The 116,755-nt window shown below is 49.8% G+C and overlaps 1 protein-coding gene across 5 annotated transcripts; it reads right to left on the bottom strand.

The window, feature by feature from the left end:
• Nucleotides 1-12,464: 12,464 nt before the first annotated feature.
• MMP17 (matrix metallopeptidase 17) lies at nt 12,465-96,236 on the bottom strand. Of its 5 annotated transcripts, none has more exons than XM_030025857.1 (10): nt 96,213-96,236; nt 36,893-37,025; nt 34,816-34,942; nt 27,366-27,649; nt 24,222-24,398; nt 23,988-24,087; nt 21,692-21,774; nt 17,331-17,483; nt 14,726-14,983; nt 12,465-13,459 (listed from the first exon to the last, which is right to left on the bottom strand). In XM_030025857.1, the coding sequence occupies exons 1-10, from the start codon at nt 96,219-96,221 to the stop codon at nt 13,131-13,133; spliced, it is 1,653 nt and encodes a 550-aa protein (XP_029881717.1). In that variant the 5' UTR covers nt 96,222-96,236; the 3' UTR covers nt 12,465-13,130. The 5 variants fall into 5 exon arrangements, with proteins under 5 accessions (XP_029881717.1, XP_029881715.1, XP_029881713.1 ...); XM_030025855.1 differs by lacking the exon at nt 96,213-96,236 and adding an exon at nt 81,157-81,180; XM_030025853.1 differs by lacking the exon at nt 96,213-96,236 and adding an exon at nt 80,299-80,487.
• Between the last annotated feature and the right edge of the window lie 20,519 nt (nt 96,237-116,755).

The following is a 116,755-nucleotide window of genomic DNA, read 5'->3' as shown; positions in this document are numbered from 1 at the left end:
AGAAATTCTTTGTGGTTGGATTCAGTTAGAAAGACCATGCACAAATAGGCCCTGGGGCAAATTATACCATTTTAACAACGTAAGTATACTCTTTTCTGAATCACAGAGGATCTGTTGTTACACCATTAATCAAGTATCCTCCTTATAATCGTTCAGCCAGTTCCCTCATGATACGGAGGAGACACACGCCATCTGCATCACACAGGAAATATCCTGCCTGTCCCTGGCTATCAGCACAGCATCAGCCATGTAAAGGCATCACTATGCATCGCAGCAGCGAGTTATTTAGCATCCCTGCTGACGGGTCCTGAGCAGCACGCCATATTCCTGATGTAGGCTAGCCATTCATTGCTTTTCTTCAGCAAAGCTCTTGCCAACTCTTTAGCTTTTAAGAACAGACTCGCCAACGTTAGGCTATTTCAATACAAATGCCTCCTCACTGGAGTGCCGGAGATTGCAAGCGGGAATGAAGAACCACTGGGCTGCTAGACTAAGAGGCTGCCAGAATACCTGCCTCATTACTTCTAGCAGGGGACAAGAGGTGAAAAATTTCAGGAGGACGTAAGTAATGGAGATGTTCCAGGTTCACAGCATGCGATGATTAAAGCCAGGATTAAACCTATTCTGTAACTGCACAAAATGACTGGCTTATATACAATGCTGATATACGTAACATCTGCTTTTTTTTTTTTCCCTTTCTCCTGCTATCCAATAAACCAAGGCCTCTTTGCTCTTTACCCATTAACTTCATTAACGTGTAATATCTCTTATCATGCATTGTAAGAGGTTTGCTATGTACATGTGTTTTCCAGGAAGTTTCCAACGGTACGTACTCCTTGTGCTGATTGCAAGAACTGTTATCAATCAACTGTTTTTAAATAGACAATGATGCATACATAGCCTCAGCAAAGGGTTTCTTTTAAACCTGTATTTCATTTATCTTGAAAAAGGAAATATGTTTGGTGAAGTTATGTCCTTGTGTCCTTGACCTTTACCCACTGCCAGTGCTAAAGACCTAAAGGCAGTAAAAGATTTAGCCCTCTGCTGCCTACTCCTCAAAGGTGTCAGTCAGTGAATGTTAGGGTCAGGCTATGCTAATAAATTGAATTTAAGCATTTCCAATGTGGACAATATAGGGTCTACCCACCTTCTACTCTCTGCCTGGAATATCTACATTTTAATACATACTTTTACTGCAGCCCCGATAGGCATGACTGTCAAGCGTCAGGCTGAGCCTAGAAGCAAAACAGGACAGAGCACTTAGAGAAGCAGGCTACTGGGAGATTCCTCAGCTCTTACATGATCTCAGAAGTGACCTAAGTAAGAAGGAGGGAGCTTAAAGAGCCTGCCAAAATGGATCCTTTCTGGAAATACAGACAGCAGCTGGAGCAGACTCAACGAACAGGACAAAAAAGGAAGCCACAAAAAGCTTCATCTCTGACACTAGCTTTTTTCTGAAGCTCTTGAGGTTTTTTGATAGTTTTTCAGTTACCTGGAGTAGAGATGATTTATCTTCATGTTATAATATTAGGGGACTACTGCCTGCTGTGTAAAATGAAACACTGGAGATATCTTCCAAAGTACAGCACAAAGAAAAGGTAATTATAGACAGTATTTAAGCCTGAAGAGTCAGGCCTTTTAAGTTTCAGGGCTAATGAATTCCTGATAAGAAATTTCTGAGCTAGAAAACTCATGGTGGGACTAATGGAAAATACCAAATTAACTTGAGAAAACAATCAGAATTTGTCAAGCACAAGTAGTTATACAGTCCAGACTGGTGCTAGAAAAGGCTGGCAGCACTGTAACTTTCTGGGCATGATGGAAGATCCAAAGTAATACAGAGAAAGAGACCAAAGCAGGTGGAGAGAAGAAAAAAAAGAAAAACGGTAGAATTCACAAAGAAGAGCACACAGAGATCTCCAGGCCTGGGCTACTGAGAAATGCCATCTGGTTAGAGATCAAGCCTTGCCACAAATTACATAATTTTTTGCAAGAATTGGCAAAAACTGCTTGCAAATCCTACCAAAAAAACCCCCGGAGACGTTCTCAGTTCATTTTACAGCTGAAGTGCCATCAGCACATCATGCCCATCCCTCTGAACTGAGCCAGGCAGAGAAGTGCCCCAGGGCAGAAACATCCACTACCACGTCCTCTGTCACGGAGCCCTGCTCTGGAACCAACACCCTGAGTTGCACAGAGCCAAGCGGACCCACAAGGCAGAGCAGCGTGGTCTTCCTTGGGATTTTTTTTGAACTGCAGATGCTCAACTCCTGAGTACCTTGTGCAACATCTATTTTAGTATGACAGAGGGAAAAAAAAAAAAAAAAAAAATCTCAGTTGTTGCCCTGACTGCTGCCTACCTTGTCCTTTTGTGTTAAGACAGAATTTAACCTACAAAACATTTTTGTGTTGCTGTAGCTGGATGGTTGCACTCATTGTGATGCTTTGCTACCGATCTGGCATGTTAGCAAGTGAAATTCCATAAGACTGGATTATGCCTTTCCTTTCTTTATCCCCCCAAGTTTTGAACAGGCCCAGTGACATCAAAACAGCTGGTTTTCTGAGCTAGCTCATACCTGGGGCTGTTTCACCATTCTGTTCCTGGGTTTACCAAGTGCTGAAGCACAGCAGCTTCCCAGATACAGAGAAGTGGAGATCTGAAGTTCATGAATTAATTTATTAGCAAACATCTTTGGCTCCTTGATCAGCTCAGCCAAATGGAAATAAGAGCTCCAGTTCCAGGGGACCTCAGGCCTCCATGTGACCTTGAGTTTGGGATTTTCTAAAGAAAGGCAGCTCTGAAATATTTGCATGCAGACTGACAGCTTGCATCCCAGGCATTAGGACAGAAATCAGTAACAGAGCTCTAGAGTTCACGGTGAAAATGCTGTCTGTGTGAAACTGCACACAAAGACCAGACACTTCTTATTTCATACAGGGAAAGTCTGGTGATTTTTTCAATTTTTTTTTTTTTTTTAAAGGCCATATTTCAATCACCCTCAGTCATTTTGCCCCAAGTTAAAACTCAACTGTTAATTATAGGTGTTTCATCTTGGTGAGGTTGCGAAGCTGGAGCCAGTACGGTGGAAACCCTACACTCAGCACCAAAAGACTCTGCTGAAGCCTGTCATTTATCGCCTGAATGGAAAGAGTAACAACCCAACGCAAATATTTGAACTTCTCTTTGTTCCTGGCAGAGCTCTTGCAGCATACACACGAGCAGATTGCATTTGTTTTTGCTAGGATGGAAGAAGCAATAGAGACAGAGCTGGGTATGAGCCGAATCCAGCATACAGGAGAGGCAGATGCTGTTCCGAGGGCTGTGCCCATGTGCGCAGGGCTGGAGCACCAGCATGTGCAGTTTTATCAAGGCAGAGTGAGTTGGTCCCTGGACCCTTATCAGGGTATAGATCAAGGATGGTTGTTGATCATGAAGAGCAGCACAGCGCAGAAACTCCAGCGGGTAAATCCTCCACCTATGAGGGTATGAGCAGAACTGAACCAACCACCAAAAGACTTTAGATCTGAGCAAATATCCAGGTGGTCCAAACCTGGACCTTCCTCAAAACTGCTCCAGCCTGGTCACGTCACACTTGACCAGAGCAAAGCATTAACCAGACAAACAGCACCCTCCAAAATAATGGCGTTTTCCTGTCCTTATTTCAGAGCAAGAGCAGGACCACTGGAAAACTCGGTGACCCTAGCTGCATGACCACACAGTTGTTGTTCCCCCCCACCACCCCATTTTTACATCTGCTGCAGGTCCAAATACACAGCACTGCTGTTGTAGGGCTAGTTTGTCTTTACGGTTGCCGTGTGTTTGGTGCCGTGGCAACTCATACAAGATGTTCCCCCATCCTCAAAAAGCACAGGAGCAGGAGATCAGAGGCCTCTACCACCTGCAAACCAAGAGACCACGAGCAGGCTTGGTTTCGCCGATAGCACTGGCACAATTTAAACAGCCTGCGGAAAAACAAGCAGCCCATCAGTTGATAGGCCTGATTCCCTGGCTCACGGCCCAAGGAGAAAAACTCAAGCACTGAGCAAAGGATTCAGAAGACAGCCCTTGAGTCAAACACCTGCCACAGAGACCAGTGACCTGCACTTCCACAGGGGACAAGGCCTGAGCGGAGCAACACCAGTGAAGGTACCCTCTCCCCAGCTGGCTGCTGTTCCACTCTCCCTCCTGGTGCTGGATTTCGCCAGCAATCACAAAGGGCTGCTTGTCTCCAGTTTAGAGTACGAGTCCCCAGTGATATAACTTGTAATCAATATAAAAGGCAAGATTAGAATTAACTTCTAATATTTTTCCTACTGCTCACCCTACCTTAATTCAGCATGGTTTGCTAAACACTGCATTTAGGCTTTTGTTCTGATATTTAAAAAAAAAAAAAAAGAAATCTGCTCTGCACTCATGGCTTCAAGAGGAAAGAAGTGAAGGAGAAAGTCCAATAGCAACATTGTCTTTGCTGCTCTGCCCATAAAGACGGGCTCAACCAGACACAGCAGCTGCACAAACTGGTCTTCTACCGCAGCTCAGCTTCTTCTGCAGTGCTGGGAACAGCAACCCAAAATATCAGCCTTCAAAAGTTTGGTGCTATGATGGATGTTCACTGATACGCATTTGAATTATTCTTAACACTTCTCAGAGCTCTTCACATCCATCTATGCCAATATGCTTCAGAAGCTGGGTTCAAGTGAGGCAAGAGCCCTGACGGCAGGCAGAGAACAATACCGCATTTTCTCTCTGCTATCCGCAGCATGATTACACCCCCAGGAGCTCCACTGGGCACACCTGCACAGTCCAGCCTAGTCCAAACAAAGCTGGAGATAACGTGTACGTAAATACATATGCATTACAAGGCCAGGCAGGCAGTCACACAACTACTCCTTTTGGTGGAGTCTGTTGGCCAGTATTTGTTTGCTTATCCTTAGTGACACAGACAAGCAAGTAGGAAGCAGAGTTGAATTAAAACTCAACACTTTAAGTGTGTTTGCAAGGCACAGGACAGCCTTAGAGCACTTCTTATGCTGTGGGAGAACAGCAGAGAGGGATACTTCTTAGGAGTTGGTAAAGCAGCCCCTTCAGATATTTGTCAAGCCCGTTTCTCTTGGCAGCCTCCTGTTGGGACCTAAGGAGACAGGAATTAAATTAGTAAGGGATCAACATCTCCTGGCAAGCACTTGCCGAGTCAGCCTGTATCAGTCTTCAGATACTCATGGAAGGAGAGGCATTATCCCTGAATGGCTTTGCCCGGGACCTGCAGAGGTGCCAGCTCACACAGCTAGTCACCTCATCCTGCCCACGCCAAACGGACTGGTAGGACGGGGCAAAGCACAAAGCCCTGCACTTACTGTAATGTGGGAGGCAAGGAAGCCTGTGCTGGCTTCCAGCAGGGTAGACAACAGTAAATAAACAGATCGCCTTTGACAGCGTAGAGAAGAATGTTTCACTTCGCTAATGAGAAACGGCTTATGCCAGTGGAAGAGAAGCACTGGGGCCATCCTCCTTGCAGCAGCTAACAGAATGACACAAGTTTCGATGCAGATCACAATGGGCAGTTGATGGATGAGCCATACTTCAGAGCTGCTGTGACAGAGCGTGCAGAGCAAAGTTCTTCCATTACGTCACTGCTACCTTGCTTGACCCAAGGGTTAAGAATAACAATCAGGCTCCACTGCCTCAGGCTGCCAGAATGAAACTATTTAGAGACAGGCTTCCTAGGGCAGCTGTGAGCTTGCTCCCCTGGCAGGCTCACAGGGAGAAGGGCTTTGAGAGGTAGGGCCCATCAGTACCCCCAAAGGAGATGGAGGCCAGTAGGGACATGACTTCATTCCTATAAATGCAAGAAGTGCCAAGTGTTTGGCATGTACTTTGCAGAATAGGATTAGCGTGGGCCCTGCAAAGCTCTGCTCGCCTGAGCATGGCTTTTGCTTAGGGGGTTTCTGATCTCACTTGTTTATCCTGGTTGTACATGATTGTGAAAGCCTTCTAGAGCCAACAGAGATGAAGGACGTGCATTCCTGATGAGCTGCTCCCTCTCGAGACGGCCCCCTCTCTTTCAGTAGAGGACTCCACAGCCGACACAAGACATCGTGGTTTTTATGAGACTAGAATAGGACCCATGTCTTGTTTCTGGACAAAACCTACTGCAAGCTGCGCTCACATGACAAGGACACCTCAGAGTCCCCCCTCTCATATCCCCATGACAGAAGGGAGTATATGAGGGAGATTGGGTATGGGAGCACTGTGCAACCTCTTGCTGAGTACTAGAAATGCCCTCTCCTCCCTGGGAAGTCAAGTATTTGAACCCCTCTGAGACACAGGGCTGGGAAAAGCAGGAATTCACTTGCTTGCAGAGGTGCCTCAGGAGAAAGAGCCAGCTGGGCATCTGGAGTTACAGCTAAATTGCTCCACTCTTCTTCATGGTCTCCTTACACACATACTCATTGCAGCCTGGGATGTCTCCTGCTGCCCAGCAGGCACATCTGGACAGATGTTTTCAAGCCGCACCACAGACATCTGTCAAATCCCATCATGCAAGCCTCCCTTCTGTAGATGTTCCCAGGTCACTCCAGTCCTGCTTTCTCCCAACTTCGTATTCCCAGGTCAGACTATTGGAGATTCACCAAATACGTTGTGGTATTTCTGATCCTCATGACCCTGGGCTGAGGTCATGATATCCTCTAATGGGTGGTGGTCATCCATTATACGCAGATGTAAGAAGCTCTCTAACCACTGGTGCCTGCAGAGCTCCAGGATCTTCTTTCCCAAGAGACCATTGACTCCAGCCTGACCCGTGCATTTTTGCAACGGGGAGGCAGAACTTCATGGCAGCAGATGAGGAAAAAAGGAGGATGAACAAAGCAGTGGAAAAAGGGAGGGTGAAAGCAGATAATTGCTGTAAAACACTGCATGCTCAGGAAATTAGAGCAGTTAAGAGCCTGGGTTGAGCATTAGCGATGACATTTCAGGTAAGTTCAAGCACAGCTATGCAAATGAGCGGGGCAAAGAGTTACCACCGCTTGTGTGGAAACCCTTCCCTGTGAGCTCTGCTCAGAGGCAGGGCTTCAAGGCAGAGGCACAGTTTCATGACAACAAGCCCTTATTGGCCCCAGTTATTCCATTACCTGGCAACTTTGGAAACAAGCAAACCCATCCCACGGCACTGCCTCTTTACTGACACGCAAGAGCTGACGTGTGCACTGCGTAGCTGCCATCCAAGTAAACATGGAGTAGCAGGGTGAGTGCCCAGGAGCAGAGGAGTTGCAGGATGTGAGATAGCCATGGTGCTTCAAGACAGCTGAGGATGGACAATTGCCGCATGAAGACCACCCAACACCATCATTTTCTATTCCCTGGACAAACCCAGCTTCAGATCCAGAATAAACATCAATTTCTCAGGCTGGGAAGAGGAAGAAGACATTGTCGCTGAGTTGCCCTGTAACCACCAAGCTCCCTGCCCTCCTCCCCAGGGAGAGCATGCCAGAGGCCATCCTGACTTGGCTATTTCTGCAGTACAGACAGGGTGGGAAGCAAAATAGGGTATTTCCACTCTTTGAAATTTAGTGGAGGGGCCCTGCATACAAACAGGCTTCCACAATCATCACCTGTGCTCCCCCCAAAACCCTCCTCTTGTTCCGACAGAGAAGACAAGACCAAATGTCTGATCTGGAGCGAGAGACCCTTTTGCTCCCAAGGTTTTCAGCTGCACAACACATTGGCTCGGTTTGGCTTGTCAGATGTGGGGTGGGAAGGCCTCTCCCCAGGATGCGCGTTTCCTCACATGAAGCCCAACGACGAGTTGCCACAACCCAAGCAGCGAGTTGCCACAACCCAAGCAGTACAACCCATAAATCTTGACGCGGTTCCCTGGGAAGCTTGTCAAGTCTTGTCCTCACCGCAACAAAGTGGCCCTGTTGTCAATGCAGCTCTTCCCCTGCCAAGCCGTGCTTGCTGAAAGCTGCTCAGAGCAGACTGATCACTGTCCCAGTGAAAGCCAGGCCTGGGTCTCATTTTATTTGACTGCTTTGGGTGTGCAGTCAAGCTCAAAGCCCTTTTAAAAAAAAAAAAAAAAAAAAAGAAAAAAAGGGTGAAACCCAGATCCTTCCATGCCACCGACAAAAAAGCCCACCAGAGCTGGCAACCTAGTGCTGAGTTAGAGTTTCACTGCTGACAGGATCATAAATCCCAGAGGTTTGGGATTTGTTTTTTTAAACCAGGGATGAGAAATTTGGGTGGAGGACAGGGAACCGCTTTGGCAGCTCTTGTGGTAGTTTTGTTAGTGCCACAAGGTCGGTAATCATTTGTACTGCAGAAGATCCAGAGGCAGCCCCTCTGCTTCCCATTTACAGCCCTAGCACATGCCTACAGAAATCCTCCACATACCATCCAGCTTTAATACCCTCTCCTATTCTTAGCCCAAGCTGGTCTTCTTATAGACTATTACTCAGCTATGTGCTCCCTGTTTTTGGCTGTCCTATATCCCTCCCCTGGCCTGTTCCAGCCCCACAAGGCCAGCCAACTCCCCCTGCCTAGAAGTTTCAGAGAAAAGTAAGTGATCCACAGCACCAAGCTTACCAGGAACTGCTAGGACATAGAGAGCCAGGACAAGCCCCCTTCCCCTGGACAAAACATCCCTTGGGCTTGCTTCTGCTGCTTACAGCAGCATCAGGCTCAGCCCCGGCTCATACACCATGCTCACCTGGCAGAGAGGATGAAAAAAGCAAGGCGGCAGGGCTGGAAGCAGCTCTGGTATTTGTGCTCTCCCAAACCACCATCTGAGAAGCAAAAGGCAGCTCCATCTCTAAGAACTGCAGCAAGGCAGGAAGGGTTTAGGGGCATCTACCCACCTGCTGATACAGGGCATCATCCAGAACAGCTCCACCTGAGCTATGGGGCTGATCCCCACCACCTCCTCTCCTGGCCCACAGCTGTGCAAGGGCATTTTCTGATTAAATTGGGGGTTGAGGAGAAAAATGTCATTCTTAATAAAGCAGAAAGTCCCATTTTAGAAAAGCCATCTGGGGTAAGGGCTGAGAGTCTTCCCCTCAGCTATAAGGGGGCTGTGGAAGGCAGGAACATTTTATAGCACACACACCCGTCTTATGATTTGAATCGGCAAGTAACGATGAGTCTCTTCTCAATAACTTTATTGTGTTTCTCAAGCCGTTAAGTCCCAGGTCTTGTCTGAGATGACTTGTTATTAAATTTTTAAAAATCCAGGCATTGCCGTGGCTTTGTGATTTCAAAACTGCTCCTGCCCACTTTACTCTTTTTTTTTTTTCCTTCTGCTTTTCTTTATGGTACCAAAACAGGAAAGGCCTCAAGGGCTGGCTGAGCCTGGGGATGGGTGGGAGCAAGAGCCAGGAAAAACCTTGACTGGACCCTGGAGCCAGCCCCAGCAAGCATAGCTGCCATAAACTCAGGTTTTCAGCTTTAAATACTCATGGGTTCAAATGGCCAGTCGTGTGTGTGTTCCCCAGCCCCCCCGCTTTAAATTCCCATCCCTCCTATTACACGGAAGTATTTCAACTCTGAAATGACCTCACAAAATCCTCTGAGAATTTAAATAGTCGGAAAATATCTAGACTGGGCAAGTTGCAATAGGAATATGATGCTCAGGTTATTTTTTCGCAGGGTGGAGGTGGCTTTTCCAGCTAAGACTAAGGATGTTGTTGTGGAGGAGAGCCGGCTCAGGGACTCTGGGTAGGACCGGAGGAATCCAGGCACAGGGATGGTGCCAGGGAGCCCGGCGGCAGAGCATGGGCAACCTTTCGGAGTCCAGAGACCGCATTTACGTTACATTCTTATTTTGAAGCCGCTAGGAAGCATGACTTGTGTCCCTGCAGGCAGAGCTCTCCGGGGCCGGGAGCGGGAGCCAGCGGCCGTCTCTGCTGTCCTCCCGCGGCCGTGCCGGGGACGCCGGGGATGCCGCTGGCCCAGAGCCGGCCCGCTGCCTCCGACCTCCTCTGTGCCCCGGGGAGAGGGCTCTGCAGCCCCCGGCAGCGGTACAGCCCCCAGCCCAGGGCCTTAGCTGGCTCTGCACCCGCTCGGCCCCTCTCGGAGACAGTGCCCGTCTCCCCCAGACCCAGAAAAACAGGGGGGATGAGCCTGGCTTTAGAGGAAAACCCAAGAGAACAAGTTCCCCAAGTACCAGGCTCGTGCCGTGATTTGCACCTCTTGCCTCTACCCTACGAGCGATCAGCAAACGTGGTTGGAACTGGCCAGGGATTTCCGAATACACAGTGCCCAGAGGGGTGGCTGCAGAGGCATCGCGTGGGAGCCTCGGGGCCCTCGTGGCCTTCACAGCCCCCCCGGGTGCCGCAGAGCCCCCCCCCACCCTGCTGGGCACAGGGCTCGCTCTGCTTTGGGTCTGTAAAGCACGAAACCCCTTCACTGATGGATGTGCGCCGCTTCACCCACGCGGGACTGCTGTGTCCCCGTGGAGGAACAACGCAGCACCCCGAGCACCAGGGTGGTCGCTGTAGCACTGCCTTTGTGCCACGGCCATCTGCTCCCAATGCCCCAGCCCAGCCAACCCCGCGCCGAACCAGTGAGCTCGATGGGAAACGCTCCAGCTCCCATTTTCATCCCGGGGGGAGCTTGAGCCTCCTGCGGCCGCACCGGGAGCTGATGGCAACGGCAGGGCAGCTTTGCCAGCGGCTGGGGGAATGACCAAGCAAGCCACGCGCTGGGAGGAGACAGCAGCATTTCTCCATCCTTCCCAAGGGTTGTCCAGCGGCAGCAAAGCCCCAATTCCTGCTCCATTTCTGATCATCAAAATGCATAATTTGAAGTAGAGAAGGGCGTATTGAAAGCCTTTCCACAGGCTTTATTTATAAATCAGAGTCCCCCACATTAAATAAACATAATTTAACTTGATGTCCTGTTAGTGTGGGTCCCAGCATCACTGTCCCCCACATTAAATAAACATAATTTAACTTGATGTCCTGTTAGTGTGGGTCCCAGCATCACTGTGACCACATCAGCACGGCTGCAGGGCCACCGGTCCTTGTCACAACAGGATCCTTGGTTGGGCTGGAGAAGCTATGCAAGCAGTGCTAGCCATGTCCCTGCCTCCTCTGATCCTTCAGGTGCAGCTCCTGGATAGTTCTTTTGTGGAAGAAGAAAAAAAAAAAAAAAAAAAAAAGAGAGAGAGGGTGTCTTCCCCAGGATGCTGTGCTCCTACCTGGCTTCATCTGCAAGGGGAATCTATAACATGCTGACATACATGGAGTGTAAGCCCAGCAAGGACTAAAAGCCATGCTTTCTTGACACAAGAGGGGAGAGGAAGAAAAGTGATGTGAACCAAAGGAAAATCCCAGCTCCCACGATGGCAACCCACAACGCCCTGCCTCTGCAGCCTCCGCTCGACCCAGCAGGCAGAGGTGGGATGGGGAGCTGCTTTGAGCAGAGCAAGACCGATGCAGAGGGAAGACCAGAGGCAGCTTTACTCAGCAGAGGGAGCTGCTATGCATGAGGAATTTTGGTTTGTATTTTTTTTTTAAAGGATATTTAATGCTTTAATGGGAGGTTTCCATTGACTCATGCCCCATAAAATCACACTGTAGCACATCGTCCTGAAAATAGCTGCACCCTGTGAATGATTGGGACTATTTAAAAATGCAAACAGCAGAGAGGAAAACTCAAGGTGACCCCTTTTTACTATCAGGAGGCAACCGTGCACTTCTGCCTTTCCCACTGTGCCACGGAGGGCTTTGTGTTATGCCCGGCCCCGTGGCAAAAGCCCTGGCTGGCACCGGGGCCAGTGGAGCAGCCTTGGGTCCCACAGTGACGCTGCCTGCGGCCAGGTCTCTCCCGGGAGGTGGCCCTGGCAGAGGCAGCAAGAGGCATTTCTGTAGGAGCTTTACAGAAGCAGGGCAGAGAAGAACAGCGTGTCGCAGTGGCTGCTGCCCATTTCTCTCCTTTAACACCCCTTGACAGCACCACACTGGAGGACCCTGGCCTTCCTGACATCTCTATCACAGTTCCTAGCAAAGCTTCTCACTCACCATTTTCCAGGGCTCTCAGATGCCCAAATTATACCGCAGAAAAGGGATTAGCAGCAAGAAAAAAACCCCAGGAACATCCTAATGCAGCGCTTGACCTTGCTTCTGTCGCTCCAAACTCCTGGCAGAGGCATCAAGAAGAGTTTGAGGCTGTGCAGCATCCCTCCTCCCTCCAGCCCATCCTCCGCAGCGCAGCCAGGTATGACAGAGTCACAAAAGAATGCAATACATCTTGATCCCTCCCAAAACGTAAAACAACCTGAAACAGGAACTCCAAGAGCAGGAGTTCACGTGCGCGGATTAGGCTGGGGTGGTGGGTGTAATTGCATCTCATTTAGCTGCGCTCGGCAAGGTTGCTCCTTGCACAGAGGTGAGGCTGCTCCCGAGCCTCAGTACTCAGCACCTTACTGCAGGTGGCAGGCTTGGTCTGGCAGAGGACTGGGAGATCTCTCTGTAGGCAGCCAAGGTTTATTAGAGAAATTGTTAAATTCAAATGACTCGGATACAAAGATAAGCTGCACTGCCTTCTGAAAGGCAAAGGTGTTTCTGACCCGTAGAAACTGATACAGGTTACCAAGACATCAGTGACCACAGCAGGTTTGACAGTAAAATGATCACCTTGCAGTTAATCTTAGTGGAGTCAAAGTTTCTTTCTACCTAGTACATCCAATAGGATGCGTACATTGTGTCAGCATATAACTACCGCCTCTCGCCTATAGCCTTGTTGCCTTTCCTTCGGGATGTTGCCATCTGTCTCAGCAGCATCTCTTCTGTTCCCATTCAATCACAGTAGCTCTTTCCTCCCTTCTTTGCTGTGTTTAAACATCCAAAGCAACACATCTCTATGGAACATTTATAAATTCAATGTTAGGCTGCTCTCATCTTTAACGAGATGGGGGAATAAGAAGGTGCAGAACTCAAAATCTGTTATTAGACCTTTAAACTAAAATTAAAAAGAAAAAACCAGAAACCACTGTTCATTTCTCATGGAGAATTCAAACCCTTCACCGGCATGTTCCTAGGAATGTTTTTCTGCTTGCAACAGTTAGCATCACGGGATGGTATCCACCTCCCCTGCCTGGAGCACCATGGCGTTGTCTCCTCTGTGGGATGAGGTGTCATAGGGCTGCACACAGCAGTGTTGCTGTCCACAGGCTCATCAGCACGAGGCTGGATGACAGTCTGAGCACAGGGCAAGCCCGGAGGGACGGGGAGGCCGAGGTGCAGGAGCAGACCTCGTAGCCATTTTCTGAGCGGCTCTCGTCATGCTGCCCTGGTTTGGAGCGTGCCCCAGTCCTGCTGCTCTCAGCTGCTTCTGGAGAGTCAGACTGCATGTCGCTGCACACCAGCCAGTCTCTAGCGATGGACTGGGGATAACCAGGCTGGGCTTCCAGGTCACTGTCCAGCACTTTCCAGTACTCCTTGCCCCTGAAGAAGTAACTCGCACCTGTGAAGAGACCAAAACCCAAAGGCAACATGAGCGGCGATGGGTGCTTTCCCAGCGGAAAGGGCACAGGGAGCAGCAGAGGAGCAATCCCACCCCAGCTGAGCCCCGGGGAGCGGAGGCACACGCGATACCGCTGCTTGTTGCCCATACCCTCTCTCACTGCAGGAGCACGGCGGCTGCTGGTGGGATGCTCAAAAAAGATGATGCTACGCCCGGCCGGGATCTCTCACACCAGCCAGGAGCCACCAGACAGATGGGAGGTGGGTGGTGAGATGTCACCTCTTCTATGGTAGGTCCTAGAGCAGATGCATCCCCCCAGTACCGAGGGTGTGCAGGATAAAAACCCTAGTAAATCCACGGCTGGATACACTGTACACGTCTCAGTGGCCGTCAGTGGACAGTCTTTTAACAGGGCATGGTAAGGCTGAAGAAGACCTCACCTACCTGTTAATGACCTGGGGTGCACGCTGCTATCCCCGGGCTCAGATAAATAACCTGAGCCTTGCAGGGCCCTGGGGACTTTCTGCTCTCGGGTGCATGTCTTCCACTCTGAACTGGGAGGTTGTGAATTCCCTAAGCAGGTCTCATGCTCATGGAGGACTCCTACCCACGCGAATGGCCGGTCGCTCTCAACAGCTTTGGAAATTCAGCTTGAAAGGCCTCTGGAAATGTCCCTCCCCTCTGCCTAGTTTAATGGTTGCTATTACACTGTTAGGTCGTCAGTAAATAAAACCTGGAAGTGCCACTTTGTTGTGAGTGAATGCCTGGTTTTATACATCTCCTGTGACAAAATTTTTGTGGTCTTTTCAGGGGGAAGAAACCACCGAGAAATCTCATCCCCGGAAAATAAGTCGTAACTCTGGGGAAAACATCTCCTTTAAAAATATTTTCTGTCCACATCCTCATATATGTGAGCTAAAAATCCAATGACAACAAATTCAGTGAGGAGCAAATCAGCACATATTAGGATAAAAATCACTGCAAAACAACATCAACTGTGTTCTTTTAATAAAATCAAATTATTAGGCCCCCAGGATATTTTTGTTGCCTGCTTGAAAGTACAAAGTCTTTTAGCGAGCAGTGCGGGGAGCTCTGGCTGGAAGCCTATCTCCCTCTTCAGCTTTCAGACACCGGGAACTGTCGTCCCATCAGGGACTTAGCAGTTTATGTTGGCAGGCACGGTAGAAGGGGCTAGAGCTCAAGTGCAAATGAAGCACTGATTTTATTTTTTTTTTTGTGTTTTTTTGAACCGGCATATGGACTCACCATCTGACCACCTCATGGCATCGTCTAAAGGGCTTGGTATTCCCTTCCACAGGATGGTCTCTGAAGGGTACCCGGGATCCATCCTCCGCTCATGGTCGTCGTAGCACCAGTAGAGATTGTCCTTAAAGAAATAAGTCTTGTCATTGTGGGCCCAGGAGAAAGCGGCGTCGATTCCTCCCGGTGGCAGACCGAAGTCCGAGATCGGCCGTGGATATCCTTCCTCCACGTTATTGTCTTTGAAGACCCAGTATCTGTCTCCTGTGGAAAGGAAAGAAGCACGGAGCAAAATCACATTTGTTTCACAGCCAAAACCGGCATTCTCCGGCATCAGAAAAGCTGATGTTTCATTATCTGTTGCCGTGACAATTCTCGGGACCGAGCTCTTGGCGTTTAAGGATGGGGACGAGAAGGCAGCAGCCCAGTGGGGAACCTCGATCTTTGAATAGTTGCTTTTTTGTGTGTCAGGCTCTCCATGGAGCATAGCCCCCCTTCGCTCCTCAACGGCTGCAGGCGTGACAGTCCCGGGACGTGAACACGCCGACAGCATTAGTACAGTTGTCACTTTTATGTGTTTGGTAGTGGCATTTGGTTTTCTGCCCCATTGATTTCTGCCTGATATCCAACTGCAAGAAACAGGAAGTTACATGCAGCTTTTGTGGGCAAACTGGGCACTTTCTGCCTGCTATTTGACTCCTGAGAAGCAAAATGTAGTCCCACTTTGGAAGAGAAATCGCCACATTTTTTAGAGCCAGCTGGGCTGAAGGACCTGTGGATTTTAAGGGATGTAAGGAGGATGTGCAGGGGCTGGACAAATCCCATCGGAGCAGCCCACTGCTCTTCAAGCGTCCTACACAGCCACCTCACCCTGGCCAGGAAAGAACTGTCAACATGGGGTTTTTTCCAATAAAAATGAAGCACAACACGACTGGCCCCTGGTCTGTGGCAGAACAAGAAAATGAACCCAGATCTCGCAATTCCTACATAATCCTCTAACCACTGAGACAGTCTTTCTGTTTGTACAATGACTCTTTGGGAACCTGCAGTGTCCTTTTAGGTATCAGATGACCTATTTTAAAGATCAGAGTTTTTCCTCCCTTGGTTTTCTAGAATATCTGAAGAGGCACTTAAATACGTGCCCGTGTATCAGCAGCAGGACCTTAGAGGCTGGGGTAATTTGTGTGCTTTGGTTTTTGTCCAGGGATCAATGAAACAGCGCTGGAGAGAGGGAACGAGACAGTATTTTATAGCTAGAAAGAAAATCTCGAGTTTAATCTTCAGAGCTAGGCAGGACTAACACACACATCGTGCGTGACCATGGAGCGCTGTGCCTTGCAGGGGCAAGGCCCCAGCTGTGGCACATCTGTAATTCTGGCCTCACAAGCAGCCAGGAGGAGCCCCTGGACCTGAGGTGCCGGGGGCCTGTCCGTCCCCAGCAGGGAGAGAAGGAAAGAAGGGAAGGAAGCAAGCGAGTGCCGCTGCGGTCCGCAGCCCTGCCTGGGAGGGTCTGGTGCCAGGCGTAAGGGCTGCCACGCTCCAGCTGGCCCCGTTCCCTCCGGATTAGCGGAAAGGCAGTGCTGGGCGGGCTGCCCGAGGCAGCTGGAAACATGCGGCGGAGCTTTTTGCCTCCCATTCCTTGGGGAGATGCAGGGCTCGGGGCAGCTCTGCGGTGCTCAGCACGCGGGCAGCCTGGAAGGGCTTCGGCTGCGCTTGGAAACGCTTCTGCGAGCGCAGGGGCTTGCGCGGGATGTAAGCCATTCCTCTAGCCTTGCCGGAGGAATCGAAACCAAATTATTGCTTTCAGAAGTGCTTGGTTCAGCACTTCTGAAACCGATAATTGCACCACGCTTGGAGTAGAACAGTCGGGAGACAAAAAGCAATTTCCAGCCGGGGAGTACAGAGGGCTGGGATGTATTTAGCTCTTCAAGTGCACAACCTTTCCAAAACAAAAGCCGGTGCCTGCCAGGGGCTTGGGTAACATTCAGCACATGGGTAGCATCTAACCAGCACAGGCAGGTGGTTTGGGGGGGACTTGGACACTTGTAGAGGAGCCAAGAGCTAATCTCTTTCCTCCAGCTCTTCTGAAAGAAACTTGCGAGTAATTTTAAATAAAAAGAGAGGATTATACCACTTATTTTAAGAAAAAAAAGAAAAAAGTAACAGAAACATAATTAGCAAAACCAAGATCTTCAGGTTTGATTTTTGTCCCCTCTGCTGCTGCTTCTCTTCTCAGCAACAAATACTAAAAAGTGAAAAGCCCAAAGAAGGAACAGAAAACCCGTAGTGTGTGCCTGGGTGGTTCCTGTTTTTATTTCATTCTTGAAAAGCTAAGATATCAGTTAGATTTGGCTGAAGTTTTTCTTCAGTGACGTTTCCCTCATTTTCTGGGGAACATGACTGCTACTTTTTGCCTGCCCTCCCCACAAGCTGGTTTCTCCTGGCCTTGCTCACGGATAACAGGTCTTGGACCTGCCCTGGGCGGCACTCAATGGCTGATGTTGGTGTCTTCTGCCTGCAGAAGAGGTCAAAACGCTGCCAAGATACCTTGGCACCGGGCTCTACACCGGGGAGACACGCGTGCTACCTCCAGCGCCGCGTTTGCTCTCACCTTTGAAGAAGACGATCTTGTGGTCGCTGGTTCTCTCATAGACCGCGTCCAGGCTGTCCAGGTTGAGCGGCAAGCCTCGCCAGAAACGGTGGATCTGAGCCGGCTGGAGGGAGACCAAGTGCTTATTGCGAGTCAGTCTCCAGAAGTACTTGCCTGGAGGAACAGACTAGACATTACTGAACCACACTGCAACCCACCTTCGCTGGGGAAATGAGCACCAGGCACGTGGCAGCAGCAGAAAGCAAAGTGCGTGAGATGGGAGCTATGAATTAGAGGCATCCTGCTTTCCAGCAGCAGCTGCTAGCGCTTTCTATGTCTGGCAGACCATTAGAAGAAATCCTCTTTTGGGGATCAAAATAATCCTCTGGACATTGCGCTGGAGTTGTTATACTCCTGGCCGCAGTGTGAAGCTGCACCGCTGAGCCGGATCGGGTGAGAGGAGCCTTTTATCTCCCACCCTGCTCTGCATGGGACCTCCTGGGAGCCGGCGGGACCAGGCAGCAGCTGAAGCTACACCAGGCACCAGCAGCCTTTAGCGACAGCCTCCGAAAAAACATCCCTATTTCTCCTCTCCCGGAGCACCCGCAGCTTCCTGCACACAGGGCACCCAGCTGCTTTCATATTTAGAAATGTGTATAATGTTACGATGAAAGATGGAAATATCAGAGGGTTTTTTTTAAATGAAGAAAGGGAGTAAGAAAATAGAGGAGGAGGAAATTATATTAATAAAACTGGAAGGGGTTGAGGTGGGGAAGGAGGCACAATTAGGCACATCTAGAGGTGTAGGATGAGCAGGGAACTTCAGTCCTGCGGTGCTCCCAGGGGCTGAATGTACCGGTGGTGTAAGCAAACACACCTGTAGTACCTGCAGCAACACTGCCCCAGCCAGAAAAGAGTTTGGCTTGGGGTATTTCTGGAATATTTTGGGTAGCGGAAAAGGAAACAGGTTTGCCCTCTGTGGGAAGGATGCCAAACTTTCTCCTGACAAAGGAGCCTTACGTGGGATTTTCCACAGAGTCTTAATGATTTTGGGGGCAACTCAAAACCTGACTCTGCACTGTCTCTGGGATTCCCAGCCTGAGTTTTTGCAGCACGCTTTCTGCTGCATCTTCCCCGGAGAGCTCGACACAGTGAGATCTGAGCTGGAGCAAGATGTCTAAAAGCCAACTCTCAACTTCATCTCATATTTGTTATTGCCTGTTAGAAATTATTGCATGTTATTTACATCTGTTCTTGCACGGATTCCCAAGGGGGGATAAGCAACAGAAACCAAAGATGCGTCTTCAGATTTGTATTCACGACACTCAGCCCTTTCTCCAGAGCCAGCAGATTGTGACACCGTCTTTTAAAATTTTATGGAAATTGGATCTTAGCCTAATAATGCAGGAGGCGAAACTCTAACACTTAAACATCTGCAGAGAGGGGGTTTTATTCTAATTATAAGGATTTATATCATATTCTTGTTCTTCTGCTCCAGTTTGCATATTTGCTCTATCTGACTGAAACCCACAAATGAATAATACATTCAAATGTGGCAGGAATTGCCATAATTACAGATTCTTTTTAAGAACGTTAAAAAAATAGGATTCAAATTTGGTGGCTATTGTACATCGATGGAAACACATGTAATTAAATAAAGATGATCTCTGCATCTCTAATTAGCGAGGCACTAGACAAAGCCAGATTTTCACTTTTTTTAACAAGAAATACAGCTCAACAGAATTCCTTCTTTAGTAGATAAGTATCTGAACTGCAGAGTGCCCTGGGCTCATTTGAGACAAGGAGGGAAGCCCCAGTGCTTTTGACGTTTCAACCTTTTGCCAGTGATGGGCTCAGCGGGTGTGCAACTGCAGCAAGCAAGCTTTAAATCTACCCTCAAAGTCAGGCATAGCCTGGGCTGTTGGTTAGTTTGGTTGGTTTTTTGATAAACTATCAGGAAAAAGCAAAAAAATATAGCAATTAAATAGCAAGGAATTTTTAACACAACAGCCCCAGTCTGCCCGCGCTCATGTTTTGTCATGGCCAAGCCTGCTCGCCAAAGTGTTACGTTTACTTGGTCGATCATCAGCCAAAGCCAGATCCGCAGGCTGCCATTATCATGCAGAAATAGAAATAAAATAAAATAAAATAAAAAAATCTCCACCCCCTGTTTGTTTAAAAAGCTGGATTTAAAACCACCCACCAAGGTGGCAAACAGAGCAGGATGAAAGCCAAGTGTAAAGTCCTGCTGTCCCAAGCATCTCATTTTATATGGATGATGGGTTGAGGCAATTGCTTTCTTTAATACCAGGCGATTTTGATCCCAGCTGTGTACTATGCTCTCCGTACTTTGGCTGCCTCTGGCAAGGTTGCTGCACGCACCGTGCAGACACACACACAGGCCAAAGTTGTTTTAAAACTTCAGGATTCTGTAGCAAGGCACCTAAATCAAAGCAAGCGGTGTTTTGGAAGTGCGGAGAACCCACTGTTGTCTTCAATATGACGAACCTGGGAGCCCTGGGGAGTTCCAGTCCTAGTGTCTTCACGGTGGGAGAGGCTGCTCTCCAGCTAGGGAACCAGCCGGACCAGCTCAGAACAAAACATCCATCGATGGAGGGAGCTCATCACTGGAGGTCATTAAAATCCCACCCCAGAGGTGACATCCCCGCTCCTTGGTGCCCAGGATGGTTTGGTGGCAGCAATGGGGGCTCTGAGGGAGGTGCTGGGCTCCGGAGGCAGCCATGCAGCTGGCACCCACTGACACTGTGCTCTTTACATTTGCATTTTGGCCCACAATAAATATATCCAAAAATAGACACCGAGATAGATTTCTCTTTAGTTTCCTTCCCCCCGACCCCGCCTCTGAAAGACAGATAGCCATTTATCCTGGATACCAGTTCTTGTCTCTTCTTTTCCCTTCTTCACTGTGGCTTTTTGGAGCCGTCATCCGAACAAATACCACAGGGGAACAGCCTCTGTATTGTGCTCCCCCAAGGGCACAGACAACATCGAATTCTCTGGAGCTCTTTTGCCATTCTTGCCTGTGACCCGAGACTCGCACTGTGACACCCAGATGGGTTATACATGCCCGGACGCCGCTCCCGATCCCTGGGGGAGATGCTTCTGCTTCCCTGCTGAATGGCTTTGGGGTGGCCAAATGGTGGCCAGGGATGGAAAGAAATGCCCAGTGGGCACTTTTCCATCTTGGAAAGATGGGAAAGAAAGCCAATGGAGTCCAGCCTACACGGGCTCTGTACAGCTGAGAAGGCACCGATGGGATCCTTGTCGACAGCCGGGCAGCCCGGGGACACACCGCCAGTGAGTGTTTGCTGACACGGAACCAGGTGGCTCTGCAATCGCACGCACGTTGTCTTTGAGCAATGCACAGCAAGCAGCGTTAGGGAAGGTGAAACGTGGGAGGAAAGGGAAGCTGGAGGCATCCAGGAAAAAAAAAAGCAGTGGAGAGCTGTTGTTGCTCTGCTTTTTATCCTGGATGCCTCCAACTTGGGCAGTGCAGCGTGATGGGGCAGAGCGCTGCACAGAGTGCTGCGCTGGATTGTCACCAGCCCGCCGCTTCAGAGGGAAGTGTTAAACCCCGGGACGTGCCACGTGGACACGCGTCTGCCCTGGTGTTAGGACACGCGTCCCTTGTGGGTGCCGCACCGGCTGTGCACTGTGGTGGGCAGGAGGGTTTGCCGCCACCGGCACAGCTTGCAGGTACTCCTCTGGTCTCTCCTTCCTAACCATCCGCCAGACCCCCAACCTGGCTCGCGCCGCCCAACCGCTCTTGGCTGCAAGTCCCACAGGTTAATTACGTGCTGGGTTTAAAAATATCCATTTTTATCATCTTAAAATAAATTTGTGTTTCAGTTTCGCTGGCTTTCGCCTTCTTTTTGGATAAAAGAAATGGTCGATTTACTGTGCAGTCTTTTGGATACCTCTAGCCCATCCCTTTCCCTCCTCCTGCTCCCTCACGGTCCCTGTTCAGCTGTGATCTCTGCCTGTTCCCCAGCAGTGCCGCCGCGTGTCCCCAGCCATCGGCAGAGTGGGCACCTCCTCCCCTGCGCTGTGACAGACCGTGCACGAGCCGGGCGGTTTCCTCCTGCACTGGAGGCAGGATTCCCATTGACATTAAAATTTCCTTATCGTCTGTCCTCAGCCTTAGCGGGTTGATTAAAGGTCTAAGCCCTTTGATTTGAGCCAAAAGGAGTCGGCGACATGCGAGACGTCTCCCTGGGTCCGCAGGCCCCGCAGCCCGCAAACCCCGAGCCAGCTTATCGTCATCGCCCGCCCCAGCCCGTCCGACTCTGCTGCTGCAGCGTCACACTGTCACGCCAACGTCACCGCAGGGCGACGCACGCAGAGACCACGTGGGCGCTTACCTTTGAAGAAGAAAGCCTCTCCCCTGATCTGGGCCACCGCGTCAAAGTGAGTGTTGCATCTGTTGGGCACGTCCCGCCTGAGCCTGCGGAGAGATGCCCAGGTGAGCGCAGCCCAGGCGGGCAGCGGGGAGCCACGTCCTCCCTGGTGTCCTCCATCCCACAGACCACATCTCCCCTGCCCCAGAGCCACCAGCAGAAGACCACAGGCTGCGTCCATCTGTCGTTCCTCATGCTCAGCCCCAGCCATCTGCACGGGGATTTCCGAGGCGAGATTGGGAAACCCTTAGCCTGAAGACAGCTTTGTGGCGGACACGCTCCCTGGGCCGCTGGAGGCCATCACTGGGAGTCAAGCGGGGACACGCTCTACATCTACCAGCTAGCGTAACTGGTGAGGGCGGAGCTGGCTTGCCGCTCCCCGGTGGCACAGCGTGGCTCAGCCGTCTGCCCCTGGGGCAGCGGGACACGTGGTGGGCGAGAGCCAAGCAGCATCTTGCTCCAGCAGCTGGGGACGTTGCTGCTCTGAGGCTGAGCTCCGAAATGCCAGTGAGAGGTGACAGAGCTGCAAAGCAGAAAGCAGATGAGACCAAACACAGGGAGACGACGCCACATGCGAGACAATGCCGTGTGACACGTGGTGAAAGCCACCCGGCAAGTTGCAGCTGAGATACTGAGCTGCTTTTAACCAGGTGGGTGGGAAAGGCACAGAGTATGAAGGACCGAAAGAGCTACAAAGCCCGTGTGAGAAATGATGACTGATGGAGGACAAGGAGAGGATGCTGGGAACATGCACAGAAAAGCTGCTGTGGGTGACAGGAAAGCATAAATCTAATTTGCTGATAGAATAGTTGTGCTGGGCTGCCAGTACCCATTTCACAGCTCTCTTTGGGCACAAAATGACAGATGTGGAGGTGAACCCCATCCACCCTCCCAGTCATACACGGGGCAGGAAGAAGGGGTTGGTATGAACAAGTGCCCTGCTCCTCCTGCTGCTGGTGTGAGACGATGGTCTCCTACAGCAGCAGAGAGAAATACTCTCATCTCTAGGTCAGAACACGGCCATACAGACCCTTGTGGACAAGCTCCTTTAGAAGCTACATGGGAAGAAAGATAACTAATGGCATTCAGCATATTCAAGGAAAAAGGATCTGTTAGGACCCTCATAGCCTTTCTGCAACCCCTGGCAGCTGGGACACCTCCACCAAGAGCAGGTGCTCAGCACCTCTCTACTGTGGGCATCACACCAGGCAGGGCAAAGCGGGGTCAAGAAGGTGCTGAGGTGGGAAACCTAACTGCAGCATGGGGATATTTTTTCAAGATTATATTCTTCTTGGTCCCATTCCTGTAGGAATAATCCGGTTGTTCACGCTTCAGTGCTGTTATCCCCTTTTTGCAGATGGGGCATTGAGGCACAGAGGGATGAAGTGACTTCCTCAAGGTCAAACCCCAGATGAGGTTAGACCAGGAGGTGAAGGTGACCTGCTCCATCTCTGCTGCTCTCACCTGGCGCACTGCTGGTATCTGGCAAAAATATGTGTGACCATGAACTGCCTTTTTGTTCAGTGTCCCTTCCTCTTTTAACTGTCCTGCTGCCCTGGTAGTAAAACAATTTGGTAACTCCAACATTTATTAATGAGCTAGATCCAGAACTTCCCTTAATGAGGGCACGCTGGTTGCTTGATGACACTCAGTGTAAGCAGTCCTTTGCCAATTCAAACCTGCGTTGGAGTCAGGCTATCGGTCCACTTGTTCCAATATTCACCCCCACAGGTACATTAGGGAGTTGCTCACCGTGGAAAGATTCAGGTAAGTTAGGCTTGCACAAATCAGGATACTGCAGAGGAAGTTTGATTAAAATTTCAGCAAGGATGAGTTCACCTAAGGGTGGTGGGGACAAATTTCCATTAACATGAGTAAAATTTTGAGTCTTAGGGAAACACAAAGCATTCCAAGATGATACAGGATTTCTGGATGTGCCTTGAATGATAAAAAGTAGCTAAGGGATAGATAGCACCTATCACTCGTTCCTGCTCTTAACCACTTCGGTTGTGGGCTGGCTGGCCAGTCTCCACACATACTGCTTGAAAAAAAGCAACAGTGTATGCAGGAGATGATCAGGAGACATGAGGAAGAAGGTGCACTTTCTGTGTGTCTGTGTTTTCCAGAAGACAAAAGGTCCAGAGGGAAATACTGAAGCCAGAGTGAGCGGGCAAGATACTGATGCTTGAGTGGAGCTTCACTACTAGATTTCTTTTGCAGAAACATCAGCGACAGTTGAAAAGAAACAAACTTGACTTACGGGACAGTGGAGCGGTTCTCTGGCAGCTCTGGCAGGATAGGATGGTCATCGGTTTTGCTTACTTCAGGCTTGGCTGTGGGGGACACAGATTCCCTGACTCCTGCGCATAAAGACAAAGAAGGAGTAGAGGGCTACACCATCTTCCCCACCAGCTCCACTCACCCCAGAAGACAGCTATTCCAGCATGCCTCATGGCAGAAATGGGCCGTAGCCAGGTGAGGGAAACAAACTTACCGTAGAGTTGCCAGATTCGGACTTTGTCCTCATAAGGTAGGTCATACTTCAGAGGATCCCCCACTGGACCTTGGTAGTAGGGTCTCATGATAGACTCTATGGCAGAGATGTGGGTCAAGCCAATGGCATGGCCAAACTCATGGACAGCTACAGCAAATAAGTCCATCCCATGAGCGTCTGGAAATAAAGACAAAATTGAAATAAAAGTCACTACATGCTGATTGTGTTTTGAGGGTTTGGGTGGGCTGTAAGGGCTGTAAGAAGAAATGTAGGTATATGTTGGATAAACTGGAAAGAAAAGCTTTGGAATAGGTGAAGTCTGAAAAAGACATTTTTCTCCAGTTGGAGAAAGGAGACCTAAGTGTATCCTATGAAAATGGAAAGCAAGCCAGACATCAGCCCACAGTGCGAGTCCTCAGCCCCACACAAGCATAGGGATCACCCCTCTTATTCCCCAATGACACCTGAGAAAGAGCTGGACAAACAGCTGAGACAGCGACCTTGGCACAACTATCCGTCACCCCCACTAACCAGCGCTGCAGGAGCTGGGCCAGAGCGGTCCTCTCCCGTACCTCATGCCTGCCCTGCAGCAGCTGCCGACACAGTCTTTGTGATGTCCAGAATACCAAATTTCTGCAGCCGCTAGCCAGAAGCTTGTCAAAGCCTGTGATAATGAGCAAAGCCTTGTGCCAAGGAACCGGCGAGTGCCCGGCAGTGCCCGCCTGCCCATGGTGCTCTGCTGGGCTTTCCCTGCCTGCACAATGCTGGCATTGCACGCCGCTGCCCTGGCCAAATCCACCCCAAATGCCTTCCTGCACGCATACAAATGCGGAGCTGTTCACCTGCTCATCGGCCACCAACCCTGGTCGTCTAACTGCTGCCCAGTGACCATATCCAGCTTGTTTCCAGAGGACTTGGCCATCTTCTCCCCTTCTACACCTTGTGCTGGTGGGGCTGCAGCTCCAGGGTCTGCTCCCTAAGGCAAACACTTTGATCCTCACACACCACACTGGGCATCAGGGAGCCTTTACTGAACATTGCTACCTCCTTTGATGACTTTTTTTCCTCAGTCTGGACTATCTCTACTCTATTGTCTTTCCCCAGATTTCAGTATTTGCAATCCAGCCCCTAGTGCCTCACACCGCACCCACACACAGACCCATCCAATACTCTCCAGAGCCTCAGACACTCGGGTCAGATCTCAATGGGGGTTAATGTCCACTTCCAAACCTACACCACCACTGCCAAAGAAAAGGAGGAACTGCTCCCAGGAGCCGCACGGGACTCATCCTGCTCGGTGCATTCTCACCACCCAGCACCCATGCAATTGCTCCCCCTCGCCGCACAGCAATGCCCTGCAGAGCAATACCAGAGGGCGGCGGTGATTTTAAGTATGGTTCTTACAAAGATCATGATTGCAAGTATTGTAATAAAAAGGCAGTGAGGTCGGAAAGGTCTCTGCAGAGCTCAGGGGAGCCCCACGTTCCCTGAGCCACGGTCGGGGCCTGAGGAGATGTTGCATAGAAGCAGCTGGGGCTGATCCTGCACAGTTCTTAGTGCTCCCCACCGGGCTTGGGTTGTTGCGGGGGGGTAGGGGGGTGGGGGCGGGCATATTTTTGCTGAATTCTGCTTTTTCCTTGATGACTATTATTTACAGTGTCTGTAAACAGCCAGGATTTTTATAACCTGTGCTGTTTTCCCCAGCACTAGAAGAGAACAAGACATATGCTTTCTGACATTTTAATGCCAAACTGACAACCTTGGGGATATTTTTATATCATCTACCAAGTTGTTATTTTTGAATCACTAGGGAGAACAAAATAAATAAAAGATGAGGCTTGGATAGCTCCAAGACCTTCAAAATAGAGGGCAGCTTTCTCGCTGTCGGGTTCATCCCCTCATCCCTCGGTGGTGCTTGGAGGGATCCTCCCTGCGAGCCCGGCGGCCCTGAGCTCGCTCCTCCACGCAAGCCTGTTTCACAACAAGCATTCCCAACCACCAGCTACAAAAGGGGCACCACTCCTTACTTCATCACATAACACATGTGCTACAGCAAGTTACCAGACCTCAGCGCTTGCCTCTGCCCTGTATGTCTGCAGAGCAGAGCTGCTGTTTTTCTTCCCCATAAGAGACATGGGTTGGGGTTGCACAGCGGCATGAACCAAAGACCAGGTTGAATCCTGAAGAATCAGCATGTCCAGACCTTTAGCCTTAACCTCAGACCTCCTCCAGTACATCTGGTGAACCTCCTGCCCACAAACACTCAGCAGGGATGGCTGGAGGTCAACCGGTAGGCAGGGAGGAGCGGGGTGGGGAGAAAGAAGGTATTAGCTGGTTTCAGGGAAGATGGTTAGGTCTAAATAAAATCATTAAGCTGAGGCAGCAGGAGCCCCCGGGAGTCTGGCAGAGAAGGTGACATGACAAGTAAATTAGCAGCTGGTGACTGCAGAGGAGACGCTCTGTCAAAACACACCTGACACGAAGGTTGGGGACCCGATCCCTACAGATGGCTGACTCAGCAGAGGAACACTTGCTTCTGAAAGTCCCTCTGCTTATTAAAACTCTGCTCTAGCCAGACAAGATGCAATAAAAGAAAAAAAGACTAAAACTGTAACTTGTAACCATCCTGATGTCAGGTAACAGACACAAGATGGCAGGAAAAACCTAGACTTCACAGGGGGCTTTTTCCCTGCAGACCACAGAGCCCTTTCCAGGCAGGTCGGCTTATAAATAATGCTTTCAAAATAGGAAACTGGGATGTGTGGCAGGGAAGCCACTCAAAAGACGCTAAAGTCGGAGAATGCAGTCCCCATCCAAGAGCTCCAACATCTGGCACACCCAACCTGTGACCTTCCAGGTCCCAGAAGAGATGGGGACTGGGGGTGGGCAACGGGGAGCTCTGCAGCTGCTGATACAATGGGAAGAAACATGGAGATGCCATTGAGGCTTCCAGGAACATAGAAGGTCCTCAACACTGGCTGTTGTCATTTCCCTAGCAAGGCTCAGGGGGGAACCAGGAGAAGGTGTTGGGATCCCCAAGCCCGGGTGAAGGTGTAGCAGAGGCTAAACCACTCTAACCACCAGAGCAGAAGAGGGTAACTGGGAGCCCTTGCTTTTGGCTGCAGCTCTCCCACCCTGACCTACCTGACGATCGGAAGGTCCAATACTCGTCATCATCAAAATGAGTGTCTCCTGCCGTGTGATGGTCTCCAGGGAAGAAAGCATGTGCCACTGTCCCACCAGGCCCATCAAAGGGATAGCCGTCATTGTGATCTGCCTTGGAGAAGTCTATCTGGATGTCGGCATTGTTACCTGCCACTTCATGGAAATTCAGCGGGGTGATGTCACTCCAGACCTTCAGGGCGTAGTACATCAGGGCTCGGACTGTGTCGTGGCCCAGGTGGGACTCTTTTGGGAAGGTGCGAACTCTGAAATAAAGAGGGCAAAAAAAGAGGATAGATGAGTAGCATGAAAGATCTTCTCTGAGGACCAGCAGGAAGGGCTCTGCAGGTGCCTGGTGCATCGCAGAGCCTCGGTGAGGCCTCCAGAGCTCTTCACACTCCTCCTGAGTGTGGGACCTCTGGAAATACCGAGCCAACCTTGCCCAACAGAGCATGAAACACAAGCAGGATTTGAATCCTGATGCCTCCCGATCCTGCTATACCAGGTGGCAGTCAGCCTCAGAGCCACAATTCATGCACAAACTGCTGTTAATAACCCAGGACTACTACCCTTGCCCAGCCTTGGAAATGCCAACGCCGTGAGTCCCTTGCCCATTTTTTTTTCAAGCTCCCTTTCAGACCTGTTGACAATTATTTTCTCACCACTTATTCGTTCCAAATGCAACCCAAATATGCAAAGATTATTGTCTCCTGAAGCCTTTGCACCACACACAGGCCCATCAGTTTCTCTGCAACAAACAGCAGGTCATTGCTCATTCTTATTACACACACACAGAAATCCAGTACGGATTTGCTGCCTCCATATATTTCCCAGCATATCTGTTGGAGGTATAAAATATACTCTGAAACCAGTACACTGCCAGCATTCCCTGAGACTGCAATTCATAACGAGGAGGAAGAGGAAAGGATGCATTTTATGTAAATCTCATTCAAAACACCTCCAGCCTATTGCCTGCAGGAGACAGGCTATCTGATGGAGCACTGTAGTTGAGAAGCTCTTGCCTTGCTTCTTGGTAGAAAAAGCAGTGATGAGCAGGGGCTTACGACACTACTGCCCACATCACAGGACTATTATAGTTTCTCTGTATCAGCACTGCATCCCCTGGTCCCCAGCTCTGCCTTGCCCTGGAAGAGAAGCCAGGTGGGACGAGCCGTGTGCCGGCGTTCGCCCTGCAGCTGCATGATTCAAACCTCCCTTTTGGTCTGAGCTGGAATGAAAAAAAGGTCCCTGCCTCCTGTATAATCAAACTTTGAAAAAAAATTCCTAACATTGTTGATTTAATAAAGGAGGTGAAAAGACAAAGATGCAACAAGGCACCTTGGCTTCTAAAAGAGTATGTTTAGATAATCTTTCATTGACAATTTTGAGAAAAATAAACACCCTCCAGGAAAACGTACTGTTGACTGAGTAATTATTGACAAAAACCAATTCTGCTGGAAAATTTCTGGCCAGTTCTACCCCAGTAATAATGGATACTTTATTTTTTGTGTACAAGTATACCAACCAAAATGTTCATGAATATTTCATGACTTTTAAAGGCTGAAGCAACAATTTTGATCTCCTCACTTGCCCTCCTGCATAATATAGCTGGGAGAGCATCGCTCAGTATTACAACCACTCCCCCAGCACCAATGTGAAGTAATGATTTGACTAAACTTCTAGAGGTAATCACAGGTATCAGAAAGGGGCCTGACATCACGTCACTCAAGCTCTTCTTATGAGTAGTGATTTGGGTACTAGGAGACACCATGGGTCAGAGGAGGGGAGTAAGAACGACTTGCTGACTGAGGTTGGATGCTCTTGCTTCCACAAATATTTGCATATATCCCATGCCCTCAGAGGCACACAGCCCAAGGTGGGTACCACCTCCTTACCTGGGCAAAACTAGTGAGGGTTAAATCCAGAACAGAACAAAAAGGGACTCATGAGAACAAGCAGAAATCTTACTAACAGTTTCTCTGGAGAGCTTGGGAATTCCATCCTAGAGATGGTGGGAATGAGATGGGTGAATCAGGCAAAACCCATCACAGCCAGATGAGCAAAAATCACTCACATCCATGCCTTTGCTATCCCTAAACTGTTCTGGGCAAAGACAGACCTTATCTACTAAACTAAATGAGTCAGCATACATGTAGCGTCAGATGATCATAGGACTTCAGACAAAACACATTTGTAAAGACAGAATAGAGGTACAAGCAGTATGAGCACAGGATTAGAGAAGGCAATTTTCAAGCAATTTTTAATTTATAGAAGAGACTGTGGCTGGATGTAAACCTCTACAGTACAAAAAAAAAAAAAAAAAAAGGCCAGCTGGTTTCCAGGTATTCTTTAACTAGGTGCCTTCATCTTCCACAACACTCCTCTGGACTTGGGCAAACCCTTTGCTGCTTTAATCTCTACTGAACAAGTCATTATACATGTAAAACACACCATGTTTAGTCCAGGAATTACAACCTATCTCCAAGATCATGGTGCCTAGGGCACAGACTCAGATTCAGGGACATTATCTGCTCTTCCCTCCTCAAGTCCTGCTCAACCACGTGAGCTGCTTTCCTTTTCTTTCCCTCCCTTTCCAGCTGTAGAATGAGGATAATGAATCTGATCTCCCTTGTAAAAGGACGGTGGATGAAAAGCCCTGTCTAAAGAGACAAACATTATGAATATTCATTCCAACCCCTGACTCCAGAAACATTAGATTAAGGCAGAAACTGTATCAATACTTATTTTGCTCCTTATAAGAGGTCCTGCATCTCTGAGCCGACCCACATTTTATTAACATGCTGCAGGTGTAAGTGAAAAATCCCCCATCCTTTATTCATTACCACCGTTATTTTTCAAGAAAATCCCATCAGGGTTTTTCAATTCAGCATCTGATTTGATTGCCAGAGCTCTGCTAATTGTTTTCAATGAGATTAGGAGAAGACTATTATGCTGATAGGATGTTCGTCAGCATTGTATTACCCAGTTCCACTGAAAAGGAGGCCCATTTCTAATGTCATGCAGATGCAGACAGGACTAAGCAAGCTTCCTCCTACCTTGATTATTATTATTTGTATTAAATGGTGCTTAGGTACCCAGTGGAGAGCAGTGCTCGTTCTTCTTGGATGTTAATCCCTCCTGAGACTCCCCTTACAGAGCTCCAATCGTAGGCAAAAGCCCGATGCGAGTAATTGGAGAGAAACCTCTCCCCTCCAGCCGGTCCCCGCCAAGCCACCGGCAAGGTGATGAATGAGGACAGGGCTGCTCAGTCCCCCTCCGGCCACCCCACCAACGAGCCAGGGCGTCACTCACATCCCTCTGCAAAGCCATGCACTGGGACACCCCGAGGAGCATCTGTCCCCGTGGCGGCTGTGGCTGCGCGAGGCAACATCAGCCGTGCCGCTTGAAACAGCGGCTGCCCAGCAGTAGCTGGTTGTAAGTGGCACAACTGGATGCCAAGGAGAACATCTCCGCTCTGCTTTTAGAGCTCGCCCAGGCAGCAGCACCGCCACGCAGACAAATGAAAGCTGAATTTCACCCAGCTGCTCCCAGTCCTTCACGTGTCCCCCGAGTCCCCTCCTTCACTTGTCCCATCCCAAAGAGATTTTGGGTCCAAGGTGGTTTATAAGTAGAGGCCAGAGAGAGCTAATCTGCCTCTGTTTGCTATTGAGGGACACCCGCACCAATGGTTCTTCTGATTTCTGGGTTCCTTTTTGGTTTTTGTCCTCCCAAAGACGGAAGTGGAAGAGTATTAGTGATGTATGAGAAATCAATTGCTGGTTAATGAAAGCACTCCTTCACCTTCTGCAGCCCTGAAACCACAGAGAAATAAAATAAATGCTGATAACTACCAAACACAGCAGGCTAAGGATTGCCTGATAAACCCAAATTGATTTTTCGGGGGTGGGGGGAAAAGGGGTGGATGCTTACTGCCATGGCAAAGATGCTTTCCCAGCTGCCCGCAGCCACCCGCGGCACAAGCCGTGGCATGAGCCATGGGACGACAGCCCCGATCCGGTGCTACCCCGACGCCACCTTGACACCCCAATGCCACAGGAGGAAAGCAGTGGAGCTGCTTGCGCCCTCCATTGCGCCTCTCCCAGCACTTTGCAAAAATTACTGAATATTTTGGGGTGATAATCCTTCTCCGGCACTTTAATATGCACATAGCACCAGGCGGCTCCCTGCAGCCCAGCAATGGGTGCCAGCAAGGGAATTATCCATCCCAGGGAGAAGAGGTGGGGGAAAGCAGATTTCACAGCCGGTTTCTTGGGTTGTGAGAGGAGCAGCTGCTCCAGCGGGGTGCTGCTGGAGTGGGGCAGCTGCCAGCACTCTGCTCCAGCCACTCCAGGCTTTTCCTACGAGGGTCCCAGTTGCCTGCAATGGGTGCGTTATGATAGCCCTAAAGCAGCTCCACACCGGGGGGGAGACACTCCTGCCCCCCTCGGGCATCTGTCACCCCCAGGGAATGGGGGGCACAGCTGTCTGCGACCAGCTGGGCTTGGGCTAGGAGGTCCCCACTGTGCGATGCCACCGATTAGAGGAGGAAAGCGGGAGGATGAGGTCCATCACGGGGATGGGAGCATGGTACTGGGGGGTCACCCAGATTGCACACCTTAACCCGGCGGTACCTGCGCAGCAGCTGCCCTTCCACGCCTTGGTAAATCCACGTCTCAGCTCAGGCAGCGCCATACCTCTGCTGCGGGTGGGCTCAGGATGCTCACGGCGGTGATGGGCAGCGACTGACAGACGTCACTGCTCCCCTGCCACCTGCGTTTGTTCCAGCTCCGGCACCTCATATCCCGAGCACCGCAGTTTCAAAGACTGCAGCTTTGATGAAGTGGCACCAGGGACCCGTCCTTAATTAAAGATGGATGAAAGTCAGCTCAGTTCAGCACCGGGCTGAGATTTCAGCAAGAAAAAGACTGGGAAATTTAGAAAGCTGGGCTTCGGGGGCTTTCCCCTGCCCCAGGGATTTCAAGGCATGCAGAGAGGGGGCACGGCCCTGACACTGCATTTTTTTTTTTTTTTTTCATGACCGCAAGGAGACGGCGAGTGCCTGGGAAGAGGCGGACATGCCGGCTGTGAACTCCCCTTCTGCGGGGCATAACCAGAAGCAAGAAAGCAAAATTAACAAAAGAAAAACCAGGCTGCAAACGCGAGGGGGAACAGGCTGCGGGCAGCTCCCGGCGCTGAAGCCAGCAGAGGGCATTGGCAGCACGCTGCTCCCCACACCAGCCGCATCCCAAACCCATCCCGCTGCCACCTCATCAGCTTACCAAGTGCCCTGGTACCTATGTACAACGCAGAAAAAAAAAATCCCATTAAAAGATTGCGGTGTTGTAATATCCTGGAAACATCCATTGGAGATCAGGCACAGAAGACTGTGTGTCGGACGCTGTACCGGGACGCTCTGACGCTGTACGACGGGCTGCGCGGGATGCAACCGGTACTGTTTTGCCACCTTAGCTCTCCAGTCCCACAGGCTGGCTGTATGCCAGGGTAAAAAGAAGAAACCTGAGCAACCTGCATGCCTATAAAGTCTTGTTTGCCAGACACTGCATTCTCCATCAGTGCAGATGCCTATCCTGAGATCATCCTTTCGTACAAGTTTCTTACCCGTTTATTCCAGCCTTGCAGTTGTTCAGGTGGTTCTTCAATTTTTAAATGCATGCCATAATAGAATTTGGTTTTGTTTTCTTTTTTGAAAATCTTCAATCAATGTGTAAAAGGTAAGCATGTAAAATGTTATGCCTCTACTGGCAGATTTCATGGCAGTTTCAAAAAGCTATTTTAATCTCAAGTGCTGGATGTAAATACTGTGTTGGAGTTTCTATAATGCTATAGCCTTCTGTTGGCTTATACAACCTCCAGCTATAAAATACAGACCTTTCTTGAACAAAAGCCAAGATCTTGGAAAGGATCAAAGAATAAAAAGCAGAAATGACTTTGTCAGGAGATGGAATTTGTATATTACACATATAAAATCGTCTCAGACCTAAACCCCGTTTTATGGCAATCTTTGCCGCAGCATCACAGCTTCCGAGGGGGTGGGAGGCGGGCAGTATCCCGGGGCTGCATCCACCAAAACAGCCTGACCCTGTTTCCCCTCCACACTTTGCTCCAGCCTGGGACTGCGGACGTTGCACCAGCATGTCTGGAGTCCTGGTGGTACCTGCGGCACTGGGCTCTTGACTGCACCGCCTGGCCACCGCACCTGCCCTGCTGTGGGACGTAGCTCGGGTTTGTCCAGCCCAGCTTTGCTGAGAGGAGCTGCCGGGTTCAGGGCTGCAAACAAGCTGTCCCCCCTGCGCTGGCTCTGGCAGCTCGTGGGACATCAGGGTAGGTTTTACTGATTTGCCCAAAGGGATTTTTTCCTCTCTGAAATGTGAAGTTTATTCCTCTTACCCATGAAGACGGGGCTAGTCAACGGGGGGACAGGCTGAGCTTTTATAACATGGGTCACTTCACTACGAGAAGCCATCCATGAGCCAAAATTGTTTCTTACTGAAGATAACAACGGCTTAATTATGTTTATCTTTTCTGAAAATAAGGTCTCAGGAGAATGTGCTGGACCAAATCCCTGGTAAGGCCAGAGTTTCAACACATGTCAACAGTGACAGCCAAGTCGAGATTTGTTACTGCGGTGGGAGGTAGACTCGCTCTAGGGATTATGTCAGGATCAAAGAGAAGCTTATTATTAATAAGATCTCTCCATAGCATCCACATGTGTTTTCAGGATAGTACGAGCACCTCATGGTGCTCACCTTTCTTGGAGGAGCAATCACTGCAGCGTGTGGTCTTTGAGGGACGAAAAAGGAGTCCCAAAAAGCACAAGTCTTGGTGAGACAGGGATCAGCTTGTTTGCCATCCCTGACCTGCAGCGTGACTGCAAGGGGCTCTGGAAGTTGGACCCGAACTTCTGTGTGTCACAGGTTCAGTGACCCACACATGTCGCTCCCTGATGTCAGGTGAAAAACACTCCCCTGTAGCAAGGGGAGTATGGGGCTGCGGAGAAAAAAAAGTGACTCTATTACCCAGAAAATGCTCCCAACCCTTGGGCTCGGGTGGGGCAAGAGAAGAAGCCTAATCCGTGCTGAGCCAAGTCTGTGGCAGCTGCTTGAGAGAGCGCAAAGTCCCAATGAACTCAAGAGAAATGATGCTCTAACCACTGCAACGCAGCAAGAAGCTCCCAGCTAATCCACTGGCGAAATCTGCACCATTCCCAGCCGGCGGCCGAGCGGGTCCAAGAAGTCAAGGCTAGGATGGGCAGGAGAAGAGTTTAAATAAGTAGTCTGTGGGGTCCTGGGAGCACAGAGGGACACGTTTCAACACGTCACCCTAACACTCACCACAAAGCTGTATTTAACCCAGGTCTGTGTGGGATCAGCCCTTTGCTGCAACATTTCAGTACGGGAGGATGAATTCCTACCTCCAAGACAAGTTCCTTTTGCTCCACTTGGTGACAGCCTGCGTGAATCGCTTCCTCCTGGTCTCTGTGGTGGCGAGGTCGGGCAGAGAGCAGCGAGGGGTCTTCATCAGCTCCAGCGTGGCTTCGTCTAGGGTTAGAAAAAAAATAAAGAAATCATGGGAATGGTGGGTTAAGAAATCCCAGGGGCGACAGGGAGAAGGGAAGGGAAGTGCTGAGGATGCAGCATCGGAGCGAAAGGCAGTGCCTGGGAGCCCTTGGGGCACGGTCCTGGCCCCAGCGTCACCCATGTGGTGCCACCCATGGGACACTGAGCCCTCTCCATGCCACGGTTGCACCCACCAACGGCAGCAATTCCTGCTGAAAGCCCATTTCTTCAAAGCACCCACCAGCTGGGGCTGCCAGGAGGTGAGGGGAGATGACCCCCCCCACGGCCAGGGGGTGAGGTGCTATCTCTGCTCTTAGCGTCAATGGACGGTTTTATTGATTTCAGGAGGAAATGCAGCAGGTTACCTCTTGCATGACACTTTACAGATCTCGAAAACTTGTATGGAAAACCACCTGTGGCCAGATTTGATTATACTTTAAACCATATTTTTTTAATTATTCTGTTTTGTTCTCTCTTGCTGAATTTCCCATTATTCCCCTGGCAAAGCAGAGACGTTCACATGTAAATAAACTGTATCTCTGTTCAGCTAGGAGCTCATTTGGAAAATGTTCATATTCCTTCTTACTTATTTTTAAAACTGAATGAAAGCTTAAAGCTCCTATTCTCATCTGCTGAAAGGCAAACAAGTTGCTCGTTCATCCATTTTCCGTGCTGGCTTTACCTCTTAAACACTGTTTTCAGATGCAAACCCACGTCCACGACCTGCCTGGGGCAGCCCCCCAGGCCTGTTTCAAACACCCCCTCCAAAAATGAAAATGCAAATGCATTTGAAAGGCCATCCTTGCTCCCGGGCCTCCTGCGGCCTGTGATAAGGTAGAAGAGAAATAATTGCATGCACTCAATTAAGAGCAGAGAGGGAAAAATCTCAGCGATGGGACGCGGCCAGCGGCTGCTCAGGCAGCAGCTGCTCCGGGGGACCGGCGGAGGGCTGCCGGGGGCAGCGGGATGGACGGAGTCTGGGCTGCTAATTAGCAACTTCTCATTAATTCTGTCCCAAGCAGCAGAACTGAGCTGGCCACGTGGCGGGCGGTCGCGGCCGTGCGTCAGGGAGGAGAGGAGAGCAGACAGGCACCCTTCCAAAGGCCAGGATAATGCTGGCTTTCTCTTTCCCTCAATGAGGACATTGAGAGGAACGACCCCGGCCATGCCAGGGAAACTTGTGTCACTTCAGCCTGGCCTTGGACTGCTCCCTCCCAGCCAGATGTGGCCGCCACGTCAGGCAGAAGCCACCCACCGCCCTCTCCCGCTGACCGCTGGAGCTACTGGGGAGGGTGACGGGCTCTCAGCTGGCCAGGGGCAACCGGGGGCGGGTGCCCGGAGCCACTGTGGCTCGGCGAGAGCCAAGGAGACCCCCGCCAGCTCCGCAGGCACCTTGGGTCGTGGGCAGGAGCCAGCAGCGCTGGGGGGATGCAACGCCATCTTCCTCCCTCCCCTGCGCTGTGCCCCAGCGGTGAAGAAACCAGAATATCTACATATACAAATTAGGAGGCTTAATCGGGATTTTTGTCCAACTCAATGTGGTGCTGCAGTTAAGGTTTTGAACAGGACAACCTATCAGCCTTAGTTTCTCTGTTTGGTTTTTTTTTTTCTTTTTTTTTCTTCTTTTTTTGTTTGAACACACCAAGAGCTATTTTAAGCTATTTTAAGCACGACAGGAACCCCAAGGGTGTGTGGGTCTGGTGAAATAATTGCTTGCCTCAGGTTCTTGAAAGCACAAGGCAACAAAACACCTGAGCCATGTAATTACTCTTACAGCTGTAAACTGGGCCATATGTTACCCCCATGTGAGCTTTTCCTGGAGATGATGCTACTCCACAACTCGGCGCCAAGTCCCCTCTCCTCCCCGGACCTGCAAGGAGCCATCCCTGCATCCCTCTGCACCGGAGAGAGAAGGGATCATGAGCCACTGACCTAGGACCCCCGTCGCCTCGAGTCCCCCAAACCGCTGCATGGCAGTGATGGCCTTGGTGAGCTCCTCCTGCGTCTGCAGTTGTCCTGTGACAGGATCCGGAGGAGGCAGATACCCAAATTTTGTCAGCCAGTCCTATGAAACAAGGAGAAGAGGGCAGAATGAGAAAAGGAAAGGAAGGAAATACGTACGCAGGGAAAAACGCTCCAAAGGTCCCATCCATTCTGCTTGGAAATCCTTTTCCCATTTACACATTTATACCCGACTTCTCCATCGAACTGCTAACAAATGGACATGTCAGGACGGATCTGTACACATCACTTCAGTAATGGGATCTGGCGACCTTCACACATTCCAAGGGTGACATCTAATTTTGCCACCCAGCTGCAGACCATCTTTGATAGCAGCAGCAGCAGCAGAGCCCCAAGCCGAGGGTCACACAGGCGCCTTTGATTCTCCCCTCGGACACTGGCAGCTCTTACTGGAAACTTGTTGCAGGGCTGAGCACAGCAAGGGGAGGAAAACCGCTCATTGTGAGGGCCAGGCAATGCCACCTCCCTCGGGACCTCACTTCCAGTGGGAGCCCACGGGGGTCTTGGGGACGGTCCCCGGGTCTGATGGAGGAACCTCGCTGACCTCTGGCCGAGGCTGCAGAGCAGCTGGGTTTTGCCCAACTTTGTCTTGGTCGGACCTCTCTGACCATACGTGCTGGGCTTTAAACTTTCTGCTGTCCCCCACAGGCACCACAGTAAGGTCACAGCTTCCCAGGAGGGGTGACAGGAGGGGACCTTTCCTCCTCCCTGCCAGCATGGGGAACACCTCTGTGGCCAAGTGCCCTTTGCAAGTCCTTCCATGTCCCCATGCCGGCACAAGAGCTGTGCCTGCTCTCCGGGTCCCTTCAGCTAATCTGCCACAACACCATCATCCTGCTGTGACATTAATCGACCTGCTGCGACCTCCTGTTGCTTTCCAGTCCATGAATGGCTGGGGTGGCCGAGCTTTGAGATTGCAGTGCACTAAGGGTGCAAACAGCTTGGCAGAGGCTCCCTTCGCCCAGTGGAGATGAGCTGGGACACAGGGATGAGGACATCCCTGAGGTCCAAGTCCCCTCAATGCACCCTGATAGTTTGAGGGCGTTAGGTTAACGGTTGGACTCAATGATCTTAAGGGTCTTTTCCAACCTAAAGAATTCTATGAGAGTGACTTGTTTTACCTTGACGTTCACAATACTAGGATTTTGATTGGAAACAAACCCAACCGTGAAGTCTCCAACCCCACTCTGACCCACACAGTCATCCGAGAGCCGCGGCGGATGACCTCAGCATTGACACAAAACTGAGCCCTCTGCAGAAAAACACCATGGAGTCGTAACATGCCAAGCCACTTCCTCAGAGTCCACCATGTGTGGTGGGACCTCAACTTGGTCCCCTTCCACCAGTTCCCAGGCAACATGATGCTGGAGCCGCAAAGTTTCAGCTTCCAGGAACCTAAACATCGCCCCAGTGAGACCCAGCGGCTTCCCAGCAGTGCCGTTGCCCTCCAGTGCAGCAGGGAGGGGTATGGGGACAGGGAGCAGAGGAAGACCCTTCAACAGCCTTCCCCTAAAATTTGGCCTATGCCAAAAAGTCATTCCTGGTGATTGAGGGCCCTCATCATTTAAAAAAAAAAAAACCTACATAAATGGATTTTTTAAAAAACACTGTAAGAAAATCCCATTGATGATGGCAGCAGGTTTCTAAACTTCAGACTATTTATTCAAAGGGATAAATCGGCAGTCATGCTCACCCCAGCAGCACCAGAAGTGTGAGGACTGGCTTACTGGTGAAGCTGAAACCTCAGTCACCTGCAGCCCCCAGCAGGGCCGTCTGGTTTATTTAAGAAGAGAAATAAATGCTTTTCTCTCTGTGCCCTCCTCTCCAGCATTTCCACGTGCCCTGGTTTAACCATCTCCCTGCCAGTTGCCTGAAAGCATTTAGAGCCAGGTGTGGGCGTCTCTACCACCAGAAAGCAGTGGGGACCTGTGAAACACCCGTGTGTCCCTCTTTGCCAAAGCCTAAGCAAGTACAGCCGCATGCCAGCGATCACCCTGCCATGGGTGCCTCATTAAACCGAAGACCATTGTTTGATAGGAATTTGTCTCTCAAAGGACGATACATTCTTATGAAGAACTTTCTATTCCTCTTTTCAGCCTAAAACTGATGAAAAGAATGCCATAAATCTCCTTCTTACAACTGCTTTTTAAATGTCTGGTGAATTATCTTTCTAAATCCTTTCTTACCTTCCTTCTCGCTCCCCTCCCCCACCTCGGCAAAAGGATCAGCAAAGACTAATAATACCACATGCAGGGAATGCCATAAACACCTACCCTTTATTTGCTTTATCTGTATCAAAGAAACATTGATCTATTGAGCCTCTTGAAGACTGATATTGATCTAGACTTCCACTGCGGTCAAGACGCCACAAATTCATTGTAGTCAGATTAGTGCCAAAAGCCAGTACCTGCTTATCGCTACAATCTGAATGTCTTATAGCTTGGTGTCACCTGCAGCGGCCACCCGACTGCCACAGCATCCCCAGTCCCTCTCTGGCAAACCCAGTTAAACAATTTCACACTTACAGAGCTTTATAACAGATCTCCCCACACTTGGTGTGGCTCTCTATTGGGGAACATGGTCTCCTGTGCTGGGTTTCTCACTGGTAATTTACTTCCCTCCTCACCCTCCTTCACGGTTGCCTTATTTTAGCAGGGTGGTGTGTTATTACAGCCAGAGAAAGCAGCTTATCTGGCCATTTCTTGTTGCTTGATGCAACTCCATTAGCCACCACCTTGCCAGGAGCGCGTCAGCATCGTCACAGCTTTCCCTCGCCATCAGGCTGAAGGCCAGGCCAAGAGCTCTCTCCTCTTGTCCCTGCTCCTATTTGTCCCTTTGCGTAGCAAAAACATTTGTGACAGAAATTAGAGATACAATTCGCCCTTGATTGTTTATGAGAAATTGGCTGCGACGTGGAGCTCGGCAGCCAGCCCATCAATTGCTGAGGATGGTGGGGTTTAATTTGGTTTCTTCCCCAGCCATGGAGACAAGTGTCATTTATTCTCTAATGACAGAGGAGCCGAAGCTATGCTGGAGATGTACATAACTCAGGTTTGCTCAGGTCCTCCTGGAGCTGGAGGTGGCAGCAAAAGGCTGGGGAAAGCAAAGGCACAGTGAGGTCCAACAAAGGTCCTGCTGCTCTGGCTGCAGCTGGGGCAAGATCTTCTCTCTTAATCCAAAGGGACGGAAAAAGCACAAACACAACTGGACACCCCAGAGCAAATGGGGGGCTCCCTAGAGAAAAGATCTAAGGAATGGACAAAAATCACAAACCCGTCACCTGATCCACCTTGCAAGCACTGATTTTCCTGAATGTGATTTTTCATGTAGACCATCATGTTTATCGTGCCTTACTCAGGTTCTCCATAATTTTATAGTCCTGTGATATTACTGTCATTCATCTCTTTTCCAGTGTACGGGTTCTGGCCTGTTTCCTCTCTCCTCGTAAGCAAAGCTGATCCATAATATTGAACTTTCACATTCCACCTTTGCTGTGGCAGAAAATTTCATTACAGAAAATGCAGCTGGATTTGAAGATGAGAAAGACCAGCAGGAATTGTCTGGCTAATTATCTGTGTGCCCTGTGAAAGCTTTTCAGATGTTTTCTTGTCCTTACTTAAAACAAAAGCTAAACTCATAAACTTCCATAGATGAAAATATGAAAACATTTTCCACCGAGATAACTTCAACGTGTTCCCTTCTTATTTCACTTTTTTTTAATAAAAAAAGGCTTTTTTTCCCAACTCATTAGCTTAAAATGTTTAAATGAAGTAGTGATTTGAGCTGAATGCTGAAATTCTTTGAACATTTTTCTTGCCTGAGTTAGCATGATAAAAACTTTTCCCTAAAAATGTGCTGTGCTAAATGAATTGACCTAATCCCATGAGAACATTCAGCTCCAGCAACTCCCTGTTTTAAAAGGAAAAAAAATTGCTTCACCCAAAAATTCAGATTGAGCCGAAGTCTGACCATCCTCCAGCCCCGAGACGATCTGGGAACAAGTGTGGCTGCACTACATAGCTCATGCCACGGCCCAGAGTACATACCTTGGTCTGGGGCTTACGAGATCCCAGCTCAGTTTTTGTGGGAATCACCTCATTTTGCTTCTGGCCCACAATTCCTCATCTATAAAATACTTGCAATAGACTTCCCTAGTCTCCCATCTATTGGTCCTGCACTGGGAATTCCATCCTCAACTGCAGGGCGCTGCCGGGTCGGACCCAGCCAACGCGTTTCACTGCCATCGCCAAAAGCGGACCCACACGATGGACTTCTCTGGTGCTGGGAGCTGGCAAAGATGGGGCTGGGGGAAGCTGGAGGGACCGAGCCCAGTCCATGATGAATCTTCTGGTCCAGCTCCACCACTGAGCAATACAGAATTAAAGGTTTCCCATTGTGCTCAGGGCCAGGGGAAAAAAAGAAAGAAAAAAGGAAGAGCTGCATGCCTGGCAAAAACGTCCAAAGACACCCACCCATCTGCACCTCCCCTCCACTGCACCAAATAAACACAGCTGCCAGCGACAGCCCTCACGCTGCTCAGCGCTGAGCAGAAGCACATACATACCCCTTAAAAACCACAGCCGGGATGTTTATTGACAAAACACCATCCCTCTGTGGGGCTGGAGATCCCACCTTGCCCCACATGGGATGGCGGGACTCATGCCGTGTCCCGGACAGTGGGGAAAAGCCATCGCAACGTGTTCACCTCTCGGGACCGAGGCACCAGGAACGGAGGCTCCACGGGTGCTGTCCATGTCCCATCCCCTGTGGTCTCACGGGACCAGCCATCTACGGACAACACAACTCAAGAAATGAAGAAAAATTGAAAGAGTTTTTCTCTCCCTTATATCCCCACAACCTTTAAAAGGTTTGATTTTACCCCTCCCATCCCACTGCAGGTGGTACCCAATAAAAGATGTCTTAAGGCAACTGCTTCAAAGCACAGTTTTCCTTTGAAAAGGGACTGTGTCAATGGTGACGCAGCAGCATCGTTCCTCCATGGAGCTGCTCTGTGTGTGTATTTGGAGACAGATTGCTCACCTGGTTGGCTAAAAATAAGCTCTATTATTTTTTCTCATTTGGGTTCCCATAGTGCTGTGGCATAGCATAATGGAGAAAAGCCTGCTTCTTGCCTCAAAAAATGGTAAGCAGAATCTAAAACTGCAGAATTTTTTTTTCATGTGATTTATTTTTTTTCTTTTGGAAAAGGCACAAAGTTAGAAAAAAAAGCTAATTAAGTCCTCTTCTCCCCTGCAAACAAGCCCTGCTTCAATTTTGGACTTTTTTTTTATTCCTTAACCCACTTGAATGGAATACCAGGGAGCAACACTGCTGTGGCAGCAGCCAGGAACTGGGGCTTTCCAGGGCCAAGCGATGACCCAGAGCCAAGTGCTGGCTCCAGCGGCAGTGAAGCCTCTGGTATCACTTATGCAGAGCCAGTTTTCAGATTAAAATGGCAAATTCATTTCTTTCATCTATCCACTTCCTTTGTATCTATACCCTTTTTTCCTAGAACCTACTTACCTGCTTAATTTTAAAATAGATGTAGATATTGTCCCTCTTTTATGGAAGATTTATGAGCTCTGTAGGTTTGCTTTTACAAATATTAATATTATATAAGCTGATGGGCTTATTCAACTGCCACAGGCAAAAAAAGTCTCCGTCAGCAAGTTTTCTTCCTGATGATTTCTTTTTAAGGGTCATAGGTTGGCGTTTACAAGAAGACAAACTAGTTCAGGATAACAAGGAGAGGATAAACAGGATAAACAGCAAAAAAGAAATCAGGACAAGCAGAAAAACTCTACCCAAGCCAGTTCCGTGCTTCTGCCTGCTCTTGTATTATTATAATGACCACATTTCTAAAGCTTAGCCCCAAAATTTTTTTTTTGCTTGTTGTTGCATAAACATACAGGGGAAACAACAGCCTTAATCCTGCAGAGTTTGTAACACTCCCTTTGCTCAGGGATGTAGATCGTTTTTCTCGGTTTACCCGCCACATTGCCAAGCAGAGAGAAGAGCAGAGCTTTACCCCCAGTCCCTGGGTCCTCTGCAGGTTCCTAGACCGGACCCTGAGCTTTGCACCAGCACCCCAGACTCCCCACCCCACCAACGCCAGAGGAGGAAACTGGGTTTAAATTCACGCCCCTGTTGACCGGGGTGCAAGCAGCACCCACAATTCTCTCCAAGAGCTGTCGGTTCTGACACCCGTGGGCACCTCTCCCTGGTCCATGCCACGGCCACCGGCGTTGCCCCAGGTGCCTCTTTGCAGCGAGGAGCCATGCTCACAGTGACTTGCAACACGCCTCTGGAGACTCTTTGGGTGCACGGAGAGGATGCTGGTATATCCCAATTTCCAAATTTTCAGGGCAGTCCAAGGCTTGAGCAGAAGCATGTTTTTTCACTCAAAAGATCCCTTTCATTAATATTCCTTGAAAAGCTTTACCAAAGTGCACCCTTCGCTCCTTAATCATTTAAAAAGGCTCTTGTCACGGCTGAGAGCCTAAACCCTTACCCTGACGTGAATCCGGCCCTTGGCTTTCCGGCGGGGGCAGCCCCGGTGAGGTCCCTCCCCACCGTGCCCAACGTCCCTGGCTGCAGCAGGAGCACAAACCTCCCCAGCGCTCATCTCCACCGCTCGTCTCCTGCTGCCCACGCCAGATAACCACAGAGAAACGGGCTTTGTTTTTGTAGGGTCGCCCAGGGGATAGAGGATTTTGAAATCTCCCTTTCCTGCCCGAAGTCCCTTTATACCCTGGGTGCGGTTGTGCTTCGCGCACACAAGGGAGGAAAAATCCAAACACGTTATTCAACAAAATTAATGACCCAGATTACTAAAATAAAGCTACAACTCAAACAGCCGGAACTAATTTCCAAATTACACTTCACTTTATCTCTGCAGCTACCATTAAATAGGGTGGAAGCTTTTAAAATAAAAAAAAGAAATTAAAAAAATCACCACCACCACAAGCTAGATTAAAGGGAAATTGCTTTTGGCTGTTTGAGTTTTTCTTCCAAGTTTTCGAAGGTTTACAGTATTAAAATTTTTACAGTCATTTTCCTGAGATCAAACGACCCCAGGAACAACGCCCATTAATTAGAGCAACACATATGGTGCTGCAATCCTCCAAGGAGTGTGCTCCTGCGATGTAACGGCCTCCGGGCCACACAAAGCCAATAATTTCCTTCCAAAGGTTGCCACGCACCTCTCTAATGAGCTATCGCGTGCACGTAATCAGCTGATTAATTCATTGGGAGAAAAAACTGCAGTTTGGATTACAACCAGGATTTTGGTTGACGCCACCACTGAACCGCGGGACCGGTTTCATTAGCTCACGCTGGAGGAGTCGCTTGAATCCAAACAGCTATTTAATTCGAGCGAACGCTGTGCACAGAATCCAGGGTAGAAGTTAATGCAGCTGCTAATGATTTCCTCTCCCTCCCCCTCGCTTTAAATGTTCGATTAGGTTAACAACAGCGGCGTTGCAAAAGGCCACAACCTACACATCCTGAAGCTAGCAGGTCCCTTGGCGAGGGACGGATCAAACCACTTGATGGCACTGGACCTGGGACATCCAGGTCATTAAAGATCCAGCAGAGAGAGCACCTCCGCTCCGGCGCGGCTCGCTTCCCAGCCAGCAACTGGATGCCAACTTGGCTGCCTGCGGGTCTTGTCGGACGTGATCAGGTCTCGCTTGTAGCCTCAGATGCTCATTTGCAGGGCTCTGCTTGCGTTGCCGCTTTCCTGGGCGTTGGGGGAAGACGTTCTCCGCCAGGCAAGGTGGGCACAGAAGGCGGCTGTCGTGATTTGGAAGCAAATTTCATCCACTCTGCGGTAGATGTTACACGAGGTCTAAGCATCTCTTTGGTTGGATGGATATTGAAGGCATTCCCAGAAACACAGAGTTAATCAAGAGATATTGTAGAAGCAGAAGGAAATTCTCTGCAGACCACAGAAACAGCCTTTTCAATGTCTTTGAACTGAAGATCAAAGAACCAATTCCCACCCATAGAAGGCAGGCAGAACAGTGCAGCACAGAACACTGTTTCCTGCAGCTGGTTTAGGTTTCTTTTCAGAGTAAGAAAAAGTGACAAAACATGTAAACAAGGTACAGCTTATTCTGTATTTTCAACATAAATGTGTATTTTTCTTGGTGGAGATTTAACACACCAGGACTTTAGGGAGGCCTTCAATCACTAGAGGTTTTCCAGCACATCCTGAAGATTTCCATTCAAAGGCAACGAACGATGTAAAAAATCTGTGTGTAATTGAAACTCCACATGACCTCAAAAAGGAGTTTCAACGGGAATAGTTTTTTGTTTTCAAATCAGCCCTAGTTTTGCATAATGCTGCCTGTTGCGCTGAAGCATCCTTTGTCATCAATGAGTTATTTAGGAAGGAAAAGAAGAAAGTTCTGGCATATAATAGTCTGTTGAACTGTGAGGGGAAGTCAGGTAAATGACCGAATTACCATTCTTTTATCTTGCTGCAAGAGTAGCTCTAAGCCTTGTAACTCATTGCTTAGCACAGTTGCTGAAAATCACCCTGCTCCTTTCGTGCGGGCGTAGTTGGAGGCCGTTTGCAGCAGGCCAGGAAGCTCTCACCTGGCAGCACCGTGTCCCGGTGACAGATGCCGCCTGCCAGATCCTGGGCTGAACAGCAAACTTGGGACTTTGGCTCTCCCTGAATACCCCCAGCCCTGCTCACTACATAGGACAGTGCCAGCGCTTGCATTAAAAACAAAAATGCGATGACTTCTAGTCCTCTGGTGGGCCCAGAGGCCAGTAATCCCACTGGGGGGGATCTAAACAACCCCAATACTCTATTCCATTGAGAAGCACAAGTAATTACCACTGCAACATATGGCACATAAATACCGGCAGCAGAGTTTGGATGCGCTTTAAAAATCCACTTTAGAGCATCTGTGCTGCCGGTACGCAGGCTGTGCCCAGCTTCGTCTGCATCATGGAGCATAGTGGCTGTTGGGTTAATTCACAGGCTCGCTCCGGCTCCGTTTACACGGGACAAACCAGAGTACGACCTCGACCCACAAGTCCAGGTAGGACGGGGAGTGGCTAAGCAGGGTAGAGGAAAAAGCCCAATTCCAGCGTGAGCGATGGAGCAACCGGAATCCATGAGACCTGCCACCCACCGCTCTTGAAGCAGCTGCGGATGATGATCTACACTGTTCACAGCTCTCACAAAACCCCAGGACAGGCGTTTCGCCTGGATGCTGGCTCCCCTCCGTGCTGCAGCCCGGCAGCCGGCGGGTCCCCAGAGCCGGGGAGCACGTCCCCGTGGCACCCCACTTCCCCACCAGCATCACCCGCTGGTGTGCTCTGAGCATGCCCGCAGGCACGGCTGGATCGAATCTAACCTCAGATCTGGTGTGCCAGGGTTAAATTAGATGTCACCAGATACAGTTCTTACAGCATTTGTAAGCCCAGGAGAACTCTCCTCCCCGTGTACTGGGCCGCCGTCCACACGTAGCCAGGGAAGAGGTTTCCCTGCTCAACACAGCGCAATAAATCATGGTGAGAGGTTGCCTCATCCCTGAAATCACATCCTCTCTGTACGAAGAAAAATCAAAGCCAAGACTCTGCAAATTCCGGGTTTTCTGGGCACAGGACACGGGAATGTCCGTGATTTCCTGGATGATTTTGCACAAGGCTCATCAGAGTCCAAAGCTGCCGGGGGGCTGCTGTAAGCAGAGCCAGCTGGACGGTGCTCCTCAGGAAACATCTGCTGGAGATGGACGGGGGGAACAGAGCATGCCTTGACGCTCCTCTGCCCACGCTCCTCCACCTTGTCTCATCCATAAGGCAGGAGGGTTGGCAGGGAGGGCAGCTGCTGTGTCCCTTGCCAAGGGGAATCCTGCGTCAGGAGGCTCCCCAAGCCCTCTCCACCACAGGAGCTGGGATGCCTGCCCTGCATACGAGGGGTAGGCTCTGCAAGATGAGCTCTCTGGGGGTTTGGTTCATCTCAGCACACAGATTTTCGGACATTTAATTAAAATCTCCAAGCCTCCCAAGTATCTGACATGGGGCTGTTGACATCACCCAAGCAGACTGTGCAGAGAACTTCTAAACACTCCTGTCTTCCAGCTGGATTGGGACCAAGATGAGCAAGAAAATGATGAATTCTTTTAAGAAAGAAGTACAAATTGCTCTTTACCAAAGTGAGAATACACAGCACAGCTCTCCTAGGGGGTGACTTTAGAGGTCCTGGTTTTGCTTAATGAGCCTGTCCATCTCATTGGACCTGAACGGCACGTTTGCTTATGGTACGTAGGGAAAGTCAATGACGCATTGAGAACACAATGGCGTTAATCTATATTCTCTCCCAGTCTCACCGAGATGAGCTCCTACTCTTTCGGTTTCAGTCATTAAACAAACCACGTCTGGTAGCTAACTGAGCAGACTGCTATACATCAAAACAAATCTCTCTCTAACTCCGTTTATTGGATCTTTTATTAGGACAGTGTCTTCTCCAGGATGGACTCCAGACCTGACTTTCTCTCTGCAGCATGACCACTAACACCAGAGTTTGCCTTGGCCCATCCACATCCTCGCTCACAGCCCTCAGCCTCCATCCCAGGCTTCAGAGCTGAAGCTTCAGAGCTGAAGCTCCAGCACAGCTTAAACGTTTCCCCATTTACAGCAGCCAACAACATTTTACCTTGATAAATCGGCTCGGCTGCCCGTCTCTCCTCCGCTCATTAGCTCAGAGATCAGTGGCTTGCTTCCTTTTGCTTCCTTCCTTCCCCTTGTAGCATCACGCTTCTCTCCAGCTAGGTAGGCTTGGTTTTCAAGATAACCTCAGGACACAGACTGCCTGTTTAAATATGCTGACAGTGTGGCTCAATATCCCTTTCAAGAGATTGCAGAAATCCTCTAGTCCTCTGCAAACTGGGAATTCAAACGCTGTTATTACCGCACTCTGTGCTAGGACTGGTCCAAGGGCTGCTAACAACAGCCACAGTCCCTGTATTTACCTCAGCAGCTTTTAGACTGGGTCTTAGCTGCATCTTCCCCTTTAGTTTTTAGCAATGAAAATATTGCGATGTTAAGAAATCTATAAATCAGAAGCTCTGCTGGGGTGTGAAATTGAGCATCCATTTGGGAGAGGATTAAGCCCCACTTATGTCTCCTGTCCCTGGATCTATGTGACTACAGGAACAACACATTTGCTACCTGGCTGGCTTTGCTGCTTCCCCCAATCTCTTTAAAACAGCGGTATTACAATGAGCTTTTCTTGTTGACAGGCTCTTTCTATTAGCTGTACAAGTGTCTTGAACAATTATTGATGCTGTGGGCAACTGACGAACAGAAAAAAAAAGGAGCCTTCTGTTCGCGAACAAGGCTATTAAATCAAAGGAAGCAATAATATCACAATTCTTAGGTGACCAGCCCTCAGGTACAAATACCAGGAACTCTGCAGAAGTACTTCAGGAGAGCCCCACAGCCTGCACTAGCTGGAAGAAATTACCCACTGAACAATGGCAGATTAAAAAAAAAAAGAGCCCTGCATCACCACAGTGTTGGACAATTTGCAAAACATGACAAAAATTCTTTAATTATTAAAACAAACTAACCAAAATGAATAATTTAACCTGCTCTGACTTAGTCCAGGGCATTTTCCTGTGGCTACCAGGACGACTCTGCTTTCAGTAAGAATTGCCGTTAATCATGACTTGGGACCAAAGCTGTTTTGCAGAAAACATCCAGAGCAAAGCAGAAACCAAACAAACCCTCAGATTATACTCCTCCCCAGAGGGATTCAAATTATACAGTACCTGACTTCTGCAAACGAGCTGAACTATGCAACGCACTCCCCCTGCCCCAAATGCTAATTTAAATAATAATAAAACTGCACGCCTATACACACCGTTATCTCTTCAGGCATTACAAGCTGTACCAAATTATGCAGCACCACTTGTGTATGTACCAGACCACCCCAGTTGGGCAAACAGCAATAATTAGCTCCCGCACGAGAGCGAAAGCCAAGGGCGCCGATGCCGACCCCTCCATCCCTCCAGCTGTGCACAGCTGGCACCCCCTCCTGCAAACCACCCCCACCGCTCCCCTGCTCTTCTCCGCGGGAACACCGAGTGCCCTGGCCACTGCTCGCACCTGCGGCTCTGCCACATCGGAGGACGGGCCGAGAGTAGAGTTTTTGCAATGTTTTGCCCAACAGAAATGTGGGTCTAGGCTACGGTTTGTGTATGTACTACCAGTTTTGTTTGCCCTTGCTCACCCCCTCCCAGCTGCTTCCAGGCTTTGCTCTGGGCCGGGCACGCACAGCTTCCTCCCAGCCAAGTACAAGCTGATGGGATATTGGAAAAGTAAGTTTGTTTTGTTTGTTTTTTTTTTTTTTCCCTCCTTGTTAGGAGGCAGGTTACTGTTTGTAACACAGCTCTTTGCTGCTGCTGGCAAGGAGAATTGCCCTCCCTGCCCCACCAGGACTGCAGCTCTACATGGGAGATACTCCGCGCTCCCTCCTGAGCCCGCGCGCTGCTGGGGCTGTGCAACATCAGGAGCTGGCGGTCGGTATAAAACTGCTCTTGCTTATGTGGCATGACACAGGGGAAAACTCACGCATCCAGGAGACACATCCCTTTTACTCCGTGGCTGCTATTGGAAGCATTTTCATAGCACAGGAACTTCGCACAGGTCCTATTTTACCAATGGGGAAACTGAGGCAGGGGCAGCAAAAGGAGGAGAGCGCCGGGTCACTGGCGGCAGCACATAACGGTGCTTTGCAGACAGTGGTGCGAGGGCCTTTTGGGTGCCGTTCCCACACTACCCACCGCTGGGACGTGGGCACCCTGCAGATGGAAGGATGAGAGGACTGTCGTCTGGTTCTGCCCAGGTAGTTCAGAGGAAAACAGAGGTCCAAACCCCACATCCCACTTGCGGTAATGAGAACTTCTGTCTCCCCAGCACTCATCACAGGGTGGCTTTGGAAATATCCCCAGAAGGTCCTGCCAGCTTTGGAGTATTTCACAACAAGGGGTTGGCCAGTTGGATCCAAACCAAACTGAGCCTGGAAGCGTCCCTGGCTGAAATATTACCAACAGTTTGCCCATTTGGAAAATCTTCCATTTTGCCCAAATCTTTCAGTTTTCCAGACCCCGCTGTGCTTAGGGCAACTCAGAACGGTTTACCGGAGGGAGAGGGAAGCCGTGCGCCAGCTGTGGGCTGCACAGCAACCCGGCAGGCTGCAGCGAGGGCACTTCATTCAGCACAGGCGTTTCGGGTGCTCAGGATCATCTCCAGGCTCCTGCAAGTGGGGCTGAAGCCGGGGGGCTTCAGGGAGGTGCCAGGGAAAGGGGGTCCTCATTCTGCACAGTGTTCCCCAAAACTGAGGCTTGGCAGGGGGTCCAGGCTTGGCTGAGCATCGCCTGTGAACAACCGTGTCCCTAATTAGGAGTCCTCGTTCCCGGCTCTGACCGGGAGCAGCAAGAAGCCTCGGAGGTGCCTGCCGTGACTGATGGCACCGGCTGCGTGGCAGTCAATCGGTCAGAGGCGATGCTTTATGCACAGGCTGCAGATAATAAATAATATTTGGGTGGATTTTAATGTTCCCTTGAAGAACATGGGTACCGAGTGTTGTTGTGACTCACGTCTATTTGAAAGGACAGTGGATTGGGTAGCCATGTGCCGAAGGACAGACTGTCCCGATGTAACCCCCCTCCCCAGCTTCAGATAACCCCTTCAGGAGGCTGGTTCCCCAGGGGCACCGGCATCCCTGGGGCACCTGCTGGGCACCCCAAGCCCGGGTTTCTGCCGGGTGGCTTGGTGCCACGTGCCCGTGACCACAGGGCCACCCCGCTGCTGTCTTCTCCTCATCAGCCTGCAGACTTCAGAACCCTGCATTAATTTTCAGGTGGGCTTGGACGGGTGGTGGGCAGCGGCACCCCGAAGCCGTTAGGCAGGGACAAGTCTCTTCCCAACGCCATGGCCATCTGTGCGACCGCAGCCACACACGGCACCTCGGATCCAACCCTGATCTTAATTACAACAGCGTCTCTTTGCTCACTGCGGTCCCGATCGCACCAACGTGGGATGTGCAAATTAAAGCCAGTGCCTGCGATTTTACACATCAAAAGCCACTCCCCTTCCCAGCACGGCTGGCAACAGGCACATTTATGCACAAAGATCATCTCTCCCCCACTGGGCGGCAAATGATGAAATAAAAAGATTATAAAACTTACATATTTGAAAAAGCTCTAATGGGAAAATATCCCCAATCTTCTGCGGCCTCTCTATGGTGTTGATACAGCCTGACACAGCTGGAGGCATCCTTCACCTTTCTACGCATAAACAGCCAGACTTTATATACCTATTAGATCTATTTGCAGATATTGAGATTAAGGGGTTTCAGGTTTCCAGCCGCGTACCCCATGCCAAGACCCAGGTAAAAGGATCTCATCTAACCACCCCAGCTATCGCTGGTCTCCTTAACCCTCAGGCACACTTCCCTGTGCTCGAGGCTTGGTTTGCCTCTCGTACCGTAACCCTTATAGCATAAGCAATAAAGGAAGATGGATATTTTTATCTTGTTGAATCTTTGCTAAAAGTATGTTTCCCCTCTGTGAGGGCTGCGGATGTTGGTGGTGATGGCAGGCCGAGGCAGATGCTCCCATTACGGGCAGCCGCTGCTCTGTGCTCGTGAGATTTATGCAGAAGCTCATCCCCTGGCCCCTTCCCGAGACCTATTCCAGCAGGAATGACACAGACTAACTTTTGATACCAATCAAACTCATTAAATGGAGAGGTCTCGCATTCCTACATAAGCAGAATATGAAATGCAGAGAAACTCCTGGAACAGTCCATCCTGCACAGCAGAGCAGAAATCCATCTGGTAAATTGGATACATTTAATCACACCAGGTTTGTTTTGCCCTTTCTTTTTTTTTTAAGGCCCATATATTTTGACTCCTTCAGCTTCACGACACAAGCTCTGTCAACACATTTGATTGAAAATGTCAAAGTGACCATCTGTATCACGTCACAAGCAGAATCGCTCTCCTTGCAACACCAGGACGGCTCTTCATCAGGAGCAGAGACATGCCCCAGCATGCTGAGCGGGCTGCCATTCTCTTAGGCCATCTATCTATCTATCTATATATCTATCTATATCTCAAGTACCATTTGTTAACTATATGGAAGCCAACCATCCAGGCCTGCTCTCTCCTGCCCCAAGTACCATGCGGACAATCTCATCTCCTGCTGAACCTTGTGCACAAAGGTAATTGGCATCATCCTGCAACCACAGAGTCTATAGGTACTGCTGGCTGGACTAGACAAACTGCCCACAATTTGCAGACACATCTATTTCCAAAGCTCACAAAGCTGGGCAATACCCCAGAAGGAGCCGAACGCCTTCCCATGGGGATGAGGAGCCATGCACGGCCACGGCTGCAGCACCCTGGGGCTCAAGGACTCGGAGCGGTGATGCTACAACAGACACCGTTATGGAGAAAGGCAACAAAACCTGCCAGAAAGGTTGAAGAAGATACGACATGTATGTCTTTGGAGGGACTAAGGCAAAGCACCAGGTTCTGCTGACTGCGTTACTCAGGGTTTTGCCTTGACCACACAACGAGCTTGCAGGCGATGAGTTTCTTTTTCACAGAGCAGGGTGAATCCTTGTTCCTCCTCACCAACACGTCAATTCTTCCTGCTTTGCTTGGGATGGGAAGGATGCTGCTGTGCTCAAACAGCAGTGAGCACAGGAGAGCTAGAAAAATAAGTGTTATTCCCTCTTTAACACAGGGAACAAAACAATTTGACCTTTCCAGACACCTGCAGCTTTCTACAGCTCCAGCCCTGCCTTTTAGAAAATGTTTTGGGTTACATCTAGCCCGCAGAATGCAAAGCGCAGAGACATTTCAAACAGCTTTAAGCAGGTTAGATACGGAGACCTGTCTAGCTGCAATAATAAACCAGCTTTGTTTTGTTCAGGTTTTTTCTTTTTTCTTCTTTTTTCTACATGCCACAGCCACCAGTGTGGCGTTAGCGTAGACGTTATCCTTTATTTTCTTCCATAGCAAGGACACAGACATCTCAGTGCAAGCAGATCTGCTGCTGCTGTGCAATTAACCCACTTTAGCAGACAGCTGTCCCCAAGCAAAACCACAGCAGCAGCCGTGGAGGTAGGACATAGCCCCATCCTCAAAGGGATGACTTTCAAACCATAATCAGGCCAATTTCAGCAATCAAGCCATTAAACTGAGTTAATCTTGTTCCTGGTCAAATAACCAAAGAAGTCAAAATGTAAACCCCTAAGTTAATGCAAATTTAAGCTTTCACATTGATTGCCCATCACCTATTTATGTCATTGCTTAATCTAGCAGCACCAAAATTAACATTCTTCTAGCAACAGTACAAATAATAACCCTCGGTGCTTTTCAGTGAGCAATAGGATCTCTGGCTCCGAGGCTGCTGTCGTGCAGGGGTGCACAGAGGCTACCTGCAGACAGGCAGAGCCCGTCCTTCCCCCAGAGAGATTTCTCCATGTCAGCAAGAGAAATGACAAAATGGAAACGGGGAGGATGAGGTGTGGGCTGGAGGTCACACCGCAGGGAGCACAACATGTCCCCCCTGTCCCAGGCAGATGGCCCGGCCACCAAACCTCAATGTCTCTCAGCAATTATTCACAGCAGCGCTTTGCATTATTGTCTAGCCTTTCATCCTGGTTAAAGCCTCAGGTTAAAAATAAAACAATGTTTTGGTTGAAAATCTCGCTTTTTTATTATTATTATTATTATTATTTGTTAGATTTTGTGAAGTATCTGCAACTGATGGAACGTTGCTGGGGAGTCAGCGCGGCAGCGATGCTGTCAGCTGGCTCCCTGCCAGCACGCATCAGGCCATAATGGTTAACGAACCCCCTGTAGCCCTTGTTTTCCTCCCTTTTCTGTATTTAACGCCATCATTTATAAGGCCCTTGGGAAAAGCAAACGGTTTGCATGTGACTGTCCTGTGAATTTTCCACAAGAAACCAGGCTTCTGTGAACAGGGATGCAGCCGAGCGCTTGTGTTTAATGAGGTTATGTCAGAGCTTGCTGCATGGGAAGAGTGAGGGGTTTGCAAGAGCCTTTCCTTTTTCTTTCTCTCCTTTATTTCCGCAAATGAAGGAAATATGCCTTTTGTCATCTTTTCCCTCTCCTTTCTGCTTTGCAAACAAGCCATTAGCATGGCTCGATGACCATGGCCTGGCACAGTGGGTGGCTGCAAGCAGAGAAACTGAGGCACACAGGGCTCCCTGAGGATCCCCAGATAAAAGCATTTGTGCTCCCAACGAAAGGAAACTCTAGGGTGGGAAAGTCGATTGGATTTTGCCATAGAGGGCTGCGTTGCCCGATTCCCCACAGACACGGGGACGTCACAGCCAGCCCTGGGGGACAAACGCCAGCCCAGCCCGACGCGGAGGGGAACAAAGCCCGCAGAAACCTTCACCGCACATCTCTTGGAGGTGCCCGAGCACAAACGCGATGCCTGGCCCGCGGCACAGCTACCTGCTCGCTCCCAGCCACTGTCTTTTATTTCCTCGCTACTCCAGGCTCCGCCACCCTCCAGCGAGGGGAAAAGCCCGGCTGCTGGGCTGGGATCAGGTCTGGGCGAGCAGCGCTCGCCTCCTGCGGCCAGCGAGCCCTGGGCGAGCCCTGAGCTTGAGCTGGGAACCCCTCAGAGCCATTCCTGTCTGACGGGGTAGTGCTGCGCCAAGGGAACACGAGGGAAGGTCCACGTGACGGTGCCACGGACAGCAAATTAATTTCTCCTCATCAGCTCTGTTGCAATTAACGCAGAGCGGTAGCAGGGTGCTTAGAAGTGGCAGGTGCTTGGCAGGACGAGCATTACTTGCTGTTGCAAAGAAATTCGGGCGGTGCGTGGCTCCCCTTCCCCTGCATGTACAATTAAAACCAAAAAGGGCATGTGCTGTATCTTCGGCTTCTCCTTCCTCCCCTGGACTAGCCCCACCACGGGCGGCACGAGGCCGCTCTGCTAACCAGGTACAGCAGGAGCAAAACAAACACAGGAGAAGAAACAAGAGTTTCTGCTGCAAGAGTATATTTACTCCATGGCAGCCAAAAGCAGATATAGGAGCCCCTTCCTCTGCCGCTGCTCTTAGGTGGACAACCCAGAGAGGGGCGGCTTCACCCAGCCAGTACTGATCTCAGTCATCCCAACACTTAATTTTGATCTGTCTCTTTTCTTGCTTTAATACAAAGACCTCGCTTGGCTTTAGCCAATCTATCGATCAGGCTGAGCTTTCAAAGCAATAAAAGAAGATGCCCAAAGTCCATCTTGTAGACAAGGGAAGAAATCTTGCAGGCAGGACTTGCCACAAGTCAGGACAGCATTGTTATGTATATATTCTGTGAATTAATGCCTTTTAGCTAAGCTAGTAAGATTTGAATCTTTTCCAGCCCGTAGGCTCATGGTTTTACTAAGTAGCAAGTATTGACTTTTAAAAAGGCCAAGATAATTTTATGACCATCAGGAATATTTCAGGCTATACAAAGACAGATAATAGCATGGGGGGGGGGGGTGGAGGGGAGAAATCAAATCAGTTCATATATATCAGGCCTTAATTACTGACTGACAACAGCCAGGAAGGAATTTTTCCTTTCACAAGCAGCATTTCATACACTGTTAGAGACAGGACTGGCAGGAGCAGAGAGCACATTTGCCCTTCGTGGGACAGGCTTTGAGATGGAGCAGCGAGACCTGTGCTCCCACCAGCGCACTGGGACCCTGCCCAGCCTGACCCAGCGTCCTTTGCTGTCAAGCCAACCTTCCTCTCGACCACCAGGCTGTTACATCGGATGCATGAGCCCAGCTGTATAGTGGATGGAAAAACAACGTTTCTCTCCCCAGACTGCCCAAATAAAGAGGGAAAGCCACCGGCATGGGGCTTATGCCGGCACTCCAGAGGAAAGTGGGGAGAAAACATGATGTGAAAACACGCAGGAGACAGCTTCTCTGTGACCAGCTTGGGAAAAAAAAAATAAAAATTGCTAATTAATAGAGTGGAGAGACTAAAGAATCAAACAAGAGCCCAAATATATCAGAGGAGTTGAACTTGCTGGACAGGCAGGAAGGAGCACCGCACCCGGCGGGGATGGAGCCGGGCACTCCTCCCCACCCGTCCCCGCAGAGGGGCAGCTGAGCACCAAGTCCATGTCACAGCGAGGATGGCCAAAGTTAAAATATTGTATTTTTCCCCTCAATTTCATGGCTATAAAGTGCCTTTCTCTGGAGGGCCAGCACTGAGAGCAATCCAGCACTTCCACTACCGCAAAATCTTATTTCATTTTGCTCCCAGTTTGCCACTTCATGGGCTGGCAGGTTTTGGGAGGAACAGGGCAGGCGAAGGAAGGGTGAAATCTCAGCTCCTTTGAAACCGGGGCAAGACTCCCACAGCTCAAAAGGAGCCAGGATTTCTGCCCCGCATCTGATCACCCAGGCAAGGTGGTCTGAGAAGTAGCTTTCTTCCTCCATTACGCATCACCCCAGTGAGACCCAGCCTCAACCATGGCCACAGTTTGCACCAGGTGGGAGTATAAACACGTCAGCGAAAGGCATCCTCTGATGGATGGATGGAGAGGGAGGAACAGAAGAAAATCTATTCAGATTGCTCTGACACAATTTAATTTACTAAAAGTCACGACCACAAAGGCAGCAGCAGGCAGATGCCCACAGTAACACCAGCCCACCAGGGCCCATTTTAATGGACTTTTTGTTCGCTCCGTGTTTGAGTGAGTATATTGTACGCCATTGTATTGTACTACAAAGAGCATTAAAGCAGTTTCCCAGCTCTTGGGGCACGAGCGACAGATAAGACGGCTTGGGGAACTGCTCAGTGGTGTGCTGGGGTGGGCAGGCTCCACCGGCTTACCCCCTCCCAAAGCCTGGCATGTGGAAAAACAGCATGTAAGGCAGGTTAGGAAATGCAAGTAAAGGGCAAGAAGAAAGCATTGCACACCCTGATAAAGAATATCACAGACTGCTTGGTAAGAGAAGACAAGCATCAGCCAAGAGCAGAAATAAGACGGACCCTGATGAAGATCTAGCTAAATAGAAAATTGCAGCAGTGAGCTGCATTACAGGGATTTCTAAAGCAAAGGCAGGTTCAAGAAGGAACCAGTGCCGGGAGAAGCCTCACCCCCATGGATGCTGCCGCGGCACCATAAGCATGGCTCACCATCTCCTGCTGTCCCTAGACCCCCCCAGCCCTTCAGCAGGCAGGTGGCTTCCCCCCCTGCGCACCGTGCCAGCCAGGACCATCGCTCGTGCAGTTATTGCCCCCCCCCCCCCCCCAGCAACACCCCATGTGCAGCATTGGCATCCCCACCCGTCTCGACAAGCAGTCCAGAGCAATGCTGCCCACAAAACCGTCGCGATTCCCCCCCCGGGGGTTAGGTACTAATGAACAGGCACACGACTCCCCGCTCCCCTGCCTTTGCGCCCACTGCGCTTATCCTCCTGCCTGCGCCCAAAGCATTGGAGATGAACTCTGCCGTCTTGAGCAACCCGACGTGAAAGCATCTCCAACAATAAATCCACCACCACGCGGCAAACCAAAACTATTAGGAGAAAGCAAGCGAGATCTTTGGGTAAGAAAACGTTAGCTGAACAACTATAGCAGAGTAAATTCAAGATGAACTTGACCTAGACAGCAAGAAAAATAATCTCAGCATGCTGCTCCTGCCTCCCTTTGCTGCTGGGAGCTCCGCTGGCTCCCCGCACACAGCCCCAGCAAGCAGGGCTGAACATCCCCCTGGCCAGTGCGGGCAGGATCCGGCCACGTACCAGGCAGCTCCTAGCCATCCCGACACCAGGGACATAAGAACAGCAGAGGCAAAGCCAAAAATCCCCTGCCGCTTGGGCAGACGAAGCCAGGGGGAATAAGAGGCGGTGGGTGGGTAAGTGGGGAGCAGCCGGGGACAGGAGCCTCCCCCAGAGCCCGAATGCATAAGTGTATTGTAATGCTGCATAAGGGTGGACTTTACAGCAAGGCTCCTTTTGAAATGGATCGTGTAAGGAAAGGTTAAAGAATCTTAAATTATTCTCTCTGAACTCGGAGGGTCAGAAGTGATGTCTTTCATGTTGCTTAAGGTACTGGAAGCTGGAAGTGCAGCCCTGTGCGGGGTCCGGCTGCTGCGGGGGGCTTTGGGCTTCAAGGGAAAACAAAAAGTTTGCAGGAGATTGTATTTCTTTTCATTTGCGCACTTAATGCAGTGCGGGCTCCAGCTGGGACTAGCTAGAGAAGTGGGAAAAAACACTTTTTTTTTTTTTTTTTTTTAATTAATGAGCTGGCCGACGATGCCATTATTCAAGCTCATTTTGTGGCTTTTTTGACCGGGAGTCTCCAGGACACCCCAGGGAAAAACCAAAGCAGCATCCTCAGATGCTGCCCTTCCCTGTCCTCTTGGTTAGTTAGAGGGAGCAAGCAGGTCCAACACGGCCAGACACTCCCTGGGGCTCTCCACCCAAACAAGGCACCTGCGGGGCCACGATCCCTCATCCAGCACCCCTCGCAGGAGACCTGCCCCACAGTAGCAGGACATTGCATTTTCCACCACAGACATAGGATGCTCCGGGATGGTGTTTAAGGAGGTTTTGGTCCAGCTTCTCTCAAAAGCCACCTCCATCCCTGCCCATCAGCATGCCCTATGCTACGTGCCTGCAGGGAGAGCTTCTTATCTTAAGGGAAGCATTCCCAGTCTGGCCTACTGCAGCACCGTGTCTGATCTCCGCACCGTGCCAAGAAATAGATTAGTTAATAGACAAGAGGGAAATATTTACTGCTTCTTATAAGGGGATGTATGAAACTGCCCCAGCACACCTTCAGAAGGCTGCAAGAACCTTGAAACCTAGAACCGGGAATACGCTAATGAAGGGATATGATAAAAAAAAGATTATTAAGCAGTTTTAAGACTTTGCCTTTCTGCCTTGTCATGTGATGTCCCACTCTCCAAGCCCAGAAATTAGGGGAGAAGGGGGGAGGCAGGACCACTGTCCCCGAGGGACCGGCCAGGGCCCCGCTCCAGGCAGCTCTGCGGCATCTTTAGCAAGAGCAGGAGGCAAACCTGGCCCGGGAGAGGCATCAGGGGCTGATTACTTGGCCTAATAAGCTAGCTGAGATGCTGAAGCAGCTACATAAAGAACATATAGTTATGCATCATTTTAATTATACATATAATGGCTTTATCTTTTTGTTACCTTATTTCATTATTGAAAACCTTTATGTCACATATACATTTTAATTCTCAAATCCAGCCATCGACAAAACTACTTATAAATAATTTAACACACAAAAAGGCACCAATTCCTCCAAAAGCAGCAATCCTGGAATGAGGCTACTGGAAACTCTCTCAGCATCTGACACTTTAATGTTGTACCAGAGCACCCAGAAGGTAGCAATATACAGCTCCTCCAAGCTACGCATGCTCATTTAGAAGCTGTAGCTGAGGAGCTTGTGCGAGAAGAGCATCTCTTGGTGATCATCAATATACAAGAGAGGTCTTTGGCATGAACCAAAGCAAGAGAGCCTGCCAGTGAGTTTGCAACACCAGCTTGAAAGCTGCAGAGAGAAAAAAAAGAAACCTTCAGCTGCACAGTCCGCTCTGCCCTGGAGACCCATAGCCAGCTATGCAGATTGGGTTGGGCAAGAACATTCCCCTACCAATATCTTTTGGCACCACAACACCATGTTTAGGATGGAGAAAAGTCATTATGACATGCCAAACCACACAGAGCAATGAAGGTCTTGAGCACTGATAGCAGCTGCCGAGCACCAGCATCCCTGCAAAATAAACCCAGGAGAGCTGAAGCGAGACCCTCACCTCCCAGCTGTATCAGGAGGAAACACCACTAGTTATCCTAATCCACAATCAGCATTTGCTTAATAAATAGATTTTTCTAATGATGTTTGTCAGCTTTTCTAATTACACAAGACATGCAGCACAACACCTTAATTTTTCACACACCTGCCTGCCTTTTTTTTCCCCAATATACTGAAATTAAAGACAAATCCACCCATGCAACCTCTACCGCAATAGAACTAAGACTTTCCCCACAGACCAGGCTTTTACCTTTTATTTTTTCATTGCATTTATTCTCCCAGTGAAGCTGTATTAAAAATGTATAGGTTAAAACAATAGATACCTGGAGATGGAAGCATGTTTTCTCTCTCTTTTGGTCCTGCTATAGTGAGCATTTGTGTCTAAGACGCAGTGAGGTCAATGGGAAGTAAGCAGGTGCTTAAGTTTTAGGCACGTGAATAAATTAATCGTTATTGAAGAGAGTACACATGTGCATATTTTACTGATTGCTGAATCAGTGCGTTTAAGCTATCAAATTGGATCAGACTGATTGCCATCACAGAGTACCCTTTTTCTCCCCCACCACTGAGGCAAGACCTCCTTAAACTGATTATTTTTGCATTACTCGGTGGAAGGGGAGAGATGCAGGAAGCTTCCCCGAGCCCCTGTGTCCACCAACCCTTCCCGTGGGGCACCTCTGCTATGTCTTCAGCTCAAGTAAGTGGGAGATGTAAGAGAGCTGCTAAGGAGACAACTCTGTTGCATTGCAAAGGGGAGGCAAGCGCATCCGCGTGTTGCGATATTACACGCTGGGTTTTCCAGTTCTGCGTGTGCTACGTGGAAGGCAGTGTGGGCACTGCGCAAGCTTTCTGCTCTACAGTAAGATGGGAAATTAAGACATATTCCAAGGTAACATCGGATTTTGCCAGTAATGCTAATGAAAACACACAGCTGGCATTAAACTGATAACGATTTTGGGTTCTGACAACAGTCTAAATTGGTGCAACAACACAGTGGCAAAACATTTGCAGCTGATGGTGTCAAATGAATTGCAGGCAGCACTTCATCTGAATGACCACCTGGATGATGAGCTTCCTCCAAATCCCTCCCATGGACAAACCCAGTCCATTTGCTAATGTCGGTAAGGGGGACGCTCTGGATTGCCCCCAGCACTGCCTGCACCAGCCCGCTCTGCGAAGGGCCCGATCCAGCCTCGTGCAGGCAGGCTCCTGCCAGCAGCTTGTGTTTCAAAGTGCTGCAGGCAGGGCTGGGCAGGCTCTGCCCTGACCTGCTGGCTCCTTCCCACCCCCGTTCCCAAAAACCAAAGGGTCGGCTGCTCACCAAGCGCTTCCCGAACCGTGGTTCCCATCCCTCCATCCCCGTTTATGCACAACTATGAGGCATTGCTGCAGGCTGGATTAAATCCCATTTTTTAAGCCCTCTGAGCTCATCAGATGAAGGTCCCACGGCTGAGGCATGCATCACCCTCCTCTCCTCCCCACGCTTTCATCCGGCGTGGGAGTGCTGGGACCCTCTCGGGAGCAAACAGCCTTTGCAAAGGGCCTTTATCTTTGCTTGCAGCTAACCTTGAAGTTTCAGAAGGCAGCAAGGGAAATTTGTGCTGTCAAAATCAAAGCCGCGGTAATTAAACAGGAGTTTCCTCTGTCCCAGGGAGGCGGTCGGCAGAGCGGTATTTGTGAGCGGGGACACGAGGTTACGTCCTACATGAGGGGCTGCACACACAGAAGGTGAAAACTGATCCCGCTCCACAGCATGTGGAACCAAGCCCACGGCTGCGGCCGGATCCGGCAGCAGGGCCGGCGGGCTGCTGAGCCGCGTCCCGCTCCCACACGCAAGTGCATCCTGAGGACCCTCCCCCTGGCTGTTCCAAGTACATCCTCACCCTGCGACTCAAAACTTATCCTTTCTTTGTTCAAAACTAAAAAAATCTTTCAGAAAGAAGGGGCAAAAAAAGAAAACCCAAAGCAGCTTCTAAAACACCTCCCAATCTGACGTGCAAAGCAGCATCGATCCGGGCTGTGCGTGGCCCTGGGAAAGGCCAGCCACTGCCTTTCCCGACACCCAAGAGCCTTTTCCATTGATTCACCTCTGTGGCTGGCATCCACTCTCCACATTTCTATTTGTTCCAGTGATGGGTTGCCAAGATGCCAAAGTCAAATCATTTGAATTTCTCGCTGAGTGAAAGATACTCAAGGTTCAAAATTACACCTTGACCCAGCTGGGTCATTTTGCAGCAATTATCACCAATTTCTACAGTGGAAGATTGCACGAGTTCAGAGGAGGAGAAAAAAATTGCTTGTCCTTTCTTCACCTTGCATACAAATGAAAAACAAATGTGATCTTCTTGCTTTTGACATAACCATGCTTTAAAGAGCTTCACAAACATCTATTTCCTCATTTGAGCTCACACAGAAGACATATTATCTCTTTTAAATATGCCTTCTCCTTGGCAGTGTGCAGCCTATCCCCTATCTTTAACATTTTAAGAAGCCGCCAAGTGGTTATTTGCAAAACTGACGTTAGGAGATGGATATAATCTATTTTAAACCTCAGCAAAATTGGCCGATTTCATGAGGTTTTAACATACAGCTGAATTAATCAAGTCACACAGATTATGAAATGTGAAACGCAGCTCCCCCAGCTCTCCACCCGCATGGGAGCGATTTGGAAAAAGCCCAACTATCTCACGGCACAGCGAGGAGAGAAAAAAATAATAATAAAGGGAATGGTTTCCAACACACACCGGCTTCCCGAGCGGCGATGCTCTCCCTAGCAAAGCGTCTCTGTCTTGTGAGACTTTCACCTCGACTCACATTTTTGGCATCGCCACGCTCCGCTCCTTTTGGCAGTGAAGCCCAGGGAAACGTGGAGCGATGCCTTCGGGCTCTGCACCCGCCCAGCGCTGCCTTTTCTGCAGTGGGGCCGGATCCAGCCCTTCCTCCCCTCTTCCCAGACGCTTTGGCTACCGCCAGCTTGTCCCTGCTGCCCTGTGCACGGGTACTGGCACCACAGGGTCCCCTCCCCAGGAAAGGAGCCCCCCTGCTGGCTGGAAGCAGCTTCCCGCTTTCAAGGGGATATAAATCCGGGAAAAGGCATTTCCTCCAACATTAGAATTCCAGACCCCTCCGTCTGTCTTGATTTCGTTTGCGAGGTCTTGCTATTCAGTTGCTTGGAGACTTTTGTTTATTGCCTTGTTTTTCTTTTGTTTTAAATGGTTGAAGTTAGTGTTTTAACCGAGAATGAGGCCAAAAATATTGATTCCCAGGCAAAACTGCCTGGAGCTGGCCGTGGTTTCCATCTTTTGCTAAAGATACGTCCGATGCGAAGCACTGCGCCCTGTGCGGGGACCAGCGCACAGGGCATCGCACACCGAATTCTCCTTCCAGTGCGGGTCGCTGGCTTAGGCCAGCGGGCATCAGCAGAGCAAAGCCGTGTTGTGCTGGTGTTAGTGAGGGACTTGCTCGCTGGATCTGGATTTTTGCATCTGTGCAAATTTCTTCAGCTGCCACCCTCCGTCAGGCTCCGTGTATGGGCAGATGGGCAGCAGCATGCCCGTGATGGTCACCAGGAGTGCTCAGAAAGCCAATTCTTCTGTGTGCCACCATGCAGCCGCTCTGGATGCTTTACTCAAAGCTGAGGATTTGCTCGGGACGGGACAGAGCGGAGCCCTGGGCTCGCCCCGGCAAAACCCCAGCGGTGCCGGCTCCCACCCGGGCAGCTCAGCTGCTCCCGGGAGCAGCAGCAGGTCCCAGCCCTGGCTCGTCCCCCAGGCACAGGGCGGCTTTAATGTCCTGGTGCTGACCTGCCCGGGCTGTTGGCTGGCCGCTCGTCCTCCTGCCCTACCATCGGCAGCGGGCGAAAGCTTTCCAGCACGTGCCCTGTCCCGTAGGACCTGTACCAGCCGGCCCGGTGTGGGTGCAGTGGGCAGCGGCAGCTCCTCAAAGCCAGGCAGCTATTTTGTAAATTATTCAGCGCGGCAGCGGCTGCCGTGAGCGAAGGAAACGCAGGCAGGAGCAGGAGCGTGGCCCCCCGACAGCACGGAGAGGGCTTGAACAATGGCTGCGTCACCTATGGGAGCTGCCAGATGCATCACCCAGGGTGCTGGACCCACGGATCAACTTGGAAAATAGGGTGGAGGTTTCCAGCGATGGCAGGAGGGCAGCGAGAGGACCTGGGCACGCACCAGGAGGGGTTTCCTCTCGTGCTCCACCATCCCCTGGGCTCTTCTCCAACACACTGGGCTGTTTTTGAGGGTGCAGGCAGCAGCATCACTCCCACGGACACCTTCTCTCAGTTGCCTGCACTCAGAGGGGATTTTCAACAGCGCCAAACACGGCGTGCGCAGGGCTGAATTCAGTCCTCCCTCTCCCCTGGCACACCGGGACAGGCAGCATCTCCCAGGCACCGGCTGCTGTGCAAAGCCAAGGAAGGCAGCATGTGGTTTGAATGCAAACACGCCGGGGACAAGAAGACAAATGGCTCTGGGGGAAATACGATGACCTCCCCGGCAGTGTCAGGAAACATTTGTCAAATGGCAGAAGTCATTAGCTGTTTCGCCGCTCACCTATTGGGAACGTCACATCGCTGGTGACGGCTGGTTAATGCAGACCTGGCAGGGCTTTTGCTGCCAGAGCTGAGGTCAGCTCCCTTCTTCGGGTGGCAACAGCCGGGTTTGCCCAGCACAGGCTCGGCCACTGGTCCGGGCACTCCTGGCTCTGCCCCTGCCTTGCGGATGGGCACAGCAAACCGAGCCATGCCAGGAAAACCTGCCTGGCTCCTGGCATCCCTCTTGAAGTAACCCCCCGGGCTCATTTTTCTATAAAATCAGAAGATTTTAAAGCCTTTTGATAAAGGTGGAAGACTACTGCAAGCCTATTGCAATGGGTGGGAGGCCAAAGACCTGAGCAGGTAAAGGACTTTCTTAAAACCCATGGAAGGTCGATGCAAACCCCATCAAACTCTATGACCCATCCTTTTGGACGGCTTTAGGGAGCGTTGTGCTGAACTGTACTGAGCATAAGCATCCTCTACAGAAAGCCGCTTGCCTTCTACACACAGCAGAGCAGGAGCAAGCCACCAGTCACCAGCCTTATGGTTGAAGAAAGGAAAGCAGATTTAGTTTGTGCGGTGGTTGAATTTTGCCTACCAGCAAACCCGCCCAGCTACCGAGATCCGGCAGCGCAGAACTGCCAGCCGCCTTGCCACGCAGGCACCGCTGGGCCAGCCCACGGCATTTGGTTTTATGAGGGTGAAGGTGTGCTCAGCGAAAACGAAAACTGAGAAGCCATCAGGTGAAAACCACGCTTCTCCCTTCGTGAGCATGGAGATGGGATGGGGACAACCGAGAGCTGACACCAGGGCATGCAGATGGATTTATACAAATACTTAAATAAGAGCATGTACTCAGGCACTTAACATAATTTAATACATTGCCAATAACATCCCACCGTAACTCAACCACAGCAGCAATTATTTTCCAGTGCTGCCGTGAGACCAGCAGCCCCCCAAGCTCCCGAATTAGCAGCTCGGGCAGCAAGAAGATGGCCCAGTGGCGTGCCGGAGCCCGGCCCATGCTGCGGCCAAGCACTCTCATGAGAGGCTTTTACTCTGCAATTGCCTTAGAATAAGGGGAAAGGAATTCAATTAACTGCACCCATCACCTGGCAATGAAATGTTACTGTCAAGGGTTCTTTTGGGGAAGTCAGTGAGGCCTCCTCTCCTCTCAGGAAAAACGGCACAGATATCTGGACCAGCCAAAAGGGGTAGAGCGAGAGATGAAGGAGGTTAATCCAAACCCAGGTGTGACCAAGGGATGCTGAGACACAAAATGAACGAGCAAACTTGTGTGTTGGGCCGCCCTGCCAACGTGAGCTTTAAATTTAGCACGACTGCATTAAGATGCATTCAAGATAAGATGCGTTTTCTGCATTACATCTGAAACGCGAAGGGGAGGTGGTACCCCCAAGAAGGGCAGCCGCGGCGGGGGGACCCAGAGGGGTTCAGCAGCATCAGGCCCCTGCTGAACCTCCCCTTCCAGTGGGAGACGGTGTCCGGCACCTCGGCAGCACATCGGCTGCATTTGCAGTACGCACATCCCTCACCCATCTCAGGCCCAAACTCGTCTTCCTACGTAAACCAGCAACACGCACCTGGAAGCTCAAAAAACACAGTGCTGGGACTTTGTGAAATGAGGCAGTGAAAGTGAGGAAGAGGTCGATTCCGTAAAAGCTGCCACCACCACCCCTCAGCAAAGAGGCCACTTATCTGCGATGCTACCTGCAGCAAAGGAATAAAGAATTGCAATGAAGCGAAGATGCGATTTCTTTTAGCGGGTCCTGAGCCTCCTCCTGCAGTTAAGACATCAACACAGGCGCGCGTCGGTTGAGTCTCCAAACCAGCTTTTGCAGGCTTGCCTTCCTGGCGGAACCCCTCCTGCGAAAGCAGCTTTAGGAGGAGAGTAAGAAAGGGCTGCAAAACGCTCGACTGAGCAAAGCCACACGGCGTTGCCGCCGCAGCCTCCGCGGCAGGGCACTGCTCTCAGCTGCCTTGATGGAGTGCTGCTTTTGCACGGTGGCCCTCCTCCCAAACAACATTTTCTCTAGAATGGAGCTGCATCTTAAAAGTCAGTATATAAAAAATATTTAGGCCTCGCCTGATCGTAACACGCCTTCCCCGGAGCGCTGAGGAAATTCTCAGCCTGGCTTTCTTGTTCTTGAACCCACAGCAGAGCAGGGCAGGTTCCAAAGCCTCCCCCCGTCCCCCCCAAACCAACCAGGGTCTCAGCGCTCCCCCCACCACCTAAAACGCTTGCACCACTTTCAGCTGCATTCGGTTTTCTTGTCCTGGACTCTGATGGTGTGGGGGTTTTTGGGGTGCCCAGCCCTTCACTGGCACACATGGGCAGTGATGCCCAGGGATGCCTTGGGCACCTGATGCCTGCCACAGGCATGGGTCACTGGCATCACAAGCACAGCACACCGAAATCAAGAGTTAATGTTAAGAGTTAAATTCAAAACACAAGGAAATGGCACTAGCACAAGGCTGGAAATAGGAAAAGGCTGTCAGAGACGTGAGTGCTGGGACCGAGCCCCCCGGGTGCTGTTTTGGTAGAGCAGTGGGGAGAAACAGGATCACCAGGAGACCCTGAGCAGGTCAGAAGTGTCCTCCAGACATCGCTCCCCCAGACCACGGCAGTTTTTGGTCCTCCCCATCCTGCCCAGAGACGTCCCCACGGGCAGGGACGGTGCCGGGGAAGCCCTGCAAGAGCCTTTGGCCGCGCGCGTCAGCGCACATCGGTGCACGCCGCGACGGCCGCCTCGCGCTCTCCTTCCCCCTCCCCGGCGCAGGGCTGGCAGGGCACCAGGGAAATTAAGCAGGCGATTTCTAAAGCCGAGAGAAAAGCAGCCATCTGGGCCCTAACAGACAGGTCGTTTAATGAACAAAGGGAATTTTCTAGAGAAGCTGGAGAAATGCAACAGTCTGAATAAAAGAAGCGGTAACCCCTCCAATCCATCCAGAGGCTGCTGTATGAGAGAAGCTTTCAGGGAGCGCTGAATACCGGGGTAACGCCCCGTCCTGTCTAATTAAAGGATGAAGCAGGAGATGGGCTGAAGCGGTTGGGAAGCAGGAAGGAGCAGGGTGGGCTGGGGGAGAAGTTCAAGGTTTTCTGTGCCACAAAGAGCCGGGGCAGCCACGCACGACGGTGGGAGCAGCCGCCCTGGCAGCCCCCTCTGCCTAGGCACCTACTTCTGCGCCTTTGCAGATGGGCTTTACATCCCTAGGTCCCCCAGGAGACTTTATGTGTCCTCTTCTTAACTCTCAGTGTATTCCCCTGCAGAAAGCACAATTACTACTCGTGTGATGGACAGAAAACCCAGGGGACTTTCCCAGGTCACAGCTCCAAAGTTCAGGGTGCAGACCTGGCATCCTTGCCCTCACCTTGCACATCCACCACCAGCTATAGACACCTCCTCTCTTTTCTGCTCTTCCTTGTAGGAAAACCATCACCACTCATAATTCAATTTGCGAGCACTTTCTCACCCTATCGTTTTGTGCTCTGCAACATTTCATAACCTTGTTTTGCACGCTCACAGGCAGCGCTCCCCCTTCTCCTGGGGCTGATGAGCAGGTCTCTTTTGAAGCTCTTCCAGGTTATTGAACTACTGTGTTAATGCAGCTTGTTTCCCATCAGTTGAGGGCAGAGTGCCGGGGACATCATTTATTTTCCATGTTTATTTATGTCAGGAGAGTCCTTAAAGGATTTGTTTGCAGCTGCTTCGGTCGCTGCTCTTGCCGAGGTTACCTCCTGCCCCGCTGCGTGCCAGCAAGTCAGGCCTGGGGAGACTGGAGTCCACCAGTTTCCTTCAGCTGTTTTGATGCCGTGGAAACAACTAATTTCCTTTATGCTTCTTAATGAGAAGCAGAATTTCCCTGTTTTCTGGCTAATAGGCCCTTATGCCCCTTGAAGGTAAGGCAAGGGGGGAACTAGCAGTGATCCTTCAGTCAAACACCTCTATTTCTGCACGGTCCCCAAAAAAGGATCAGTTCTGGTCACCCTCTTTTCAGATGGCTTGAGCATGTCCAGTCTGGACTTTGATGATATGGTCACAACAGAAAGCAATGTTGCTCTGTTAAACCACGACATGCTCCCACCGCATGCGGGCCCCTCCAGGACGATGCGGATGGAGACCTGTAAGCCCTTGAAAAATGGAGGTATTGGGATTATCTCAACAGAGCAATTCCCTCTGCTGCTCTCATCCTTGTGGAGGAACCAGTGGGGTGCATATTTTACTCCACCTGCCACTGCCTTTATTATAATTATTTCTCCAGGCTCAGTCATGGCTGCAGGTGGTCACTTTTTTTTTGCTATAAACAATATATGGCCAATTTACAAACTGAGATGACCTCCTCTGCACCAGCCCCTGATCAGGGCTCCACGGCAACCCTGGTTCATCACCCACAGACGATGGCCAGACCCTGCGCCCTTCCCCAGGTGGTCTAAGCCAGCACATCACCCTGCTCCCAGCTGCTACCCAGCAACTTCCAGCTCTTTGGAGCATTCCGAGGTGACGTGCTGGGGAGCTGGCTGCCAATTAGGGTTTTTTTTAGGGTTCAAGGCTACCCTGGCAAAGGAGAGCGTGCCATATCGATTTCCTCTGTTGTCCTCGCAACCATCCGGGCAAAGAAACATTCCTTATTTTGTGACAGATCCCTGTGGAGGCCGCTCAGACATCCTACCCGCTTGTACAGCAGAGCTGGCAATTTTGCCAGAAACTCTGCTTTAGAGGGTTTTGCAATGTTAATTAAATATCTGCAGTTGTATCTCTTGGCTCTGAATAAGATCCGAGCTTCTCTGAGCACATGAGGAAGGGCTCAGCTCCTCGTCCCTGTTCAAATCTGGCCCTGAACAAATCTGGTTCCCAAAACTGAATTCCCTGTACGCAACATCAGAAATACAATATTGTCCCTCACCAAAAGGAAATGAATTCAGGACTGTCAGGGCTCAGAGACGGTATGGGTCTAGATAACCTAGAGGCTGAGAGATGATCCCAGAGCTACAAAAAAAGCAGATGCCCTTGCCCAGAGAATCAATTCCTCTAAATAGACAAGCAAAAATGAGTATCTGTGATCACACAGACAGGCACGATGCAGGAGGGACAGCGAGTCACCCCAAGGATTCCGGATGAATTCAACACAAGTTCCCACAACTCCGGCTCCCTTTCTCCTCCGACGATGCACAGCCCCTGCCTCGGGCTGGCACCGGTGACCTCTGCCAACATGGCACTGCTTGTAGACACTGCTTTCCAGGAAAGCATGGAAAGAAGAGGAGCTGCCAAGCCTGGGAAATGCAGGAGAAGACAGGTTGGTTTTAATAGTTAAAATTCTTTAGAGATTTAAAACAGAGGCTGTTTTTTCAGGAAAAGGATATTAATAAATGAGATAGGAGGGAAATGTGGAGAAGATAAGGTGAACTTTAACTCAGGGGAGCTGTGGGACTGGAGCTTCCCAAGCAGCAGGGCTAGATCCAGTGCCTGAGCTGTTCCTGTGGTGGAGCTGGGAGACAGGCACGTGGCTCACCAGGGTTCCGCAGGGCTGTGAAACCAGAACAGAGGATGGAAAACAGACCGATGGTGCCGGGCTGGCATTTCCTACACAGCGTAGCACGATTTCTGCCAGCTATTACAAAGGGGCTTGGAAGCGAGGCGGTTGGCGGGGTCAGAAGATGCTTGGCACCAGCAGGTTTGCTTCAGGGCAGCTATTAATCATCGCCCTTCATGGCCGGAGCTGCCCGAGTGCGACAGAGGGGTGGTGCTGGGCTGCGAATGTGAGAGCCAGCACGTTGGCACTGTGGTTCCGTGGGTGCGTTCACCCGCTGACATTTTTAGGAGATGGCCAAAGCGGCACGACGCCTTCCCAAGGAGAGCGGCAGAGCCGCCGCAGATGGGTGACGGTGGGTCTGTGCCTGCTCTGCGGCTACGGGAAATACCCGGTGGGCTCAGTGCCGCGGTACACTATTTCAAGAAGAAAGTCAAGAGTTTGTGCGGCTGGTGATAAAGGTATTTGCTACGAGGTAAATGGCAATTATGACAGAATAAGAGCAAGGAGGCGCAGAAGGTACTTTGCAAACTTTATCCACTTAAAGCGCGGACTACTGTCGCCACGCAGGGGTTTAGTGACCGAAGAACCGCACCAAGGGGCAGGATTTGAACGCCGGCATCCCCCGCCTCCCAGGCTAAGTTAATACCATTTCCCTCACCCTCTATCAATACCAGCGATACAAAAGGCACCGGGGCAGCAGTCTGGAGGGCCGGCCACTGTGCAGACCCGGGGGGCGAACCCAGCAACCCCAACCCGCTCCCACGGGTGGGTTTCCAACCTCTGCACCCAGCCCAGCCCCAACATATTTTCTCGGATATTTCCCCAGTTTCCACAAGAGGGCACCGGCACGACACCGACGGGGCCGCACCGGCGTCCCCGAGCAGCGCCCGGCCGGCCCCTTCCCACCAGCCCAGAGGCCCGGGGATGGGCTTTCGCCCTGGGGTTTCGTCTGCTGAAGAAAAGCCCATGATGTCCATCTCCCAGGAGAGCTCCCTGCAAAGGCTGAGAGGGGGAGATCTCAGTTCTGGAGCCCTGGCTCACCAAGACATTTGCTACTGCAGAAAGAAACCCCTTTTGCTCCCAAAGGCGATCTTCTGGAATAGCTCTGCTAACACTGAGGGGCTGCGGGGAGGGGGACGGGCCTCCCCGGTGGGTGCGGAGGGGCACCCACCGTCACCCATCTCCTCCGACCTCTGCGTCCCCGTGCACAGCCTAGGCAGGGAGCATGAACCCTCGGGAGCTGCTCGTCTGGGGAAACAGCTTCATCCACAGGGTGCTGTCGGGCTCCTGGCAAATCCTGATGCAGGGAAAGACCCAGTTGGAAAGAGATAGACCAGTGAAAGTAAACCCCCCAGTAACAGAAGCGTGGATGAGAAGAGCTGGCCCAGCTCAGCAGACGGGCTTTGCAGAGCAGATCCACGGCACACACGCCTACCCCAACGCCGGGGTCAGCCAGCAGACCTGTAAGTGTCCAGAAGGCAGAAGTCACTCCAGGGCATCGCCTGGGAGAGCTGCAAACTGCCACCGGCACCTACGCAGCAGCATTCGCATACATACCGCAACTGTGAGCAAATACACCGAGGGCTTCTTCCTCTACTACGCGACCCTCCGCACTGCCACGAGGAACGAAGCAGCTCTTAAGAGCCGAATGCTGCCAAGTGCTGATCCAGCAACCAGCTCTCCCATGGAGCCCCCTGAGCTGTACCTAACGCCGGTGAGCTGCAGCGATGGTCAAAGGAGGGGACCCCACCACAGCCACCCAACTCCAGACTGGACTGGATACCCTTCACAAAGCGAAGCCTTTGAGTATTAAGAGACCTGGTGCTCAGAGCTCAGGTCACCTTTCAGTGAGCAATGCGGTTGCTTGGTCAACAACTACATCTCATGCCTCAGAGTCCGGCAGATTAGGCACTTGCTGCTCCAGGTTTTAGTTAGAGAAAGAGAATTTTAGTAACTTCTTGGGTGAGTTTTTTAACCCGGGTGAGCTTGCAGAAGACTACTCAAATCACTGTTGCCCCGTTCACCACCCATATGGGACCCTAGAGCGTGACAGCTGATTTCCTCTAGGTTATCTTGATCTTGCTGGACACTGAGTGAGTGCGTACCAAAGCATGAGGTGTATTAGGAATGCCAAAACAGCAACAGATTGTCTGACAGGACTGTCATTCTGTCATGAAATATGACATGCATCCAGCCCAGGAGGAAGAACTGGATTGCTGTACACTTTAGTGCCGGCTGAGGCCATGCAAGATTATTCCTTGGTTCGGAGTCTCATTGATCAGACCTGGAGGATATATTTCTGCAGCATAAACAAAACGTGGCAGAAGTCCCAAACCACCTACCTCCCTTTAGCTGCGCCTCTTTATAAAAAACATGTTGCCATTTCACAGGCGTGTCTATGAGGGATTTCCCTTTTGTGAACCCAATTTCCTCTAGCTTTTGTACAAAAATGCATCTCTGACATGAAGGATGCAAAGGTAGAGACAGCATGGCTTGGTACGGAGCAACGGGGAATTTGCCAAGCAGTAACAAAATGGAGAACAAACAAGAAAAATAAAAGCCAGTTTAATACAGAGAATTTATCAAAGGAGCAAAGATGCTTCTTGAGCAGCATCACCGACTGCCCTTCTGCTGGCAGACGTGCCAGAGGGACACTATGAGCACAAAGAAGGAACAGCAACGACAAAGTAAACACAAGTAACAAGGTGGGAACAAGCCTACGGGCGGGCGGGAGCTCCCTGTGCTCCCCACCACCTGCCTTGTCAAAGGCACAGCCTCGGCCAAGCACCACCTAGCACATAACTAATGTTGAGTGGATGTAATATCTCCGGAGGAGATCTCACATGGTGGGCTCAAGAAAAACAGGAGAGACCGCTTTGTTTTTCTCTTGCCCAGTGATAAACAAGACCTGACATCCTTTCCCAAAGGCTGAATACATCAACTCCAGAGCTTATAGGTAGTTAGACCTGGAGTTGCGGTGGGATTGTCTCTAGCAGTCATGGTATCATTTTGCTCCTTGTGCTTTCCTTGAGATTCTATAACCAAACTTCCCAGGAGCTACAGTAAGACAAAAGGAGCATTTTCTTGTGTTACACCCTTCAGCCAAGCAGACCTCCAAGTTTTTGGTAATTATATAGGCCTTTGAGAAGGCACTGCCTCCAGGGTGGCTGGGGAAGAGCCCAGCAGAGCCACCCGGCAGCTCAGGGCACTAGGAGTCACAGCTTCGACTTTGAGGGAAACATGAAAATCCATCTCCTAAGACATACTTCAGCCACAATATCAGCAGTAATACTTCGGCATGTGACAACTTCTCACCGAGAAAAGCAAATCTTCATGAAGGGTTGACTGATGCGTAGACAGTCAAAGCCTGAGAACAAGCAGTATAGCCTGTAACTCACAGTATTTTGGAAAGTCTACAGCTGCCAATCAAGTGCACGCTTCCTCAGATGAGTGTTTCCAGGCTTTCCCCTCAAAAGTGATCTCATGGGAACCCCTTCCTTCCACACTGGTCTTTTCCATCTTTTTATCCCATTCAGGTCCCCTCCAGGGTTCAGTTGCTCACTCGGTCCCAGCACCACTCTCAGATCTGCTTCTTCAACCTCAAAAAAGCCTCGAACAGCGAGATTCCCACAGTCTGGCAACAGCCCGTGCAGTTTCCTTTTGATCTCTTGGTAGTCTGCCATCTCCAGCAAGGGGCATTTGGTGGCAAGTGGAAAAATCCAGAGCTGGGTGCTTTGGGATGGGAGCCCTGGGGAAGCTGTATGGGAGTTAAATGCCCCCACCATGGTGTAGGACAGGCAACCTCCGCAAATGAAGATAAACATGTGGATGAAGCAGCCCAGACCTCTTATCACCCACTTGTATTTTGGATGAGGGAACCTTTTGTCCTGCATCCTTAAAGAAGGACGTGTGTAGCGGGCCGTGTAGGGCACACGAATTGCAGAGCAAACCCAGGACGTAACGGCAGCGCCTGGGCTGTCGGGCTATCTTCAGCAGCTGGGAGCTGAACCACAGGAGATGCCAGTTGGGGTTTGTTAAATGACAAGACGATATAATCCAAACATGTCCATCACCTTCAAGCAAGGACCCTGTGACACAGGTAAAATTGCTTTTGTTCACCCAAAAGATCAATATTGTCAGGATGAAATAATATGTCAGCTGGTGTGAAGAACTCCGCCTGACCACTGACAGTCAACAGGCAGAAACTCCCTCTTAAAAAAATAATATAAAAAAAAAATCCTGAATATACTGCCGCTTTCCAAATCACCGTATTCGGACCATTCTCGCTAGGAGCTGTAGATCATCTCCAGATTTCTTGGAAGAATGATTTTCTGTGCACACGGTTTATTCTGATGCAGGAAATTCCTCAGATTTAATCGGGTTTTTTTCTATTAAATCATCATGGCTAATCAAACTGCCAGAGTTTCATCTGAAGACCACACTCCTCGGTGAATGTCAGCATTTACTCCACGTCAGTCACAGCAGGACTTTCCTCTGAACAAATCCATTGTCAAAGGCAGTTTCTCATTACACTCATCTAAAACTCTCCGGTCCTTCAGCAGCTTCTTCCCCTCGCCCCCACAAGTCTGCTTTGTTTTGCACTGGATTTAACTTTGCATATGTGGTTTGGTGTGGATTTTTTTAATATAACATCAAATCTCTTAATTCTCTGACCCAGAAATCAGAGAAAATCCTCATAAAAATCTGGGACAAAGAAGATGCAGCTGTACACGCACAGCAGCAAGAGCTTCCGCAACTCCCAAATCTACCCATTTAAAGTGATTTTGATTAAAGAAAGCATTTTGAGAACTGTTGCTGTCAGATCTTGGGTTATTTTGAAAGCAAATCCTTGGCTTTCAAGTGCAGCTCTACTCTGAACAAGAGACTTTAAAGAGCGACGACGCGGCAGCCCAGGTTTACCATCAGCTGGCGATTCGCACCCGAGATACGAGGGCTTTTCCCTCCCACGTTGTCGCCTCCACGAGGCCAGCTAGGACGCGAGACCCATGCAGGGTACACGCCTGCTCCCACAGCATCCAGAAATAAAGGTTCCCTCAGCCGCAGCGTGACCTTTCCCAGAGCTGCACAGCCCATTGCTGCAGCACTTTTGCCAATGAGTAAATAATGAGAAATTAGTGCACGGCTCCGGCAATGAGTCAGAGCAAGCTGCCGCCGGCACTAATGAACCTGCAGGGACAAAACAGGGTGTCAGAGACGTCCAAGCCCCCCGGTTTCACGACGATATCACCCATGTCACCCCCATGTCTGCGGCGGGACTGATGCATGTGGTCCCACCGGTGAGTCACACCGGGACACCAAACCAGGATAACCCGGTCCGATGCCAGGCAGGGAACGGGAACGCGCTGCGTTTCGCATTGCCTCTTTGCCAGTTTAATTTAATGAGGGAGAAACAACGAAACATCGCAGGTTGAGTCAGGTGGGCGCACGCAGACAGCGACCTCCCTTGTGAGAGCCCCAGGAGTTTTGGGGGGCAAAAGGAGGGTACAGAGGTAGAAGTGGGGGGGTCCTGCCAGCCAGGAGCTTCTTCCACCCCCCAATGCTTCGGTGCAGTGCCCAAGGATGAAGAGCGAGGCCAAGGTGGGAGCTCACCCGCTCCGTCCCCAGCACCACCCATGGGCAAGTGCCCAGTGACAGCAGGGTTTCACCCGCCTGCTCTGAACCCTTCCTGAAGGCAGTCTCATTAAAGCGGGTAATTTAGCTTAACTACCCTGGGTAATTCACACGGCCGGGCCCACAACAGCAGCCAAGCAGGAGGAAATTGCATTACTGTATCTGGAGGTCTGGGGTGCTTAAATCTGAAAGGCAAGTAGCAGTTCAAACCAGCCAGGGCTTTAATACCAGATTAAATGCTTTCACAGGAGCCTGTCTATTTGAAAGCTTCCAGTCAGCCTTTTGTCAAGCCAATTTAGTTTACATTGTACTTTGGCTTCAAAAGGTACCTTAAAATGTAACCAGCACCTTTTTTTTTTTTAAATTTTTTTTTTTTTTTTAAACGTGGTAGCTTAACTTTCTTGGAGAGAATTCATAGACCTGGGATGGCCACTGCTCCATACAGGAAGGGAATAAAGTGCTTTAATGGCAGAGGGGGCGAGCAAAGCTCCTCTCTCCAATGCTGTTGGCCTGAATGCGTTATTGTTTAGCGAATCTATTGAGCATTTTGTCCTCAAAGACTTGCCATTTTAGAAGGCTGAATGAAGCTCCAACTGGGATTATCAATTTTTAATTTCCCCATTAGCAGAAACAGAAGGTTACGAGTCTGGTAGTTTCTCCCGATAGAGGGAACAGCCTATTTCCATACAAGGCTTTTACTTTAAGGGGGCTAATTATCCCAAGCCTTGAACCAGGAGGTAAGCCATGTCTCAGGGACACCGTGCCTGACCCCAGGTGCTTAAATGCAGCAATTTAGGAGGGTTCCTGGCTTATCCCGGGGCAGCTGGGAGCGGGAGGGCGGCTGGACCGGGATGTGCAGCTGCACGTGGGCATCTGGCAGCGACAGCAGCGGGATGCTCCTGCCCTCCCGCAGGCAGGAAAAGCACCCCAGAAACACCAAGGAGGAGCCCGTTCCCCAGGCCTGGGCGGGCTTCTGCTTTGAAATTCAGCACCTGGGAGATGCGGGGCACAGACTTGTAGGAAATTGCTGCTCCTCCTGCCCCTCCGCTCCCTGATGTGGGGACACAGAGGAACCTCTGTCTGATCCCAGGCCCACCGCAGCCAGCTGGGGGGGGGGCACAGCGTCACAGGGCTCTGTGCCACCCCGGCTCTCCCCACAAGTGCATCCTTGTCATTCAAATGAGAAGCTGCCACAAAGGCGAGGGCCCTGCCCTGAACAAAGAGCCGCTTGGGACGGCGGCAGAGGGGGATGCGGGTCCGGGTCCGTGGTCTCCACCGATGAATGCAAATGCCTCCGTCCCCAGAGAGCAACTTCTCTGGGAACAACACAGACGGGCTTTGTGAGCGGGAGGCCGAGAGAGGCATCGAGAGAGGCGTTGCTCATACGCAAGCCCCCAGGAATGCCCAGCAAGCCCCAGCTGGAGAAACGCCTGGGGGGCACGCACAGACCTTCCCCGTCACCCCTGACCACCCAGTCAAGAAAAAGCAGCTCACGGCCTTTTTTTGGCACCCGCGCTCTTGCAACCAAACTAAAACTTTCCTGGCACTCCTGCATCCCTTGGCCACTGACGCCAGAGCCCACGTCCACAAGGGATGATCTCGGCGATGCCACCACCACCACCACCCCGCTGCCAACTCCCATCCTGCAAGCCCAGTTCCAGGGCAAAGCATCTCCTTCGGGGCCAAACTCGCTCAGCCTTGGGCATCAGCCCGTCCCCAAGCCACAGATTTTGCCTGGCACCCGGTGTCCCACCGCACAGCTGCCGTACCCGCAGCGGGCCGCAACGCAGCCCAGCGGGCAGGAGTTGCCTGCTTAACAGCCAGCTCCTTCACAAACCAGCAGGTCTCCAGGTCAACACCTTCGGTGTACAGACTCCACCGCGCCAGCTCTTCCGAAAAATAAAACTTGAAGGTAGACCTCCCTTCAGACCTGGTTCGAAGCCCAGCGAAGTGAGAGCTCTTATTACTCGGTTACTACTAACGTATATAAAGTTTTTGCTGCTTGCACCCCTGAGACGCTCAGGCCCAACAGCCATAAAAAGATGCAATTTGTGAACGCTGGGCACCGTGGTGAGGAGGGGTTGGGGGGTTTACTGTAAAGGCAGCAGTGCAAAATGCAAAGTAGTAAATCTCAAAAGCGACGTACTAAAATTCAAGGGAAACACTCAAGTCAAGCTCCGTTCCATCTGCTATTTTATGCTCTCTTTGTTAGAGCAGCTAATGGAGAACAATAAAAACATTAATAATCAAGCTAGATTTATAAACTGGGCAGGATATTCCACTAGTAATGAAATCTGGAGAATCATTCAATATTATATTGCTTTGGGCAGCACTCTAACAAGAACTGCCTTTGAATTATAGCCCTCTTTCGTTTTGCTGAACTTTAATTTGGCCCAGCATCACTGTTTCATTTAAAACAAACCCATAGCAGGACTGGAGCAGAGGATGTGGTTCGGCGGCACAGTCGTGCTCGATGCTGAAGGCCTGTCGGCTGCAAGGGGGAACTATTTGGGATGTAAAAGCTCTGTTGACATTGTGCTCTATTTACTGCAGAGAATTGCTGGATATAATTTTCAAAGGTTAGTGGAGCTTTCTATTGCCATGGTTTCATGCTTCCTAGTTTTCAAATATTTGGTTGAAATGCATCACAGATCTTTAATTTCTTAGTTGCTTCATAAAAGCGGATGTCAAATAATTCTTCTTAGAGCTCTGATTTCCCACACAGTGCTATTTTCCTGACAAACACCTCTGAAAATACCTGGCATTTTCTGCTCCCTGCTGCTCATTAGAGGGCATAAGCACAGACCTGCTTTACAGTCAACCCCTTCATAATCCCACTAGCGCCGTCTGGAGCCAGAGACATGTGTTTGCCCCAGCAAGCACACCCACTGGAGGGGAGAAATCACCTGGACACCCATCTGATATCCTCTACTCTATACTTCCCAGCATAAATAGAGCTTGGTCTTAAGGTAGGACTCTCTAATCTCTTTCTCACGCAGTTCACTTCTGCACCGTTATCACCATTCCCGACACCTTTTGCTTTGCGAGACTGCCACAGCTCTTCGGCATGGTTTTGAGCTACCGCTCAAATCCAGTCCAGGACAAAAAAAGGTACCTTAATGCCTGAAAGTTGTCAGCGATAACTAATAAGCCCCCTCGAGTATTAACATTTAACCTGTAAAAGCTGAGTGCAGCATGTACGGTAGCAAGGGTAAAAGCAGGTCAAAGATGAAGTTTGAGTCAAATTGATTGGGGCAGAATACACCAAGTCGTGTGCTGTTTGCATGAAATATTAATTCCAGCTTTAACATTTGGTTATAGAGGAAAGCAAATGCACCATAATGCTGCAGATGTACCTTATTTTCCCCACATTTTCTATTCTGCTAGGAACCAACGGGGAACGATACTCTTTGTCCTTCCCGGCAGGTGTTTGAGCAGGAGCCTGCGAGCCAGAGCACGCGCTTGGCGGCCGAGCCTTGGTGGCGGAGGCAGCGTCCTGGCGCACTGCTCCGTGCGAGCCCCGCTCGTTAGATAACCCTGCCGTGCTGCAAATCCTCCCTCCCTCCTTCACAGCAGCGCGCAGGCAGCGTTTTGAAATTTGCTGAATTTCAGGGAATTTCTCCAAACTGGCGGGTCCAGCCCCAGGACTGCTCGCCCACGCCCAGCCACAGCCAGCTTTCCGACACCCGGGGTCTGGCGTAGTCGTGGGGCTTCTCTGAGCTACGGCTGGTATCAGCTACAAGAAACTTTTCCTCCTCCAGGAGAAAAGCCTCCATCTCTTCCCTCTCAGAGGGGATGGCGTGAAGCTTTACAGACCTGCCGGCACCGTGACCTGGCAGGGACACGACCTAAGCCCTCGCTGCCTGCTAAAACCTGTCACCTCCCTGCAAACTGAGCGGGCACCTGTGAGCGGAGAAGCAGGACCACGAGGATGCCCACGCTGTGCAGACCACCGCAATGAAGTCAACCCTCCACCCGCCGCCAGCGCAGAGCAGCCCCTAACGCATCCCCGAGCGTGTCCCGGTCCTCCGGGATCGCTCTTACTCCAAACGTGCCATTTTAGCCGGCTTGCTGGCCGGAGTTCTTGTGGCTCTGCTGCAGGCAGAGAAGCCCTTGAGAGAGGCCAGCCCTTTCTCAGCGCCTGAGAAATCACCATCCATGTGGGAACGCTGGTGGGGCCATCACCCCGCAGATGCTGGACTGGGGGAAAGTAGGACCACCGCACTGGGGTGCGGGGGGGCACAGAGCGCGGGGGGGGGGGCATGCAGTGGTTGCAAGGGGACACACTGTACAGCGGGTGCAAGGCAGGGGGGACGCTGGCTTCAAAAGGGCTGCGTGCAGTGGGTACGGGGCGGGGGGCACTGGGTGCGGGGAAGGGGGGTAAATTGGACCCTTCCGTGGGCCCGGGCGGGCACCAGGTGCAACGAGAGGCACCGCGTAGGGAGCGCTGGGGGGAGGGAGTGGGCACCGGGTGTAAAGGGGCACCGAGCAGCGGGTACAAGCTGGAGGGCACTGGCTGCAAAGGGGGGGGGGGGGGGGCACCGAGCAGCGGGGCGCTCCGGGGAGCGTTTCCCAGCCGCCGGAGCTCGCCCAGCGGCGCGGGGGCCGGCGATGCCCGCAGGTGGAGGGGGTGTCGGGGGGGACGGACACGCAGAGAGGCGGGTGCCGGGTGGGGTGGGAGCGGAGAGGAGCCGGGGGGGGGGGGGGGGGGGGGGTGTCGCGGATAACTCACAACTCCCCGGGTGATGTCTTCCGCCGCGGGGGTCGGCGCCGCGGGCGCTTCTTGCCACGCCAGCCACAGGGCGACCACGAGGAGCATCTCCCGGCGGCGGGCGCGGTGCCGGGCGGCGGGGCTCAGCATCCCCCCGCGCCCCGCGCCTCCCGCCGCCCGCCCCGGCAGGGCCCGGCCCCGGCCCCGCGCTGGGCTCCGCCGGGCCGCCGGGCTCCGCGCCGCATCCGCGCTCCCGCCCCGGGCTGCGGGCGCTGCCGGGGAGGGAGGGAGGGAGGGAGGGTGGGAGAGAGGCGGGGGAGTAGGGGGGGCTCCGCTCCGCTCTGCCGGGGAGGTTCCGCTCCGCTCCGCGCTGCTCCGCGTCCGCGCTGCCGGGGAGGCTCCGCCGCCGGGGCGGCTGCGGGTGCGCGGTCACATCGCCCGGCTCCCGCAGCCCGCGGAGCGAGAAAGTTGCTTCAGGCGCCGCCGCGGAGCGGAGCAGAGCGCGGTTCGGCTGCGGCTGCTGCTGCTGCTGCTACCCGGGGCCGCCGGCGCTCCTGCCATGCACCCCTCTGCGCCCGGCCGGCGGAGCGCCCCGGTCAGCGGAGGAGGAGGAGGAGGAGGAGGAGGAGGAGGAGGAAGGGATGCTAATGAGGGAGGCGGTGTCCCGGCTCCGGCGGGGAGGGGGGGCCGGCAGAGCGCGGTCTGGCCGCGGGGCTGCGCAGCGCCGAGCACCGGCACCGCTCCCCGCCGCGGCTGGCAGGGGAGGGCTCAGTCCCTGAGGGCAGGTTGAGTCCCATCTCAGCTTTGGATCTGCCTCCGGCTGAAATGCCCCAGCCTTCCCACACGCTTCTTTCTGAGCATCAAAATCTATTTAAGTACCTGCCTCATCCTCCGAGCCTTTTAAGGTGCCGTGGAAAAGGCCGGGTGGTTGGTGCGTCTCCGACTGACATCCAGTTTCAGCAAGACAAATGTCTGGCTTGTCCCCATAAACAGCATAATGGGATCCTATGGCCTCTGCGGCGTGTCCTCCCATGAGAGCTGTGAATCTGCCACATGCTCTGACAGGCCAGATGGCAGGGGACATCCTGACATCTCCAGCTCCTGCCAGTTCAGGATGAAAATGTACTTCATACTTAGCATTCGTGTTCCCCACTTCCTATTAGCACATTAATATACTCAACAGCTTTGGAAATGATCTTTAAAGCTGTTTTAAAACAGAAACTGTAAATGCACTCTTAGAAAAAAAAAGATAAATAAGAAATGGAAATAATGAAGAATTGGCAGAGATGAAAAATTGTTTCTAGATGCTGCTGGGGCAAAATTGTAATGGACATTGATATGACACCTTCTGCACAAATAGATTAATTCAGCAATGAACCGTAGCTGCTTCTGGAGCTATTTAATATCAGGCAGGACTAGAGCAAAGCAGTGGAGGAGAAAAGAAGAAATCTGTGTCCAGAAGAAACTGGTTAAAGAGAATTGACAGGGAGACCTCGCTTCCGGAACGCAGGCGAGTTTGCACTACCCTGTGTCCCCGTGAGCTGGGCTGAAATTACTGCTCCAACACCAGCAAAATCGGAGGGAAAAACCCTGGATTACAGGGCTCAGAGCCTCACCAACTAGAGCTACCTGTTGTAGCTCAAGAGCTGTTATCTTGAGAGCTTTGCTCCTCTCTACAGCAAAGTTCAGTTTCTTAAAAAGCCCAGCAAAGCCTGGCCTCTGGTACCGCAGGTGCAGGAAGGGGAGTTCTGAAGGGCAGGAGCTCCCCATGCCCCACGCCGAGCGATAGGGCTGGCAGCTCCCGCTCACCATTTAATTTCACTTTGGAAAGATGTCCACAGCCACCTTGCCGCAAAGCCCCCATCTCCCAGGGGGTGGTTCCCCCTCTCTGTACGTCCCTGTCGCCTTTGCAGGACTCGCTCCTCCTTTGTGCATCTCCTGCTGCCCCCGTCTCATCCCGTCCATCCCGCAGCTGCTGCTGCTCTCGGGAGAGAACTCTTTCTCGCTTCCGATAACTGTCACACCAGCCCCGATGAGACAAAGATTATTAAATTGCTCTATTCCAGAATCCACTGCTCTGAGCAGAAAGCAGCGGCCACCCAACACCCCACGACCTTTCCCGGGTTTTCCAGCAGAGAAGCGTTATCCCGGGCAGTCAGGCCAGCCTGACATTGCTTAGCAACATCACACGTAGTAATTTCCTGCTAAGCAGCTCCAGAATCTCTTATTAGGGATCATTTCTCTTGGCAGTTGGCATGACTGTGGGCAGATCAAAGTGGTCCTTGGGAGGGAGGCAGAGGCAGCACAGCCGGCACAAGGCTGGGAGGAGCGAGCAGCAGCGACTCAAAATCCTGGAGTTTAGGACAAGCCTACAGCCCTCGGGGTCAGCAGCTTCTGCAGTGACAGCCCTGACAGGGTGAAAACTGCCAGCACAAGTTCCCTAACCTCAGTAAAGGACATGAAATGGGTTTAGGGTTATCACTGACAAATACTTCAGCATCTGGAAATGCTTTCTAGGGGTTTCGGGCTCTTTTATGACTGCTCAGCACAAAAAAGCCTCTCTCCCTCTATGTGGCACAGTTTGCGCTCTAGCCTGGTCCCTGTGCTGGGCAGCCCGCAGCTCCAGGGCTTGGTCCTACACCATATCCACCGTGCCACCTCTCCTGCACTGGCCACATCGTCCTGTAGCGACAAGGTTACCTCAGCTACCTTCCTCGTGTTTCTGGAAGATGTTGCACGCTTCACCCTGACCTTTAATCCTGTTTTGCAGATGAGGGCAACAAAGAATAAAGGTTCATCATGGGCAGCCTGTGAGCTGTTGGACCAAAGATAAAGTCTAAGCCCACTCCAGCTGGAAGAGTTTTGCTCTTAACTTCAAGGGGTCAAGATTTTAGGGCACATGCTACCATTTTATCTTCACCTCCTAGGTCATCCTCTCACAGCAGCACATCAGGGACAAAATTTTCACGGTTTCCATCAGACCAGGTGTTTTAAGCAGATTGACAGCAGGGCAAATGGAAGATGCTGCTCCATGTCAAATGTACTTTAATCCTTTTAGATTCTTTCCTGTGGCATGAAATGTAAGAGCGTACCCATTTTTACCAAATGTAGAACATACTAAAACTTGCCTATTGCAAGAGAATACTTTTCCCACAGCCATTTGTCACGTACATGTATTATATACAGGCAGAGGCTGTAATTGCAGAGGTTTGGGTGTTTGTAGAACATTTCACTGCAGCAGGCTCGACCCAAGCTGCCAGCTCCATCCTCCCACTGAGGAGCACCATGCAGAAGCCCAGCTTCCCACCAGCTCTCCTTTGCACAGCCTCCTGCCTCCAGCATAGCAGGAAGGAGTTCACCCCGATTGGGATAGATCAGATTTTGGTGGAGCAGATAGTCAGATAGCCCCAAGCAATTTAAAAAAAATAAAAATAAATAGGGTCTGGTATCATCTATTCCTGGTAACAACCACCATTGGGGAGGACTGTAGTGTTAGGGTAGCTGCAGCTATTATAATGAGAGCGAGGACTCACAAGCAGCACTGCCCAAATTGAGATTTTTGAGCCTCCTTTAGCACCAGTTGCTCTGTGGCAGATGGGAACCGGTCCCCAGGAGATGAGCTTTTAACACTGGGCTCAGTTAGCAAGGGCTGGATGGACTCCCTGCTTTCTTGGAAGCGGGGTTGCTCACCTGCACGGGGGGATTTTTAGTTCCTGGGTGGTCAGGACAGTTTTGTCTGCAACTTGAAATGCCCAAGTGCTGCCTTAGCCCCCTCTACACGCAGCAAAAGGAGAGGTGTGCGTGGGGGTGAGGAGGGCACCCATTGCTCTCCCCTGCTGACGCAGGGCCCGGAGCAATCAGCTTCAGGGGGCAACGTTTCAGCTAGTGGACATTCGGTGGGATGGGCAGCATCCTTGGTCCTGCTCAGTGGAGCACCTCAGCTCACAGCTCAGGATTCTTACTCGCATCCCAACCGCTTTGGCGTGGGCTCGGGTCCAGGGCTGTGATCCGTGCACCTTCCTCCAACTGGGACTGGAGCAGAGCCACGTGCAGGGGAGGAGTTGAACGGTTCTGCAGATCTGGCCGAGATTTTCAAAGAAAACAAACAAACCCCGCAGAGTTTTTAGGTGGCCAAATCCCACTGAATTTTCCAGCCTCTGACTTCTGCAGTTGTCAATACCTGCTCTGTTTCACCATCTGCCCAGGTATTGGTTATTAGCATCTGTGTTGTGACAGCACCTCAGAGTCAGTCTTGCACCACAAGAACCTACGATGTGAATAATGATATACACTGGATGAGCAGAGGCTTTGTCCATGCCCTAAAGCTATTCGGAGTAATTCCCAACATATTTATAAACATTTTTAGCAAGCACTTATGAGACAATATGGCAGATTTCTATGTGTTAATCAAAAGGTGTCATAAATTACAATACCAAAAAAGTCTACAACCATGCCATGTACAAACAGCAGGGAGAGATTCTTTAATAGTTTAAATTTATTGCATGAGATTTCCTCCTCCAACAAAACACTGCTTGATCATCAAGGCCCAAAGAAATATCAGAGAAGATCTAAACCCTCAGACTGTTGTAGGGTATGTATTCAACTTTAAGCATATGAGTGATCATGCTGACATCACTCTAACCAAATGAATGTAATAAAAGTACATCTCTTCCTGGGAAGGTGGAAGCTATGCACAATATAACGAGGCAGATCATATGGCTGCCATCAGCTCCTTACAGCTGCAGAGAGCAGAGTTAGGCAATATGAAGAACCTAGTTAGAACAAACTGAACTGCGAATATTTTTTCTCTCTTTCCCTTTCAGTCAATAAAAAAAAAAACAACCCACACCTCAATGGCACAGGTTTAACTCCACAATCGTGTCGTAAGAACAATTCGGGGGTAGATGGAGTTTTCATGCCATTCATTACACAGGAGAGTTACTAAATAGAATTTATTTAAGGAAGGAACAGCGTGATGATTTTAATTCTGTTAAGTGTAGCTTCCAAAATGCATTCTTTATGCTTCATTTGTTGCAAATGAATGACTCAGTTAAAACAGCATTTCAACACATTTTAGCCAAAATATTTGCTTTACACAACAACAAAATACAGATAACTGCAATCATCTGTAAGTAAGAACAAGAAAACTGACAGACACAGCAGATGTGTTTATTGTGATACCTATAGTCTTTTCTAGCACAAAACTTTTATGCAAAACAAGAAATGCTAGTAAAGCTGATTTGCAAGTTCACATTTCCCTGATCTGCCTGTTATTGTCAGTGTTTGAAAAAAAACTGTAAACAAGTACACTATATTTGTTTTCTTTCCACATGCATTCCAACCAAAATACATGTACTTAAAATATTTTCAACTTTGTGCACCAAGATGGTGAGCGTGAGTCTAAAATGTCATTATCTTCTAACTATATATGCTACGTGCAAGATGAAAATTTTTCCTCTCGCCGTCTTTAGTATAATTAGCATGTATGACAACATTCAGACGATTTAATTTCCCAATTACACAGCTATACTGAAAATATCCTTTGCATTAAATATGCAGCAATTCTTATCAGTAGATACTCTACAACTTCTTCTGCCCTGTTACATCACTGCAGATGCTCATGTTTCAGCAAGTTGAGAAAGGATAATTTTCTGCCCTATCAACCAAGGAGACAGAAATTGCAGTGCCACAGCGGAGCGGGGGCCTGGGCCGATGCGGTGCCCCCTCTCCGGGAGCAGCCACTTCAATGGCACACGTGGCATTCCCAAGGGGCAGCCACATAGCACGGGCTTCTTGCTGAGCCCAAGTGGTGAATCAGTTTATGCTGTGAAGTGTGAGAATGAGGACATTTGTGATATTATCCTGCTGTTCTCCTGGAAGCTTTGGTAGCCATGGGAAAAATCAGTTACTGGAATCTAATTTGCTCGCTTGTAATTAATATCACCCAGAAGCTACTTATTTGCTTGCCTACATTTAGGACTGTTGGTGACCAATGATAATAAAAAAAAAAATCAATCATTTTTCCGAGACCAATAGTAGACACCTAGTTGTGTAAATGTTAAGTATTACTCATGGCAATTTTAGAAATTTTTCTTTTCCATGAGTAAAAATGAAGAGGAACAGGGCATTTACAGATGGCTTGGGAGTATACAGCTTTTTTTGCTTCCTTGTTCTCTGATTGAAAAACCAACCTACTGACATTTCTTCAATACCTCGTATGAAAGGACGGAAGCCAAAGTCAGGAGTGGGGAAACCAGTATTTTCCTGCAGGGCAGGGCTCCGGAGCAGAGGGATGCTGCAGAGATCTTTGCAGCGCTCTTGGCCACAGGAGTCTTGTTCTCTGCATAATCACACACGAAGGATCTCCAGCATCTCACGGACATCCGTCTGCCAGTTCCAGCTCCTCAGCCCAAGGCGGCACCAGCCATCTCCCCTCAGAGCTCATCCCACTTGAGCCCACTAACAACACAGCTTAGACCTAACTCACTCTAAGGTCTAAATCTTGCAGATTTCTCCCACATACCACCTGAAAAATGCAGCTTTCCCTGGCTTCCCGCTCAGCTGCAGGTCTCCCCAGCTTGCTTCTCCTCTGCTGTAAAGCCCTTTTATCTCTCGCTGCCAATCACGCTCCTGCAGGTACCTGTATCAAATGCTGTTTCAGAGGTCTTTTTCCAAGCCTATCGCTTTGACCATCTCTCTGCGCTCCTCTCCGAGCGGCTCTCTGCTGAATTCTGTATATCAGATCAAACATAAACTGCTTGTCTTTATTTCAAAGGCTTGCACAGACAACCCTGCTTTGTCTTTTATTACTCATTTAGGACCAAGAAATCCGCTCCCTCCTCCAGCTGGCCGTGAAACCAGCCTGTCTCTTCCTTAGCTAGGCTCTCAAACAATCGTGCTCACACTTTTGTCCATGCTGTCCCTACTGCCTGGGGATTTTTCCTTCTAAGCAAACCCAAGTCAGCTGTGCTATCCTCCCTTTGCCTATGAATATACCCTATAAGATCAGGACCTGCTCTCCCCCCTACTGTATTTTTTCCAATACAACTCTGCTCCAAGAAGATGAGCAGGATTTATTTTCTAGTTTCCTTAATCTCCCTTGCTTGCAGGCATGCCTTGTTTTTTGTCTTCTCCTGGGTAAGAGAGCTGTTTTTTTCCAAGTTTGTGAAACATGAGGTCATCTTAATCTACTGCTGGAGTCCTTTGGCACTATAGTGACGTCACTGATGGCTACAACATTTAATAAGTCAGCTCACAGCCACATTGCCACCAAGCAGATGCAAGCACACACCACATCACACAACACTGGCCGCTTCTGCCTCCCTGCTGCATCGTACGCTTCTCACAGAACTGTGTTTAACACCCATGAATTATAAAACAGTACAAAAGAGGCACACGTTCTCCAGGCTTAGCTTTGCTGCAAGCCTCCCCAATACAGCAAAGCCTTAATCAAGATCTTGTAATAACGAGCCAAGTAGAACGGGCCAGACTGCCACGTAAAGCAAACTAAAATGCAATTGTCTCTTCACTAGCAGCATTCCCATCCTTGTTCCCATTGCTTTTTAATAACATCGACATCCTTTCATGCACTGTCTTGTTTAAGCAATGAAAAGAAGTCCAGAGGTTAATTAATAAGAAGTAGAACATAGTCGGTTTACTCAAAAAAAAAAAAAAAAAAAAAAGAGCCCAACAAAAAAACAAGAAGCAAAAAAAATATTAAAAGCTACAAACCAGCATTTGATGGAGCTTTCCAGTGGAAAAAAGTACTAATTTTAACATTCTTTAAACACAACAGACTGTCCTTTGGCTTAGGAAAACCATGAAACCTTTGACCTGCTTTTATAATGCTTTAATAAGCGTTTGTGCTTTCTGTCAGTCAGGAAGGCAGCAAATTGCGTGGCATACTTCAAAAGCCAGTAATCCGTTATATGCACGCATAGACCGTACCCTACAGAGGCAGATAGGCACTTTAGTAACGGCAGAACATCTCAGCCATATATCTATATGTTTACATATCTATAAATCTAGCCATATGTCTTCTTTCAACATATGATGTCGATTGGCAGCCTTTCTAGAGACCTGGCCCAGACATCTGGGGCATTTTGCTGGCAAGGTCAGTAAAGCTTCTAATGCAATGCTTTCCATCGTGGAGTCATGGGTGATGAGTTCACAGGCCTCAGCTACATGCTGTGCTACAGTACCCCCCACCTGCAAAGAGCACATGCTGCATCGGGGATGCTTGCCCTGATCTCAGGTCCTTGCTCTGCTCTCTACGCTGTTCACCTTCTGGGTTTACCCCCAAATTCTTCCTCTGCCCAGCTCCTCCTTATATACATCCTGCCAGCTCCTCGAAGTCCCTAATAAATGGGGTTTGACTGCAGTGCTATTCCCCGCTCCCCACCGAGTTCAGTTTTCTCTTCTTGGCCCTGGCTGCTCCTCTTGGAGGGCAACAGTTATTTAAGGTGCTGAGAGTCCTGGGTTTGAACTCTGGATAAATCCTGGTGCCCTTCACCTTCTAGTTCTGGGAATCTCATTTCTAGAGAGACAGGGATTACTTGGTGTTCAACAGACAGCAACAAAAAGCATTCAGATGTTTTATGGGAAAGGACTTAAGACTGATCATACCCTTCTTTTCAAGGGAAAATGTTACCAGAAAAGAAGAGACGGGAAAGAAACTGTTCGTGAGGATGGGACAAGCAGAAAGGACATTAAAACAGAAGGTGTGAGGTAGACATTATGGAAAGCTGTAAGAATAGTGAAGTATTCAACCCCATTGCCTGGGAAGGCTGTGGGATCCCTACCACCAGACCAAGAGGCTCTCAGGACCAGCTCAGGCATGGCTGGCCACCTTGGTGCAAAAGGACGGAGAACAGTCTCCTGATGCTCTTCCTAGTCTTGTTTTATATTTTATTTCTTCTGCTCCTCACCTGACCTGCATCTTCTTCCCTCTAAGATCTTCATGAGGAAAATCAGCCATTAGCCTAAGGCCATTGTTGCATTCATACAGATACAGTCCCAGATGCTTACCCTATATAATGGGATTTAGGAGCCCGAATTTTCAAATTCAACTTTTTCTTCAGTAAGCAAAGAACCTTTCAGATGTGTTTGAGCCACATGTTAGGATTCAGAGCTGAACACTTACCAAATTGCATGTCTAGAAGTTTTCCCTGGCCCAGTTGGTTACAAAGCCCAGCTGGCAACCATGGAACCCGTTTTGAAATGTCAGCAAAACCCAAGGATATTTTGGAGCCAGTGTTGCAAATTCAGGGCTTTTTCTTGCTATAAACAATTCATCTCTTGGAAGTACATTGCCCACAAAGCTAACATGTCCCTTAGCAGAGCTAAGCACAACCTAAGGACAGCTGCCAGTGCTGCTCAGCTTTCCTGTTAATGCCCTAATGGGAAAACACTGTATCTCTCAAGCAAAGCTATTCCAGTGCATCAAATCCAGACCAATCAATACTTGCAAGGCTGCTTTCTCCACAGCCTCCTCTAGACCTTCTCAGCAAACCTACAACCAAAGGAAAGTTTAACCCACTTGATCAGTCCTCCCTGCTTGAAGCCTGCAGGGAGAGCATTGGTTAAATATGTTTACTATGAAACTTGTTCTTGGTGGCAAAACTCATATTTTGCCTTTGTGGTGATTCTTACCCATGGTAGTTTCCATCAAGGTTAAAAGTAAGTGGCTTCTGTTGGAAGACGAAGGCTTCACTACTGGAAACACAAGGCAAAGACCCAAGAGGAACATCCTTCTCTTGCTCTACTCTCCTGTGGATTGATGAAGGGTGAAGAACGAAAGCCCCATTCAGACTGGAAGGATTATGCCTCTTTATGTCATAGGCATGTGAAATAAACAGTAGCCTAGTTTGTGGAGCAGCTTGGAGAATTTAATTATTTCTCAGGATTCGACTTTAATGACTCCTTTCTACTTTCTACTCCCTGGATCCTAAGCAGCTAGTTATGTCATATTGCTTTAGAAGCTGAAGCTGCAGCAGACAGAACAGCATCAGACCTGGGAAAAAAAGAAAAAAAGAAAAAGGAAAAAACCCTAAACGGTTTTCCTTTACCAAGAACAAACGTATGCAGTAGCACAGTGCTTTGGAAATAAATTGCTCATGAACCTTCTGGCTTGAAGCTACCAGTAAATCTTCCTGTTTGCAATGATGCCCAGGTATATATGGCAAAAAATCTCACTGCTCTATTAAAGGTCTTACTGAAAAGTCTCCCTGCTTTACAGAAAAGCTCTTATTTACCCCTTGTGTCCTCAGAATAACAGATTACAACAGCTCCTGGCAATCACAACACAGCTCAGCTCTATGTCCACACTGCAGACCAAAGTGCATTACATAGATTGCAAGCTGTTACATAAACCAAACTTTTATTATGGTGGTTATAGCAGCAAGATGTCCAAAGGGATGTTTTATATACAGCCTCTCTCTGTGCTTAATCGAAGTACAATCAAATGCCTTTTTTTTTTTTTAAGCTTCACTAGAGAAATGTTTTATTATTTTTAAATCATCCAATACTTTACCACTAATTCCCTATGTTATTAAAGCTTGAATGAGGAGACTAGGGTCTAGTTCTTGCAAATCCTCAGTCAATTGAGTCTGGGGTTTCTAAAGCCTCAGTGCTGATTCAGACCTGAACCCATTGCAACTGAACTGTCAGAAGACAGCTGTCACTGGACAGGAGGCTCAAAACTGACATTGTTGTCCCTGTTTTGGCCTGAGAACGGGCAGCTACATTGCTTGGGAGCAGGACAGAGACTGCGGGCAAGCAAATGACCCTTTGGCTTGGAGATGCTGCGTGAGATTGGGCACAACCAGCAGCCCCTGGTCACCCACATCTGACAGCAGCATCGTGTTTCTCAGAGGCTTCTTGAGGAAGATACAGGACAGAGCATGAGATATTCAGTTAATGTGGCAATGTGCCTTTGGAAAGAAATTAGGCTGTTACAACAAAGGTCTGGGATCCCAGATCCACTGGCTTCCAAGAAATACCCTGGTCCTGACCCACACCAGTGGCTGATGATACTCCGCGCAGCCGCACCCCGTGCGTGGGAGCAGTCAGAAGCGTGCACGGACACTGGTGCGAGGGCTCTGTGACGGGTGTGCTGCATCGGAGCACCCTAAATACCCATCTCCTGCCTCACAGCAATGCACATTATCCCACATGCACCCCCCAGGAGCTCTCAGTGCACACAAGTCCCCTCCCAGAGGACAGAAGCAACTTTCCCCTGCCCAGGACAAGCCGGCTGTCTCCTGACAGTAGAGCTATACTTATCGCTGTCTGGTACAATTAGGCTTATTCCTACTTGTAATTTAATTTGTGCAAGAATGCTAGTTCAGCACAGGAGTTTGCGTGCATTTGTGGCTCCTTCCATTAGCGGCCCTTTGCAGTCACTCAGACAATGGCTGCGATAGGGCTTTGCCTCATCCCTCCTGGAACGATGCTTAGAGGCATCTGAGGCTCAGCAGGCACAGGGCTGGTTGGGACTGGGGCAGGGACATGCCCAGCCTTGCCCCTGGATGGGGGGGGGACCCGCTCAGGGTCACAGGGCAGGACACTTGGGATCAGCCAACCCTGCCATGACCCCGCACGGCAGCGGAAGCCACCAGCCAGGAGCCCTCTTGTCTCTTTTGCGCTAAGGGCAGCTAGAATTAAGGGATAGGTAGAGATGGGTGGCAATAGAAACAGGAGAAAAGGAGAAGGGGGGGGGGGGGGGGAAGCTGCTGAAAGAAGCCTGACATATACAACACCATGGCAATCAGCCAAGGGCCCCCTTCCCATGAGGTTTGCTGGCCCACAGGACTCAGGCGAACCCAAAAGGGCACATGCTTCACCAGCCAAGTCTAGACAATGTTGTGCTTCACTTGGGGAAAGGAGGAGGGAAAACACCCAAGTAGAAATCAGAATACGATTAATGCAAATCAGTATTTGTGGGTGCCCGTGATGTTTCACTGATCTTTATGTATTTCTTGTGGGATCAGGAACACCTTAGGTACCGTGAGAGGATAAGAGTTCTTGACTAAAGCAGATCTCCTGACATCTATCTTTCACATCCTTTGCTCTGCATACAGATACTAGATGTGGGAAAGCTATTGTATCCCTCTGACAAGCTTTTCCTATGAAAAAAAAAAAAAGGTATTTCCTTAGCTTTCAAAAAAAAACCCCTATTTGGAAAATAAGAGACCTGTGGAGATCTGATTTGAAATTCATCACAGCTCCTGCTCCAGAGACATGCCTAAGGACAGATACTTCAGAACATATGAAACTCTTTTCAAACTTAGCCATGTCCTGCCTGTCTGTTTTGCTCTGATATTTGCTTCAAGAGCATCACAGGGGCTGCTACAAAGATTTTAAAAGTAGAAAAGACCCCTTTGGTGCTAAGAGAGGCCCGTGGTCACTTAGAGGAATAAAGGCACAGCATTGCATCAACAGGGAATTTGAGAGATAAAGTGTTTTATTTGTAGAAACTAGCAAAAAACTCCCAAACAACCCACTATTCACAATAACCTGAGAAATTAAGATGATTACTTGTGTTCCTCCCCCCTTTTAAATAATCTTGACAAAACAAAACACTTTTCCTTCGTTCTGATGCTTAAAGGACAGCCATAAAGATTTAACAGTTAAAACAGAACCATTTATTTCAAAAGGTTGTAGTAAAAGATATATAATTTCAGCAGCAATTGCCTGTGGGCAGTGGAAAGAGAGCTGCTGAATGTGCCATCAGCAGAGAGATTGAAGAGAGGTTAAAGAGGAGAGCTGGGAGAAGGCATTCACCTTCCCGAATGGGCCATAAAATCTAATGACTGACTGCAGCCAACTAAAAAGCAAGAATATTTCCATTGTGTATCAAAATAACAAGCAGGAGGCTTGCTGGAGCCCTGAGGATGCTTTAGAGGAGCATCTAACTTGAAGTGCTGTTTTATACAGGGAGCAATGCAGTCATCACACACCACAGTCAAAGTGATTAGCCCCATACCGGGAGCTGAAATCCAGCACAACCGTTGGCCTCCTTAGGTAGCGCTGTGTCGGTAAATTGAGAAATCTAACACTGAAAACCCTGCAGTCTGCCCAATTATTAGGCATTGACTGTCTTCTTCCCCTTGCAGGTTTCCTGGTGCCCACCTGAGCCCATGAGCTCCCAGGGACCTGGCTCAGTCTCAGCAACCTTGTTCCCAGCCGGACAGCAGGTGAAACACTTGGAAAGAGCTTACACGGAGTAAGCACAAGCAGAGGCATGGTCACCCCCTAACACGAGTATTGTACCACTAGCCAACGCGTACCAAAGGGACAACCAGAAGGCAGGATGGGCAGCGTTGCAGAGGGAGGGAAAGGGACAGCCTGTCCCAGCGATGGAAGTAGGTTATAGCTGGGCGCTAACAGACGCTTTGAACAGAAGTTTTGTACCTTCCCAAATGCCAAAGAGCTGAAGTTCATTAGGCGATGACCCCCGAGACCACCCTGCGGCCACCGTGCCTTGGGGACAGGGAATGACACCGCGCATGCCTCCGATCTGCTCAGAGGCAGCCTGGTTATTTGGTGTTAGTCCTGGCACCAAATCCCCACCGAGCAAAAGAAATTGTCTCTTAAAACATTGCACCAAGCGGAGAGAGGGACACACAACAGACCCAGCTGGGTGGGATCCTTTGGCAGCATAAGGCAGAAAACATGACTCCATGGGTGCCCATCACCCTGACAGAGAGGGGCCGCTGCTTTTCCCAGGCACTTCCAGGTGGGAAGACACATTGTGTTGACCAAAGCCCGAGGTGATGAGAGCAGCTTTGGGGCTTCAGGTAACAGATTTATGCCAGAAAAAAGAAACCCAAATAAAAAGACTAGCTGAATGTATTTGCAGCATTAATAAATTGTTTAGGAGTCAGGGAGATGCCCCCATGTTTGACATGCTTCACACACCAGTTGTCCGCAAGCTTAGCCCAAGTGAAAAGCGCATTTCAGTTGCGCCAGGCTTTGTCGGGTGCTCGGCAGTTTCTGGAACTCGGGTATCTCCCCAGAGCTCTGTCAGATCCAGGTTATTCCCATCACTGGATACTTGGGCCCCAAGAAAATCATGTGGGTGGGAAGGAAGGATGGAGGCAGGATTTGGAGGCAGCAGTGTTCCAGAGGAACGAGTGACAGCACAGGCAGATGCTACTGGAGAAGCAGAAGTAGCAGCAGGGGAGGCTGAGCACCCAAAGGCTTTTCCTTGTGGCCGTGGGCATGCCCAAAGTGGGGGCTGTTCACGTGGGGGAGATGCAGACAGAGGAAAACCAGAACCTCTTCCTAGGCAGCGACCAGAAGGAGAGAGAGATGCACCTCCAATGATTGTGCAAGCCATAAAAAGGAGAAACTCTCCAAAGCCACTTGCCACACTGCCTGTTGCAAGCCTGGCAGTGTTTAAACTCAGTAAGTGATGCTCCAGGTCGGCCACGTGCACTTTATGAGAGTCAGGAGCCAAAGAGCAGCTCCTTGTTCACAGATTTACAATGCCACAGATTTACAGCACCATCTCGCCCAGAAAGCTGCTTCAGGACATATCAGGGCACGGTTCCCCATCAGCCTCCTCAGCTCCACCACGGCCAGAGCCACCCAGCCAGGGGCGCAGGAGCATCCCCCATCCCAGGGTGGGCTCAGCCCTGCCGAGGTCCTGCTTTACACAGATAAGTGCGGTGCTTTCTCGGTGCTGCTGTTGTAGCTTTTTTCCTCTGTTTCCATGCACCACCACCACTCCCCCCAAGGCTTTTCCTTTTCCTCACAGCCCCAATCACCTTTACAGCCACAATCAAGAGGACAGAAAAATTTTGCCCTTGTATAAGAGGTGGAAATTCTTTCAAAAGCAGCAGAGAGAAATCTCCTTTTATCGACACCAGTAACAGAGAGGAGGGAAACAGACCCACTGCTTTATAGAAGATTTATGTACATAAATTGCACACAAACACAGCAAAAGCCTTGCTGGGCTCTGCACGGGGAATAGCCCAAAGAGCCTTCCCGCTCTGCTCCGCAGCTTCCAGCCGAGCTCTGCCGGAGCCTGCAGCATTGAGCCCAGCCCCAGACTTCCCCTCCACAGCGTTTCCCAGAACCCTCGAGAGCTTTACCACCCTAAGGCAGTCAAAGAAATGGCAATTACTCCAGGCTGCTAAATGGGACATGGCACTCGCTGCTCTGGAGCAGTTTAAGGGAGAAAATATGTTACACAGCCCCAGGTGACGCTGCAGCAGCAGCACCCCGGGCACCCAGCGGCAGAAGAAATCTGCCAAAAGTGGTTTTCTAGTTTATCAGAACTGAACAAGGAGGTGGCGGTGAAATGTGGGGGTTTCTGCAACTTCTCAGCACCCGGGCACCCCTTTGCTTGGGCAGAGCTGTGGCCATGTCATCCCAGGCCAGAGCAGGTTTCTGCCCTGTTCCCAGTCAGGATACATCTCATTTGAAGCACCCTGAACGCCCAGGAGGACGAAGAAGCTCCACTACTCTGGAGCACTCAAGAGAGGGAGCAGCGGTCAGGTCTGTCACTGCTACAGCAACCAGTGACCAAACCCCAGAAAGAACCGCGTGACAACAAATACAAGAAGAAACATATCACTGAAACCCACTGTGGAGCTTATAGAAAAAAAGTACCTGAAGTGCTAAGAAACCAGTTGTTAAAGATTTTCTCTTATCTGAGAGTTAGATACTTGGGGAACTTCTTTTGCAAAAAAGATTTATTTTTTTTTTTTAACATTAGTAATTTTCTTAAAAGTTTTCTTTAAAGGAAGACTCCACACTTCTAGAAAAAAAAAAAAAAAAAATCTACCCTGAAGAAGTAGAGCCACTTCATTTTCGGGTCCTTTACTTTCTGCACTTCCAGATCACTTTCCCTTTTCCTATGTCACTCTCACCCCTACTCTCACACTTAATATATGTATAGAAATTATACAACACACATTTAGCTTTACCTGTACCATTTCCCTCGGACATGCTCTCCTACATCTCCAAGCCACGCTTGCTCCGTACCTCCCCTCTTCTGTTGTGCAGGATCCAGCCAGTCAAGGTAGAGATGGCACAAACACATCAACCCCCAGCCGGCTGTGAGCCATTTACTGCAAACTCTCAGGGGCTTTATTCCTCCGCCCTGAGCAGCTGGGCCCCATCACTCGCCCTGAGCTGCCTCCCAGCCCCAGCTCCTCCATATTAAGCAATCAGACATGTCAGACCTTACAAATCTGTATCACCCAGGTATGCAAACCAACAGATGTGGCTTAAGAAAAATCTTACTGAGGGGTACAGGCCCCCCACCTGCAGAGTGTGAAGGGACTGATGCTGTACTTAAAATTGCTGAAGATTTTCTATAGATGTAAAAGGACGTTAATTTCTTTCCTTCTGTTTTTAACATGCTTTGAGCTGTTAATTTAAAAAAAGGCTTTAAACTAATCGGAATTTTCTACCAAAAATGTACAGCTTCATAGTTTAAAAATATGAGCGAGGGTCCTGCCTGCCTCGTGTTTAGCAGCTCACCTTGCACACGTGGGGCTAAAACCTGACCTTTTCTGGGACACGGCCTCCCTGCATAGACCTCGGATACTCTGCAGTGGATGGATGGGGGGGTCAGGGATGGTCGCTGCGTTTTATGGATGGAGAAATTCAGCCACAGCTCCGTGTTGGGCGACTTGGCTGGGACCAGGGCTGCAGAGCACAATCCCCGCCCTGAGGGCAGCTGGGTGCCAAGGCTCCCACGGGGGAAGGTCCCACTGGAGCTGGGGCCAGTGCTGTGTCCCAGGCCCTGTGGGAGCTGCTTGGGAGCTACAGCATGCTCTGGGTGGCAGCAGCTCCACCGGCACAGGCAGGGCAAGGGCAAGCACACTCCGAGATGTTGGGTACGCTTATATTTCAATCTATTATTTTTTATGAAGAAATAAGAGGGTTGAGTCAAGCTTTATAGCTCTCCTTTAAAAGTTTGGCTTTCTAAATGATTTCATTTGGGAGAGGAGAGAAATCTTTCCCAAGCAGGGGAAGGCTGGAGGTCAGCGGATGGGGCATCGGCCTCGATGGGATCCCAGTCATCAGGTGCGCAGCGGCCAGCAGCAGAGGCAGTTGTGAAAAGAAGTCAGATATCCCAAAGGCAAAGACCATTTCAACCACCACATTGTGCCTGGCACTGCTGGAAGATAGGAAATGCCTCCAGGGACAGCTCAGCCCTGGTTTTGTAGCCCGTGCAGGGCTGGGGCCAGCTCCTCCCTGGGGAAATGGCCCCCAGTGAGAGTCTCAGGCTGGGGTGAACCTGCTGGGTCGGATCCTGGCACTGACAGGTTTAGTTAAATCTTGTGTTTTGAGCTGAAATGCATAAAACAAGCTGAAGAAAATGAACCATGGGAGTTAATGATAAGGTGAGAAATCTGCCCAGTAAAACCAACTGCCTTGGGGCCTCCTGTGCATGAAAGGACTTGAAATGGTGCTGTAGCAATGGAGAAACAGTAGAGTTCCGGGAGAAATCCCAGAGAAACTTTGTTTAAACTTGGAGTAGTTGAAAAAGCGATAGGAAAACTGGTACAGAAAGCTTCATGCCCTGGGCCTGCTGCCACCCGTGTGTGTCCCCGTCCCCACCTGGGGTCCTGCTGATCCCACGGAGGTTACATGTGTGCACAGCCTGCACCAGGACCAGGCTGCTGTGCTCTCCTCTAAAAATGCTCAGGTACTGCTCAAAGTCCGAGGATAGCTCCTGCCTGCACTGCGGTAGCGTGGTTGGTGCCCATCACTCGTGTGACATGAAGGTTAAATGCACCTGTGGAAATTGCTGTTGATGGGTGTGTGCCAGTTTTGGTGCAGTTCTGCTAGAGAAGACATCAATGCCTGTTTTTCCCACTGCTGTTCTCAGTATCCCCAGGTTGGTGGCAGGGCTGGGATCTGGCTGCCGGCACTGGCAGGACTGTGGGAAGCTGCCGGTCCAGGGGCTACCCCAGCTGGGCTGTCCCAGCTCTCCAGTCTGCTGAGCACGGGCTTTGCACGTCTTTCCCATACGCATAGTCAGTGATGCTAATGCAAAATTTGGGGTTTCCCACAGGATGCACGCTGCGAGTGCTCGGCACGGTGTTCACGGCCAGGGATAATACAATAATTTGAGCAAGAGCTGTCCAGGGCTCTTGGAAATGTCAGCCTTGTACAGCTCTGGCGTGCTGGGGCTGCATTTCCCTGCCTGCAGAGCAGGCAGGGAGTTAAATGTCAATACTTGTGAGTCTCCTTTGGCAAGCATTCAGGGCTTTCACTGCACGGATACCCACCCCGCTTCCCTCTCCCCAGGATACCCACCTACCCGTCCTGAGAGTCGGACACTGCAGCCGGTCCCCATGCTTGGGGAGGAGGTGGCTGGAGGGGACCTGAAGGTTTCCAGGATGCTGGAGGAGCCCAGACAGTAAATCTAGGCTTCTTGGCTCCGTAAGCAGCCCAAATCCAGCCGGAGCACGTCCGAGTGCCTACCGAAGGTTTGTCCTGCAAGGCCGTGCCTCGGGCATTGCAGAACAAACTCCCGCCGTAGGACAGCCGGTTTCAGGAAAGCACGTGGGTCCCGCACCGCGAGGGGTGACAGGCACATCACGTCGGTACTCGGCTTCTCACCTCCCACGCAGCATCCCACTGATGCCCCACTGAAAACACCCCCCAGTGTGCCCAGTCTGACCATCGCTCTGGGTCTGGCCTCTCTGCTGGAGGCTCGTCAGGATGGGAGCAACCTTTCACTGAACACAGGGTGCCAGAACCCGGGGGGGGTCTCACTGCAGAGGCCACCAGCGAATGTCCCAACCCCCAGGTGACGGCAGCACTGCATCCGCCCCGCAGGGGCTGTGCAGAACTCAGCCTTTTCCGAGAAGCCTCATGCGTGGGTCAAATACTTGGGCCAGAGGTCTGAAAATCCCGTCTTCTGACAGCTCATCTTCCTGCAGGCTGGAGAGTAGTGTGACACAAGGAAAGGCGCCTGATCCCCATTATAATGCTAATCTCCTATAGAGAGTGACGTGGAGTCCCTCTGACTCCCAGTAGGAGCTGAGTAGCATCCTGTTAATGAAATTATAACCATGGCTCACACAGTGCATTTCTGCTGAACACATCTGAAATCTCTTTCCCTCAGAGGCTACATAACCAATGCCTGGGAGTTATCTCGCTGCTGTTATAAAAGCAACACGATTAGAGTGCTGAAGCTAATTTAAATCCCGTTGAATGCTATTGTAAAGCAGCAAGAGACAAGCCGGTATGTAATGTGTCATTGAGCCATCCTCAGAGTGGGCACGTCAGTCTGATACCCAAAAGTTTAAGGGCTAAATTCAGAGAATTTAACACAAATTGCAAATCCTGCGTGAACAGGTTCTGTTTGGTGAGACTTTCAGGTACTTAACGTACAAGTCTCATTTAATTGTGTGACCACTTGAGGACTCTTAGCCAGCCACAGTGAAGTATCTTCTTGGATCCTCAGTTATCCTGAGCATCCTCTGGGTACGGTGGCATCTCTGCTCCCAGTGTGAGCAAGGGATGTGGAGCTGGGGGAAACGACCGTGATAAATCTGAGCACTGGTAATGAGGTCAAAGTGGAGTTTAATTGTACAGGTCGGTTTTGTTGGAGGTTCTTCTAATCCCTTGCTCTATGGGCTTTGTAGGGATTTGGTGTGGGGGTGTGTTTTAAGAGCTGTGTTTTGTAGATCTTAAAGAAGTGTCTCAGCCTCTGCGCTGCCGAAAGGCAACGCCGCTCCCACGCACAGCCAGGACATCACCCTGGGAGAGCCAAAGCGGCCCCTGCACTACAGAGCAGTCCCGTCAGCCCAGATCGTGACAAGCAAACCAGGCACTGAGCTAAGAGGTTTTGTCTTGACCTTTACTAGCTGCTGCAACACCCCAGAGCTCCGGCAATTGCCACCTTGCAAAGCCTGAGCAAACAAACTGCCGATTCAGCGGGGAGAAGCGAGCCGGTCAGTACCCGAGCACGACAGCAGACTGCAGCATTCAACTGCTCTCCCGAGCCTGGTGTCGCAGAGACGGGCTCCTAACATTTGCATTTTATAATTGTTCCTGCACTACGAAGGAGGGTTGAATCCTGACTTTTTCTCCTCTCCCTTTCCCTGCGCACCTGGGGGCAGATCGCAGAGATGCAGCCGGGCTGGGTGGGTGGTTTTCCGTGGTGCTGAGCAGAGGGCTCCTGCCCTGCGGACAGTCACAGAGCGTTTTGTTCCATCTCGAGCCAGCCCCATCACTGGCTCTTGGCCATGCTTGACATGGATTTCATTCCCCACTCCATTTTCCCCCCTCTCCTGACACTATCAGGATGCCCTCACTGGGCCGGCAGGCAGCGTTGCATGAGTTTCAGCCCCTCATGGGAGCTTTGTCCTGGAATTGCTGCCCCTGGTCTAGCCAGCTCATGATTTCCTAGTGTGTAATTTAACATCCTATGCCATAAAAATATAAGTGTGGGGAGGGGAAGAGGAAGGAGAAATGGCTACTGTGAGTAACAAGGAAGGGATCCCAAAGCCTGGGAGATCATCTGTCTTTATGTCACTAAAAGATCAAGCTAGATCTTCGCCAGGGTAAAGCAGCTCAGCTCTCTACTCCATCGCAGGTGTCCCGTTGCTTTTGCAGCCCCAGACTTGGCTCGGCCACCTGCACAGCAGGGTTGGCTGCAGAAGCTCCTGTGTTCCCCCGAGCCGGCTGCTCGCTGCCTGGGGCCGCTGCCTGCAGACCGCAAGGGTAAGAAGGAAGGTCACCTGCCTTGCAGGTGACATAAACCTTACCCTGGGTATGTCCCTGCCCCATCAGCTGTTTCAGAGGCTGTAAAAAAACCTGTTTGGTGTTGAAAAGAGCAATAAGTAGCCAGAGCTTTAAAACAAGCTTGGCTTTAGGGAGCCCCCTAAAAAGGCAGAGGCCATCACCAAAGCAAAGAGGTGAGGGGGTCTGCCTTCTCGGCTGCCCACCCGCGAAGCGGGGCTGATACAGGCTCGCCGAGGGAGGTTCGATGGATCTCCTCAGCAAGAGCTGAATGAAGGCCAGCAGCCTCCCAGATCAACTCCCCAGCTGGCTTCCTGGAATAACACTGCCGTACCTTTGGCTTGGGCTTTCTGGGCAGCTCCCGTGGCTTCTCCTAGGAGACGAGGTGGCTGCTTCTGCTCTGTAAATGACTTCAAAAGCAGTGCTGGAGTCTTGATCTGACAGGGTTAATGGACTTGAAGTCAAGTGAAGGTGGAAGACCAAAGAAGTCATGTAATCCAGGTGGTCTAATCCACGGTCGAAGGGAGCAACAGCAACCAGCCCAAGTTGGAGACATCTCTTTCAGACACCAAATGCTATAGTCTCCCTGCCCAGCCATGACCCACGCTGGCATCACCTGTTTTCTGGCTTCAAGTAGAGATGGGAAAGACCTCTAACTGCATCCCCCAACACAGGATGGCTGCCTCCCTTGAAGCACGATTTCTCTCTCTGTTCCCGCTTGTATTCTGATCCAGAAATTCATGCTTCTTTCCAGAACTCCCTTTCTCCACTGAGACCTCTCACACAGCCATATTACTCTTCTCCAGCACTCCTGCCTGCTAGGATCTCACCAACACTTGGCCAGATTTTGTGCATCTCCTGAGGACCCTACAGTTGTTTCTTCTCGACAGGTCTCATTTATATTGTAACGAGGCTGAATTTTTAATTCTGTGACTCACTGCAAAGTCTAATTTTCCTCCAAAACCCCATCCAAGGCAGAGCTCTAGTCTCACAGTCTGCACCATGCTAACTAGCCCATGACTCTCCCACCGAGGTGGGTGGGACTGTCCATATTGTGCTTAGCGCAAATGGGACTGCTCATCCATTTATTATTTTATATTTAAAATCCATTTAAAATATTTAATTGTCATGATATTTTCATCTTGGTGCTGAAATAGGGCACCACTATGATCAGAACTCAGTTTGGCTATATTATGGAGAAAGACTCCCTCAAACTGAGGTATCAGCCCAGGGTTCAGCGGCAGAGCTGGAAATTGGCTTCTCCTGAGCTTTAGAGCCCAGCCAGCCATCAGTCTGTCCATTGCTCTTCATCTTGGTCACCAACATCACCCTGCTCTTTGAGAGTGGCTGGGGCCAAACATGTACCTGTCGCGACTAGAAACGGATAGCAAAGTATTTTAGGAGGAGAGTTAACGCTCCCAAAATGAACTCATTCTTTCAGTTCATGTGCTAGCAGCATGGGCTGTCACAGCTTTATTTTTAAATGGCCTTTCCCTTTATCACCAGAAAAATTTCTTCCCATTGACCTGAACAGCACTAACAAAGTCAAGTGGAATATATATATTCTTTCCTACTCACTGAACATAGGCATTGTTAATCTGAGCATGTTAAAACCAAAAGGGACAAGACGTGGAAGGTGGTTAACGCTAACATGATGGGAGCAAAGGGGAAGAGGTGAAGACCAATCTTGTTGAAGGCAGAATTAGATGTTTAAAATGGAAGTGAAGTGGCTATCCGTCTTGGACTTGTGGTACCTACCTCCATCTCACGGGACACAACCGCGGCACAAAGACTCTTGACTGAGAAGACACAGGGAACCAATGGTCTTGTGGAGTTAACGGCAGCATGAGAAACATGGATCCACGTTCACATGCATAAAACTGGGAGATCCCGAGTAAGAAACCAGCAAAAGCAGCTTGCACAGTGTTTGCAGAGCACGCTGCTGTCAGGTCACCGGGAAAACATTTTGTAGCCACTTTGAAAACCCTGAGCCAAGACAACAGATACTCAGAGACTTTTTTTTAAATGTAACACCCTTTCCTTTTAAGTTAGACCTTTGCATAAGTTCAAGGTCAGGGGAACACAACGCGGTTTTAATAAGCAATGACTTATTTTGGTCAGGTTAGTATCGATAAACAGCAATTAGCTATGCAAAAGATAATATGCAAAACCAGCATTTGAGAGTCAGTTCAGAGCTGGACTGTCTTATGCAAAGATGATGTGAGCGAATGTCCACGGTGCTTGGCAAAACAAACTCACCTGAAGGCCACTCTCTGAAGTGGGCTGGGAACGATCCTACATTTCCTACGTCTGGAAACAATCCTATAGGCTTCAGTAGTTCTCCCTTTCCACGGAGAGGGGAAAGAAAAGCCTAGAGGAAGAGTTTTAGCATGCAACAAGCATGGAGAGGAATGTTTGACTAGCTGAGAGAGGACAAGCGTACTGTTCTTTCCATCCTGAGTGTTTTATAGAAGTAAAATGTACCTGTATAATCCACCCAAGGCCTGACAGCACTTAAATCAGTCTGAAGGCATCTGTGGTAGCTACTGGAGGGGGGAGAGAGGAGTAGGAAGCTACAGAGCAGAAGGGATTGACCCCTTCTGCAGGACCCAGAAAGCAGGCAAGTCTCCTCCACAAAATCAGTCACCCCCAGCCTCCTCCTCTCAGTGTTTATGTGAGAAATTCAAAAGCAGCAGCTAAGGTAATGCATTGGAATGATTTCTAACACAGCAAATTCCAATTTTAACAGTGAATTTCATCTGCAGGGGAAAAAAAAAAAAAAGAAGGAGGAAGTGCCAAATCACACCAATCCATCAGGAACTGTCAAAATTGTCTTTGCTGGTACAAATGCGTGTCTTTCTCATTCACACAGTGCTAGAGGTTTAGGGCAGAGCAGAAAATCTCTTGCAGAGTTCTTTGGATGGTATTTTAACTATACTACAAAACATGGGTCTAATTAATCCTTGCAATTGGTGACATTACACTTGGGTTGAGTCTGCCCGTTAAGCCTGAGGAGGTGGGAAAGGAAAGAATAAAAATATCCATATGCTTCAATTTGTTTTCAACGCAGCCAAAGACCTAGCAAACACAGTTGCTTATTAGGGATTAGTCTTAATTTAAAAGTTAATTAGAGCTGGTCTGAAAAACTTAGGGGCTAAAGATGGTAAAGGTGAACTTTAATGAAGGTTTAATCACTAGAAGGACCACGAAGTACTTTGGTTTGCATGCCCTCTGCAGCAGTACGGTGCGGCAGTGGCATCTCTGCTCCGGGTACCGCACCCGAGACATCAGGAAGAAATAGTTGAACACCAAAAGGAACCTCCAAGTTCAGAAGCCCCCAGCAGAAAAGGCTTTTGTACAAAGCCGTCAACAATGCCGAATGGAATCAGACTCTGTTTCACACATGGGATGAACGTTACTTCGCTGCCAGCGTTTTTTTAACTTGGAAAGCCAAAGCGGCCTCATTTCTGGAAGCGATGAGCTAAGCTTCATTTTGCCTATAATGGCGGTTCAGTGCATTAGTACCTACATCTCTTCTTTAAAAATGTGTGTTACTGGTCTACAGCAAGTTTCCATTAAGAAAAAAAAAATTATGAAAATGTCCTAACAAAGTGGGACAGAGCTGTTTTTAATGAAAATGGATGCAGTTTCATTAATAGGAAAAATATTTGCTTTTACCTAGGCACATCACTGCAGCGGCCACAGTGACTTTGTGATCCCTGCAATAAGCAACACTTTCTAACTGGGAACAACAGAAGCAATGCCCAGCACATCTGAAAAAATAATTTATCTTCAAGGCATTGCTAATCATAGCAACGAAGGCCAGAGACACAACGGGTAAGACCCATTCCATCAAGTCATAGCTTTAATTAATTGAATTAGTATGAACTTGGAGTTCAATTTAACATGAAAATGACAGGTCTGACACTGTATTTTTAAACATTTTTTAAATAATGATTAGAAAAATAGTATCAATTATCTGCACCCAAGTCCAAATAAGACAGTCCATCTTCTGTTCTTCAAGATGCCCGCTGAACTTTCCTACTGAGACAGACCCATCCCGCTCCCGCCGATGCCCCCCCACGCAGCCGAGGCACTCGGGGCTTGGAAGAAACCCATCACCTCCTTTTCGCTAACGAGACCCTCTGCCCTCAGCTCACCGAGCCCCATCCTCCTCCTCACGAGCAGACGGGCTCACGCACGCGCAGAGCTCTGCGGTCCTCACTGGATGCTCCCACCCGAGCGTGCGGCGTGCCGCAGGACCGCTGTCGCTTCCCAGGCCCGTAGCTAACTCATCGCTTGACGGTGCACAAGCCTGACCTCGGCCCAGCCATTTTGCCTACCTCCTACTTCCAGAGCCGGTTCCTTTCCCTTTGGGCACTGCTCTTCCATACGGCTGCTAGGAGACGTTGTAACGCCTTTCCCAGCTGTCACCCCGAAACGGAGCACTCCCGTGTTTCTTTCAGCGTCCGTTTCTTGGAGGATTTCAGCTTGCCAGTCCCACGCGATGCAGGGAGCAGCAGCCAGCTGGGCACCCGTACCCCTGCGCGGGTCCTGCGCCTGCAGACGCTGCTCAGCCCCGCAGCTCCGGCCGCCTCGCAGGCAGAGCCGCGGCACCCGGCCAAGCCGTGGAGACGGCTCCGGTGTCCCAACGGCTGCCTACGCGTGTGCTCTGCCGGCTAAGCTGGCTTTGACAGTCACTACCTCTAATCAGGTACCCCTAAAGACTTTAATAACATGATTATATGATGGCAAGAAAAACCAATAACCCAGACCCTGATGTAAGCTGGTTTTGTCACAATCTTGAGACTCCTGCTTGGAGCAGATGCCTTATTAGCCATTTAATTCTCAGCTTCATGGCAAGGCACTACAATGAGAGGAAATATAAAATCAACAAGGCAGCTGCAAACTATCTTCATGTTCTCTCTCAAATTTAATAGAGATTCATGAGGCTTTACACTAATGTGCTGAGAGAAAAGGATTACAGGGCTCTTGCACTTCGCTCGGGTGTAAGGGAGGTGAATATCAGTAATCAGCATGCAGATGATAAAGGCCTGGCAGAAGTTATACCAAAACCCGACCGTGCTAATGTCAAACAAGGCACTCCAGCTAATGTCGTGTGTCCAGTTCAGGCCAAACTGTCTCAGAAACATGAGCTCAGAGGTAAAGGAGCAGATCCGTAACGGAGGACGCATCAATGCTGTGTGTGATCGGAGAAGTTGGACCGTTTCCCTTCCAGACAGCACATGCAGCATGAGCTGCAACAGAGCTGCCCGGTCTAGTGCAGGGCAGAGGGGAGGTAAGTTGGGTGCTGCTATTTCTCCTTCCCCACCAGGCCAAAGAGCAGAGGAAGCCAGCAAATTTTTAAAAATGGACGGTTGTATTACAAGATTTTTTTTTTAAACTGAATAATAATTAGTGGGTGGAGCGGTGAGAGAGGGTGATGGTGCCCAGCAGCCCCCCAGGCAGCTCTGCCCTGCTCAGATCTCCAGCCCCGAGGGGGGCAAAGGCGGGTGGCATCTGCTTTCCCCAAGACTGTGCAGGAGCCAGGTCGGTTCAGTCCCTGCCACGAGGCTTTCAGCCATCGGGCAGTCACGTCCCCACGCTCTCTGAAGCCACCCGTGCCGGCAGGCTGTGCCAGTCCCACCGGGTCCCGCAGCAGTGCCGACGCCTGGCTCCCTCTCCCCACGCACATCGGCGCAGGGCACCATCCTGAGGGGCAGAACCAGGCGCGCATTTATTCCCCTTCACTGGCGCCTGGCTGTCAGCCAGGTCGCGCTCAGTCAAAAACCAGTGACACAATTGACTTCGCTATGCCAGTACTACATACTTACTTGTATAGCCACCACTCGGTTCCTTTAACTCCTCATCTCTTGGGTATTTCACGCAAGACAAAAAGCAGCTGAGCATTAATCCTGCGACCGCTGGACTGTGACACCGAGCCCTCTGCCTCCCCCCAATGTGTCCCCCTGCTCTTTTCCCTCTCCAAACGCATTTTTCCACGGGGGGGCCAGGCTCCCATGCGGGACCTGCCACCACCCTCACCGCTGCGGAGGCGAGCAAGGAGCGCCTCGGGGCGAGCTGGGCACATTAGCAGGGTCTGGTTGCTGAACTGCAGATCCAAGTCGGTGAGCTGTCAGCCCAGTCGGTGAAGTTCACAGCGGCAGATGAGAAAGAGTCCCTCGTGCTAGAAAACACACCCTATACGCTTTCCAGCACATAAGGAAAATGGATAACCTTTTTATTTTAAAATGCAGTGCACTCGCATGAAAATGAACATGCCCCAAGAAAGACTTTCCACCTTGCATCCTTTGCCGTAGTCTCAGTAAGTCATAAAACTTGCCGCTATGTATTTTCTTTACCAGGCAGGGAACCTTGGCTGCCATTCAGGAATGTGACTGGGATATAATGGTACCATCCAGCCCCAAGCCAACCTGCACATGATTGTATTTATTGGTACTAAAACAGCCCTGAAAGTGCTTGACTGAGACCAAACCATACAGAAGCGGGTACAGGACAGCTACTAAGAGAGAATCCTGACCCTAAACACCTTAATCAGGCAGCAGGAAGGAGACAGGAGTTATTTTTACTCTGGTTTATTGGCGTGGAAGCTGCTTGCCAAAGGATGACATAAATTGCACAAACCTTGGGCTGAGCCAAGAAAGAAGCCCGAGGAATAATGCCGATTTACTGCCCTATCTGCAGTCCTCCAGCCGCAGAGTGAGCGGCTCGGGGCCACCAGCCTCGCTGCGGCGGGGGGACGCTTGTTAAATGTGGGAACATTTGTTATACGAGTGCACATCCAGAGCTGTTGTAAATAAAGCAGGGCATTAGACAGTAGTTAATCCAGCACCGTTTTGCTGATCATGTTGAAGATACTGACCTGTTTATGCTCTGCACATCTCTTATTGAAAATAATGGAGCAGATTTCACCTCAGTGGCTTACTTCCATCGAGTCAGCCTCCATGCCCCTAAATGAAGGATAATAGCTGCCATGCCATTGTAATTCCCGTGCAGTAAAGCATGTTGAAACCTGTTACCTCCTGTTTGTTCTCAACATGGATCATTGCTTCTTCCACCGCTGCAAAAGCCAGACCAAAAGAAAAACCAGTGGTCTCCCAGCAGAGGTGTTGAATACATTTACCACACATCTGCGAGGAGATGCAGATACAAACAGGCATGGGAGGTTCTGAAAGGCACCAGGGCTTCCCAGCGCTGGCGCGGGACAGATCCCTGGCACCTGGAAATGGCCACGCTAATTAGCAAAAGGGAAGCACAAAACATTGGGCGCTTTCAGTCCCAGCCAGCAGCCGGGGCCGAGGGCACAACAAAAGCTTGTCTTTGCTTATTGCTCCAATTTGCTTTATTAGAGAAAGGAGGGCTGCTTCATCTTTTTTTGTACCTCTGAGGTACCGTCAGCCTTAAGCCAACAAGATATAATGCAAGAATTATTTTGAGCAACACAGGGTTGGTTTTCGTCGTGGGTTTTTTGTTTGTTTTGTTTTAAAAACTTTCCAGAAGGAATCTATTTTTATTCTGCACATGGACACTTTCAATATCGCAGGCACTGAGTGCACTTAGGCAAAGCAAAGGCAAGAATTCATGTAAAGAAAAAAAAAAAATCTGGGTTTTTGTCCAGTCTTCCAATTAACTTTGCTGGCAATTTATAACAAGGAATTCATAAAAATCCTGAGGCATTTTTTACAGGCACGAAGGAAAGTGGTTTAGTTTTTTTTTTTCATCTTGCGGGAAATTTCATTTTCTTTCTCTGAAGCAAAAGAAAACACGTCAATAAATAAAGAATGAATCTCGAAAAACTTTCTTTGACTCAAAGGCATCCTGAAATTATACAGCCTAATTCACTTCAAGCACTCCCAGCTCGGCCGGGTGAGTGCATCATTCCCAGAGGCAACACTGCATTTCTAAAGGACAGTCCATTAAGCACCAGCAAAGCCCCCCTCTCTGCCTTCGACATATTGGGTTAGATTGCACATCAACTCAGTGTCCTCGTCCCCCCTCTGCGTTAAGTCCCTTAACTCAGCTCTGATTGCTGGCACAAACAGCAGCGTCCTCTGCAAGCACTGCCGTTCCTTGCCGAGGTCTCTCCTACGCATCCCAAATCTGATAATACAAAAAGAAACCCTGGCTGTTCTGGCTGCAAAATACCTGCAGAAAATAAGCTGGGATCTTTGCTCTCTCCCTGCCCTTGCCCAGCGTCTGTCTCTGGGGCTTGACGCACGTGTCGCGATGGATGTTAGCGGGGAGCAACAACTCCGAGCCCGGCGGGGACCGCGGCCGTGCCGCTGCCTGGCTTCCACCCACCGAGCGTTTTGGCGCTTGACGAAAGCGTGTTGGCAATTTGAGCAAATCCCTTGAGTTCTGGAAGGGGTTTTGTTACTGAGAAGGAGTCAGATGTCATTCCTTTGCAAGAAAAGCAAGTGTCATAAAAAGGCACTTGAGGTGCTCCGGTTGCCTCCAGCAGCCAGGAATGTATCAGGTACGTCAGGTCACAACAAGCGTCGAGAGGGACACTGATTTTGTCTTTCTGCCTGCTCAGCCTCTAAGAAGCTGGGAGTTGTTTGGAGAAGGCTTAAACCGGTGCAAATTGGCACTGAGACAGCAGTGGGATTTCTGGGGGAAAAAAAAAAAAAAAAAATTAGTTCTCGGCTCCTGGATTCAGACAGAACTCAGGGTTTCAGGGCACTTTATGGAAAGGACTGTTAAAAAGTGGGCATGCAGAACGGTATGTTGTTACCTCTTGAGACTACGCCTGCAGTGCGTATTTCTTAGCAAGCCAAGATCAGCACACGTCCCTGCAGGGAAACGGCAGCACCGGCAGCCACCGGCCCTGTGACGGACCGCTCGGGGATGCTCAGGGGTGAGCCCTGGCAGACCCAGGCTGGGGACAGCCATCTCAGCCCCTCCGCCCCAGCTCCTGGGGGGCTTTGGAGTTGAACAACATGCAGAGCAGCTAAGGAAAGACCCAGGTTTGGGTTCAGACCTCAGCGCGCAGCGTGGATGCGCCGAAGACACCTCTGCTGCAGCGCAGCAAGGGCTGCCTGAGACATTTTTGAGAAAAATGAACTATTCTGCCTTGGCAGACTGTCCACGGCGGGTTGCTGCGGGGAGGGATGGTGGTAAGGGAGGAGGTGGAGGTTTAGGGCCTCCAGCTCTGCTCAGGGTAGGTTTACTGCCTGTCAGATGAACACCTTTACCACCAAGCCATTGTCAGCCTTTCCCTGATCAAATGCATATTAATTACACCGAGCAGCTCAAGCCCCAGGGCTTCACCAGGGGACTTGGCTCCAGCAGGCAGAGGACAGCACTCCGTCCCAGGACGGAGCCCAGCTCAGCCCCAGTGCAGCCAGGGCAGCACAGTGCGGGGCTGCGTCTATGGCAGTACGGCACAGAGGCCCCAAGAAAGGTTTTGGTTTTGCTCTGGAGGAAAACAAAAACACATTTGGAAAACTGAATTTTCCCCATAAAACAGCTTTTCAGCCACCCCGTTTCCTGCTCTCCTTCCCCAAGAGGAGGCAAACCCGCTCTCGCAGCCAGCCATGCCAGTTCTCCTGCTCACAAGCTGGTGGTCTCGGACCACTCCTCCAAACATCTCCATTCAAGCACAGTTTCCCACTTTTCCTCTTCCGTCAACAGCTACTTCGCAGGCTTTGCTCTTCCCACATCCCTTGTTTTTATCTCCCATCTGCTAACACCTCTTTTATTATCCCGCGCACCTCTCAAGTCAATGACTGCTATCCACATTCCCTTCTACCCTACATCTGCCGACGCTTGCAGTTTGGACATATTTTCACATGCCTGTTTGAAGGCTGCCTTAAAACCTTAATCACAAGTGTTTCTCCTAGTCTGAGATAATTGGGTGTTAGAGAGTGCTTCTCTTATTTATTTTTAGCAGAAGGTAAGACACTTTTACAGGTGTTTCAGCACACAGGGGGAGGGGAGGAGAAAGAAGTCAATTATATGATCAAAAACTTTCCATATTCCGTCCTCAGCTCCCTCCCCTCCTGTGCAGATACTGCCAGTGTGTTGAGGCGAGAAGACATGCCCCAGCAGCATAAAGGTCATGTTTTACCTGTCTCAGAGGTCCTTGCCTTCAGCGAACAGGCAGATCCTCACCATTTCCAGAGGGTATCAGCAAAGGCAGAACAGAAAATGCTCCAATCTAGCTAATTTTAAATGAATGTTACAATTATTCAGCAACCTTGTGTAAATTAGGGTTTCCCTGCGTACATTTAGCTAATGATCTGGGATTTTAAAGTGGAAACATGACAGCCAGCAACAAAAAGGATGCATTCTGCGTCCTGCCCGGTTGGTAATGCCTCTTGATCAAAAGGATTTAAATAATGAAGAATTGATCAATGTACCTTTGTGTGTGAAGAAAAAAAAAAAAAAAAAAAAAAAAAAAAAAAAGAGACCAGAAAAAAAAAAAGGGGGCTGGTGGGGGCTTAGCTGCTGGCCAGGGTCAGCCCACCACGGTCCTTTTGAGCTGAGGCCATGGAACAGAGTCTGTACTTGCCTATGTTGCTATTTGCAAACAGGGATTGGCAAAGCAATTGCTTTGCCCAAGGTGCTTAGGAAATCCATTGAGGTGGAACCTCAGAACTGAGTTCAGATTTCCTGAATCCTCCCCCGGTTCTGTGGCAAGACGACCATTGCCAACAGCACACAGGTTTAACCGGCTGCTGAAGAGTAGATGAAATACCAATGAAGGCAACATAATGGCACCCACTGGCTGCAAATTGAACTCGGTAGGGCTGGCTTCTGAAATAACACACATACAGTCATTTTTTAACTATATTGATAGTAAGAGTTGCATGAATGCCAGTAAACCTGTCATAAGCAGTGTAAATTAGTACGATTTTTAATAATAAGCATCAGAAAAAGCTAAACTACGTTTAGCAGAGGAAAGAATATAATTATTTAAAGGAACCTCTTTGTCTTTCCATGCTGCATACAAAATAATGTGCGTACATGAAAAGGACACAGGGAAAATAAATGCAATAAATATTCCTGTGCATAGAAGACTCCTTCTGCAGCAGTGGAGGGCACAACGTGAAGGATGGATCAGAGTTGTATGGGGCAGTGTGGATGAGGCATCCTGTCGGCTTTCCATGTAAGGCAAGGATCACTGAGATGTCTGCAGTGATTTGAGGCAAGGATTTCACTTCACCTTGACTACACACAAAACTGCTTCCCCGGGGAGCACAGAGCGTTGCGGGCAAGTGAGGATGGGGCAGAGGAGGGTGGAAGGATGACACAGAGCTCGCAAGCACGGCCGTGCACCAACAGCTCCATCTTTGCCGTCCCCATCATGCACCCAGACACGTTGCCCCGTGAGAAGCCCCGGCTTGCTGAAGATTTCAGGATCGTGCTCCCGTCCTGGCAAGCTGCTCTCAGTTCATTAGTGTATGTGAATTCACCAGCAGCTATAGAAATATTTGTACAGGGTAGTCAAAGGAGTGGGTGGATTTCTTCATTAAGTCACCCATCTGTTACTTCTCCCAGAAAAATTGTGTGCATTGCTTCAATTCTACCAAGACACATTTAAAGAAAATGTGAGGGTCAACAAATCGGCTGTTAATATTACACACATGTAGAGATGAAGGCAGCAGCAGTTTGTCACTTACAGGAAAGCTGACAGGGATATGGCAGTACAATGGGGTCCTGTACACGTTCAGACTGTAATGCTGCTCCGAACACCGGCACCTAGTGATAGCTTTTTGTGAGGAGGAGAGGGAAAAACAAAGCTTTGCTTTGGACCTGATAAATGGATCTCCCCAGAGTACTCCAGGAAGATCTGCAAGGGAGAAAAAAGCACAGAATCCTGTACTTACATGAATTATGTATCAGGAGCTTTTGTATGACTGGGGCTTTGTCATGAAACAATAATTTTCAGAAGAATAAGAAGAGGTAGGCAGTATGCTTTTGAAGATTGTAACAATGGTATAATGTGAGATGGTCATAAATGCCTGTATTTCCCTGTTTATATCTATTCACACTTGCTTCTATGCAAGTTTATACAAGCTTCTCCCTGACATGCACTTTTCTTTCCTTGAGTTTCTCCGTTTTCCCTATTCCTGCTCATTCCCACTGCCCCTGTAACTCTTCCTCAACCCTGCACCCCCATCTGTGTTCCCTGGGCTCCCCAGCTTTTCTGTTCAAAATTCTTCCCTCCTCTCAATCTCTTTCCCAGTCTGCTCTGATGCCCTGGGCCGTCTTGGCAAGTGTAGGATTTTCCCTTCAGGAAAGTGATAGGACTAGTCCCTTCTTAGTGCTATTTCATCAACAAAAACCAAACGCAGCCAAGAACAGAGCTAGGTCACTCAAATTCATTGCTCAACAAGTGTCTCAAGCATAGCACCATCTCCTTGTATCACCGCTTAGGGCCAGTACCTCTCAATATCGGCTTTCTAGATGCTAACAGGCTTCTCACGACTCAAGAGTCTGCAAAAACAGACCGTCGCTGCTCGTGCTGACTTACCTGGTCGACTTGCAGCTTGGAGGACAAGCAGAGATTTTGTGCTGATGTTAGTAGTAATGGCTAAACACAGTGCCAGATTCCTATGAGCTCCACCACCAGCGCTAACCAGCTTTCTACCAAGGAGATGGAGATCCCATCACACCATCCATATGCTGCTGTTTCCACTCTGCCTCTCCAGAGAAAGCCCTGGAAAAAGCTGTTGTGTTGCATGGTAATACTCAATGAGTAGCTCAGAGTAAAAAGAAAACCGTATGTTCAAAACCCAGCACACTGATTATCAAATTCATTGCTGGTTTAAGAGAACACAGATTGAACAGAATTAATGAATTGTGCCAGCTGCAAAACTCTGGCAGATGGAGCAGAAAAAAAGCAGCCCTGGATGCTGGGAATGATCTTCACCTCTTTTGAGGGAGATAGCTCTACAATGAATATATTTAAGTGATGAAAAAAACTCTTGTGCAAAGATGATCTTGCTTTTTCTTCAATGTTTCTTTGAAATAATTATTTCAAACACAACAGCTCTTCAGAAGATCAATAGCTAGGATTATAAAAATATCCCAGCACAGACTGATTGCTGCTGAAGAAAGAATTATTACTAAGGTTCAGCTTCATTTGTTTGGTATTAAATAGAGACTCTTTACAGCCCAGAAAACTCCATGTTTCAAGATCTGAGATGTCATTTTAGCCATGCATTCATCTTTTTGGTTCACATCAACCACCATCATCTCAGTCAATAGGTATCTTCCTTACCTACCTCCGAGATGTCCTGAATGAACCCATCAGTCAAGGAAGTCTTCAGTGCTCTTGCTGCTGGAAAGAAGAAAAAGCACACACATCAGAAGGAAGCAGGCAAGAAAAATTTCTTCATACATCATCACCGAGCTTGTTTTCTTAAACAAAAGTACGAACTATTGCCTTAACTAAGTGAAGGTATTTAAGATGCAAAACCAAAGAAAATTGCTACGCTAGATTATGTGCATTTACTATTAAGATTCTAACAGTCAAGAATTTAACCTATTTAAAATTAACGCCAAAGCCAATTTTAATGCTATGATGCAGCTGAAAATCAAGTAAGCTCAAAGCTCTAGAAAAGGGCAAAAATGCAGTTTAAAAAGTTAGAGAAGTCTTGTACAGCATCTCTGGCACTAGGAAATCTCAATCCGTCTCTACTGGAAGTGTATTTCTTATCAAACACCCATGTACGCAGAACATTGTGCTCGCAGAACAGGGGTGCAGACATCTCAGCATAGGACTACTACTTGCATCACAGCGCAGTCTCCAGAAGATTTTAGCCTCGTTGCACAGTACAACAAATATACTGGGCTCAGAGTTGAGAGCAGCAGTCTTCAACCATACATTAAACGCGCAGCATCATGCTTTGTTCTCCCTCTTGGGCTCAGTTTAAGCTGTTCTTTCTTGCCACCTCTGAGCTATGCTCAAAGGTCTCAGAACCACCACGCTGCCCTTAAGCCCAGGGTTATGCACCACTGAACAAAGCAAAGAAGAATTACCTCGATTTTTCTCACACAGAACTGAAGTCATCTATACGAGATCACGTAAGGAGACAGTTGGAGAGCCAAGATCTGAACATGCTCCCACCAAGTGCCAGCCCAGCGCTCTGACCACACCACGGTTCTGCCTTACTTCTAGAGAGTCGTAATTTTCGGCTTCATTTTCTCCTCTTTCAGATGCCCTGCTTGGCATGTTACTATGCTGTTATAGGGGATAATGCTTCAGCTTCCCGGTCTGGAAACATGCAGTTTGAGAGGATGGTGACAGGTGATAGGCACGTTTCATGAATAGTTGTTAATTATCAAAGCCTTTTGATAATATTTATCCAAATAAATTAACAGGTAGAAAGCTCAGCGCAATTAGCAGAAGAGCCCAAGGCCTGATGTTGTGCACTTGGCCAGACTTTAATTAGTCAAATAGCAACATTTTTGTACAAATCCTGACAATTAAAGTCAGCAGCTAATAACATTCACAATGCTAGGCTAAATTGTGCATAAAAGCTGTAATGAATATAAATTAAAACTGAAGCTGTAACACAGACTCTTAAAGGCACTTCCTGCAGATCTCTTTGACCAGCAGTATTTGGGGACAGCAGAGCTGTGTGCTGCCAGGGTTCAGGTTATATTTCGGTTGTGGAAGGATTGCTTTCTTACCTTTTTTTTTTTTTTTTTTCCTTTAACTCAAAACCTGAAATACTTCTAACTTTTATAGCAGCCAACACAGGAGCAACACTTCCATATGTCCCTTCTTCATGCCTTTACTTACCATTTCTGCACGTCTGTTATTGCCTACGGCCTCACAACACAAACCTTCCAGCCAGGAGCAGCGCTCCTGCAAGGACACACTGACTTCACGCACCTTTAACGGTCCTCCTTCATCAGCAGGATTGCAGGACGGAGGTTGAAGGACACAGATAGCTGAACACCTCCCACTGCAAGCCAAGAGGAGTCAGGGGAAGCGCTCGCAGGACTCTCCAGTCCTCGGGCAGCAGCGACTGCCTTGAGCCCGCAGGCGTGAGCACCAGCTCCATTGCCCGAGGGTCCCTCCCTAATAAAGCTTCTGTGTTTTTGCTATGAACACCGGTCGATAAAGATAATGGGAGATTCTGAAATTTAGAGCTCTTCTTTCTCACCAAGTTTTGTTACTAAAGCTCTAAGCAATATAATTTAAAATATTGAAGAGAAAAGGCAAATTCCTCTGCTGTTTACATGGCAGCAGAGAGCTTTTACCCTCTCTTTGGTGAGGGTGAGCATATTCGCAGAACAACTTTCAGTGCTGTTCCAAGGGAATGAGATGATTATTTTCTCTGATAGCACCAGCCCTTCTCCCCATTTCCCACTCAGTGCAGCATGCCATTAGCTTCAGATGTACAAAGAACATTTTACAACGAGGAATTAGCCTGTTATGATTTCTGTTGATAGGGAGAATGGAAAGGGCAGACTGGCATCATGCTACAAATTAGCTGCTTTAATATATTCCTTTTCTCCCTTTTGAGTTTTCATGGGTACTTCTAGACACTGCAAAGGCTTATCCTCCAGACAGTCCAATTAAAAGAAAAGTTAGATTCAGTGATTCAGTGTTTCAATACAGCGCTGTTTACAGCATTTTTCCTTGTTATTTCATGACACCAACAGTTGGCAGAATAAAAACCACTCAATTTGATTTGTTGTTCATGGGGCTGACTTCCTCTCCATTTACAGGCTGCTGACTTTTTTGAAAGGAACGTTTTTAGATCGCGATGACAGCGTT

Source organism: Aquila chrysaetos, chromosome 9 (assembly GCF_900496995.4).
Source record: "Aquila chrysaetos chrysaetos chromosome 9, bAquChr1.4, whole genome shotgun sequence".
NCBI lineage: Eukaryota > Metazoa > Chordata > Aves > Accipitriformes > Accipitridae > Aquila > Aquila chrysaetos.
This window is presented reverse-complemented; position numbering and strand designations above follow the sequence as displayed.

Excerpts from the sequence above, each read along its gene's own strand:
- MMP17 (XM_030025853.1), bottom strand. The coding sequence starts at position 80,427 with ATGCTGAGCCCCGCCGCCCGGCACCGCGCCCGCCGCCGGGAGATGCTC. Across the intron at positions 34,943-36,892 it reads CGAGGCGACGGGGGTCCTAG|ACGAAGCCACGCTGGAGCTG; the intron begins GTCAGTGGCTCA and ends TTCTAACCCTAG. Across the intron at positions 21,775-23,987 it reads GAGAACCGCTCCACTGTCCC|GCTCAGGCGGGACGTGCCCA; the intron begins GTAAGTCAAGTT and ends ATCTCTCCGCAG.